This window comes from Camelus dromedarius, chromosome 2, assembly GCF_036321535.1.
Source record: "Camelus dromedarius isolate mCamDro1 chromosome 2, mCamDro1.pat, whole genome shotgun sequence".
NCBI classification, from domain to species: Eukaryota; Metazoa; Chordata; class Mammalia; order Artiodactyla; family Camelidae; genus Camelus; species Camelus dromedarius.
In genome coordinates, this window is record NC_087437.1 from 102,017,955 (window position 1) to 102,162,133 (window position 144,179).

At 33.7% G+C, this 144,179-nt stretch overlaps 1 protein-coding gene across 1 annotated transcript; it reads right to left on the bottom strand.

The window, feature by feature from the left end:
• Positions 1-5,590: 5,590 nt before the first annotated feature.
• On the bottom strand, positions 5,591-6,181 carry UBE2J2 (ubiquitin conjugating enzyme E2 J2). Its single transcript, XM_064477123.1, is given in 2 exon segments — positions 5,591-5,808; positions 5,811-6,181. Coding segments are annotated over 2 exon segments (456 nt in total). The 5' UTR covers positions 6,049-6,181.
• Between the last annotated feature and the right edge of the window lie 137,998 nt (positions 6,182-144,179).

Below are 144,179 nucleotides of genomic sequence, written 5' to 3' on the forward strand. Positions count from 1 at the left end.
ACATGGTTTAACTTATTTCAACTTTCCAATAGGGAGTGGAAGAGAATCAGTATAAAGGTCTTAAATATCAAATTTAGAACACACATGATAAATCAAAAATCTTGTTTAATGCGGCTATTAACCAAACCAAGAGACTTCTTTTCAGGGCTGCAGAGTTGAAATGCCAATTAAATACACACTTAAAAATAAATACACAGGAGGAAGAGTGGAATATTGAGATATTGTATCAAAACATTTGGGCAGACACAGATGAGGGTGATAATTTTGATCTCCAAAATAACTCAGATGTTCCTTGTCTTGGAAATTGGCTTTCTCTTCATAAAATTCTTCCAATGACTTCACCAGAGAGTTTCTTCATGAGGAGATGCTTATTCTATTCAAAATTCACTGCTACAACTACTCATTCTGCCTTCAGTCTTTAAAAATTGGAACCCATCAAAGTCCAGATGGAAAAGTACAAGAAGTGATCTGGGACAAAGTAGACCACACACTAAAAGAATAACATGGCCTTGCCAATTTGTATCAGCAGGAGTTGAGGGAACATATATGGGAGTAGACTTAAGAGATGTTTGACCAAGGAGGACAAAATATGAAAGTAGGTAAATGTATTGATATGGATACACCAAATCAGGATTAGGGATTGGTTTAAGCACTGGGGAATTGTGTGGATTAAGTTGGTTAATTACATCCTGAACTCCAACATGACCTTTAGTCAGTGAGAAATTCTGAAATATTCCTGGAGTATTGAAGAAGAATAAATCTAAAGATTCAGGGAGAATAGAAATTTTATACTGGTCAGTTGTGAGTTATTTGGACATATGTGTGTCCTTTCCCCCAGGCACCCTCATTTTTATAGTGTGGGTCCATGTACAAACTGACCATGGTGGAAAAGATAGAGGCAATTCATTAGCACTAAAACATGGATTTCTTCTCACCATGAATGATCTGTTTACTGTCACTAATAAGTGCCTAACCTACTGACATTCAGCCCTAAAGGACAATCTTTCCTCAGGGGTAATAACCCTAACCTGCAGGAAAGTTGACTCTATTGGACTATTTTATCATGAGAGGGGCAGAGGTTTGCTCTCATGGATTTAAATATATTCGAAATATTAAATTCGCTTCCTGTCTGCAGTGCTTCTGCCATTATCACCACTCATGATCTTACAGAATGCCTTATCCTTCAACACGTAATCCCATAGAACATCTCTGCATACCTTAGGGTAAAATAGTGTAACACTGGGATCACACATACAGGATTCATTATTTTGAACACATGGTCAGAAAGAGCAGGTTTAATAGAATAATGGAATAATGTACTAAAGACTTAGTAATAGGACCCACGCCTGATAGGTTAGATGTGATGACATCTACTCCTTAGCCAAACAGCATGGGTCCAAGAATCAGGCGGAAGACAGGGATGTGGGCCTTCTCACTGTTACAACTAATTATCTACTTCAGATATTTTTTTATTCCAAATCCTGAATCTAATTGCTTGGAGTATTTGGATGCTTTGGTGCTCGATGATCAGATAAATCCCCTAGGAAAAGTTTCATATCTCCAATGGTTTGGAAACTGAGACTGACTTCTCACCCAGTCTCCAATGTTTTTGAAATTTCATGTCACTAATCCAACAGGCAGAAAAAGGGGTCATTGGATTTAGTGGCCAAGGTGAATAATTCTCATTACCAAGCATGAGCTGGGATGCTGCCTGTTTAAGGAGGTAATAAAAAATATGTGACCTCCAGTCTGACCAGTAAGCTGGACCAAGTATGTGGAGGCTGTTGGCACCACCATGCACCCCCCATCCCTTCAAATGTGTGCTCTGATTGTCTACCCCAAGCTAGGAGCTACCCAAAGACACAGCCTTGAGATAGTAAAATGATGCTGAGACCATCTGGACTGTGTACATGATTGAACCCAGTTAAAGCCTCTCTTGCAGCTGCCCAAGACAAGCTTTGAAAGTTCCCTTGTTGCTTTTTTTTTTTTTTTAATTTACATATAGTCAGTTTACAATGTGTCAATTTCTGGTGTACAGCATAATAGTTCAGTCATACACATACATACATATATTCGTTTTCATATTCTTTTTCATTATAGGTTACTACAAGATATTGAATATAGTTCTCTGTGCTATACAGTATAAACTTACTGTTTATCTATTATATATTTATTAGTTAGTATCTGCAAATCTTGAACTCCCAATTTATCCATCCCCCCTCCTCCCAATTCCAGTAATCATAAGTTTGTTTTCTCTACCTGTGAGTTGGTTTCTGTTTTATAAATAAGTTCATTTGTCTTTTTATTTTTTTTTTTTAAGATTCCACATCTAAGTGATATCATATGGTATTTTTCTTTCTCTTTCTGACTTCATTTAGAATATGGCAATCTCCATGTCCATCCATTTGCTGTAAATGGCATTATTTTATTATTTTTTATGGCTGAGTAATATCTGATGTAGAAATACACTACAACTTCTTTATCCAGTCATCTGTTGATGGACATTTAAGTTGTTTCCGTGTCTTGGCTATTGTAAATAGTGCTATTATGAACACTAGGGTGCATGTATCTTTTTGAACTGGATATATGCCCAGGAGTGGGATTGCTGGACAGTGTGAAGATTCCTCCCTTGCTTCTTAAAGCTGCCACCTACCAATCTGGAGTGGCTGCCTCTTTCTTAAAACTCCACGTACAGGGCAGGTTTCAGATTACACAAGGGAAGCTCCTGAGAAGGTTGTGAACTAACACTGCTACAAGCTGAAACTAACACTGCTGCAAACTGGGAGCAAAAAGAACCCCCCAGGGATTCACTAGCATTCTTAATACTCCTTTGCTGAGTAGATTTGGTCAATGGAGAATTACTTCTATTAAGGTGGTAATGAATTAGACCCAGATAATTCAGAAAAAAAGAGTTAGGTTACCCTTGCTCCAAGAAATAACCCATTTTATCAGGTTTCCAACAAAGAATTAAAAAAACGTGGAATAAATAGTTTAAAAAAATAAAACTATAGTTATCAAATTAAGTCAGGGTAAGCTACAGATGTGTGGGTCTGGGGATTGCAAGAGTTAAAAACCCCAGCTTTGTTTTAAGTTAATTGTCTTTGTTCTTCCTTTTTCTCAACCACCATACCCAGAGATTTAGAAGTCTTTGGGAACATGACAGAAGTGAATCCTCTCCACAAGGATACGTTAGCTGTGCTGCTTTATGCATCCTATTTTAGATATATACACATGTGCACTACATTATATATATTCCATATACAGATTACATGTAGTGCAAATGAATGTATCTGTATATTGCATGTATATTTTATATTGTAGTTCAATGTTCAACCTAAACTCTAAAATAAAACATAAAATGAGGGCCCTGGATATCCAATCTTCTTTCTTCACTAAGAAATATTTTATAACATTCATTTTAGGTAAAAAATATAGGAGAGATTTTAACCACAAGAATATGTATACACTATTTTATCTCACTGAAATATACCTTACTTCTCTTTAGTTTGAATGAATAATGTTTTCATCTAAGGCCAATTCTGAATTTTTAATTTTTATTTCTATAGTATTGTGTTAAGAAAACTGTGAGATCACAGCTAGGCTCATGATCAAAATATGGAAATAAGTGTTAGTTATGGGCTATGGAGAAAGAAAAAATACATTTTTACAAGTATTTGATCCTGTCTTTAAGTTTATTTTTAATTATGCATAGTTACATATTTTTGACCCAAAACTGAATCTAAGTGTAAATATCCTAATGTACAAACAGATCTGAGTACACTTTCTGTTGTCTGAAATAGTGGGAGCAACAGAAATGGCTTCAACAACTTTAAATAAAATGTATTAAAGATACAGTAGGTGGTTAAAAGGTAAAAATGTTGAAAGGTAAAAAATTAATTAAATAAACAAACAACAACAAAACCTCATCAGTGAGTCCAGAAGCTGGATTTGAAACCTAAGCATACTTCCCATAAACTAAGAGCCACAGGAGAACTTTTCACTGGGTATATATAGAGAGTACTTGTGCTGAGTTCAAAAACATACTTTTAGTAAATGAATATATGTTAGTATCCCAGTATTTCAAAGCATTGTTTCTTTGTAATGAAACAGTGAATTCATTAGAAAATAATACAATAAGATAAAGTGAAAAATATTGAAGAACTCATGTGTGAAAATGTGTATTTTTTATTCCAGTGTTGCTTGCAACTAAAGCACAAAGATAATTTAAAAAGAAACATCATATTATGTTTTACATGTTTGTTCATCTTTTTTATTAAAAACAAATTCATTCATTTGAAACACAGATTTATTCTTCAGCTGAATATATAGAAAGATTTCATTTATTCTGTGAATCTTTTGTAAGTGACTTTGGAAATTACAGTAGATAATAGCTTTCCATTATTTTAAATAATCCTTATTGAAGCATAATATTCTTTCAGAAGCTGTACAAAAATCATAATATACAGGTGGATGGGTTTTAACACAGTGAATTCTCTATATAACAAGCAGTTAGATAGTGAAATAAAGCATCATAAGCTCCCAGAAGCCACCCCCAGGTTCCCTAGGTTCTTCCCAGAATTGTTAGTTCTTCACCAATATAATAACCTCTCTGATGTTTAACACCATAAATGATTTGGTCTATTTTTATATGTTGTACTAATGGAATTTTACTATATGTATTCTTTTGTGTTTGGCATCTTTTACTCAAACTTTTTTGTGAGATGCATCCAAGCAGTAGTTATCTTATCTCCTTATATATGTTTCTTTTTATAAATTTGTAAAAACATATATACATATATGTATCTATACATATATGAATATATATACATATATAAATGCTCAAACACACTGTTAACGGGCTTTTTTTTTAAGCTTTTGTCTATTTCAAGCAGTGCTGCTACAACACATACTTGAGAATGAAATTGCTGAACACTTAGTTCTAGTACAGGATGCCAATGAGTTTTCCAAACCAGTTGTACTGACTTAACGCTACCATCACCAATGTGTAAGAGTTCCAGTTACTCCACATCCTGGACAACACCTACTATTATCATTCTTTTTCACTTGATCCATTTTAGTGGTGGTATATGGAAATTTAATTTCATCTTGCAGATTCCTGTTGAATAATGAAGTTGAGTACCTTTTCACATGTTTATAAGCTGATTCATTTTGTAAGGATCTCTTCCAGCATTTACATGTTTTATGTGTTTTAATCCATTGCATTTTCTGCTCCGCATAGAATTGTGTCTTGCAAAAATTCATAAGTTGAAGTCGTAACTCCTACTACCTCAGAATGTGTCCTTGTTTGGAAAACAGTGTTCTTGCAGATATAATTATGTGAGATGAGGGCCTATTGGTTTTGGGTGGACCTTAATCAAATACACCTGGTGTCCTTATAAAAAGGGAGAAATTTGGACACAGACACACATACAAGGAAGAATTACCATGTGAAGATGAAGATAGACGTTGATGTAGCAGAAACCAAGGAACACCAAAGATTGACAGCAAACCACCAGAATCTAGGAGATAGATAAAGACAGAATTTTCCCTTGCAGTCCTTAGAAAGAACCAACCTTACTGACATCTTGATCTAGGATGTCTGGCCTCCAGAACTGAAGCCCCTTCTGGCCATGGTGAATCTCCCTCTCTGTCTGAACCAGGTCTGGGAAGGAGAAAGCCTGGGATTTGTTACCGAGTTGTCTTGTGCTTTATATTTTTGTTTAATTTCCTCCATGACTTCAAGCAATAATTCAGAAAAGACTTTGTCTTTTAAGATAAACATTAAACTTTGTGTTGCCAGTTGTCTCAAGTCTCTCTACTGCCCAGGGTGGGTACTTCTCCATCATGAAGCTAAGGATGTTGAGACAACATGGTGGCGATGGACCAGGCTAGGTTATCTGGGTGGAAATATGTGATGGAAAGACTCAGTCTTGTATTGCACTTAAATCTTCCATTGGGAGTCACTGTATAAATACTAGAAGTTTTAAAAGGAAATTATCTGAGAAAAATTAGTCATCCATAATAACAGCCACCTTCAAAAAGGTTCATCCCAGGGCCTCAGAGCATATATAGTCATCCCTTGATAACTGCCAGGGATTGACTCCAAACCCCTGCAGAATTGGAGGATGCTCAAGTTCCTTATTTAAAATGGGTTAGTATTTGCAAATGGCCTTTGCACATCCTCCCCTAAACTTTAAGCCATCTCTAGATTACTTGTAATACCTAATACAGTAAAAATGCTATGTAAATAATTGTAAATAGTAAATAGTTGTAAATGCTATTTAAAGAGTTGCCTGTGGTGGTAAATTCAAGTTCTGTTTTTTTGGAGCTATATGGAATTTTTTTCCCAGATATTTCCATCTGCAGTTGATTGAATCTGACACATGTTAAATACAGATGCATCTGGACCGTAGTGCCATTCATGAATATTGGAAGGAAGGGGCTGAGCACATATGTAAGACACCAGTCTTTCTTAATTCGAAGATAGCTCTTTCCAGTGTCTGTGTTGCTACTGTTGGAGCTTTCTTAGTACTGAGGTTGCTCATCTCTCCCTGTTGCCACTGTGTTCAGATTGTCAGTGGTAGGGCCCCAGCTGGAGAGCCACACAGCACTGGGACCAAGGCCAATGCACAATTGTAGTGCTGCCACCTCAAGATTCATAGTTTTGCAAGTGGGTATCCAATTGACCCACTATCAAAACCAAATTTTTCTCCACTTTACATCAACTTTTTAATCTCAGATTTTTTAATTATATTTTCCTTGTCTATTTGTCTATTTCTGAGCTAATTGTATTAATGAACCAAACTTGGATCTGCTCACCCATACACAGTAAAGCCAATCTACGGACACCAGGTTGTGGTGAAGGAAAGTACAGCGTTTATTGCAGGGTGCCAAGCAGGGAGTCCAGGCAGTTAGTGCTTAAGTGCTTAAAAGACCTGAATTCCCCTGATGGCTTTCAGGGAAAGGTTTTTAAATACAGAGTGAGGGAAGGGGGTTGTGGGGTACATGATCAGCTTGTGGACATTCTTCTGATTGGTTGGCAGTGAGGCAGTCGGGATTCTACATCATCAAACTTCTGGCTCCAAACTTTCTGTGGTCTGCTTGCTTGTGGACAACATACGGTTAACTTCTCTAAACACTGGTGGGTGTTTTAGTATCTGCAAAACAGCTCAAAGGATATAGCTCAGAATATTATCCTTAGCCCTTGAGGAGGAACTATAGGTCCTTGACTGTGCAGTGGCTAAACTATTATTATTTTGTCTTGCTTGGCTCTTTTCCTTTGCTTCTGCATTTTCTCACTTATTTGATGAAGTTTAGTCTTGCAACTCGGGAAAGGCCTAAGACGCTAAAGTTTTTCTAAAGAGAAGAGACAGGCAGAAGACATGGTGGTAGGGGTGGGAAGGTTTGTCCTCGGAAGGCCCCACAGGGTCCTGCTCCATTACAATTGTATACTGTCATTTTTATTATATATAATTCATCTTTATATCTGAGAATAAAAGTTCTTCGGATTTTTTTATACTTTTGCAAGATCACCCAAGCTCTCCTTGAGTCTTTTTTCATATAATTTTGAAAACAACTAATCGAGTTTTGCTAAGACACCTGCTGGGATTTTTATTGCGGTTGTTTGAATCAATATATTAATTAGCAGAGAATTTCCATGTTTACAATATTAATTTTTCCAAACCTTGAACGTGAAATACTGTATTTTTTTAGGTCTTCTTTAATTAATGCTATTCACATTTTGTTGTTCTTAGGGGAGGGCTATTGTTCCTCTTCTGTTAGATTTATTACCATGCATTTTATTTTTCTTATGCTATCAGAAATATTATCTTTTATCTTTTATTTCCTAATTGTTTTTCCTCATATGTAAACTTGATCTTTGTAAATTGTCATTGCTAAATGCCGTTATTTTGATTTATCTAATTTACATATATGTATATGTGTTCATGTTATTTATAAAAGAAATGCATTTTTACTTATTGCCTTCCAGTCCTTCTACCACATTAAAAATGTCTTTCTTTATTGCACTGGCTATGACCTCCAGTATGATAATGACAGGTCATAATATCATTTTTTAAATACCCATAACATATTCTCAGATGAAAAAATCCATATTATTAAGTTTAATAAACATTGTCTCATTTTCTTTCTTTCCTAGTGGAGTTGCTCAAAATAGTACTCTTTATACTTTGTTCTACACTTTTCAGTCGTTTTACAACTGAGCATATATTGACTTCCGCCAGCCTATTTCTATGACATTGGAAAAGCCACCCATCACTCCTTCAAATTATATAGTTTTCCCTTCACTCCTCTATTGTATCTGTAACTCTTTTGAGAGTCTTTATTGCCTTTGGTGAAGCCACACTTTCATAATGTTTACCAAGTTTAGTTTTTGAGAGAGGAATTTAAAAATCAGGAAGGGCTTATGTTTGTGTCTTTCTATGAAGAGTTACTTATTTTACCATTTTAAATTCTCTAGACTTAATTTTATCTTGATACAAAATAATATTGATTTACAAGAATTCTGTAGGAAATAAATATGTGTGAAAGGCCTAGTACAGGGCCAGGCACAAGATGAATGAGTATGTACTTCTGTTACTTCTTTGAAGTGTCTGCTTCTGTTCTTGAACTCTTTGAAATTAGGTTCTCCTATGGGTTTCATTTAGAGCTTGGTTCTTACTCCAATCACTGGTCTTGAAGGATGTGATCTTATCACTGTCTTTTAAAATTTAGTTTGAGTTTTACCTCCTTCACTTTTCCTAAGCAAATCTGACTTATATTTTCTTTCTTTGTGTTCTGGTGATACTCTCACATGTCACTTGCTATACTCTACTAACAAACACTTTCTAGAGTCTCTAGCTTGAATGTTTGTTTTTTGAAGGAAAATGGTGTTTCCTTTCTATATCTGAGGATTTGAGGACTTGAGGCTTCATGAAGCCATTCAGCCTTTCATTTGTAGATAAATTTTTCAGATTATTACTTATGTATATGGCTGCTTAAACTTTTTATAAGACTTTCACTATTATTATTTATTGAGAAGTATATTATAAAATACAGAAATTATCCAGAAAAGTATAAAGGTAGAATAAATAATATACACATAGATTATAGGATTATCATTTATGTGTATTTCCTACTCCTTTCTCCATTTCTAATGAGAATTCTTACAGATTTGCCTTTTCAAACAATGCTACATGGAATCTCTGTTTCCTTATGACACTCTTGATTCGTGTAGGGAATAAGGACTTTAAAACTTATATTAAAGAAATTGTCTCTTAAATAAACAAAATTTACAATCCTATCAGCAGTTTATTATTACTTTTTTTTCTGTTTTCCCACTTCCTGTCCAACACATGGGGTTTTGAGAGTATCTAATATTTACTAAATAGAATAAAATATTATCAGGGTTGTAGATATATTGGTATGTTCATTAGCCCTTGGTTTGCTCTTATGTTGACTATCTTTTTTTAATGTTTGTTTTTTGTTGTTTTTTCTCTTATTGGGATGTGTTTCTTTTTGGGAGAAGGGGATATATAGTTATTATTTTTTAATTTTGTATTTAAATTAGCCATTTTTTTGTCCTATGTGCGAATGTCTTCCCCCAGTTCTTTTTAACTTTTTTAGATTGCAGATTGTGCTTTTGACATCACAGAAGCTTTAAAATTTTGACTCAAACTTGTATATGCAATGAAATTTAGCAAATTTCTTCATTAGCTTTTTAAAAATATGTTTTTATTGAAGTATTTTCAGTTTACAATGTTGTGTCAATTTCTAGTGTACAGCACAATACTTCAGTCATATAGGAACATACATACATTCATTCTCATATTCTTCTTCACCATAAGTTACTAGAAGATATTGGTAATAGTTCCCTGTACTATATGGTATAAACTTGTTAATCTATTTTACAAATTTAAATTTCTTCAGTAACTTTTGAAAACTTCTTGTAGATTCATGTATTATATTGATTTGCTTGTCATGTTCAATGATACTTTTTCTTATTTATATATGTTTATATATATAATCCTTTGTTATTGCTGATTCATTGGAATACTATTACTGTTATATTTTAATACGATTACTGTGCTAAGTAGATCTTCACTGTTGAGGAGTTAATGTTTATTTTCTTAGATTTTCAGCATCATTATGTGATTTTTAAGAAAGTTACGTTTTGTCTCTTTTTATTTTCCACTTTCTTCTCTCAACTTTTTGGTTATATTTCTTTGGCTAGGACTTCCAGTACCCTGCTGATTATGAGCTATATTAGTGAGCAAGCTGGCATTTTGCTTACAGTAAAGGAAATGACTATATTTTTCCCACTCAAGTATGATATTGCTTTGATTCTTGGCAGGGAGGTTTATCAAGTTGTTAGGATTTATCATAATTGGTACATTTTTATTAGATATATTTTCTGGATGTGCTGAGAGTTTTTCTTTTTGTGTTTAATCAGTTAATGTGGTGATTTACAGTGATAATTTTGAAATACCAACCCATTCTTGCATTCCTAGGGCAAATTGTACTAGGTAATGAGTTCAACAGCTTTTAATTTTTACTCTCTCCAAATTATTTATGTAATATATAGGATGATCCCTGTCTCAGCTATTTTTCTAGAATTAAAATTTAATAATATGTGGAACACCTGTGTTTTCAGAGGGAATTTTTTTGACTATTGATTTATTTACTAAGAGTTTTCTGTTACTCTTAAAGCACTCCTACACTCTTGGGTAATTGTATTAGTTTTCTATTGCTGCATGCCAAATTACCACAAATTTACTGAGTTAAAATTTCTCATATTTTTATCTCAGTTGCCATTGGTCAAGATGCTGGTTACTGCTCACCTGCGTTCTTTGCCCAGGGCAGCCAAAGGCTGCAGTCAAGTTCTCTGCAGAGATGCATTCTCATCAGAGCCGATACTGGGTAAAGATTAATTTTCAAGCTTCCTTGTATTGTTGGCAGAAACCATTTCCTTGTTGATGAGGACCTTGTGGCAGCTGTCTTCTTTAATGCCAGTTGGAGAGTCTCCCACTTCAGGGAGGTTTCCAGTCCCTCTTTTAAGAACTTTAACCTATTTTAAATCATGCTTATCCAAGATAATCTATTTTGATTGACTCAAAGTGAGCAAATTTGGGACTTTAATGACATCAACAAAATCTATTTACTGTTTCCATTGTCAAGACCTATGTCAAGGCAAGTTTTCCTTATGTTTTCTTTTAGGAGTTTAACAGTTTCAGGCCTTACCAGCTCCATTTAATGTTTATACATGTTCATAATGTTTTTATGTTTAAGCCAATTTGTAAGGGGAAAAAAGTACTGTTCCCTGTATATACTACGTTTTCTCCTATACACACATTCCTATGATAAAGTTTAAATTATAAATTAGGCAGAGTAAGAGATTAACAACAGTAACTAATATTAAAATAAAACAATTATAACAATAGTCTGTAATAAAAGTTATGTGAATGTGGTGTCTCTCTCTCCTTTTCTCAAAATATCTTATTGTACAAATTTAATACCTTTTCCATCTTAACTAAGCACTTATGCACTGTAGCCAGAACTTTGCAGTTTGAGGTGTGACAGCAAAACTAGCACAATATTTTTCTTTTTTTTTTTTTTTTTACAATTTTATGATAGAAGATTCATTCTTACCATAGGTCTTAGCAACTTTAGCATATGATTTTTTTCTTTTCCTTATTAAGTCGAGAATTTTCACCTTTCACTTAAAGGAAGAACTTTACAGCTTCTCTTTGATGTATCTAAATTGCATGACTACTCTAGCACTTTGGGGCCATTATCGAGTAAAATAAAGTTACTTGAACACAAACACGTGATACCATGGCAGTCAATCTGATAATCCAGCTGGCTTTGAGGCTACTAAGGGACTAAGGATACACTGGACAAGGGGAAGATTCACATCCAAGAAGGGACAAAGTGGGACTGCTGGAGATTTCATCACACTATTCAGAACTGCATGCAATTTTAAGCTTATGGTTTTTCTTTCTAGAATGTTGCATTTAGTATTTTTGGACCACTGTTGACTGTGATTCAGAAACTGAAACCTCTGATAAGGGGGGACTGCTGTACTTGGTGCTTCACTCCCTGAAGTCTGTGACTAAATACTGTAGAAGAGCAATTCTGCTTACTTGTACAACCCATCTCTGTGTTCCTGCTTTATCTTTTCTCCATAGCACTTATCTGTTACTGTTTCTTTGCTGCTGGTCTGTGAATTAGTCTGATTCTTGTGAGAGAAAGACGACGAGAAGGAATTACTTACGCAAGTGATCTGTACGGGTCAATGCCTGTGAGGAAAAACAGAAGGAATCTGGGGAAGTCTGAAAAATTGTCAGACCTTAACGTCAGTTGGCTCTGGGTTAAGGAGAGAAAGAAGGAATGCGAGAAGGAAGGGGTGAAATATCTGAGACTTCTATACAAACCTAAAAATATTACAAGGCTGTTGTGGAGTCTTTGAGTCAAAATATCCCATTAGAGCATTACCAAGTCTCCCAGAAATGGGTGAGCCTGAGTCATTGGCAGGGAGATTCACGCAGAATGCATGTCTGTCCTCAAATATCACAAATCTAGTGACAGGTTTCAGAACGTAATAGCTGTAGCTGGTAGTCAATTACACTCCTTGCAAAGACAGTCCTGCGTGAGATCTGAGAGGCACAACTCAGGGATGCCACAGGCCGTCTCTACCTATTCAAGCCGAGGGGCTTTGTTTACTTCCCTATCCCTGTCACCCACAATAGTACCTGGGTCTTGGTAGTTGTCAACAAATGCATATGAATAGATGAATTGTCTCTGGAAAAAATAGACATTTATATTTGCTGAAGTGTCATTTTACACATTAACCTTCTGCCAAGTGCCTCTGGCGATCTTCGACTATAGACTGATGACCTGGGAGGGTGCCTCAGTCCTCATTTAAACTTCACCAAAGGGCATGTAAAATTTTTTAAAGGCACCACTTGTCAAGGAACTAGAGAAGTGCCCTAGTAGTAAGTACACACATTATCCTTGTCACTAGTTACTGAAAAGTAATTTCATGGGATTTCAATGACAAATGAAGCAAGATCAGTATTGGTGAGGTTCAGAATGGGGTGTGGGCTATCTGGAGTTCAGAATCCTTATGGTGCCTACATTCTCTTTCATTAAATACAGCCATAGTTTCAAACAGTTACGTTACTGAAGTGCAATGTTTGTTTGCTTTATTATTGAATAACAGTTCTGCTAAAGGTGATAAAAATATAAAAGTTGAAATTCACAGGATGTATTAAGCATAGAGAATGAGTAAGCAAGGAACTTTTAAGACAAAGGAAAAATTCATTAAGTGTGTTATGAATGGAAAATAATGTAAAAGAGAATAAATGCTCCAGATAAAGGGAAAAAAGATTAGCATATATAGATAAAGATGAAAAGAGCAAGAAAATCTGAAATAAGCATAAGCACAAATCCTACCACCTCCAGTTTGACAGTCAGACATCCCTAAATTAGATGCCCATTGGTGACACTCCTTAGGGCTCTATTTGGAACCCATGTGCTCTACACCAGGAATGCAGTTAATAAGCGCAGCTGCTCAGCAAATCATGGGAAAACTATAGTTATTGGCCAGGTGTATTCTCCCTATGTCCCTTCAGTACAGCTAGTGATCTTGGCTCCCAGCATCTTCTTTCTGCTGTCTCTCTGCTCAAATCTCAACTTTGATTCTCATAATCATGTCATTATCAAGAAAGAATGTTGTGCAGAAAGAGAATGATAGGGATACATAAATGTCTAGTTGAACTTTGTATCTTTGACTGATGAAATAACTCATTAGTTTGGAGGCAAAAGAGAAAATTATTTGAAGTAGTTTATGAAATAGAGGTGCTTGGGCTAAGAAAGGTTGATAATGGTAGTGAACGTATTAAAAGTCTGTAAAGGCATTGGTTTCCTCATAGACAGGTGAACTGCACTGGGCCTGAGTGACCCAGAGGTCTTTCTGTTCTGTCATCTCAGGCCATGAGCAACCTTTGACACATCATTTTCTGTAAAATATCATTGTCTACATGAGATGTGATATAAAAAATTTGAGAATCACTGGTTTCTGATAATACATTGGAAGATGTCCATGACAGTAAAACGTCAATGTATAACCAAAGAGCCCATGGTATCCACGTGGAGTAAAGCATCATGCTGTGGGGAACTCTCTTCATTACCAGATTACTCTACAGTATCCCCAAAATGCTAACTGGAATCATTTCATGTACCTCGATGATAACTTTTAGAGATATATACTGTTACATTAATCATTTTGCAAATAGGTAAATAGAGGTCTTTCAAAGACTGCTGAATATCCTTTCTCTTCTTCTGCTTAGAATCACCCAAACCATAATTTTCACGGGGTTAAAACACACTCAGATAAAGCATTAGATTTTCTGAGATTCAGTTGTAAAGGCAGGGGATTGAATTTTCCAAAGATGACTCAAACAACATCTCTCACAACTTACGGTTTTCTAAGAATATGCCATTACCCCATTAAGAGTGGAATCTAATTATTCTTCTCCTTTTGGGCTAGGTTGTACCATTAATTCTTTCCTTTTTTCACCTTTCTACTTCCTGAAATAATGAAGTAATTGCTGGAGCTCCAGCAACTACTATGTAGCCCTGAGGATAGAAACTGAAGATAGAGATAGATAATAGAAGGTAGTTGCTTTCCTGATGTCTTCATGGGGTCATCCTAGCAATTCAAAACCTCTGGCTTTTGGAATTTAACTATATGGTGGAAAAGTAGCTATTTATGCATTTAAAACATTATTCTAATGGGTTTTCTTGTATGTGTTACCAGTTCTAAACATGATTCATGCAAAGAAACTAAGTCACTTGCCCAAATTAGTAAATGGAAGAGCAGGGATTTATACCCCGATTGTCTGATTTCAGGACCTACAGTTTAATCACTGCAGCATACTGCAAAAGGGCAATTGTCAAAAATGGGGAAAAATACAAAATTTTTAAATACCAAAAATTTATAAAATATATTATAATCACAAGAGTCTAAAAATATGGAGTATATGGAATGCCATCAGTAGCATATTGGATTCCCTGCTGTCTGCACTTGCTGTGGTCAAAATCACAGAAGAAAATCTTTAATATAACTTCAAAACATAGATTGGACAGAAATTTTTGTTTTCCTATTCCATGGAAGCTCAGTAAAGTTAAGTTTTATATGTTGAAATAATACTATTTATGGGAAATATCTTCAAACATTTTAAAGGAGTGATGTGTTTTTTAGTCCAATTTGTCTTTATGTTTTTTTCCTGATCCAAACTCATTAAATGTAGTACAGGCATATAAATAAACAAACAAACAAAAAATAAAATCCTAGTTGTAAAATCTAATTCTGAAATGAGAAACTTCCTTATAGCCCAGGGTTACAAATAATTAAGGGAGCATCCAATTCCATGTAAGGGAAAATTCATTCTTTCTGATTTTCTGTGTACTGGCACATTTGTAGCTCGCTAGTTTCATTTGCAGCAGGGATACTGAAGACACATTTCAAGGGCTCCTACCGATTTGAGAAATTTATTGTACCTTAAGGGCTGTCAGAGGAAATTTGCAAATTACTAGTCCAAATTATTTCAACAAGAAAACATACTGATATGTTCAGGTAATGGAAAGGGAAAAAAGATTAACATAAGTGTCATAAGAAAGCTTATTTTGCTGCATAAATCACAGGTAGTCAAGAAGTTTTGTAAGAAAGATGTTATGCTAAAATGCAAGAAAAAAATCTCTCTTGTACTTCCTTTCTTATTCAACGGAGAATAACCCTTTGATTTCAGTGTTAAAATATACACTCCCCTTCTTCTATACCACGAACAAGATTTTAAGCCACTTCTATCTTGTAATACTATTTCATGAGTGAGAAACCATTATTTTTCACCTTGCTACCTACAGATATATTTCTATACAAACAAAAATTTTAATTAAAATATCTGAAGTTTTAATAAATCCCTAAATCTATTAAAGTAGGGTATCCTGTGTAATCACTAATAGCAGGGATTATTAAATTCAGTTACATCTTAAAGAAAGAGTTATGTGATTAGTGCTTTCTTTATAAATCCCTATAGAAACGATATACTTAATTTATCATTAATATAGTCACATATAAAATGTACTGTTCAATACATGCAATTGAGAAAAAATTGTTTAATGTATCTTAAAAGCTGACACCTATTAGTGGAGGACCATGAGTTAGTTAAGAAAGCATCTGCTAATCTAATTAGGCATTTAAATTACTGGACCTAGACAGAGTCTGAAAAGTGAGGGTCAAGGCAAGGCGTTTCTATAAGAGCTGGAGTGCTTTGCTCACACAAATAGGAAACTCTCCCATCATTTCTACTTAGTCTAGTGTTTTTTTTAAAGGTGCTTCCTCAGGGAAATGGCACAAGTGGTGGTGATAATGGAGGCATTGGGGTGGTGGTAGTAATGGGGAAGGAGGAGGTGTGCTTTTGCAGACAGGAGATGGAATACAGTAGGAGGATACAAACAGCAGAGTGGAAAGAACTGTGGACCGTCAAAACGCCCAATTTCATTTTGTTTTCTGTTGTGTTGTCATTCAGAGTCCCATCATCTGTGATTTCAGTAATGCTTCCAGAGAACAAAACCTTGACTATTATATGTTGCAAGGTAAAGGATGTGCCTGTTCACTTTTCACATAATTCATGTTAAAGAATCCATGCAAAGTGACTGAGTCCCATGTGCAAATAGAAGCAAGGAGGAAGATACCAATCAAATTGAACAGAAAAAAGAAAAAAAAAAAAGAATACAGATTTGAGGATGATTTAAATAGCTTTAAGGGTTGCCACATCTCCCAGAGATGAGCGTGGATGTGGTACTTCCATCAAACATTAAATATCTCTTGAGTCATATACATTTCAAAGGATGTATTGCTATCAAGGTTACAAAACCACCTCCTAGTGGAGATACCCTCAGAACTTGTGTGTGTGTGTCTGTGTGTTTGTGTGTGTGTTGAACTAAAGAATCTTGAACTTTGGCAAATGTTTGGTTGATCCAAAATAAATGTTTTTAAAAATAATAGACTTTATTAATCTGACATGCTTAAAGCAATCATCTTAGTCTCTTAATATTTTGTAAGCAAACTTTTTTTAATTAGAAAGAAATGGCTATATCATTTTTTCCAATTCAGGGTAATGATGAAATTATATAACACATTTTATTCTAATATATTTAAATAATTTTTGGTAGTGCCTGGAAGCATGTATATAATAATTTAGAGTGAATTATCTGGTAAGATCTTGATGAGGCAAGCAGAATAAGTTCAACTACCTACTTAAAAAAGGGAAAAATCTGTTTGTAGTCTTTCTGAAGTACAGAAATGATTTGCTAAAAATAATTTTAATTGTTATTCTGTGATATACTGTTTGCACCAGATAAAAGTTGCTCATAACTTGTGCTCTTTACAATCTTTATGCAAAGAGCACTGGAAAGATATTATCTATTAAAATATTATTCTTAATATCTTATAATTAATAATATTGTGGCAATGATTAAAATATTGAATGCATTTTAAAGAGAACAAAATAACACATCACAGCATACTTAAAGAAGAGCTTTAAATAAAACATCAACGATTAATATAAATGAGCAAATAAATGTATTGTGCTCGTGGGGTAATTGTATTGTTTCCAGAAATTTCTGCATAGTATACTTGAGACAATTTTTGTTAGTTTAAACCAGCAATTTAAGATTGCTTCCATTCCCATGTTAGTTTGCATTAATAAACATCTGTGCACGAGGCACACTTGTAAGTACTGTAGGAAGTAAACCCCATCGCTCACTTCACACAATCACCAATCTGCTCTCTACATCCATGAGCTCATTTTTTGTTTTTTTTTTTTTAGACTCTACATACGAGATAATATTATTTATGTTTTTCTGTCTGACCAATTTTGCCTAGCATACTGCCCTCAAGTACCATCCATATTGTTGCAAATGGCACAATTTAATTTTTTTCGTGGCTGAAAAATATTTCATTGTATGTCTAGACCACATTTTCTTTATCTGTTCATGCATCAGTGAACATTTCGGTTCTTTTTATGTCTTGACTATTGTAAATATTATTGCAGGTATGACGGGGTTGCATGTGTCTTTTCAAATCAGTGTTTTTGTTTTCTTTGGATAGATATCCAGAGTGGAATTGCTGAATCTCATGGTAGTCCTATTTTTAATTTTTTAAGGAGTTTCCATACTGATTTTCATAGTGGCTGCACCAGTTCACATTCCCACCTACAATGCCCAGATTCCCTTTTCTCCACATCCTCAGCAACACTTGTTATTTCTTGTCCTTTTGGTAATGGTCATTCTAACCACTGTGAGGTGATAACTCATTGTGTTTTTGATGGCCTTTTCCTAATGAATCATGTTGTTAGCACCTTTTCATGTACCTGTTGGCCATCTGTATGTCTTCTTTGGGAAACATGTTTCCATATCTTTTTGAAAGTACCGAATTCATAAAAGTGATACTACTATGATAATCGATTGCTATAACACATACCACGTTACTGTGAATACACTAGTGGTTACTCTCATGAGTAAGTGCTCTAGGAAGTCACTGTTATATGAAGTAATAAGAAAAAGGCCTGTGGAGGAGGGAGGATTTAGGTAGGTCATAAATAAGTTATGCAGTGATTGTGAAAGGAGTTGTAATAGGAATACCAAATGAATGTAATATTATGACAAAGTGAAAAGGTGAGCATGTTGCATCACTGGAAATAAGAGACTTGAGTTCTAGTTGCAGCCCATGGTTCAAGATGTGTGCACTTAGTAAGTTACTAAAACTTCTTGAGCTTCAGAATATTTTTATAGCTTCTTATGCTATTTTATCTTTTTAATATCTGAATGTAAGAAAAGTCACATTTCTTTGTTTATCCAAATAAAATTATAATTAGGCTTTTAGCCTCTTATCTACCAGTTTGGTAGAATGTTTGCTTTCAGGCAGTTTTTTTTAATTCCTCCACTTTGGAATAAGATAGATTTAAATCTAATTTCTTCTTCTGTCCTTATTAATATACAGTACCAGTTAAGTTACTTAAACCCTTAAGTCTTAGTAATGTCATCTAGAAAATGGAGATCAAAATAGCTGCCTTCTAGGGTTTTTGCAACTTTTAATATGGAATGGAGAAGTGAACTGCTTATGTAGTATCTGTTATCCAGTAAATGTTCAATATATTTTAATTAAATTTTTGAAGAGTAAGATTTTTATTGTATCATTTCAATAAGAAAGGGGATTTTTTTTTCTAACTTATTCTCAGCTTGGAATTTTGAAAAAATCACTTGTATAATATAGTGCTTTTTTCATTTTCTTTGTTAAGAAGATTGATTTTATTGTGATATAAAAGCATAATATTGGATCCTTCATTTGTCTTTAAAAGATCAGAAAAATATTTCTGTATCAATGTTACCACAAATTAATTGCCTTATCTATAGTCTATCCAAATGTGTTACAATCTTGACATTTCAAATGAGAAAACTACATAGTTTTGAGTCATATTTTTCACATTTAATGCTGTTTTAAACAACTGGCCTTTGACTCGTGCTGGTAAAACTTCTGTTGCAGTAGGACTTTCATCTCCTTGGGATCTGCTGTCATAAACCAAGAGCTCTATGACCTTGGTAAAACACTTCCTCCACTCCATTCCTGCCACCCTTTCCTGGTCCTTTACAGTTCAGTGAGGGTCACTGTCTCATGAATTAAGTGGCCTTATTTTAAAATGGTGCTTGGCCATTCATATACTCTCTCAAAGAGACAGGAAAATATAATTGCTCTTATTGTATACAGTGTGCCCTATGTTAAGATGTAGAGTGATCATTGGTAGTCATTTGATTGGTTTTCAAGGAGAAAAGTAAGCTGATTGAGAAGAAGGGTAGGGAGGGAGTTGGAGCAGATAATTCAGAGAGAAGCAAACTACAGACCTTGCTGATAGAGACTGATGGCTAATCAGAGACTATAGGCAGGTGTGTACGTTTTTTAAAAGGACAGCAAAATCTTTGATGTTCTTCCCGTTGAGAAGTGGGATTAATGCCCCCTCCCTGTGAACCTGGGTAGACTTTTAACTGCTGGGACTGTAGCACGGTATGGCAGGAGTGATGCTATGTGACCTCTGAGGATGGATAATGAAAGGCGGTGCAAGTTTCTCCTTGGTCACTGGAATATTCAGATTGAGAGCCATGGGATACCACGTAGGAAGACAGAGTATCCTAAGACCACCGTGCTGTGAGGATCCAGAACACGTATTGGCCAACTCTAGGTTCTCCGGTTGGCAGTCTTTATCTTTAGGTCATTCCAGCTCAGGTGCCAGACAGATAAGCGAAGGGGCCTCCTGTTAATACAAAACTGTAGCCATCGTGTTACCACTAGTCTTCAAGTCTTAAAGCTCAAGTCCCAGACGCTGTGGGGCAAAGACAGTCAGCCTCTGCTGCACCAAGTTCCTTATCCATAGAATACAGGAATATATATATATATATGTATTTTTTTTTAAGGCTGTAGTTTTAAATCATTACATTATGGAGTAGTTTGCTTCTGAGAATAATATTAATTAGTTACTTTGTGTTCCTATTTTAGAATCACAGACTCTGTACAAGCTTACAAAATACCACTTTCTAAAACTGAGTTTCTACATGAGAAAGTTCCTTTAACTTGTGTTAAACTGCAGTCTGCTATTGATAAATGACCTTCACATTTTTTGTCTGTAAAATATTTCATTTTGCTTCCATTCTTGGAAAAAATATTTTATCTGATATAGAATGTTAGTATTTTTACTTGTTTATTTTTTACGCATGACTTTAAAGTGTCACTTCCTTGTCTTCTGGCATGCATAATGTTTGATAAGAAGTTGGCTGTAATTCTTTTTTGAAATTCCGGTATGTGATGTATCACTTTTCTGTGGCTGCTTTTAATACTTTTAATCATTGGGATTTTTTTTAATCTGATTATGGTGTTTCTTGTGGTTCTATTCATATTTCTTCTGCTTGGGAATCATTGAGATTTTGGATATGTTATAAAATTGACGATTTCTCTTTTTAACACTATTTTTCAAAAATGTTTATGCTATTCCTGGGTGTTTTTTCTTTGTGTTAATTTTGTGCTTGCTAACAGGTTTGAGATTTTTTTTTAGAGGGGAGGTCTTATATTTTTCCTAAAATTGGAAAAAATATAGCTATTATTTTTCAAGTATCTTTTCTTTCTCCTCTTACTTTTCTCCTTCTCACTTGTATCTTAGAACCCTTGATGTTGTCCAGCTGGTCATTTAATGTATGAATCGGTGTTAACCTGGCTAAGAGCTGCGCTGTGTTTAACATTCACTGTATCTGTAGATGTCAGAGACAGCAAATTCCTCTGACATCCTCCTTTTAGCTCTTTTGCCTTTGGTCTTGCCTGAGCACTCCTCCCAGGGGACAGTTTGTGTCTTGCAGTCCTTCGAGCTGTAATCCAGTGTTATCATACAGTCCATTCTTATTTTTGTCACCATAGTTTATGTTCTACAAAGTCACTGGGAACACTGAATGAACTAACAGTGAACTGCTGCTGCTAGGGGACATATGGGGTTAGGTTCCTGTGAGTCTGATCAGAACATTTTCACCAGCTGAAGTGCTCTTTGGGTTATATAGGACCACTTGCCAACAATCCGTAAAACCCAGCCAGTCTCACAACGTTGAAGACCTACTCTTTTATATAATCCTTCTCCTGTACAACGTTTTAGCAGGCATTTTTTAAACAGTTTTTCTGCAGCCTCTGGTCTGCAGAAACTGCCTCACCTCTAAGTTTAACATTTTTATGCCACATTTCCTTTTGAAACTTGCAAGCCAGCCAGCACTAGCCGAGAAGGGTTTAGCACTTTCCTGACCCTGGGTAACGTGACGCTAAATTTCTTTAGCTTTCAGCCTCACAGCACTGCTGTCTACTGTGCTAGCAGCTTTTTTTTTTTTGGTATTTCCAATAGTTTTATCACACACTCTAGATTTTACTTTAGCACTTTCCAGAGCAGCCTTATACACAGATGGGTGAAATTCCTCCTCCATTTTATGGAGGTACCATATTGTGATTCATTTACGTTGAATTCTCAACAAATAGCGCTGTAACTCATGCCTGGGATGAAGCTGATCTAATGCATGCATTTTCTTGGAAAGTCACATCACATCCTTCTTCCTCTTAGAAACACTAGATAGTATTTCAGCACTTCAGTTGGGGGCTGTTTTAAATGGAAAAATCACTGAAAACAGCACAAAATTTTTTTTTAATTTAGCACTAAATAGACTATTAAAAAGAACACATTTATAGTATGAGAGCTGAAGCAGGAACGCAGAGTATCTCCTAGTTCTGTCGTAGCTGGGGCATCCAGGCCGAGAAACTAAAATTTGTCACTACTCCGCCCTTACCTATACATGATTACAAAATGTTCACAAGTATTGATTTGGGGGTTACAAATAAATTCTAGGAAGTAGGTGAATTCACTAGTACAGAATCTGCAAATAATGAGAATTGATTATATTTTATCCTGCTGCTACTGGTATGGTAGTAAAATGTGTTGGGGGAGAATCTTATGATCAAATTTCAGTCTGTTGATGGGCCTACATCTCTGGGTCTGACCCTCACAAGTCTTCCTCCAGTGATGCAGCTTTTTTTTTTAACACTTGAGGTAAAACAGGAGGGTGAAAAAGGGCTGCAGTTGTTGGGACACTCTTCTCTCAGTGGGAAAAGACTCTGCTAAAGGTGTTTCCACTGAAAAGTGGGCTGTTGTCGTGCAGAAGTTTCTGAAAGAATTTCAAGATGATTTTTCCCTCTGCTAGAGCCAAGAGCACATCTTTCTGGGGTCTTCATCTTAAGAACATGGTGGGACTCCTGGGGGTAAAGCCCATCACAGAGTTGGGCGTCATTGATAGTTAATTTTATGTGTCATTTTGACTGGCCACAGGGTGCTCAGATTAAACGTTATTTGTGGCTGTGGCTGTGAGGATGTTTCTGAATAAGATCAGCAATTGAATCAGTGAAGCAGATTTGTCAGGAGGTGGGCACAATTCCTTTATTTCTCATATTCTGACCCCCACCTACATGGACCCCTTCTGGCCCCCACGCTGGGGCTTCAAGCACCAGGCTCACCACTGAGGGCCCCCCACCCAGGACGGGACTCACCTTTCAAGGCCTAACCCCCTTGAAAGGGGCTAAAACCGAGATACAGCACCTGTCAGTCCACCACGAAAGCATCCGCAGCACCTCATTACAGAATTGGGCCAGGGACACTGAAATCACATTTGCAGAAGATCCTTTGGGGGCCTTCAGGACACAGGACGTCAGATCCAGCCTGGGAGGAGGTGCAGATTCTCCAGCTCAGGGACTCACCTGTCCATCCCAGAGCCCACCTGCCTCCAGGACAGGAAGCAAAGCTGGCCTGGAACATTGCCCTGGGCTGGGACCAGGTAACCAAGGGTCTGGAGATCCTCAGAGGCCAGTGGACACAACTCCAAGCTACTTTTGCACTTGGTAGTCACTATAGGCAGGAGAAAGAAGAAAGTCACAGATGATGCCTGGGGCCCTCACATGCCGAGAAAGCCTACCTTCCCAGTCGCTGTCTGCACAGGCTGTCTGTCTGAACTTCAGCTCCAGAGGGCTCAGGGTAACAGAGGCATGGCTGGACTCAAAGGTTCAGGCCCACAGTAAGTGGGCACCCTTGGGCCTTTCTCTGGCCAATACTCTGGCACAGAGTCCTTCATCCTCCATCCTCCAAGTCTGCGGTCAGCTAAGTCAGGATGCAGACCATGGGGCACACGTGGTGATTCTGGAAGAACATCTGGGCTACTCGTCAGAGCCCATTCTAGAGGCTGTTCTCAAGGGCTGTCCTGCTCCCTCAAACCCTCCTCTCTCTGTGTTCAGCCGGGGCCTTTGCCCAGTGTGGATCCCTGCTACACAGGCCCACCCCTACACAGCTGCAGACTAGACTGAGCTGAGGGGGGAGGTGGGTGAGACCCGAGGCCTTTGCTGCAGCCTCCAGGTGGCCCAGGCTTCTGGCTGGTGGTACACAGGCAATGTGGTCCTTCTTGGAGACCCCCCAGCTTACAGGGAGCAAGAAGCAGCACCACGGCCCAGCACTGGGAGCCGGCGGCACTCTCACTCACAGGGCCGTCTTGCTCAGACACTTACACTCACATGTATAGACATATATCTATATCTATAATATGTATAATACAGATATATATATGTACGTATATCTATTGTTGTAGAAGTATTTAAATTGAAGAGGTTAACCTCAGCCTGCAGGCATGCCAGAATAAGTAAAACAACTATGATAGTGCTCATAATAGGATTTTAAACCTAATAATACAAGTAGGAAACTATGTTTTACGTAACATATGCTATGATAGAAGTGGTGTGTATCATAGTTAACTTAATTAGAAGAAAATAATGATTCATAACCAAGGATAAATAATAGATAAGGGAATGTGTTAATGACTTAAAATCACAATTTTTTTCACAACATTCCAGCAACTTCATGGAAGCATAATAGCAGATGGTTATCGATTCTTAAATGACAAATCCTCAGTAAGAGATACTAAAATTTGACTTAGTAAAACCTTGAATAATATACTGAATGAACTTACATATGATTTCTATCATCCCTGTATACCAAAAGAAGTTAATTGTTTTCAATCCATATAATGCATTCAATGAAATGTATTAATGTGTGTAAATTTGTACAGCTGCTTTGGAATGCTGATTGGTACTATCTATTAAAATATTTAATGTAACTAACCTAGAAATCATACTACTAAATAATGCCATAGTATATGTGTGTATATGTGTAAAGAATAACATATTCAAGAATGATCAGCAGTATTGAAATGGATTAAAAACTGAGGGGAAAATAAACTGCCATTAAATAGTAAAAAGAGAAAGGATGGCATAGTGATTAGGAGGGTGACATGGGGCCACTTCTGGGGTACTGTTCATATTCTATAACTGTCTAGGTCATGTTTACACAAATATAATAAGTTTGTAGTCATCCACTGAGATAATACATTTGTAGTCTTTGAACAGAGCTCTAATAAACTTTTAAGAAATATAATGAGACTTCCAGGTTCACCTTTATTATATAAAGATTTTGGAACACATCACTCTCAACATTAAAAGAATAAAAAGCTGAATAAATTGAAAATAAATATTTTTCTTGAATCCTTCAGAGAATCAAGTTTACAGGGCAAACAACTACCCCAAAATCTGGCTTTTCAAATTTGGAGCATTCAGAGAGATCCTGCCAAGATCAGAGTGCCTGGAGCAGAAGCTGCTGGAACCATCTAGTTATAGAAAATTTTGATAAATTTCTGGAAAATGAACTGTGAGCTAGTTTGAAAATAAGAATCTACTGGTGGCCACAGTCTTAGGAGGCTGTACTAGGCAGGATTCTCCACAGAAATAGAATCAATAAGAGGTATTATAGGAAAAGATTTAGCAGAATTGAAATTATGGAGGCAGAGAAGTCCTACAACCTGCCATCTGTAAGCTGAAGATCTGGGAAAGACAGTGGTGTATGTAATACAGTCCAAATAGAAGGCCTGAGAACAGGAGCACCGGGGGCAGAGGAACAATATCCTAGGTTAAGCAATCAGACAGGAAGAAAAATGGGGCAAGTTCCCCTATATATGTACACACACCACACACACCGCACACACACACACACACACCACACACACACACCACACATGCCACACACACACACCACACACACACTCACCACACAAACACACCGCACACACACCACACACGCAAGACATACACACACACCACACATGCCACACACACACACACCACACACACACTCACCACACACACACACAACAACCACACACACCACACACACACACGTTTGTCAGTGACTGGGTATGTACGGTTTCTACATTTGCATTCTCCAACAAATTTCATATACTCGGTCATTGACCATCATATACTAATTGTCTATGGAACGGGAAGTATATTGCCTGTAATATTTCTCTGATGAAAAAGGTCATGTTAAAATTACATTTACATGCCTAATTAATCAACATCTAGCCTAAAGTTTTTATATGATGTTTGTTCCAAATGAGCAATATGTATGCATGCATATTTCTTTAGAATGAGTTTATTTTTATGTCTTAATTTTTAATATTTGTGGAGTGCATATAAATGCTAAAGCATTGTATTACATAGATTATGTAGATTAATCACAAATACATATTATTAGCTTATTAGTTTGGCAACAATTTGAAAGCTTGACAACACCTTTGTTATCAGTGTTGTGAGAAAATAGACATTCTGACACATTGCTTGTGGCAGTGCAAAATGATAGAATCTCTCCTGGAGGGAAATTAGACAGTATCATTAGTATCTATGCCTTTACTCTTCAATTCAGCAGTCTTACAAATATACCAAGATAGTAAACCTCATAAATGACAAAAATACATATGTATGATATTAACTTTGTCATGTTTATTATTACAAAATGTAGAGAAAATAAAAACATTACTTGCCCACATAGGAAATCGGTTAGATAAATTATGGTTGAATAAACAGTGAACAGATATAGAGTGATTTTTTAGGATATATTAACTAAACAAAACAAAAAAAGCATAAATAGTTTTGTGCTTTTGAGTAATTGTAAAAAACAAAAAATAATCAGGAAGTTATGAAATATGTAAAGGAGTAGATGAATGGGAACAGAGAGGATGGCGTGGGAGAGGGCATGATAATCTGCTCAGTATATATATTTTTTATAATTTTCACTTTTATAACCATGTTAATTTTCATATATTGAAAAATGAAATTTGACAAGGATGAAGAAAAAAATTGCTCAAATAGAATACAGACATAAACAAATTAAACTGTATTGTAAATAAATAACCATATAAAGCATCTAAATTAATTTAAACTCAGTACTTTGCTTATATATCCTTGGTCAAATAAAAAAAAGGAATGGTATACTAATTTTGAATTTTACTGAGTACCTTTGTTTGTTGTGATATGGGCATAGATATTCTGAAGCTGTTTTTGTGTTCATGTGTGTGTTACAGAATTGAACAATTATTAAATGTTCTGATATTGTAGGAGTCAGCGTTTTTGCAATCAAAGGAAGACATACACGTAAGTGGTGGAGGGAAAAAAAGGAAGAACCCTTTCTTGTTGAATTGTAATAATAATATGCATATGTGTACATATGAGAAAGCAAGCAAGAAAGAAAACAAGTGTGACAAAATGTTGCATTCGGTGAATCTAGTAAAAGGAGTGGTGTATAGTATTTTTCCTCCTTTTCTATCTGTACATCTATTTCAGTCTATTATCTATGTGTTTATCTGTTGTATATATGCATTTATCTATTATAAATGGATATAGATGAATAGAGTTATCGCATACATACATGAAGTGATGCTGTGCAAGTAAACTCTCTATAGCCACACACAAATTCAACAAGACAATAATCAAGAAAAAAAAAAGCCTGGGTTTTTAGGTGCTGCCAACATCTACAGTATAAGTACTATCACAATGGCAGAGATAAGCCATCAAAGTGACATCAATAGCTCATATATTTCCTTAAAATGTAACAACTTGGTGCCGTAAGCAGAATTCTGAGATGGCTGCCCGATTTTCTGATAGTAATGACCTCCATAATTCCCTGCTCTGTAAGTGTTATGGATTTTAGTTCTGTAATTAGGTTATTTATAGGATACAGTTAAATTTACGATAAAGAGATTGTCTGGGTGGCCTGACCTAACCACATATGCCTTTTAAAAGTAGAGAGTCTTAGGCTGACTGAAGAAGGAAAAGTCATAGATTTGAAGCACAAAAAGGGATTTCATGTAATGTGGCACACTTGAAGATGGGAGGGACCACCTAACTGGGAATGCAGGTAACATCAACTAATTGAGAGCAGCCCCCAGCTGACAGTTACCAAGGAAATTGAGATCTCAGTCCTATGACTATAAGGAAGTGAATTCTGCCAAAAACAAAATTAATTTTGGAAGATTATTTACAAGTGCTTCCAGAAGAAAACTGAGCTTGTCCAACAACTTGATTTCAGCCCTGTTGTAGTCTGAGTGAAGAATCCAGTCATGCTGTGCCAGACTGCTGATTTATAGAACTGTGAGTTAATAAATGGGTGTTTTCTAAGCCAGTAAGCCTGTGGTAGTTTATTAAGAAACAATAGGAATTTAATACAGATGTTGGTACCTAAAGTAGGATGCTGCCTTAACTCAACCCTGAAATGTAAGCGGCTTTGGAATTGGGCAGTGGGAGAAAGGCCAGAAGAATTTGAGACAGCATGGTAGAAAAAGCCTAGATTTTCTTGAGCAGATTATTAGTAAAAATATAAAATATAAAGATGCTATAGTTGAAGATTCATAGAAAATAAACAGCATTATAAAAAAAATTCTAAATAACCCTAGAGAAAGCCTACATCACCATAAACAGAATGTTAGTAGAAATGTGAACTTTATAAACGCTGTTGAAGAAGACTCCAAGGGAAGTTAAAAACAATGTTGGAAACTGAAAGATGATTCTTGTTTTGTGGTGGCAGAAAATTTAGCAAAATCATGTCCTATAGGTAAGGGTAAAGCAGAAATTGTAAGTGATCTAACTGGGTATATGGCTAAGAAGATTTCTAAGCAACATTTTGAAGATGTACCCTGATTTTCTCTATCTTTTTTAGTAAAATGCAAGAGGAAGAGGTAAATTGAGGGAAAATCTTTTAAACAAAATGAAAGAGGCCTTGGTGAATTGGGAAATTCTCAGTCTATCCAAATAGCAAAGATGCTGATATTCCTAAATTGCTTCTGGAAACATTGCATAGAGAGAAAATGCTAAGGATCTGACTCCAGGTGGAAAAGAAAAACAGAAAAAATACATCAAGAGATTCATGATTAAACCATAGGGCATCTACGAGATTTAAGGGAATTGTCCCTAATTCACATCAGTAGAAACCAAAGGGATTATCTCAGATTTATAAACATGGCTTTGTTCTACTAATGAAAACTAGTGAAATCCACAAAGGCCCATAAGGCGTTTGAGAAAATTATATAAGCAACAACACTGGCAGCTTTGGACTGAAAGGGACTAAGAAAGTAGAAAATAAAAGAAGGCTATTAAAACCCCAAAATTCTACCTCCAGTAACTAGCCTGATAAAAAAATTCAGATACAAAAAAAAAAAAGTTGCCACCATTTATGAAAAAGGTTTATGACTCAGATTGCACAATCAAAATTCCAGTGTCAGAGCCAAGAGCTTAGAGGGTAGATCCAAATAATATAGAGGATTATTCCCAGAATTTGACTCCTAATCAAGGAAATCCATCTTGAGTTCCTGTCTGGATTTCAAGACTACTTTGATCTGTTGACCCTTTTTAACCATTCCTTTTTTTTCTTCTTTTTGAACCAGAAAGTCAAAAAATATTATTCTATTCTTGTCATTCCTCTGGATATTAGAAATGTTCAGCTCAGATTATTTGTGTCTTTAGTGTCATAGATTCAATCATACCTAGGTGTTTTACTTAATAATAGTTACACTTAAGAAAAGTTTCTTCTGTATAGCACAGGGAACTGTGTTCAATATCTTGTAATAACCTTTAATTGAAAAAAACATGTAAACGAATATATGTATCAGCATGATTGGAACATTGTGCTGTATACCAGAAATTAAAACATTGTAATTGACTGTACTTCATTAAAAAAAAAAAAAAGATGTCCAAGCAACATTGCTGCTTAAAGATGGAGGGGCCACATGTCAAGGAATAAGGAAGGCCTCAAGCAGCTGTAAGTGGCACCTGGTGACAAGTAACAAGGATATGTGGGCCTCAGTCCTGTAGCCTCAAGGAAACAGAGTTTTAACTGCAACAAAAGGAAGGGAAAATACCAGATTTATGCAGAGACCATTGTATAAAACATTTTGACTTAGAAGAGTTAGTGTCTTCTTTTGACTCCCTAGATGATAATGCCAGTGAGAAGAATGGGCATGAAAGCAAACTTTCCTCTGGAGCCTCAGGACAAGAACTCAGCCCAGCCAACACGTTGACTTTAATCCTGCTATATTCTAAGAAGAGAATCCAGCCATATCATGCCAGACTTCTGATCTAACAGAACTATGTGCTAAAATAATGTGTATCTTTTTAAGGTGTTAAGTTTGGGGTAGTTTATTTTACACCATGAGCAAACTAATACGTTTAATTCTTGCAGGCTGGTAGGAAGAGCCCTCAACAACAAACGCATTTTATGTTTAACGTATTTTAAATGTTTTTAATAGAAACCTTTTTGCCTTTACTTCTTTATTATTATTATTTTAAAACCTTTTGCTTTTGGATGACAAAAGCTGCATTGGGCAAAAGGATAAAAATGACAAAAGAACAGCTTTCTTCAAATGCAACTAATAAAACAAAGCATGTATAATCTGAAAAAAAAATTTACCTGTATACCCCACTATAACTCCTTAAAATACAAAATGCCTAATTAAAATAAATTTTTATCTTTATTACCTAAAGTTCTGATTCTCTCTGACCATTAGGCAGTCTAATAGCTTTTTAGGTATACAGTGTTTCCCAAATTATATTTAGTGACATGTACATATCAGGTAGCACTGAATTAAGAGAAAAAAATTACCTGTCTTTTACTATATCCAGGCCATGGTGACTTAGATGGCAAACCTGCCACATACTTTTCAAGGACAACTGCATAAGCCTTAAAAAAATGAAAAGGGTAAAAACAAAAATTTATTTATTTATTTTTATATGTATGTATTTTTATTGAAGGATAGTCAGTTTATAATGTGTCAATTTCTGGTGTACAGCACAATGCTTCAGTCATACATGAACATACATATATTCATTTTCATATTCCTTTTCACAATAAGTTACAACAAAATATCGAATGTAATTCCCTGTGCTATACAGCATTAACTTGTTGTTTATTCTATTTGTATCAGTTAGTGTCTGTAAATCCTAACTCCCCTCCAACCCTCCTCCCCACCGGTAACCACAAGTTTTTTCTTTATGTCTGAGAGTCTGTTTCTGTTTTGCAAAGTTCATTTGTCTTTTTTTTAATTATAAAATATTCAAAACCAATGATCTTATATATGATTGATTACTTTTCTCTTGTTTTCAAAAAGATATATCTATTTAGCAGCAAAAAAAAAGTGCTGCTAAATTATAGTCTTTGGGAAATACGATTTTCCTTTTTATAATCTGAATCAGAAAGTTTGCTTAGGACAGTTAAGGACATTTTGAATTATGTTTTTAAAATTAAAACCATATCCTGATTTAAGAGCTCCATCTTTGAACCTAGTTATAAATTTAGAATTTTAAAAATGAGAATCCTTTTCTTATACATGGAAGATATATTTTTTTCCTTTAGCTGCACTTTGGTGAGCCCCAAAGACAGAGATTTGATCTAAAGAAAATATATTCTAAAACATATGAACCTAAAACTATGGAGGTTGACTTAAAACTCAAATTATTATTTTCTTTTCTCAACTTTCTCCTTTTGCTATAAAAATCAACCTACTCTTCCCTTTTTGAATGGCTGTATCTGCTCAGTAATGTATAGAAATACAAACTCTTCATACAGGTAGACACTAGTAAAAATGTTTGTTATTTACTATTTTTGAGCTAATAGGTAAACCAATAAAGAATTTTTAAAATTCTACCATGTTTTGTTCTTTATAATGCTTACAGCTTTACAAATCAATATTAAGGATGTTTTGGCCCACTAGGCTGTAACAGTTTGTTAGAACCTGTTATGATTCATCAATAAGGTTTTATGAGATCTTTGAACCTATGGTTATGTGGCTGTTGGGTATACACATTATACCCATGTTTCGAATTAATGTTTGCAACAAAGAGGGGAAAGGAAAAAAAAAGTCACTCCTTTCTCCATAGTCTTTTAAGACAATTCATCTTAATGGGCTAAGTTTGCTAATAATAGTATTTTTGATATTATTAAAATGAATTACTGAGGTAAACATACCTAATTTTCTGAATCTTAACACTTTAAATGTATTTTCTAGCATATGGCATGCTATTAAAATAGCATCTTCACTCTAGAAATATCATGCTCCCTTGTAATCAGAGGACTTGAATCTGTTTGTTGAAATTTTAATTAGGTGTTTTCAGTGCTTGAGGGAAATTTACAACGTGTATTTAAAGGACATTTGTAGATAACCTGCAGGCATAACATACGTTGACTTTAAAGCTGAAGGAAATGAGGACTCAAGAGTTCTTAAGTGATAAAACAAGAATGAAAGTCCAAGTTGTCTGGCTTCTGGTCCAGTTTCCTTCTACATCCTTCTTCAAAAATAGATAATTTATTTCTTTTTGAATAGATTATTAATTTATTGGGTATCTGATTATTAATTTATTGGGTATCTTTATGAAATATTAATATAAGCACCTTATTACACTTTCATGCAACCGACATATTACATATCAGTATCAAATAACCTTTATTCATGCAATCATTGATTTTTTTCATCTATAAAATAAATACTTTTTTGACACCCAGTTACTTGTAAAATACTGTGCTAGGCGGGTAAGAATAAAGACCAAGAGAAATGACTTTTCATTTTCTTATCTATGTAGCAACATTATTTTGTAGACGAGGTAAACGTGGAACCAAATAATTACAATGGAGAAGTTGTCTAGCTGAGGAAGTGATTGTCTCAGCCAGGATTAATAAGAGATTAGAGGGTGTAAGAAGTCTTCATAAAGTAAGCAACGCCTGATTTGGAAATTTAAAACATTAAACTACATGAAGAACGTGGGAGCAAAAGTATTCCATGCCAAAGACAAAAATCTTTGATTAACGTAGTCATTTGAACTGGATTACTTGGTATCAGGGATACTTTACATTCTAAGACTATTGTATATATAGGGCATTCTTTGTACTGGCTTTTTTAGAATGTGAGCCTTATATTTGCTTAAATTTCGTTGAGTAGAATGATGACAAAGTAGTTCAAAGAGCATCTGAGTTGAGTATGAGTGAAAGTATCATCTAGAAGAAACTTTTAGACACCGAGGTTGACGGCACATCCTATCTTCCAAACCCTTGTCCATTCGCTAGAAAGCCAACACTCCAGGGACCTATGTGTCTCATTAAGCAAAGTCGTTTCTTTTAGGCTACTAGAAAATTCTACCAAAATATGATTCCCCATTGAGTCTGTTTATTGTTCTAAGTTTTGCTTCTTGACCTAGAGTAAAATAAGTCAATTTTATCTTCTGTATGTCTGTTTTGATATATTTTGTATATCTTTTAAAGATAGTTTATGATTTTAGAGTTCCTAATTTAGTGTTCAGGTGATTTCATCCTTTGGTTATCCATCCACTTTATATGTTCTCAAAGGCACATTCAACTGTGAAATTATATGATTCAGTTTACATTATTAAACAGAAAAGTAACTATCCATTGCTTAGATGACTGCTATAATTTAGAATAGGCTAGAAAAGATGATAAAAAACAGAAGATGGCATCAGGAAAACAGGTTTGAGCAACTGTTTTTATATCCTTAAACTTTAGTTTCCATGTATATGAAATAAAGATAAGATTCTCTTACTTCACATTGATTTTACTTAGATTCAGTGTGTTTGAATTAACTGAGATAAAGTTAGAGTATATGAAATGAGTGACATGCATAGAAAACAATAAGCTGAGTCAAGGCAGTCTTATGAAAGAGAAGTGTTTGCCTGGAAGTGTTATTATTTATTATTATTATTATTATTATTATTATTATTTATTATTATTGAGATAGAATTAGTATATACCATTGTGTAAGTTTAAGGTGCACATCTTGATTTGATACATTTATATAATACAGTATGATTGTCACCATAGTAGTAGCTAAATTCTATTATGTCACCTAAGTATCATTTCTTTTTTTGTAGTGAGAACGATTAAGATCTAGTCTCTTAGTAACTTTGAAGTGTTTGTGTGTGTTTGGGTGTATCTCGTATTCTTAGATTTTGGTGATCCTGGGCCATTTGTCTCTACATTCTGCTGACACCCTCCACAAAGGGAGAATTATTTAAGCCGTTTTACTGTGCAGAGCAAGTACTTGATTGGGATGTGCTTTGAAACCAGTTCCTTCATTGGGTGGAGCTGAGAAACTGTCAGTTAACTTACAAATCCTTTCCAATGCTTCTTGTCTGCTTCCAGCGTAGTAAAGGGAATTGGGCCAATTGCTCAATGATTTGTATCTCTGCATGTGACTTCCTCAGATTCCTACACAATAACTTAGAAAAAGCTTTGGTGCAGATTTACAGAAAAAAAATGTTTAATATTTTTTTTAGGTACTTGTACTCCTTTTGGCTGCAAAGTCTAGAAGGAAGAAATTATTGGCATAGTTGAGTATCTGGAAAAAACGTTGCTGACAGAATGGCTGATATAAGTTTGACTACATTGTTTTGATGGTTCCCTTTGGTTAATCTCATCTTAGTAATTCAACACCATATTAACATCTGGTAGTGACAGAGAAATCTATCATAGCACTATAGGACTTGCAAGTCCCCCACACTTGAAACATATTACTTTTCATATGGTGTTGCCTTGAACTTTAGGAAATGAATTAATCTTTTTAAGTTTAAATTTTCCAATCAATAAAATGCATATAATAATAGTTCCTACTTGCTAAAGTATTAGAAAAATTAAAAAAAACATGAGATCTTATGGAAAGCAACCATTCCAGCTTTGAGCATTCAGTGAGTTGTCAATAAGTATGAACCATTATTATGTATTAAGTTTTACAGAAAATGATACTTGTTGTCTTTGTGGTGTTGCACAGCATGTAAAAATAATGACAGATTTTGAGGAATCATTCTCTAAATTTTTTGGAACAAAATAATGTTAGGTTTGGAGGTGTACCAACTAGTCAATTGTATACTAGTTAAGCACTTGTGGACCATAATAATTAGGTAGAATTTTTTTCCCTCTATTTCACTAAACACTATTCCATCAAAGTTAATTTTACCAAAAACAGTTAATTTACATCTCTAGACAACTGGATCTTTATACGCTGGCTTGGGGGGAACTCAGATAATTCCTTCTCTTAGAAAATAATTCATGACCACCTCAACACTCTCTTTTCTCTAGGATTTCATATCTCCCAGAGGGGTCTTAAGGGGTCAGTGAAATCCAGATCAAGAAACCCTGATCTGACAAGATATTTCACCCATAAACCCCAATGGTTTGTTCTTCTCCCTCTGTCTCTCTGTCTCTCTGTCTGTCTCTCTGTCTCTGTCTCTGTCTCTGTCTCTCTCTCTCTCTCTCTCTCTCTCTCTCACACACACACACACACACACACACACACAGACAGTCTTTTTCCTAAATACAGTATTCATTTCTAGAGTCTATTCTGTGGTGGAAAAACACTTTTTCACCTTTGACTATTGCTAGAGGCTTCCCTTGATACCTTTTCCTTTGACATCAGTAAACATATTGAAATGAGAGACTCTAGGGGACAGTTTCATTGTTGCTGCTGTTAGTTAACCAATACAGTATCATTAATCAGACTTTATGGTGACATTTTCTTTTTAAACTAATGACATTTTGATTTTAATCCAATGGCATTCAGATAAAATATATTGTCCTACAAGTAAATATTTTAAAAATTTTATGCATATTTTAGGTTAAGAGAATTCTAGGTTATATTGAAAAAGAAGTCAGAAAATCTAAAACAAATAATGTATATTTACCAGACATTAATTTACACTATTGTGAAATTGTATTCGTTATTTTATTAAATCACAAGTATATTTAAATACATACACCTATTTGAAAGTTATACTTTATTGACTGTTTTTAGAGATTGTAACAAAACTTAGAAATCATGTAAGCTGACTGATTTTTCAGTGATTCAGAAGGAAATAATTTAGCTATTTTACCCTGCCGTATTTTACATTTTCACCCCGTGCTATTTATTTCATCTCCAAATGACTATCTTTTTCTTAGGAAAAATATATACTACAAACATATTAAATCAAGGAAATCCTATGCATAGAAGGGTCTCTTGATCAACAGTCCTTATATACTGCTGTTTTAGGAATATCAAGGTATTAATGAATTCTCTAAGAAAGGAAAAAAATGATCTTATTACATCGCTACCGAGTGCATTGATACAGTGTATTATTAGGTTTGCAGGTTTACATTTCTTCATGAAGTTTTCAATTTGTGGAATAAAGACTTTATTACATAGTACAAAGGGCCTAGTGTTTTACATTTAACTTCATCAATTATAGAAGCATTTACTTCTAGTCACAATACTTACTCTTATTGCACCTAACATGTAAATGGTATATAGCCATACTCCACAGTCATTTTAACGTTTTCTGTGTAGTGGGTGCTATTTAGTTGAAAGGAGTTTTTTTGCTTTTTTTGTTTTTTTTTAACTGCAGTACTCTCAGGTTAGCAAGCTTGTCAAACTTACAAGTTAGACAAAACAAATCAAATTCCTAAGATGTTTCGCTAGTTAAACTTACAAAAATGCATAAATTAAAAAACCTCATTCACACATAATATTCTGGGTTATAACTAAAATAATATTATACCTTCTTTGATGGTTCTTTTGATAACTGCTGTCCAGGCCAAGTGCAGGTGTTATGTGGCTGAAGCTTGTATCGTTTGAGGGAAGGGGGAGGCTTTAAGTCTGTGATTCTCAAATGGGGATCATCCACAGGCTCCCAGCTGGGGATTTTGAAACTATCTGGACATCTTTTTATTGTCGCAGCTACTGGAATCTAGTGATTAAGGGCATCGATGTTGCTAAGTAGCCTACAAAGCACAAGACAGCCCCTCCCAGCCCGCAACAAGGAATTACCCATTCAAAAGTGTTAGCAGTGCCTCTGTTGAGAAATGCTGCTTTAATTAAAAGAATTAAAGTATAAAATTAAACACAGGAGTGAGTGACTCTGAAGAATAAGCTCCATTAATTTGATAGGGAAAACTGATTCAGCTTTTACTCCAATACAAAATCCCAAGTCACATATCTTTCTTTCTGGATACTGCCTTAGACCTTACAAATTTCCACCTCTGGCTAAAGGTTTCAGAAGAGTGGAGAAACTAATGTGCTTTAAATGGAAGGTCTCTGTCTAATGAATTTAAAAGACAACTACATAATACATGATAATGAGATTGGCAAGCACCAAGTTACAATGATTTGATTAACTTAATGGAGTCTACAGGGGAAAATGGATAGAAACTTCACAGATTGCAGGTAACATTTTCCTAGAAGTAGCAAATTAGTGAAAGTAAGAAGTATTTTAAAGTTACTTTAAAAATTTATTTTATAGCTTCTGCACTTCTTTGTCACTCAAGATGTAATCACTTTGCACAACTCTGATAAAGTGTCTTACAAGTTAAGTATTCAAGCCCTTATTGGGGACGGACAGCTATTAAAAAAAGCACGTACCAGGTGGCTCTGCATGAGGCCTGTGACACTAATCCATGCACCCCCCCCACACACACACACACACTTCTGGCTTTCTAAAAATAGCCTGACTCATTAAACTACCAGAATTTTTAAAATAAACAGAAACTCAAACTACTTAATTTGCGTATATTGCTCATAGTAAAAGTAATATTCTTTACTGCCAAGCTACCAGCTGCATGGTGTTAGTGACGAGTCTAGCCAAGGTTAGGCTGAGTGGTCTATACCTCTTCTACCTACCACACCACTAAGAGGGTCATCATGCAGCCCTTTATTTAATCGGTAATTATTTAACTTATATTTGGGTGACATCACACTGTTCACAGATACACAGTCAGAAATACAAATTTGTATTACTTTAAACAGTGTTTCTGCAATGCTTGCTGTTTTGCTAAATAGAGGTGATTTCAACCTTTCAGAAAGTTAAGAAAACAAAAAACGGATATTGCTGTGGTTATCTGAGAGTTTAAATTTTGTAAGGAAGAAACTGGCCATATAGGCTTTTATGTATTTTTTGAGAAATATATTAAATATCCAAAGCAATGCTCACTTGCACCTAAAAATAGATACTATTCATAACCTTCGCACTCATACTTATTTATATCTTTATCTTTCCTTCTGTTCAACAGCAGGCTTCTCAAAAGAACAGTGTTCCCTACCTCAATTACCCCGCTATCCACACAGCTCTTAATATTTCTTGCATTCTGTCCTCTTTACCCCCTGCACCAAATCATCAATACTGTTTTGCGGAATATCTTTAAGCTCCTTGGTTCCTGTAGAGTTGTAGGTATACCAGTAAGTGCCTCATTTTCTTGGCATCTCTATCAGTTGACACAGTCTTCTTAAGATTACTCTTTTTTTTTCATAATTGTCATGGTTTATGCAAATAATGTCTTCATGTATTAGAAATAAAATTAAAAATCAAAACGTAAGTGTCAACAAGGCTTTGAAGAAATTGAGACCCGTGTACGCTGTTGTTGAGAATATAAAATGAAGCAGCCACTATGGAAAATGGTATGAAATTTTATTCAAAAAGCACATGATTCAGTAATCCACTTCTGGGTGTATAGTCAAAAGATTTGAAACTAGGATCTTGAAGAGATATCTATGCTTCCATGTTCATTGCATTGTTCTTAATAACCAAGATGTGGAAACAAGGTTAATTGTCTATTGACAGATAAATGAAAAAAAAAAAAAAGAAATTGGTATACATATACAACTGAATACTAAACATTATTTTTAAAGCTTTCATGAATTTGATTATATCTTTTTTAAGCCAAGATACTACCTCTTTAAGTCCACAAACTTTTCACCTCTAGTGACTCCACATCTGGCTGAAGGTCCCTTCAAATGAACACCATATTTTGTAGTCATGGCTCGTATTTTACTACATTGTCATTGCCCATTTAATTGTTAGTTTTCTCCTCTAAGGGGCAACTTACTGGAGGATAGAAACTGTCTTATTTTGTGACTTGCTCTTAACCCTAGGCACAGAGCAGGTGTGTGATAAATCTGTGTTAAAACAAAATAAACAGAAGCAGCCACCCTGCTGTCTGATTAATATTCCTCATTCTCAGTTCTAGATCTGATTCTCACCTGCTTGAATACTTTCTTGAGTCTCTGACAATCATTACTATTTGTCTACACAAACTCCATCTCACAAAAAAGCCTTTATCTGAAAATAGGTCACAAATTACATTGGGTGTGATTATGTATTCATTTGGAAACAACCATTTCAGTAGCACCAGCTCTGTGAGAGCTCTGGTTAATAAGATACAATCATAAGTCTATTGGGAATTTGTGAGAAAGTTTTAAATTTCTTGATAAAATGGGAGGGAAGTAGCTGATGTCACCCTTCCACACTCCTGCTTGATTTGTGGAACATAATGTGTAGAATTGCGGCAGCCATCTTGATTCCTCAAGGCAGCATGTGAACAGGAAGTCAATGTGCCTCAGGATAATATAAGGGAAATAGATTAACAGCTGGAGTCTTTGGTAACATTTTAGATAACTAAATCAATTCCAGCAACTTCTTCTTCCTTGATTTTATAGTATTCAAGAAAAATAAACCCTCTTTAAATATCCTTAGTGTTATTTGTTTTTCAAACAATGGCAATATTCTCAGTGTATTCATTAAAAGCCCCCGACATTCAAAATCATCCTTTGCTCCAAGTTTCAGTTTTGTATACTTTCTTCTAATCACGACAAAAAACATTGCACTTCAAAAAGACAAGGTTCTCAATGTTTTGGAAAACTCCACTTGAACTGAATGGCACAGGAATTACAGTGAATTGGTCACAGAAAAAATAAACCCCCCCAAAAAGGGAAATATTCTCTGTATTCCTGCATGAAATTTTGTAATGAAGATATTCATGGTAATGAAGTGGACTGTTATTTATTACTTAGAAATAATAGGGAACTATGCAGATTTGGAGTTCTAGGATATTTATGGACATTTGTGGATTTATGCAGTCTTTATAATAACCCAGAATAAACATTTTTATAAAAATTCATTTCACATATTTTGAGACTTACAATCTTTTCTGGTCCCTTTAGATTCTTATTTAATATTTTGAAATACAAGTTTAGATAAAGAGTGTCTTCTGTGTAATCATAGCTGCTAAGTAACTGGAGTGGTCTTTTATATGTTTGAAACCAAAAGAGAGAAGTAAATCTTCAAAAATCCTGCAAGAGAAATAGGTATTGTCAGTTCACTTTACCCATATCTGATATCTCAAGTGTGAAATTAATTCAGGCTTTGCAACGCTTAGCTGTTACAGAGATAAGTATAGTTAATTTCAGCTATACTGTGATCATTGACATGATAAATAAGTTGCTCAAATATGAATACCTATACCTCACTGGAAACGTAGAATAAGCAAAAATGACAATATAAAACGGCAAAGTCAATTTTAAAGTTGTCTGTCTTCTTTCTTGATTAATAAACATTACCAATATTGACTGCCTGGTCTTCCAAATTGCAGTGCTTTTTTTTTTTTTAATTTCAATTAATTAGAGATCATTTAGAAATTGTATTTTCCTTTGTAAGTATTCATTTTTCTTGCTCAAGTAGGACCCAAATGGACTCTGATTTGATTTAGTAGAAAAACTGGGGAAGGGAAAACAAGAAACCCATGACAGGGAATAGAAAATAAATAAATAGCAATTCTCTAAAAATTAAATGACTGAGGGTGTCCCAAAGGGCACTGAAAAAGGTAGCCATTCTAGGTATTGAATAGATCTAAGTCATTGGCATTTGCGTGATCATTTTTTCTTTCCCAAAGGGATGTTTGAAGGAGTTAGAACTCCTTTAGCATTAGTGGATGATATTGTTAGCAGCAACAAAAAAGAATAATGATGTTAGCAATAAGAAGCTTTTTCCCATGAGGGAACAACTACTCTCTTGTATTTCCCCTCTGTTAAGGAGAAAAGATGATGGAAATCTTTTTAAAAACTCTGAGATGATAAGCAGCACATGTATTCATTTTGGAGGTCAAGTGCCCTTTGGTTTCATAGCCCAGTACTTAGAATGGAAAATTCAGTGAACAAGGGCTTTTCACAAATTTGTTTTTTGACGAAATATTTGAAATATGCAAGATAATATGTATAACATGTATTGAAGCCATGAAGCATAAAGTAGAATTGAACAATAGAGCCCCCCCCAAATACTGGTATTAGTGTCATTGAAGTGATTTCTGTTCTTCTTCCATGTTCCACGATGTTGCCATCCTTGTGAGTCATCCCACACAAAAAAATGCTAGTGTGAACTATTTGTTTATCAGTTTCTTGATTTTCTTCTTAATACTGTTAGTATCTATGTGAGTATCTTTTAAACAATATGTTATCTAGTTTTGCTTTTATTTAGTCATTATAAAAATGACTTTGGATTTGCAGATACTAACTAGTATATATAAAATAGATAAACAACAAGTTTATACTGTATAGCACAGGGGACTATATTCAATATCTTGTAATAACCTATAATGAAAAAGAATATGAAAACGAATATATGTATGTATATGTATATGTATGACTGAGCTATTATGCTGTACAGCAGAAATTGACACAACATTGTAAACTCATTATACTTCAATAAAATAAAATTTAAAAAAACAATATCTGAAAAAATAATGACTTCATACTCTAGGGCTTCAAATTCTAGAGTTTTTTTTTTTTTTCAAGGCAGAATATATCTATAAGATTCATGAAGCCATATTCATTTCCTTTAAATGTATTAGTCTCCCAGTGGACATATGTAAGAGTTTCTAGGGTATAAAGTTATGAAAGGAGTTGTTGGGTCATTGGATTACTTTCGTAATAAAATGGTTGGTTCAGACATTCTTACTCTAAAGTTCTATCTGAAGTTTTCAAAATGTAAAACCAACACTTTAATATATTAAGTTATTAATGAAAAATACTGAATAACATTTTAGGAAATATAAAAATTCTACTGCAATTAACTAAAATATCTGATGCAAAGGTTCATCCTGACATAAATTGCAGAAATATCTTGCCTGGCTATTTAGAAATCCATAGGAAGAGTCTTTAATTGCTGAGTCTTTTCCCACCTACATTAACATAATTATTTTAAATACTAATTATTTATTGCTTTGCTAGATCTCAGAACTATAATCATAATAAGCAGCAATCTACCAGATTGATTTTTTCCTGATTATTTCATCAGGAAATATCATTCTAAATTATTAAAATCTGCCTTAAAATCACATGTCTTTATACTTCAAAGAAGGATATAAGAAAATAAAGGTTTATGTTTTTATTCATATGTTTCTTTTATAAGTATCTTATTCTGATTAAGAGAAAATACATGTTTGTGGATAATAATTGTTAAGAAAGGGACTTTAGGAAAATCCACTCTTCATTAGGAATCTACAGAACCTTGAGCTTCGCTGTGGGTACGTAGCCAGTCGGCCCCTGTGACTCATGCTTATTGATGAGAGCTGTTTTCAAGCAGGCAGCTGTGATGGGAAGCACAGCAATCATTCATCTAGAAACACTTGATCAACAGGAAGGGTAAATGGTGATGGTGATTTCTTTCTAGAAAGATAGGGCAACCACGCTTGATAAAACTAAACAAAATGAAGTTTTAAATCATCATATAAATTCCATCTGCAACTCCTTGGACTTCAGAGAAGATGTGACTGTTGATTTGTTTGATTATGAGTATTAAGGTAAAATAAAGTAAGTCGCTAAAATAGAATGCATACAAATCCAAAATTTTCGGAAAAGTTGCGCTTTCCTGCTCGTTGCTGACCAGACTTTTATGTGCCGTCTATGGAACGTGAAATGCGATTGAACAGGTTAGAAAACGAGGCTGGCAGCACTGTCAGTGTATCCTCTGTCTCCGTGAGAAAATCTCCTGGGGAGACTGTTAATCGGCACTTCTGTGTGCTCTGCATCTGCAGACACTCATTTTTCTTCTTGGACCACCTTTTATTTCACTCCAGCATTGTACATGATTTTTACTACCTTTCTAAGCAGCTAAAGACTCAATGGGCTTTGTGGTTAAGTCCCAACACTAGTGTCTCATTTATCTGAGGTCAGTAAATACACGCAAAGGGCATTCTTTGGAATGGTGATGTTTTAGCTGAAAAATTAAGGAGAATTTTTCCACTCTTCCAAAAAAGATGTCAAGAATCCTATGGATAAGAAATAGACAAGAGGTTCCAAAGCACGGCGGGTGACTTAGAAATGTGATAGGGTTCCAAAAAATTTATTAGATGCCACAGAATTCCTGGTTGGGTCTGAAATGAAGACACGTCAAACATTAGCACCTGAACATGTAGAACAATAGAAAAGTTCCTCCATGTGTAGTTAAGCGTGTACTTACAGGAGAGAAGAAGTATAATTGTAGTACCTGTGACAACAACAGTACCACACGGAACCTATAACCAAATCTGATACATTATCTGAAAGCAAATGTATTTCAGTTTATTTAAAAGATAATCTCTTTTTTAAAAATCTTGTGTTCCCTTATGTATACCTGTATCATTTCATACTATGCAGAATATGGAATGCATGGAAAATGAGTTTTGAAGAAATACAGGATTGCTCTCCTGTGGTTTAAATGGCATTTTTATTTTGCAGTGCTTTCGTATTTATAGATGGGTTGCCAGGATGGAACAGAGAGTATGCCATATATCCTTGACCTCATTTCTCCTAACAGTAACACCAACATAGCTATGTTACATGGTCAAAGTAGGAGATTAACAATGCACCTTACTTCTTACGAAACTTCAGGTTTTATTTCAACATTATCAGGTTTTTTTTTTCCACTACTTTTTTATGTTCCAAGAATCCAATTAAGAATAACGCATTACATTTAGTCATCTAAGTCCTCCTAGTCTTGGATTGTGACAGTTATCAACATTTCCTTGCCTTTCATGACCCTGACAGTTTTGAAGGGAACCAGTCAGAGATTATGATGTGTTCCTAGTCAGGGTGAGTCTGATTTTATCTTCCTCATGCTTAGTCTGGGGTGCCTGAATTATAGGAAGAATACCACAGAGGCGAAATGTCCTTCTCATCCCATCGCATGATGAGATGCGTCAGTGATAAGACCGGGAACATGATATCAACATGACTCACCACTGGTGATGCTAAACTTGATCACTTGATTGAGGTATTGTCTGCCAGATCTCTCCATTCTAACGTTTCTATTTCTTCCATACTCACTAAGAATATTCCACACTCAGGAATGGGTAAGATGATTAAAATCTACATCCTGAAGGAGGCAGTATCTATGTATTATGTGGAATTTTGTAGGGAAGATTTATTTATCTCTTCCCTTTTTTGTTTTTCAATCATTTATATCAGTATGTTCTTGTTTACTTATTTTATATGAGTTACAATCCAATCCTACATCATTTGTTTTGTTGTTCAAATTATTTTTAAATTTACCCATCCAGAGCTCTTTTGGCTTAGCTCCGGGGTCCTTTTGACATGTGTCCTTCCTTTTGGTTTTGGAATGCTTCCTGTTTTCTGAGACAAGAAATTCCACACTCAACTTGCATATTCCCTGCCCAACACTCTAATCAGTAACTTCCCCAAGAAGGCATAGTTCCTTTTGTTGGAGAATAGCACTTAGAAATGAAGATCTATTGGGATGTTACTGCTGTTAGGCCCACTCAGCAAACAGAACTAGGAAATATGTGTTCATAGGCTATCCCAGGTATATCCACATACCTATAAATATTTTTTTCCATCTATCTGTTTTGTCTGTCTGTCCATCCATTCATCTCTCTACCTACCTATTAAATATGAATTCAAACCAATGTTTCCAACTCTAGTCCAAGATCACAAGGTTTAGTCTAGCCTCACTCTGCTTATTTGTAACTTCTTTCTCTGACGGTGAAAATCTAGCTTCAGTTACCTAACATCTACTTACCTATTTTTTCAACTCTAGTACTGATGTAAAGTTCTCTCATAATTTTTAATACATATCCTTGTGAGAAATAAATTTACAAACTATATAGTACAGGGTTTTTATATACAGTTAGAATTGTCTTACATTCTCCAGTCAAAGTACTGTTATGCAGAGTTAACGGAGGTCAGCTTTTTTTTTTTCCTTTCTGTAGGTTACAGCATACATTTATGGCACAGATTAATTTATTACAATCTGCATTTCATCCCAAGATTCTCTAACATCCTGTTTGTTACTGTTATTATTATTTTTGTTGTTGTTTGTACATATGGGCAAACCTTGTTTTACTGCACTTTACTCTCACAGTTACTGCATTTTTTTACAAATTGAAGATTTGTGGCAACCCTGAGCTGAGCAAGTCTGTCAGCACCATTTTCCCAACATCATTTGCTCGCTTCATGTCTCTGTATCACATTTTGGTACTTCTCATAATATTATAAACTTTTTACATTCTTAATATATTTGTGATGGTGATCTGTGATCAATGATCCTTCATGTTACTACTACAACTAGCTGAAGGCTCAGAAGGAGGTTGGCATTTTTTAGCAGTAAGTTATTTTTAAAGTATGACATTGTTCCTTTAGACATAAGGCTACTGCACCCTTAACGGAATACAGTATAGTGTAAACATAACTTTTATATACACAGGGAAACCAAAAAAAAAAAAGATTGTTTGACTCCCTTTATTGTGATATTTGCTTTGTTGTGGTGGTCTGGAACCAAACCTGCATATCTCAGAATATCTCCAAGTTAAGCCTGTATTAAAGTTCACTGTTTATAATATATAGTACTATGTGTTTTGACAAGTGCATAAAATATCTACTACACAAGTGTTATGCAGAACACCTTCTGCTTTACTGACAAAAATTTACAATTTACACATGTTACTTCCATCTGGAGTACCGTGTCCCAGTCCTCTTTGCCAGGTAAATATATGTTCTCCTTTAAGATTCAACACGAGCATCACTTTCTTGTTGGGGCTTCTCTGACTCAGGAATCTCTAGGATCTCCTGCCTCTAGGCTTCATTTCAGCTGTGTGTAGTCCAAATGTCAGTTTATCTTTATGTTTTCACACTCTGTTTTTCATCTCTACACAACGATGCTTAGAGCAGAACTTGGAGGAATTGTAGCTGGTTCTGAGGCATGCTACTGGAACTGGTAATAATTCGTTCACCAGTTTCCTCCAGATGGGTACAAACCATGGCCATGTCTTAGTGTTCCTTGGTTTTGTCTTCTTTTGGCCTGAGATGCTTTTATATCTATCCGTTTGTCCACTATTCACCACTCTCTGGTCTTTAATAATATTGCTTAGTCCAAGTTCTTCCCCCAGTCCTCAGGCCACCCTTCATGTTGTTGATCTCTGCTCTCCACGTGCTTATTAGATGTTGACATTCATAGGTATTCTATTCTTAGTTTACAGAGAAGATAGTGTCCCTGGGAATTTTCAGCCCTACCTCTAATAACCCTGCCAAGAATAAATTAATAACCAATACTAATATGCCTCCATCCAAAACTTAACTAATGAACTGTGTATTTTGATATTTAGGTAACTACGGGAAAACTCTGTTACACAAATAACTTAAACTCATCATTAACTAAGGACATTATCCCCCAGGTCTGTTCTTCCTACTCTATTGACCACACTGATTGATGGCAGTGAGCAATCAAAATCTGGACAATCATTTTAAAATCCAAGTGCAAAATTTTCAGTAATCCTTTTCCAATTACCACCTTTCTGTATAGGCCACTCTCTCTAACATCCATTCAACTACAATCATTTAAGCCCATTGCAATTGTTAGTATACAGATCTTACCAAGTTTTAATGGCCCCTTATCCCTCAGCTGCCAATATTCACACTTATTACCTTACCCAGAATAAATGTCACAGGTGAGGATTACAGGCTTTTCATGCTTTCACCTTGAACTCCCTTGTCATTTTGGTGGTTTTGTTTACTCATTTGGAAGAATAAACAAGCTGTCACTCAGTCAGACACGCAATCACACTAACTGGTTCCTCCTTAATTTCAAAACAACTCCTTCAAGTGAGACTCTTACTTTTTAAATTAATTCTCCTGAAAGGTGATTCTCATATGTGGAGCTTATAACTTGTTTTCTGACCCACACTTGTGAACTATTACCCTAGGATCACAGGTCATCATATTTGCCTTTGAAACTCTGTTCAACTTGTTGAGAAACCATCTTTTATTATACGAGTTGAATTAAGATGAAGTCTTTTCTCTTAAACTATTTTAAGCATTGATTTATTGTATGTGTGTGTGTGTGTGTGTGTGTGAGAGTGTGTGTGTGTGTGTGCTTGGTAACTAGGGATGTTGCTTTTTATTACTGTGGATTTTTTTGTAATTCATTTTCCTTAGTCATTTGTAAGCCCTCTTTATCCAATTTTATTATTATTTACAGAAGTATCCATTTATGGAGGGGGTTGATGACTTGTAATCATTGCATGCTGTTGTATTTTTTACAGAATAAGGGTCGTATCTGGGAAGAAATCTCCTGACAGATTCAGAGAAAAGGTGAACACTTATACATTACACTTATACAATCAGAAAATAAATACACTAAATATTGGAAACTGCCAGTGGAATGAGTTAGGGACACAGTCAATGCCTGTTGAAGTTAAATTGGGACTCATGGAGAAAGGGAAAATGTGTGACCAATGTACATGTTTTTATTAATTTTTAATAGACTTCATTTCTTAAAAGAGCTTTACATTTATAGAAAGATTGAGAAGATGGTGCAGAGAGTTTCCATTTACTCCACATCCAGTTTCCCCAATTATTAGGATTTTATATTAATATGGCATATTTGTTATAATTAATGAAACTGATGTGACACATTATTATAAACTAAGGCCTATGGTTCATTTAGATTTTCTTGCTCTTTACCTGCTGTTCTTTTTCTGTCCCAGAATCCCATCCAGGTTACCTTATTATATTTATTTGCCCTGTTTCCTTAGGCTGTTCCCGCGACAGCTTCTCAGACGTTCTTTGCTCTTGATGACAGACAGTTTCCCCGGTTAATTTTTTAAATGCTATTTAAGTGAATACTTCAAAGTATAACTCATAAAAAGAAAAAAACTACTTTTCATGATTTCTAGAATCTGATGATATTAAAGGTCTTTAGGGAAAAAAAGGCAGTCCATTTACATATCAACAGGCTTCAGAGGGGAAGAAAGACAAAAGCCTATAGTAATTAAGTGCTGCTATAGAGCAAAAGAATTTATATCTTCTTCTACATGGCCTTAGGCAATTCTGAAGCACTTTAATAATCTATGCCCAATGAGTTCTTTATTTATAGTGCATTCCAGTTTCCATTTTTAACTAAAAAGACAAGTGAGTCAGCTCATTGGATATCTTTTCTTTCAAAATATGCGAGTATTTCTATTTCTCCTGAAATCAAGGAAGTATTTCGAGATATGCAGAGTCTGAGAGATATCATTTCTACTTGTCTTTCCTTCACGCCATTTTCCCCTAAGGGATAGTTTAATTTTCTTGATGTTTGTTTTTAAAGACCTACAGGAAATAGCAGTTAAAAGCAAATGTTTGATGCTGTGGAATTTGTTTTTTCTGCCTTGAAAATTGGTGTCAGGATGACACCTAGAACTCGTTCGTCAGTCAGCAAGCACAAATGCATTAAGGGCTTAATCTGTGCCTGCAGAGTAAATCCATGGGATACAGAGATGAATGGAAATGGCCCCCTTCGGGGGGTGCTCTGTCCCATGGTTTAGTCATATGCATTCCAGCCACGTATAATTACTGAATGCCTATTCTCTGATAAGGTCTGTGACAGGCCTTAAATACTTAAAAAGTTACTGTCCTGAGGGTGCTTGCAACTTGTAGGGAGGATAGAAATTATTTCAAATTTTGATATGTTTTATGCAGAAATATGTAGTGGTGCTATAAATGTATAATGGGGTAGAGCCTTACTAAGAAAAGTCCAACCTGCATTCACACCTAACACTGTCACAGTACTAAAGAAAGACCTTTCCCTTCAAACGCCCGCATAAGTTAAATCCACCTGCCATTAACAGTTTTGTGCCAGAAAGTTTTGTGGAAATAAAAATCAAAGTTGTGTGTTTGGATTCTGGCCAAGACGTGATGTTTGTAATGCATATGGCGCTCCCGTGCAGTAGCCTGGTGTGCGTCCTGTTGCCAGTCTGAAAAATGAGCACAGAAAGAGTAAATGAAATTTGATTAGCAAGTCTTCTTTTTTAAACAGATGTTGTGCCTGATATAAATTATTCTTTTAGAATTTCTAACATATGCCAAAGTATTTATCACAGATTAACTGCATGAACTTGCATGCTATTACCAAGCCTTCTGAGTGTGAAAATGGTTGCATTTTTCACAGTTCTGATCAAAATATATATGAGATTGGATAATTGTTATTCAGGCCAGAGAAACTATATTTAAAATCCTAATAAAAGATTATATGAAACTGCGACATTTTCTAAGCCATTTTTTTATTTTTTGCCCTATTCAAAGGTACTGAAAATACGTTTTAGAATTATTATATATTGTATTACAAATACACCTTAATACTAAACATTTTTCAAAATTGCAAAAAATACTTGTATCTGCTGTTATCTTACTTCTGATTTTCTCATCTCCTTCACAAATGAGGTTTTTAGTCCCAGAAATTTCCTAGTACATTGTATTATATATTACGTTATATTTAAATTCATTATTCTGTATTATTGGTTTGTTGAAAATTGTCAAATACATACTTCCAAATCAAGCTGGGATTTAGTAAGCATCAGATGATTTGAAACATAACAATGAAAATAGTGTTTTTGAAATGGATTTAGCTGCTTTCAGTGTTGGTTTATATCTCATTTGGGGGCATATGAGATTGTGCACAGGACATGAGTAATTTTCCTATATCATGATAAATATTTTGCCCTTGTCACTATTGAAATTAAGTTCTTATCTTAAATTGACATTTTAAAAATATAAGCACTAAGGGATGTGTACCATTAGAGAGAGAGAGACTGGCTATTAGCATTAGGAGTGGCTATTCCTTGTTTTGTTGGTGTGCTTTGTAAGATAACTTCTTATTTGGGGACTAAAGCCAGAAGAAGCTAATAAAAAGAGGAGCTATATTTTCTCATTAACTTATTCTGTACTGCTTTTCTTTATTTTTAAAAGGAAATTAGACTGGGAAAAATCAATGTCAGAATTATATTGCTTCCAAGTAAACTCTGGATTGAGCCTGGTGAGGTTATAGTTACTATGGCAACAGAAGTGTGCTCTTTAAAACAGTTTCCATCCTAACTACTCTTCTACTTATACTGAGTGATTTCTTCAAAAATAGGGCTCGTGGGGGTGTAGTTATGAGAAATTGTATTCCCTATAAGGATACATACCCATATAATTTGTTAGGAGTATCTGTGGCATATGGAGGTTAATTAGATATAAGTGTTGCCAACATGAATTTTAAAAGCAGAGTATTCCCCCAGTAAGTAACCAAGTATGGAGAAACGTGAAATGAAGAAGTACCCTAAAAAGAGAACTCAGATGACACTGGAACTGATACAGACATCTTTTGGATTTATGAATCAATATGGAAATATCTTTCAGAAAGTGTAAGATGTTAAAAAAAATGTGTTTTATATGTTAGACTTTCGCAGGTCAAAATGGGTGAGTCATGATTAGCAAATTGCTTCCAAAAGATATGTAGCAATGATTTTCATTTACAGTACTTAAACACGTTGACGTAAAGAAGCTTCAAATCCTTTAGATGATAACTTCACACATTTTCATTACCCCTATTAAAATTTTAATATATTGGTTAACTATTTTACAACTTAGCATTTTGATATTTTTATTTTCACCTAATTTCCAGGAAAAGTTACTTTCAAAATATTTCTTCTCTTTTGCGTATGAAAATGCTATTTTTAAGCCCCCTTGACGTGTTTTTTTTCCACTCATGAAGGTTTTACTGGGCCAGCTGATAAAATAAAAAGCTTTCTGTATAGAAAGGAATGAATCTTGAATCATAAATCTATTACTTACTACCTAAGTGATTTGAGGCAAATCACCTAAACTTTTTGATCCCCAATTTATTTACCTCCAGTATTTGGATAACAACCACAGCTAACCATTTTGCTTTATTATATGTCACACAAAAACATATATGACTATTACATTCATCAAATTGAGCTGCAACAAAGTCTCACAGAGTGGATGGCTTAAACAATAGAAATGTGTTCTCTCACAGTTCTGGAGGCTGCAAGTCCAAGATCAAGGTAATGTCAGACTTGGTGTCAGATGAGGCCTCTCTGGCTTGCAAGTAGCCACTTCTCACTATGTATTCAAGTGGCCTTTCTTCTGTGCACATTTGCGAGGTCTGGTTTTCTTCCTCTTCTTATAAGAGCACCAATCCTATTGGCTTAAGGCTCCATCCTATGATCTCACTTAGCCTTTGTTACCCTCTTATAGGTCCTGCCTTCAAATACAGTCATGTTCGGGGTTAAGGCTTCAACATACGAATTTGTGGAGGGAGGACAATTCAGTCCATAAAAGCAGTGCTCTGTAAACTGTAAATCACAGAATAGGTATTAATGACTTATTATTTCTGGTTGCCTTCTTTTGTGATGGGAGTGTCTCCCTTCGTAAATGATTAACTAGCATTTCAGCTTCAGCCAAACTAGTCCAACCAAAGCAACAAACTATAAAATGGTCTTTGCTTGTAATATGTGTTCTAATCAATTGAGCTGACTAGACCACTTTAAACAAACACAAATAAAATGGAGACTCTCACGCTTTTTAAAAATGTCACTTTTAAAAACAGTGGCTCTTTATCATTTTAAAGTAATGATATTTCCCAGTTAATATTTTTCCTCCGGATTATTAGCTGAGTCATATTCAGTAGTTACAAGTAGTTACATCATCATTAGCTCCCTTCCCTCCAGCTTAAGTGACACTCTTACATTCTGTATTTATTTCACAGTTTGCATTCACAGCCGTTGCTTTTTCTTTGACCGAGCTTCCGGTACAAGGTAGCTTGTGAAACAGAAACTGGTTTGCTTTTTAATGTAGGTGGAGAAGGTATGTGTCACAGGGAATCCTTAGCCAAAGAGATCACTATGAGGTCTGTACTTTGGGGCTAACACTCAGTAGGCAGTATCACCAAAGTAGAAAAGACAGCCAGGACACGCAAAGCCTGGATGTTTTCTACCATAACCATGTCCCACGGACATGAACTTTTCATTCTGGGCCATGTTATGGTTCCACTGTACATGGGACTCAGAATTCTCCACTAAGCGAAAACCACTTTTAAGTATAAAAGAGTATAAAGGCTTTATTTTCTCCCCATCTGTTTTTATAAATATATTTTGAAACAAACCAAATTATGCCTTTGTGTAGAAATATCCACTGGGTAGAGTGGAACTGTTTTAGATTTCTGGGGGATAATGTGACCTTGAGAAAATACATTTCTTGTCGTTGAGAAGTCAGTCTACAGAGGGTGCAGCAACTGCCATGACAGGACTAACCTGCCACATGATAGAAACTTGATGACGATAAATGACTGTGGAAAAAATTAATTTGGGGGGTAATGAATCATCATAGGCTTTACATCAGAAGGTAAAGACCATGTCCTTATAACTCCTTTGTCAGGTTATGAGTACAGGTCGAAACACCACTCCACTTTTTTTTTTACACTGAATGGAAAAAAGGCTGAATAATAAGAGCATAACAAGATAGAGTTTATACTGCAGCATTTTATGCCATTTTATTAAAGTATTTTTTCTAGTCACTGTTTTAATTAAAAAGAAATATGCTATCTTAAGAATAAAATACACTGATTTTTATTTGAACTTGATTCTATTTCCCTATGGTTTATTGAGGAACGTATAAAGCATGCTAGAAAGCAGTAAGGACATCCCTATCTCTTGTAAATCTGACAGTGTTCTGTAAAACTAAACCTGAAAATATAAGAGCAGTAATTTCTCTTTCATTTTGTACGATGTTGACACATCCTTATCTTAATTTTCCTACTTTTTAGTTGTTTGCACCATGCGCTGCTCTACATGTGATATTCATAATATTTGGGAGAATTAACTTGTTCTACATTGTCTATAAATCCACCTTTTCACTTAGAACATTTTATAGCATTTAGATTATACATTTTATAGCATATAGATTAGATTTTTGGATGTTTCCGTATTTAGTCAGTTGTTTGATAAGAAAAAGAATGATACATATATTTCTTTAATTGAAAAAGCATTTTTAAGCAGTCAAAATAGGGAAAATTTCATTTTAAATTGGTTTCAAGTTTTGTCTTTTGAAATGAACATTAAAAACTTCCCAAAGGAAAACAAAACAAAACAAAAAACTCATGGCAAATGTGTATTTACAAATAAGATGTGGTCTTTAGTTACACATTTGAAAAATATAACCATTTTCTTATGCCAAGTATTCTCACTTACACAGACTTTGTCATCATAGGGTAATAATCATATCAATCTATATATTCAAAGATATTTCAGACAACCATTTATATGGAAAAATATTTTTAGGACTGAAAAATGACTTATATGCAAAAGAATTTCAACCCTAAAAAGATAGCATCATTGATAAAATTTGTCTAAGCTATGAAATAAGAAATCAGAGGGGCTATTTTTGTGCTAAATTAAGTACTTAGTATCTAAACTTGAGAAGCATATTTAAATATTGCATCCATTATTTAGATTAAGAAACTATTTAAAAATATAAATCTAAATGTGTGAAATAATGACACATGATATGTATTTTTCAATCTGGAACTTTAACCATAAAAATCTTTTGAAAAGATTCAGCTAATACATGCCCTAATTCAGATACTATGTTCTTTTCTTATATCTTCAATATAATGTTACTATGTCAAATATCAAGAAATTATCTTTCCTTTGTCTAAAATTTGGCAATATAATCGGAATTTTGTCTCCATTGGCAGATGCATCCTAGAATCACTTTTGCTGTTCAAAACCAACTATAATATTTGGCTGGTAGGTGTCCAGGGCTAACTTTTATGCACTACTCCATGCAGTTTAGGGTCTACTAATGAATATTCCAGTTCCCCTGGAACTGGAAGTATTCCCAGAAATCGACTGCCACCAAGGCCCCAATAAAATTTTGAAACCTTCTTCAAGAGCATACAATTTCCTTTAAAATCAAATTTCTGTTAGTCAGTAGCTACAGAATTGCTCCAAACTGCTTGAACATCCTGAAGAGATAGCCCTAGATACAGCCCTCCTAAGAGACTGACCTTTCTTATCCTGAAGGTGTTGTGCCTTTAATTCTGGTGTCCGTCACCAAGTAGCAGTGTTACAGGTGGATCTTGTATGTCCAGCTTTCACACTGGACATGGATATCTGAAAACAGTTCAAAAAATTTTAATTATTTAGCTATTCATTCATGAATTGATATATAATTATGTGACTTTTCTCACAGCATAACTGTTGTTATTTGCTGTCATCCATCTTCAACCTGTGCTTATTGAGAGAACAGAAGAGGATGAGGTGAGATTCATGCTCACCTGGTGCTCTGTCAGGATAAGGTCAAACCAACCGGAATACAGTGGTCTCACTGAGTTGTGAAGGGAAAACATTATGTTTTGGGGCTGCATCATTGTCTAGAATTGTATGTCAGGGTGCTGGAAAGGATGGAGCTCAGTGGGGTTGGGGGGTGCCATTCTGTATGGATTTCCCTGCTGGCTCTTGAGAACATTCAGTGCAAGACTTCACAACACTTTACAAAGGAGCTGCTGTGAGATTAAGAGATGAATGGTCAGCCATTTCCAAAAAAGGCTGGAATTCTAGACCATCAAGAAGGGAGACACCTCACAAAGCATCTAAGAAATTCTTTTGAACATCTAGAAAAAGCTTTTGCTTGAGAGAAAGGACAATAAGTAAAATGCTACACACTATGACTGAAGTTAGAAAAGAAATATACCGGCTCTAAAAATAAAATCAAGCCTTTTAGATAAAAGTTATCCAGCAATAGTTTAACTGTCTGGCAGAACAAAACTCAAAACTTTTTAAAGGAAGACAAAGATATACCATTTATGAATCACCTTGTTTGGTATACAAACAAGCCATGCAGAAAAGCAGAAAATGTTTATCACTAGATTTAGTCATTTTTATTTAAATTTCTAAATGATTTTCCATGTATAGAATTACGTCATTTGCAAATGAGAGTTTTATTTCTCTCTCTACGTTTTTTTTTAATAAATTTTCTTTCCTTTTTTTCATCGCTTATTGAATGGGCCATGTGAGGAAATACATTGCTCTCTTTCTATAGATTGAGATTTTTTAAGAACACATCTTGTAATCATTAGAGCAACCATTAAAAGTGATCCAAAAAGATATAGGTAAAAAGCCTTGAAGTAAATAAACTGTTATGTCTATATGTCTGTCTGTATATCTATCTACTTACCTATTCAAAAATCACAAAAGAGTTTTTAAAAAATCAAAGACAGGAGAGGCAAGGAAGGAAAAGAGGCACATAGAAAACAAAGAGCAAGAGGAGGCTGTAAACTCAAGTCACTCAACGATTACTTTAAAGTTAAAATGTTAAGCTGTCTATATGCTATAGGAGGTACACTTTGAGTGTGAAGACACAGGAGGGTTGAAACTAAAAAACTGGGAAAAATAATACCATTGTATAAATCATTAAAAATAGAAAAGTTTGAGTGACTGTATTATTACAGAACCATATGGATGTCAAGGTAAAGAGTACTGATTAACATTTAAAAAGTGAAATTTTATAATGGTAGAATGAAAAAAATCTAAAGAAAGTTATAAGAATCCTTACATGAATTCATCTAGAGAGATCTTCAAAATATATGAAACTAAATCATATGGTATTAAAGAAAGAAAAAAACAAACCTGCAATCGCAGAGATTTATCACCACTGTCCCAGTGATGAACATAAGAAAACTTATAAAAGGTTTGAACAAAAACTATGCAGTAATCAACATTTACTAAACACTTTACCCAACATCTACAGAAAATAGTTAACAAGATAGATAATATTTTGGGCCATAGAAAATGTTTCAAGAAATTTCAAGTGAGTGGAATTTGCAGGTTAGGTTAAAAAACTGTAGGATACAAGGTCAACGTACAGAATTCTATTTTATCCCTAAATAGTTGCAGCCCAAAACTGGAAAACATTAAATAAAAATATAACTTACAAAAAAATCAAAGTACATTAATAATAATAAGGATGAATTTAACAAATGATATATACAAACCTTCCACTAAAAATGATAAAACATTGCAGATAAAAATGTTAAATATAATAAAGAATGAATAATAAAGCAAAATACCATCCTTATTAGTTGAAGACAATACATGTTTAATGTTTCTTGTCCTCAACTTGATCTACAGTCGTAATGGTACTTCAGTCCAAAATTCCAACAAGCTATTTTCTTGTAGATTAAAAGGTTGATTCTAAAATTTATGAGGAAAACTAAGAAGACTAGGTAAAACAATTTTGAGAAAAAGTACAACGTTGGAGGACTCATATTACTGGATTCAAGACTTGTGAAGCAATAATTATCAGGACAGAGTAGTAACAGCATTAGAATAGACAAATAGATGAAAGTAAATATTAGAGACTGTTAAAGTGTTTAAACAAGGAGGCCATTAGACTGAGGTGGCTCTAATGCCTTTGTAGCCAAAACCTAACCAGTCAGTGCACTTGAATCCTAGAAAAATGAAACTTAAGAACAGCCAATTACAGACAGTTAACTAGGCTTCCCCAAAGAAGACAACTGCGTAAGCTATAGTCAATCAAATAATCTCAATCCTTTGCTTCTGCATCTTATTTATAAAAACCTTGCCTCTGTCTCCTGTTGGTGGAGTGCTCCTAACCACCTTAGTTCGGTTTGGCACTGCCAATTCCAGTCTGTGTACACTCAAGTAAACTCTTAAGATTTTAATGCACCTTAGTTTAATGCACAGATGGTGAGTAGAATTCATGTAAAATTAAGACTATGGGGTTAAGACCAACTGTATAGAAAAGAGCTTCAAACAGTATCTTCTACCATACACAAATTCATTCAAAAGGATTTACAGTCTCACTTTACAGTCTTAATTAGTCAAATAGTCTTAATACAGGCTAAAGATATAAAGCTACCGGAAGAAAACAATATATTCATAACTTTAGGTAAGGCTTGTAGTCAGCATACATAAAGAAATCCTTCAAATCAGCAATAAAAAGACATTTAAGCCAGTTAGATATTGGCAGAAGATTTGAACAGACACGAAGGAAATTACACAAAGGCCTCAATAGTGTATGAAAATGTGTTCAACATCATTAACCATCATCAATCAGCAGGGGATGTGATAAATTCAACTCCATGGTGACTAGTATAGCTAAAATTATATAAGACTGACAACATCAAATTTTGGTGAGGGTGTGGAGGAGCTACTTGGAGCTGGGGTAAATTAGCACAAGCACTTTTTCTTTTCCTTTTTTTCTTTTTTCTAAAAATTAAGTATGTACATTCCCTATGAGAAATCTCATTTAAAAATGGAGTCAGGAATCCCTGAAAGGGGAGCTCAGACACCCATCGCTCTCCACAGGATACAGATCCCAGCAGGAAGAAAGATTTCCTTCTGCTCTAGCAGCAACAAGCTGCCTCCACCTTCAGCCAATGAAGAACCACCAGGGCCCCCCCAATTTCCTCCTCTCCTCTATAAAAGCCATCCCCTGTCCCCTGTTCTCCAGACTTGCCTGTGGTTTGCCATAGTCCTTGGCGATTTTCTGCTATGCCCAAATAAACACATTTTGCTAGTAAAATAACTGGCTCTTGTTTTTTAAGATCAAGTATGACCTGGCAATTAAACTCTTATATATTTACCCAAGAGATTTTTTTTGTAAATGTCAGTAGAAGATTTATACAAGAATGTTTATAGAAGCTTTATCAAAACTCATAGAAGGGTCATACTAAAGCCCACATCAAATAAACTAAGAATCATAACAAAGAGACAAAATGTAATAATCGAAGAGCAAAATTATAGCAGGAAACAACTGCTGGAGGAAAACTGCAGAAACAGAAAACAGACCTTAGCTCTGAGGTTTCTGTTAGCCAGGGCAAAAAGTAAATATAATGAGCTACATTGATATTATTGTTTACTAAGAGAAATGATGCTTAGAAAGCAGATAATGTAAACTATTTCCTGGAATCAAATTCTATATATGATATTAAACAATGTAAAAATGATAAATTTAATGATTTTGTGTCATGCCTAGTGTCATTACTCTTAAGACTCCTTCTTCAATTTTCAATTAACAACAGATGAGAATATGATATTAAATCATAATTTACCAGAACAATTTGATAGGGATTCAGAATTCTCCAGTTAAGAGTTTTGCTGATTTTATTAGTATAAGAATAATACTGGATTCACTGACACTTTTATCTTACTTCCTACTAACAACTTCCCGTTAACAATTTCCCTTTAAACCTTGGTATTATCCAATTGTACATTCTTAGCATACTTCAATCTCCTCGTACTTCTTGACCAGTCACTGGTGATCACCTGTGGTTTGACATGTATATATTCAAACCTTACCTTTCAAACTAGTCTCAAACACATAGTCGCAAACTCGAAACACCACAAAATATACTTACAATCAGATAAATGCCTCAAAGTTGAAACTTCTAGTATCAAAGTACCTCAAATATCCATAATGAAAATATTAATGTCATGTATTAAAGTACCTCAAAGTCAAAATACCCGAAGTGAAAATCATCAAAACTTGTTTATCCTTCTTTATTCACTTATCACAATAAATGATACTGCACTGTTTTTGAAACATGAACCATTAGGACTGTAGATTTTATTTATTTTTTTAAATAGAATTTTTTCACTTCCTCTACGGCCCTGAATCAGACTCTTCTTATCGAAATGGCCTAAGAACATGCCTTTATGGCCAAACATAAAAAATGGAATTTAATAACATGCCCCATTCTTCTAGATAGGAAGAATACAACAATTCAGAATAGTTTAATTCAAATCAGTGGTAAACTACCTGGATGAGGAGCTGTAGTCTCAAGGCAGACTTAAGAATTAGAAATGTTTCTACTTGGGCACAGAGAACTGGGGCTGTGAGACATCTACCTTAGTATAGCATGGGCCAGCAGCTTCTATTGGTTCTATAAAAGAAGGCTCAACTTGACTCTTCTAGTTATTAGAAATATCTCTTTGGATTTCTGCAGGTCCAAACTTTGTATCCTGATCAAATATTCTGGACTATATAACAATTTTGCTCCAGTAAGAAAATAACCCTTAATTTAATTTTGAAAGAGTTAAAAAACATAATTTGAGGAATTTAAAGTTAAATATAAATAATTATCATTATAATAACATTTGAAATAAAATATTTATTTCAGAAATTATCCACATCTATTTTGTTTTAATCATTTAGCATCAATAAGAGATTCAAGCATAGTAGGGTATTAAATAATTTACTATTATAAATCAAGTTTAAAATATTATTGTGCAACAAATTCAAACTTCAGATTTAAATTTAAAGATAAAAGAGAACTTAAATTGTTGATATCATTGGTATATTCAGAAAGCATAAGAGTAACCATATTGACATGTTTAATTTATTAGATTTATACATGGGAAGGCTTTGTTTATAGGTGCTTAAAATCTAATATAGTGTATTTATGGATACATTTTAAAATATTTAAGTTAATTTAATTATACAGACTATGAACTTTGAAATGTGCTTGCTAACATTTACTAGAATTATATATAATGTAATTTTTTCAAGCTGAACCAAAAAATATAAAAAAAAAATTAATTTTTTAATTTCAGTATATTAAATATTAATTTTTAAAACTTTTGATGTCACAGATAATGGTTTTGTGTGCAGTTAATAAGCTGAGTTCAAGGAAACCACAAAGTTTGCATTTGTAGCTCCTTTTTTTTTTTCCATTTAAATTATTTCTATCATCTTTATAATGTTCTCCCTCTGGGCAGTTTTGTAGCCATTAAATTCTTGCTCCATTCAGTAGACAAAAATAGTCTTCTGCTTAAAACACTTCAGTCTCTCATCTTTAACTACATCAGGAGCTTGAGAACCCCCATGGTGGTTATGAGTTTAAGTGCATCATCTATGGACTCACATGTACATAAGTATATGTATGTGTGTGTATTTATATATATATGCATTCTCTAGGAAGGGAGACCAATACTTTAATGAGATTCTCAAAGAGAAAGAACAAAAATATAAAAATCACTAATCTTTAAGATCAAAATGTGAATCCCTTCTTTTCATAGAAGGATCTCTAAAAAAGCTCATGTTCCCAAATATCCTCAGCTTATTTCTGAATTCTTTCCTTGCTCACTCTTGACACCTCAGCAATACTGTAATTAGTGTTTTCTCCGAACACTGTACTACCATGCAACTCTGTTACTTTGCTGGTGTTTTTCCATTTTCTCACCATTTCTTAGGATCCACTGTCTTGCTAACTCTTTCTCAATCATCCTATAGATTAATCTGAGAGGCAAAGTCATTGAAAAAATTCTTTGCCAAATCTTAAGTTGAATCAATTGGCCCATAATGCTTTCAAAGCTTTTTATAAGTACTTTGGTGTTGATTTAATTAAAATTACCTGTTTGTATTTCTGCATATCACTAGACTTTAAGCCCCTGGAGTATTTTTTAAAATGTTATTTAGCCTAATTACTACCATAGAGCACTGAAAGTCCTCCCTGAAGTGTCTCTTATTTGAATTAGTGGACTCTTGAACACCAGTCTCCTTATTTAGCCATGTTGATACAAACCAGCAGGAGACTAATGAGAATTTATTTTATATTGTTATTGAAAGACATTTCCAATTGCCAGGAGTTAGTTTTAAAAGCATTGATTTATTTTATTGAATCTTTGCCTTCATATCCTCATCTTTCCTCTACACCTAAAAAAGACCAGAATTCGGAGAGAGCAAGTCAAGCAGCCAGACTGAAGAGGTTTCCCTGAATCCTGACACGATCTAAGAATCCAGCGAGAGCAGTAGGTACATCAGCTGAGTCAGCTGGATGAGGGCCAATGAACTGAATATTGCACTGAGGCTGACCATTCTGCAAAAGAAAGGACAGGGTAGACTTACCTAGCCATTCTTTTCCTGTGTTATGCAACTGGGTTAGGCAACATACTTGTTGTCTTCTGCTCATAAATCATATTCTTTCTTTCATCCTCATAAGCCCCTTCTAAACTATGTCCCTGCCTTTCTGAAGGCAGAACAAACTAGTCCTTGCTTCTACCTATTGGTGACCGTATCTGCCTAAGATTGTTCCAGTTATCATTATAAGAATACAAGTTCAAGCCACAGTGAGATATCACTACACACCAATACTAATGTCAAAGAGGAAAAAAAAAAAAAACTTACAATGCGTTGTGCTAACAAGGATGTGGATCAGTGTTAACCCTCATATATAGCTGGCAACGATGCAAACGTTTTAGCCATTTTGCAAAATAGTCTGGAGTTTTCTTAATGAATTTAAACATACAATTACCAAATGACTTAAAATCCCACTTTCCAAGAAAAAGAAAAGCATCTCCACCTAAAACATTGGATGCTAATGTTATAGTGGCCAGTGTTTATCTGGTAATTCATGACTGCCAAAAACTGGAAACAAATGAAATGCCCGTTAATTGGTGAATAGATAAAATCTATGCTATATCCATATAATAGATCACTACTTACGCATTGAAATAAAGGGACTACTAGTCCACAAAACAACATAGATGAATCCCATATGCATTTTGCTAAGTGGAAGAAGTCAGACTCTAAAGGCTACATGCTGTATCATTCCATTTACCTGACATCTGGGAAAAGACAATATCATAGTGACAGAAAAACATCAGCATTTGCTAGGGGCTAAGAATGGGAAAAACTGATAGACTACAAAGTGCCACAAAGGAACTTTAAGAGTCATGAAAATATATCTCTATTGTAATGTTCATTGCACAATAATATGTATTTGTCAAAAGTCAGAACTTCACACCTCTAAAGAGTGACTTTTACTATATGCGTATTATGCCTTAAAAAGGTCTGACTTTCAAAACCTTTCTTACATCATCCTAAATGTCTGCAGAAATAAATTTATGCATTAAAAATACAGATATTTTTAATTCATCAAAAATTTTAAAGACAATATGTTTTTTTTCTAGTTTATTAAATGTTTTATTATTGAAATTTATTAAATATTCTCAACACTAACTCAGCCAACTGATCAGAGCATTTCACCTCTTTGCTAATGGTCAGAATACAATAACCACTTAAAACAACACATTCTTTACAAAGTGTAATTTAACATTTTCAGACTGGTCTTATCTGCTATGTGGAGTCTGTACAGGTGCACGTCACCGTAATTTAATTACATTAGATACTTAACATCTCCTCCAAACTATATTCAAGTTATTGGATGGCTTGTACTATGTAATTAAAATTGAAAAATGGAAAATCTATTAATTAGTCATTTTTGATCCAGATCTTCCAAATCTGTGATCAACAGACAGTGATGTTACATTACCTTTTCCTTCTTGCTGCTTGCTCCGTCTGTTGTTGTTTTTTTTAACAATAGTTTTCCTTCCTCATATGCTAATGTATAAGAAACCAGTAATTTTACTATTTAATATACTATTCTAAGTATCATATTTTTAGAATGTGTGCATAAATACAAGAATACACAGACAATATGTAGATAGATGGATAAATAGATGATGGATAGATGATAGGTAGATAGATAGATAGATAGATAGATAGATAGATAGATAGATAGATAGATAGATAGATAGATAGATGGGGTTAATATGGCAAAATAAAAGATTTTAAAGAAACATAAAATTCAGTAATGTTTCCATGCTGAAAAGTATACTCACAAATAAAGGAGTTGAACGTGATAGGCTTCATTGTCCGTGACTTTAAAGAGCATGATCTTCCAGTTTTCTTTTCATTTGCAAACTCCGTTGAGACCTTCCCTTTTGTCAACTCGAGTTTTTATGTTGTGTTTTCTCTCCTCTAGAGACTGGGTCTTTGTTTCTCTTTTCTCATTTATAAGCTCCCTGGGTGATCTCATTTACTTTCAGTGATTTCAGACCTTACCCATGGGCTGATGACTACACAATGTTTGAACCTGAGTTCTGTTAGAGATAAAGAAATGTATATACTTGTAAATATAAATCTCTCACGAGTGCCTCAAAAATAATATATCCAAACCCTAATTCAGGTTTGAATGACAGAAATAATTAAAGAAACCATGTTTCTCCTAAATTCTCTGTTTCGGGGGAAGGTGACTCCAGATATTCATTTGCCAACAAGAAACAGTATCAAACTTGGGTATGCCTGTTTCCTCCCCATCTGTATTTGATCAGTCAGAAATCCTGCCAGTGCTGCACATTTAAAGTGCTTGAAATCTCTTCACTTCTCCCCATCCCACTGCAGCTAACTTAGTTTGCCATAGGCTTTTACCTACCTACTGCAACATCTTTCTACAAGTCATTAACCCGGCTTCTGGTCTTGCTACTTCCTAATTATTCTCCACACTGCAGCCACAGTAATGTCTCATGGCATTCCCTCTCCTCAGACCTTTTCCATGGCTCCCTATTGTCTTTCAGGATGATACGCAACCTTCTTGCCATGCTCTTTAGCATCTGGTTTCTCTTTGTTTCTCTGCTGTATCTGCTTCATCTTTCTAATCGAGCTCCATTCATTCTGGATTACTTGTTTCTTCTCCAAAAGTCTATGCTTCCATTTACCTCTGTGTCTTTGCACATTATGTTCTTCTGCTTAGGCATTTTAAAAAAATTGTTTTGGCTTATCCAGTTCCCTTTCTATAACCTGTCTAAAATGTCCTAGTTTTTCAAACTTCCCTATATATATATATACATTACTTCTTCTAAAAGATGTTTTCTGATAATTTATCACAACCTGTGTTGACAATGTCATAGCATGTTAGCAATTGTCTCCTTACTTGTGTATATCTCCATGTTGAGTGTAAATATATGTGTGTGTAACTAAGATTAACCATGTTCTTTATAATCTATATTTTAATAGAAAACACTACTTTTTTACATATGCATTAATTAAAGTGATTTTTAAAATATTCCTTAAAATTACTGTGAATAACAGATGAATGGGGTTGAGAAGATTTTTGTCGAAGCTATGTCATACTGTTCTTCGTAAGAGGGAACAAAGTATGAAATTACACACTATAGAAACATTATCATTTACCACTGTAATTACTCTCAGCATAGCAATTGGGTGCATGAGAAAATAACAAATTGTAAGACATGCTCAGTGAATTCAGATTGTGGGAACTTCATAGCGAAGTTATGGTCTTTCTGACACTGCGCAATGAACTGTATCAGAACTGTGAAATGAAAGAGGTAAAGCAATCTTTCAGGTAGGAGAGTATTTGTACTGATAAGAAGCAATAAAATCAAGTTTTAATCTAAATATAACTTTGTCTTCTAACTTTTTCCAAATCCTATTCTTATGGTGTACTTCCTCATTTGTACCAGTGATTTCTATCATGATTATTTTTGTTCTCAAAAAATTTTCATCCTCACCCAATTGTATGTACATCCAAAGAGAAATAAAGGTAATATATAATCAAATTAGCTCTTACCTCCAATAAAACAAAGTGAAATACCTCAAAAAAACTAACACATGAAACTGAGGGGATGTATAATGGGTTATACTTTAAAAATTTCTGGGAGCATCAAATGTGGAATAAGAAGACAAAAAGAGATTTGATGTTTGTGAGAAATGATAAATTCAGATCACACAGATTGTAACCTAACAATCCTTGCAACACAAACCAATTATGTGTGTATGTGCAGTGTATGTATCACATAACTGACATCTCAAGTATAATTAAAACAATTGATGGGATATGAGCTAAGTTTTAAACATACTTAGATTTTATTAAGAGGAATGTGCACTTCATGTCTATTCCAAGTATTTCAAGTTTAAAGGAAACATATGAATGTATTTTTGCTTCACAATTATATATAATTCAGTTTTCATCATTATTCACATTTACATTTTTAAAGCTTTTTGTGATTTATCTTCAACCAATGAATTAGTAATGTATAATTTCCTATTATTTGATGTTTTAGATAGTTTATGTTACCTATTTTTAGTTTATTCCTTATGATAAGACAATATACTCTGTATTTTTCAATCTTTTGGAGTTATTGAGAATTGTCCTATGACAGAAATAATAGTCCATTTTAGTGAGTATTACATGGGCTCTTGAAAAGAGTTTGACTTCTCAGTTGAGTGTGTTTTATAAATGTCAATTTGGTCAAGATAGTTGATAGTGTATTTCAAGTAGTTTTGGGCTTTTTTGATTTTTGTGTCTAGTTTTATCAAAAGCTGAGAGAAGAAGATTAAAGTTTCCAACTGCGTTTTGACTGTCTTTTTTTTTTTTTTTAATTGAATATACTTTGGTTTCTTTTTATGCTCTGCCATTCTGCGTATGTTTATGACTGCTTTGTCTTCATGATGTCTTGGGTGTGTTATAAATGTCCTTCTTTATTTCTGATCATGCCCTTTCCCTGGAAGTCTTGTATCTGACAGTAATGTACCCATTTCATTCTCCTTATGCATACCCTCTGCATGGTGGAACTCATTCTGTCCTTTTACTTTCATCCTGTCTGTGTTTTATGTTTAAAATATGTCTCTTGCAGATGCCATATACTTAGATTTTACCATTTTGTTCATTTTTTAAAAATTCTTTGTCTCTTAATAGGAGTATTTAGTCCATTATCATTTAAAGTAATTTAAAGTATCAATCCATTTGGCTGGATTATGTCTAACATTTTCTTTTTCTTTTTCACCTCCCTGCTTTTAGTGTCATTTTTCTTCTTTCCCTGCCTTCATTTGAATAACTGGATGTTTAATTAGAATTACCTCTTGGCATTTTAGTACTTATCTATTTGTGATATTTTAGTTGTTGCTTTGGGATTATAATACATGTTTATAACTTTTCATTATCTACTTTAATGAGTTAATATTGTAAAACTTCATGTAAAAGGTAGAAAATGTACAACATTGTGGGACCATTTATCACCTCTGCCATTCTTTGTACCAATGTTATCTTATGTATTAAGCCCCCATTCATCATAAACCTCACAAAACAATGTTGTGATTCTTATTTTAAACAAGTCATTATTAAGAAATCTATAGGACAGACATAACTTTTATTTTTATTCCTATTATTTTATTCCTATACATTTTACATTTCCTGTGCTCTTCATCCTCTCCTGAAAATCCAATTGCCATTTTGTATAATTTCTCTTTTGCTTGAGATAATTCTTTTATTAATTTTAATTATGAAAATTTAATTTGCTTATATTTGAAAATGTCTATTTCACCTACATTTTTCAAGGCTATGGTCACTGTATGTAGGATTGTATTTTATTGTTTTGTTTTGATTTGATATTGGTTGTTTTGTTCTTTCCTCTTTAGCAGTATATAGAGATCATTCTATTGTCTTCTGGTATCCACTGTTTCTGATAAAATTGACCAATTATCCATATTACTCTTGCCCTGTATACACTGGATTGTCTTCCTCTGCCCCCTTTCAAGATACTATCTTTGTTTTTTGAGTTTCAGAAATTTGCCTGTAATGTGCTTGGTGTAATTTTCTTTCTTATTGATTACGCTCCTCTGATCTCCTTCATGGTCTAAATTTAAATCCTTCAGTAATGGGATACATACTGGATAATATTTCTTAAAATCTTTCTCTGAATGTTTTATTTCTCTTGCTCTTCTAGGTCTCCAATTACAACTGTGTTCAGTATTTTTATATTGCCTCACAAGTCCCTGATATTCTGTATATTATTTTTTTCCAATCTTATTTATTTTTATCCTTCAGATTGAATAACTATTTCAGTGTTCTGTTTTCTATCCCTCACTTATTTTCCTGTCGTCTCCAATCATACGTTACGTTCTTCCACTGATTTTTGTTGTAATTTCTTATATTATATATTTCCATTCTTTAATTTTTATTTTTCCTGTGTAGCAAACATTTTCTGTTATCTCCTTGAGCAAGGATATAATAGTCTCTAGTGTATTAATTCCAATATCTGAGTCACTTCTGTGTTGGTCTCCATTTATTGCTCTTTTTCTTCAGTGTGGGTCACATTTGCTGTTTCCTCATATGCCTGGTAATTTTGGATTCTATCCTAGATATTATGAATTATACAGTTTGGAGAATTTGTATTCCGTATGTTTCCCAAAGATAATAGGCTGTACTCAGCCTCAAAAGTAAAATCATCAGGTCAGTTATTTTAGCCTGACTTCTGCTGCTTTGAATGTGTCTGTGCGCACATACTTCAGCCAGAGAATTTTGGCAGGGTCTATACAAAGAAATGGATTCTCTCTACAGTTCTCTCCTTTCCAAGATTTGTCCTTTCCGTATATATTCCAAACTCTTTGAAGACTTAGTTCCTCAAAGAAGACTTAAAGGTTATCTATTTGGGATTTGACTAGCCCACAGAATAGTTAGAGCCTGCCTTTGGGTAAAAACCTGTACAAATTAGTTACTCATCTAGTATTTTTTTCCTAAAAAAGGACAACACTTCTCCAATATCTGCTGCTTTTGTTCACTCTCCAATGATGTCAATTTATTGTATTTCTCAGGACTTATAATTATCTGCAGGAGGACTGGTTGCTTTAAAAGCAGCTACTCAACCATCACCCTGAAAATGCATCTTTAACTATATGACAGTGATTTTTTTTCCTCAAAATTTTCAAAAATAGTTGATTTGCTTGTATGTCTTCCATATTCTTAACTTGTTATTCTATACACACACTTGGAATTCTATCTTATCACTCTCAATATCCTATTTTGGGGTTGACAGTGTTTATTGAATATCTTGGTAATAATTGGCCAGAGTATCCTGAACTTGCAGTATTTTAATCTCATTTTATTGGAACCCTGTAAGCATAACACAATACAGATATGATTGCATTTTTCCCTTTCTCCATCAACTTATGTTGTAAAATCCAACTGCTTCAAGGTGAAGCTTTTGCTATAATATTTATGAAAGGCATATTATTGCAGAGTCTGTTACAAGAAAGGATGGAGCTGGACCACAGATTTTGATATATAAATTTTACCACCTAAGGCTGTTCTTTAAACTCCAGGACTGACTAAAGTAATGTGATCATTATTTCAAAAACATACTTACCGTTTTCTGTAAGTATTTTCTAGGAAGCCAGGACCAAGACATATGAGAATACCTGCATTCATACACATATCTACGTGATAGTATGTATTTGATAGTCTTAATAGTGTTTATTTTGCGATTTGGTAAGAAGCATTCAAAATTTGATGAGCGGATGTTTTCCCTGTTGGCTATGATCAGCCAAAGAGCTCCTTTAAGAGACTATCATGAAAATCATTTAGCTCTCATGTGTGGTATAAAATGTGATAGTTTGCCAAATACAGGAAAATTTTTGGAAAGGAAAAGGAAGAGTAGGCAAACAAAATGTTAAAGATTTCTTGTTAGTTACAATTTTGGAACAGGACTTTTCTGTGGCTGCTAGATCACCGTGGACTTTTTGTGTGATCTAATTGCTCCCATGACTATATATATTCATTTAATCTTCAAAACTACACTGTGAAGATGGACTTCGGCAGGAATTATGAGTGTGAGGAGCTTCATGGATTAACACCCCAGAGAAACAACCTTAATTGGTGGAAAAGAATTGTAAAGTCCCTGGAAACTTCCTGGGGAGATGAAACAAATTAATATGCATTCTTAGTAAAAACCTCCTAAATCTTGGTAAGAAGAGGAAGTTTATGACACTTGAGCCGTATTCATCACTGCCTCCCTTACTCACCCTCCCCTTCAGCATGATGGAAGCCCCATTCTAGGTGCTTGTGGTCCCCAAAATGAGATGCTCTCTCACCACAGCTGCTAGTAAGGAGGAGCAAAAAGCCTGTTTTCTTTCTTCCAGCTTTTGGCAAAAAGATTAAATTTTAGGCAGATGCAGCTGAGAAGTCTGGGGCTCTGTTATTGCACCAGCCCCCTGGATTAGGGTCAAATCTCTACATAAGGCATGGCAGACTGAGAACACTGGGGTGCAGACTCTCCCCACCCCAGCTCACTCATGAGAGGGTGATTCCATACCAGGATGAGAGGCTACCACCCTTGCTCAGCACCATGCTTGTAAAGCCGAGATTTCACACGGACAGAAGCAGGCCACTGTACCTACCCTCACCTCTGGAGAATAGCCCAGAGATGTTGCCCGGGAGCAGAGGCAAGCCATAAGAACAAAAAGCTTCAGTACTCTCCCCGAGTTAATTAATTTTTAAATAATTATTTGGAATATATTGTGAGAAAGTTCAAGTCTTAAAGTGCTCTTGAAGCAACGGAGATTTAGGTAGTAAACTATCATGAGGGGCCTGGCAGCTCTATGGAGCACCTGGCTTCCTCAAGGCAGGTAGTTTACTACAGAGAGTAGTAAATTAGAGAGAACCAGTAGTATTAGAGAGAACCAGAGACAGAAACAGCCATGGAGTTAGAACAAACCTCAAAGTCCAGCCTCAAAATCTACACTGCAAAGGAGTCAGCGTTTATTTGGTCCAGACACTGGAGCAATTTATACACTAGGCATTTTTTAATGTTTTAAAACAGTAGAGAAAACCACCTGCAGTTTGTGGAACCTAACTGCTGCGTATGATGCAAACAACTTGACGAGAGGGAACAGGGAAAGAGACAGTCAAAGAGAGTTCTGCTAAAACCCCTGATACCCAGGGGGGCAAAGGAAACAAATGAAGAGAGCCGGAAATTATAAATAAGAAGGTTAATAAAACAAACTCAGTAGATATACATTTGCTTTTTTTTCTTACTTGATTTTTAAGTAAAATTTTATAAATTAATCATTGTAGCCATAAATTTCTAGATTTGCAATGATAGCACAACAAAAGGAAAGAAGGGTAGAGTGTAATGTTTCTGTATTTCAGCATCTCACTAGAATTAAATTAGTACAAATCTGAAGTACATTCTAATTAGTTAAGATGTATATTATGAACCCCATACCAACCAGTAAGGAAATAACTCAAGAAGATATAATAGAAAAAGTAATTAAGGCATAAAGATGTTACACTAGAAAATATTCCCTAATGCTAAGGAAAGTGGTCAAGAAGAACAGATGAGCAAAAATAAGATACAGGATATATCGGGGAAAAAGTCAATCAGCATTTAAAGCTTACTCATAATATATATAATGATTATAAAAAAGAAGATCAATAACTAAGTTCGTAATAAGAATATATTTTATCTGACTGGCATTGTTAAATAATGCAGTTTAATATTTTGAAATGGGGAGTAATATTTCAGGTTTCTAGTTTCTCCATTTTATTCTGTTAAATATTTAAATTACCTGTTTATCTCTGTAGACAACAGAGTTTGTAATCCTTGGTCATATAACTTAAAATTTAAACTCCTAGTATGGTAAGCAAGTCCACTTCATAACCCAATTGTTTAGGTTAATCATTTAGTCTAACTTTTCAGCTGAGTATTACTATACCCCTCATTTTTTTTCCATTACAAATCATAAAAACTATTTGATTGATTATAAGTCATTCTTTATGATGATAATGCATAGATCTTAGAAATAAGAAAGATGATGAACATTCAGTTTATTAGAAACAGAACTAGGGCAGAAACAAGGACCTTGAAAGCAGAACTTTGTGCATCAGATCTTCAGCAGTCTACCACCAGATGGTTCAACCAAGTCCCTGGACTTCTTTTAAATTTCAAATTTCTGAGAGATAGTCTGATGGAATTAGCATGCCTCAAATCATCACTGAGCCAAGGTAAGGGCAACTGGGTATGGTAAATACTGGCCCTATCACAGTTAAAATTGGCAGAGAAATGGGTGTCTGTTGGAGGACTGGGGCAATGTTACCGACTACAACGACTTCTACTGCTACTACTTCTACTTGCAGTTGCCTACTTGCTTGCTTTTTTAAAAACTATGTCTCTGACACTACCTCTGTTGTGTCTTCTGCCCACAGTCATCTTCAACCCTCACATTTCACTGTCTTCGTTGATTGGTAAATCTTACTTGTTAATGGAACTCAGGTTGCTCACTGCTCGAAAATCAATTCTCAAGAGAGGCAAATGTTGGTAGAAGGGAAAGTTGCTTTTAATCAGAATGCTGGCAATCTGGGGAGATGGCGGACTCAGCGCCTGCTCCCAAAACCTTCAGAATCTCTAAAGGTTGTGCTCAGCCATGGAAGCTTTAAAGGGAAAAGGGAAGTAATCTCAGTTAATCATTGAAGTAGCGGGTCAGAGTCGTCATCATCCCCCAGAGCGTGCAGTCTTGTCCACTTCTCCTGATCTTTTCTTTAGATGCTATCTTGTTCACAGTTTGTTCGCACAGTCCATTTGCAAGATTACTGAAGGGGAAGCTCAGGAAGAGACCTCGTCATCTGTTAATTACTTATTCTCCATTTCAACTTCTTTGATCTGTGGAAGAGAACAACAGGTTAGGCAGGATTTTGTGTGATCAAAAGGTTTGAAAGGTGTGCTGGAGCCAGAGTTGAGCAGAGCACTGGGGGCGTCTTGGTTTAAGCTTAGTAACAAGATGAAAAGAGCTTCCTGCAGAGAACTTTCCTGCAAAGAGCTGTTTCCTGCCAAAAGCTGCCTGCATACTTACCAAAAATTCCACACATCTCAAGAAATGAGTTAGGTCATAACCTTATGACTCCACAGACCTCAGCAATGCTATCTCCAACGTAATATTTAGCACACTCTATTTTAACAACCTACTCAGTTAACCAGTTAAATTTTTTTGGAACCATTTTACCAAAAAAAAAAAAATTTAATTTGTAACCAATTACAAATGTGTGATTCGACTATAAACTCATTAGGGCTAGAGAAGCATATGCCTTTTATCTGTGCATTCCCAGTGTCATGCATAAAAATTGTTCAACAGAACTCTAATTAAATAAATGAATGGAACAGAAGACTCTGAAGATTAATTTAAACTTACTTTAATTTCAACAGAAGACAATTATTTTTTCATGTAGAAACACCACAAACAGTTGTTTGGGGAGAACAATCACAAACTTTTCTAAAAAGAATATCAAAGATGGGGTTATAATCAAAAGACTTAAGTTTAGCATTCCAACATTGGCATTTATTAGCTGTATGTGTGTGTGTGTGTGTGTTTTAAACAAACTGCTAATTACCAGAATACTTCAAGAGCCATATTCCACAGTGATTAAACTTTCTGAATATCATGCTGTATACCGTGGGTTTATCTTAGAACCCGCATTTCTTTGTCCAGTGTAGAAATGAGATCCATGTCTTGTAGCCTGTAACTGTCATCCCTTGTCTCCAGAGAGAGCCCTGTCCCCACTCTGTCTCGTACACTATTACCATCTAACAGAGACCAGCACTCTCTTGCTAAACCACATACCCAAGCTTCTCTACTCATTTCTGTGTTTCTGCACACTCTCTTCAGGCAGAAGATTTACACATCTTGTTCCCTTCATTCAAAACACTCCTATTATTCTCCTCTGCCATGATTTAATTAATTACTACTCTTAATCCATATCTCCACTCAGTATCTCCACTGTAAGCTTCTTTGACCTTCTCCATTAATCAATTATTTCGAATATTCACTCTCATAGTATTAGACACACCTCCTTTCATGAGTTTTTAACTTCTCTTTGCATAATCTTTTAACTGTTACCTATTTATCTCATTTAATTTTATGTCTTGCTGTGCCAAATACTACAGGATTTTGTCACCAAGACATAGGGAGGTACTAACACCACATTTCATCTTTTTACTCCATTCAAAACTCACATCATTATATTATTCACAGAGATCACTAGTGCCCCACCAAAAAGTTTTCTTTCTGTTTCTCAAATGCAAATCACTATTTCTGACTCAGGTCATCTATAAATGACGTTCTCGCTACTAAAACCCTCTTCCTTATAGATCGTTCTTATTCTTTTTTTCTCTAAATAAATGGTGCCTTCCCAGTTGTTGTCTCCCTTAACCCCTTGCATCGCCTCAGTATCCTATATCATTACAGATTATTATTTTATTTTTTGTTTAGTAATACCACAATTCTCTCCTGCCACACTAGTATATAATCTACATGCAGAAATGCTCTTGTGTCTTATTTATTACTATATCCTCTGTTCAATGATACCTTCACAATAGATTATTAAGTGAATGATTTAATGCATCAGCTGACAGGCAGTGGCAGGACATTATCTCTGTCTTGTGCTCACACTGAGCCCAATGTCTTCTGAAATTTCTTCCCTTGCTTTCAATGCAAAATACAGCTCCTCGTCCTGGATATCTTGTTAACAAATTAGTATTTGCTCTGGAACTTTAATCTTCTTGCATAGATTTTTACCTTTTATCCGCCTGACTTATTCATAACAATATCAATTTCCCTGAAAATGTTTCATCACCTGTCCTATAAAGTTATTGTAAGTCTTCAATTAAATTAGACCTATAAAAACTTTGTAAATAAAAGGCATTTTGAAGATATGTAGTAATTAGGTTGCCTACTGACAATGAAAATGCCTTTAGCTGAAATTGTGAAATGCTCTACCTCTGGACATAGTAGAAATTAAAAACATGAAGGCTGCTGAATCCTAGAGTTACATACATTCGCTAGTGGGTAGTTTTCCCAGCAATTTTTCCAAAAATTTATCTGTCACCACTATTCAATGATCAGGCCACGTTTATCTTGCAGTGTAAGACATGTGCATATAGTTACATAGACAAATAAATAAAAGACAAAGTAATACTATGTAATACTAAGTCTCAGATTTTTCACAGTGAGCTATAATTATCTGTCATAGTTTGTTCAGGCTACTATAGCAAAATACCACAGAATAGGTAGCTTGTAAACTACAGAAATTTATTTCTCACAGTTCTGAAAGCTAGAAGTCTGAGATCAGGGTGCCAACATCGGCAGGTTGGGTCACAGACTTCTTGTTGTATCCTCATATAGCAGAAGGGGCGAGAGATTTCTTTGGAATCTCTTTTATGAGGGCACTAATCCCCATAGGGCATCTTTCAAAGGCACCACATTCTAATACCATCATATTACACATTAGGATTCCAACATATGAATTTTGAGGGGACACAAACTTTCAGACCGTGACATTATATTTCAGTAAATATGATTGCTAACTCAAAGAAAATAAATATTTTGTTAAATTCAAGACTAGATTTCAGTATTTCATTGAAGAGTAAACAATTCTTTTATGTTGAAACTAACTCTTTTGTCTTCAATAGAGAGCAACATTGCAAGTTACGAAGAGTCATTTTGATGAACAAAAACCAGTTTCTCTTTAGACACACAGTCCCACGAGATAAAATTTAAGAAAAATAAAATAAATGATACATTGTATCTTATTTAAGTACAATAGTGCTGACTGACATAGTAATAAAAGTTTTACTTTTCTATTTGCATGCTGATTATTTGTCTACAAAGTGGACGCTCACTGTAGTCTTAATCAATAGACCGAAACAACAGAATTTGTTAATAAACATATGTAAATTAAATGTCCTTGTGTTTTGTCCAATAACATAGATGTAAAATGCTTCTTATAGTAAATTCTATCCTAACAATTTGCTGATTTTACCCAAACCCAAGTTACTAGTCAACTGAAAATTTTCCTGTGTAATTATGCTTTTGCTTCCAGATTTTAGTTATCAATTATCTATTGATTATTGATTTTTAATTATAACATGACTCAAATTTTGAATTATAAACATAAAAAACAGTTTGTCAAATTATAAGGAAAAATGGACATTATGAAACCATAAAGGAATCCCTCAGAACTTTTGTCTGCAATAAAAAGTTCGAATCATAGACCTTTGTGTAACTAGAAAACAATGACAAGAAGATAAATATTAGGAAGCAATGCTTTGGCACTAGAACTTTGCTTAAAGATGCAAATAGCATGTTTGAAATGAATAAAGTAATTTCTGCAATAAATTGTTTATTGTTAATTAGCTACATATGGGCATAAAACAATCTGGAAAAACCTGGATTAATCATATTATCTATGAGAATAGTTACAAAATACATATTTATATAATTATCTATACATACTACATAATAAAATGACAATATTCTAATAGAATTATAGAAAAAGTGAAAAGTTGTACGGTTCACTTTATTATTCTCTTCTTTAGTTACAATTCAAATTGTTTTTCAGGGAAAATCATGAAAAACAACAGAATATCACAAATTTATCACCATTCAGAGAAAAGTTGTCATGCTTTTTTCCTTAAAAATTAAGTATATGTACTTTGAAACACAATTCAAATATTGTATAAGTATTGCAATATACTCTGTATTACAAACTCAATTTTTATACTAAAATCATAGTGAAATGAAATTCTAGATATAATTATGTTGACATAAGCAATATAAAAATCATACCAAGTATCTAATGCTGGCATAAACATTATGTTCATAAATGCTTAGACAAGTAAAATGAGAATGACTATTCAAAATAATAAATGACACAGAAAATCTAGGAAAGCTAGCTGAGAATATGAAATAACATTTATTGTTAAATTTTATTTTCATCTATCTCTGAGAATGTGGAACTGGATGTTCATCCAAAAAGACTCTACCAGCAATGCTAACAATTGTTTATCCAGTAGTTAAAAAGATTCTCTCCTACCAAATATTTCACAAAGACTCCTTATATCTGCAAAAAGAGACTGTGATTATCCTCTGTCATTTCTTGTCCTACAGTTTGAAGTTACTTCATGAAATTGCCAAGACATAAAAAGCCAAGTTTAATAACCCAGAAACGTGGAAGTGGTTAAAGTATGTAACTTAACCGTAAACTGTACAGAACGTGGGAAACAGTATGAAGTCCAGTAGGAAGAATTTAAAAAATTAGATCATGTGCTTGTGTCTAAAGTAAATTAGATGAAATTAGCATTTAAAACTATGAAAGAAATACGGATTAATAATTTTGTTTGTTTTAAAATTTATTCAAAAAGTAATAATCCAAAATTCATAGACTATCCATGATAGGCTAATATAATGCATGTTACTCAACTTATGTTCCATAGAGCATTGAGTGCTTATTAAAGGTCAGCTGCAAAAACAGGTAAAAAAATAACAAGTCAGTGGTTCAAAATCATATCTAGTACATTGCAGTAACATTTGTTTTGCATATGGGACCAAAACATCATATTTTTAAAGAATGTCCTTCACCACAGAGAGTCTGAGATGTGCTGAGACACACCAAATGATGGCAGCCTTAGCAAGAACTAAAAATAAGGGATGAGATGAGGAGGGGTTGAAATACTACACTCATAAAAATATATTTATTATTATTTTTACAATATGCAGTCATTGTGCTAAGAAATTTACGAGGATTTATATTTTTATTCTCATAACAATAATTTAGAAAGTATTATTGTAATTTATATATGCAAAAACTGAGGTGCCAAAACATTAAATAACTTAATACATATAATAGAGAGAGAACAAAAAATTGAATCCAGATCTAGAGCAAAATCTGGTAATCACTTTTCTGTATCATGTCATTCCCTAGAGCAACCATAAGCATTGTAGTGACATCGCAGATGATACTTCTAAGTGCAGTATCACCAACTATGAAGTTTTTACCTAACCTGGTTTAGAATCAGATTATTCTCAACTGTAACATGAAGAGAAAAATATGCCCAAACCTATTATTTCTTCAGTTGTCTCTATGTGTCAGGCAATGAGGCAGATGTTTTCACAAATATTATCTAACTTAATCAGTAGCTAACAGTAAGCCCAATGTTAAATGTTTAGAGCAGCTTTGATGCCAAAAATTAAGTCTGTTTATAAGTCATCCAGTGTTCAACAAACAGTTGAAAGTTTACGTCTCCAAATCTGACACAGGATTTCTTCTATGAAATCATTTAAAATCTGATAGCAAGGAGTTGGGAAAGGATTTATTGAAAGCAGAATATACACATTAGAGGTATTAAGAAAATTCAGGTATTTAACAGGCATCCTTATCTCGGACTTTACAGCTTCGAGAAATGTGAAAAATAAGTCTCTGTTGTTTATGCCACCCAGTATATATACCCTTTAGTCATGGCTGCCTGACCTAAGACAATTCCAGATGCCAGTTTTCACGCTTATCCAAAATGTGCCAAATGTCCTATGGACAATAGATGGCATTTGTTTTCTGTTTTTTGTTTTGAATTTAAAATCAGCTCTCTAGTCATATGAAAACTTCATCTTTTCTTTCTAGTAATTATAAAACAATACTCCTTTTTATATAGTTCAATCCTAAGTGATTAGTATCCAAGGACAGAGTTAACCACACTCTGTGGTTTAATAGTTTTTTCTTTTATTTGAACCAATATAAATTTAGAACCCTTGATAATTTCATTATTAGCTGCAAAATCTTCAACAAGTATGCTATTGACATTTCAGGAATAAAATCTCTCTCTGTGTTACACTGTTCCAAGCTTTTAAGGAAACTTAACTTCTCTGGATGCCGCTTGCAAAATATGAGCAGTGCACTTTCTGTTCACGGTGACTTGAACAAAAAAATCTCTCTATGTTTCCAACGTGTGTTTCTAAACATCTCTTAGATGTAAATGGCCTTGGCTTTATCTTCATAATATTGGAGTTACCAGGAAGGTTAACAGTTTAAAAATTCAGTGTAAGCATTCCTGAATATTCTTTTCCAATCATGAAAGATTACAATTTTACTTTTTCTTGTCATTACAAAATGTAAAGATAATAGCTATTTTATAGAACTTAATTTGTATGGGTGAAAACACATTTGATTCTATCAACTATATCATGGATATATTCTAAACAATTTTAATTTCGCTAATGTCATAATTAAACATTAAAGGTAGTATTCTTTAGAAATTAGTATTTTTAAAGTTATTTTATATTGTAAATAGTTTCTTTTGACAAGATGTGTGTCTGAATAATGTTTTTCTTGCCTCATAAATTTCCTAACATGAGGAATACATCCTTATGCATTTTAGAGACCTGGAAATGTTGGCAAGCACAAAATTCTAAGTGTGATTTTATGCTGTATGTAGTACACATACAAAAAATCATCTAATTTGTTCCATAAATAAAAATTCACATAAACTTTCATTATTATTCTGAGACTCTAAAAGTAATAATTTTTTTAAGAGTACAGGTAATACAAGTATCAAGAAATAGACTGTTGTGTTCAAAATATATCTTAAGTGGTTTTATAGTATATTCATAAAAATTCATGTAGGGTTTTATTTTTTTTGCATTATGTGCTCTTATTTAAATGTGTCTCAGGTCCATTCACAGATATAAAAACTGAAAAAAGCAGATTTTTCCTTTTCTTATTTGGACAAATGACAAAATGGGAGGATTTTAAAAAGAAGAACAATATGTTTGTGTGATTTTTTTAAATCAAGTGTGGGAATAGCTTACACAGATCTGAATTAATTACAACCCCTGAGGTAGTATCAGGCTAGGGAACAATAGCAAAGCAATTCAAATGGCTCATAGTCTTTGACAACTCTAATAAAGCATACCAAAAATAAGCTCCACAGAGAGTTAGGTAAGCCTAGGAAAACAGTTTCTGTTGTATCTTTAATAAAGGAATTGTACCACAGAGCCTTTACTCATTGTGATTAAAATGTAATGTTTTATGTTAAGTATGTGTATGGACAATTTAGAGGAAGAATTTAATTAAATGCCTGGAATTTGAGAGAAAGTATATATGCTTGTAAAGCAAAATGGAAACTATAAGGAACAAGGAATAAAATGCTTTCTAGAAATTCTTTTTAATTTACTGAGTATAAATCAAGCAAATTTTTGGAAACTGTCTATTTGCCACAGGTACAACTAGGTTACAGATACTTTCAGACTAATCCTTAGGTGTTGACAAACAGGTTTTCAAAAGCATAATAATCTTGATGGCCATAGCAACTGGGGTCGTTATAAAAGTCAGCAAAAGACCCTGACAGTCCTTGCACTTGCAGTGTAAGAACGCTTGATGACGTATTTGAGATCATGTAAGTAAAATTCTGTGAATTGAGTGGGAAGATCAGAATGGAGGTAATGAGAGTTTGTGAACTTTTATAGAGGTTAAACTGTAGTTGGTTATTGCATTTCCTCAAATAACTAGCAGATGAAACATCTATTTCTATAGACGTTATCTTAGCTCTCAGAGACATTACCTTTCCAAAAGTAAACAGTCTGTTAGACTTTGTAGTGATACAAAGCTATGGTGATAGGACAAATAATAATAGACTTTTATTTCCCGAAGTATTTTGTAAAATTTTGCCTGAATTATAAACTAATTTATATTAATTTCCTAGTGTTAACACCTAGCCTCAGAATTGAAAATATAAAAGTTGGATTTTTAAAGTAAAATCTAAAAAGTAAAATTATTCCATTGTTTAAAAATGTTTAAGAAAAAGGACATTTGATTTTATTTTCTTACATGTACATGACAATTTATTATTTAAAATATTCACAGGTGTGATTTTTAGGAAAATTGCTTTATTTTGTAAAGACAAAATATAGAATAAGTCTTACCAGAAACAGATGTAGGGCCAGTTTTGTTTAGGAGAAGTGAAATAATCACACCACACACAAGAGGATTATATATAATTCTTCAGGAAATCTTTTGTGAGAATATCTCAAGATTCTTTAATATGTTTGTATTTATAGACCCACCATTTCTACTTCTAGGAATCTAGCTGAAAGAAATTAGCTTCTATATGCAAAGTTTTATACAGACAAATGTTCACTGCAGAGTTAACAATAATCATGAAAAAAAAATTTAAAATGTAATCTAGATTTAAAATATATCTGACTGTTTAAGTAATTATATGAAATCCATTAAAACAAAATCAGGCAGTAGTTGAAATTATATTTACAACAACGTAGAATCATTTGCAAAATCACTTACTTTCTTTTGCTAAGTTAAAAAGCAAGGTGTACATTTGCATACAATTTATAACACTAATCCTAATTACGAAAGTGACCTAGGCTTAGAATAAAAATGGCAGGAAATTTATCAGTTTACAGCATCACCAGTGGTTTATGTGAACAACAATTCCATCACATTCTTTCTAATACTTACCTTTTTAAGACTTTTAAATTTTGATAATGTGAAAGTTATAAAATATTCTATTATTAATGTCGACATTTGCATCTATCAGAAGATTTGAAAATAATTTTATTTCTTATAAGCTATTTATAATAATTTTCTAGGGCTACCATAATAAAATACCATGGACTGAATGGCTTAACCAACAGAAATTTATTTTCTCATAGTTCTGGGGACTAAAAGCCTGAGATCAAGGTGTAGACAGGTAAGGTTTCTTCTGAGACCTCCAGGGTTGGTTTTCAGATGGCCACCTTCTACTTAAGTTCTCATGTGTCTTTCCTCTGTATGCATGTGTCCCTGAGATCTCTTGCTGTATGTTCTAATCTCTTCTTCTTACGGGAACATCGGTCAGATTGGATTAAGGCCCACCCTAATGGCCTCACTTAACTTAATTATGTCTTTAAAGTCCGCATCTCCAAATATCTTCTGAGGTACTGGGGATTAGGATTTCGACATATGAATTTAAGTGAAACAGTTCAACTCATACTACCATTGATGTTTTACTCTCCTGAGAATCAAGAAATTTTCTATATTTTCTGCTTTTTCTTTGTCTTCTCAATGATTCTGCCTCAGACAATTTGGTAAAAAAACATTTCATCAATATTTGATTTGCATAGAATTTTCAGTTTTTGATAAGCACATCATTTATCTCTCAGTCCTTTAGAACAGTGTTTTCCCCCCAGCAATTTTATCTTCTGCACGATAGATATGGAGCAGTAAATAAGGCATGATTTCTAGAATTAGACTAATTGGGTTTGGGTGAAGTTTTCCCACTTACTATCTAAGTAACTTTGGGCAAGTTCCTTCTTTTGGCAATTTCTTCTTCTCTAAAAAAGAAAAATAGGACCAACTTCATAAAGATTATCAGAACTAAATGAAATAATATAGGCAAAGCACTTTATTCCAAACCCACATTAAACACTCAATTCATGTCAGTGATGATGGTGATAATGGTGGTGGTGGTGATGATGATGATGATTGTTTTTATTATTATGAGTCCATTCTGAGTAAATGAGGAAGAGGGAATACTGTTTCTGTTTTAGAGATTTAATCGTATTTTTGAAGAAAAACTCTACCCACCAAGCAATTTTATGCTTTTCAGCATAAGACCAATGTATCTGTGAATGTATATTATTTTTTGCATTTTTACAAACAACCACCAAGCATAAGAATTGAGATTTAATTTAACAGAACACTACATTGCATACATTAAATCTTTAGATCACATACAGAACCACAAATATCCAATGAAGTTCCATGTTAAATGTAAAATGATAAAGTGTTAGAATTATCCATGCATTAAAGGTTGCCATAGACTGTAATAACACAGTTGTCTTAGAGACTTCTAAATATTGTCTCTCTTGTCCTGTTGACTTCCTTGTATACCCTGAATGTCTCCTCATGATTCTCATGAGTCTCACCAACTCATGCTTCTCTTCACTATTTCTTCCTAAAGTCAGTCTGCTTTTCCTGTGGACAACACACAACCAACCACTTTTCTTTACTCTGGTTATTGTTACTGCTAACACGAGTGTGTGCACACACGTATCTTACTAAGATCTTGCTACGAAGGAGGATCTTGTCCAACACTTTCAATCAAACAATAACTAGCATTTAAGACTGGGTCCTTTATAAAGCTTCACTATCACTACTTGAAAATCATACAAATGGAGACAGTGTTACCCCCTTGAAATATGAAATATTAAAGCAAAATAAAAGAAGAAAACATAATATTTATGAAAAATCATATATATTATTTTCAGAAAGCAGCAAATGAGGGCAATTACATCAGACTTTGCAGTCAAAATTGACATTAAGCATTTTAGCTCCGCAAATTTAGAAAAATGACCTCCCCACTCCCAGGCCTAGTTCTAGTCTATGAGAATAGAGAAGTGTTGACTGCTTCTCAAGATAATACTCAGCACATAGTTTAAAAAAAAAGGGTTTTTTTTTCTAATATCTAATTATTCAGGATGTCAGTGAATCCAAAATAGTTCTCTAGATCTGTGAATTTAGAACTTATTCACAGTCTATGAAAAGATTTGTTTCCAGCCACGTGACTTTGCAAGCCCGCAAAATGTTTCCTGAGCTCTGCTGCAGGCACTCTTCATGCCTCTGTGCTCAGGAGCTGGGCAGCAAATATACCCACTAAAATCATCCTTCTCAGCTGTTAACTCCCTGTGGCATGATCAGCCTATGCTGGTGGCCCAGGGTATGGTCAGGGTCAGTCATCTTCACTGCAGCAGGACTTCTCTTTTAACTCTTAACTGAATTTGCAAAACGGAATAAAGGGGAAAGATTAACAAAATATGTCCCCCAGCCACTTTAAATAAACTCCAAAAATGGCTATTTGCCACAAATCTTCTAATTAGAGAAAACAATTTAAATTTAAAACTTTATCCTCTCACATTGGGATGGAATTGGACAACTGATGTCCCAATAGCCTGATTTTTGTAATAGCTCTAGAAAAAAGTTTGTATTTTGGGTGGAATAAAATTTATGTTTGGGACTCAGCAGAACAGCAACTGTCTTATCAGCCAAACAGAGGTGAACCAGTTTTATGAGATTCCTGCCCTCAAAGAGCTCAAGAATTTAATACGTGAAAAAACTTAATATCAAAAAGGAAAAAGAAATTGTCTAAAGAGGAGGTACTATCCTACGTCCAGATTTTATAGGGATGAAAGGAGAATACAGATTGGGAAGAGGTAACTGAACTTGGCTATCAGAAACTTATAGTAGAATGGAGAAAAATTACAGAACTCTATAGTCTGTGACTAAAGTGAGATATTCGATTGTTTCACATGAAAATATCATATTTTTATTCAACAAATTTAATGAAATATCAAGTTGACAATATTTTTATCCTTTATAATAAAAGTAAATGTTTTATGTTTTGCTAAGACAAATGCAGGAAGTATTACTCAGGCATGCAAAATATTTTCCATTCCCCTCTCCACATAACCCTCCTGACCTCCAAAAATTGCATGCTGGATTTTTGTGCCCTCTGGCCACTAGGTGGCTGTGCCCAATGAGAAGTACTCATGATTAGAGGTTGTTATGGATTGAATTGTGTCCCCACAAAATTCGTATGTTGAAAATTCATTCCCAGTGCCTCAGAACACGACTGTATTTGAAGACAGGGCATTCAAAAGGGTAAATAAGTAAAAATGAGGCCCTTGGAGTTGGACCTAATGCATTCTGACTTGCATTTTTATAAGAAAAGGAAATTAGAATGTGCAGGGACAGACAGCAGGGATGTACATGCACAGACCATAAGGCCATGTAAAGCCAAGGAGAAATCTCAGAAGAAACCAAACCTGCCAACCCCTTGATCTCAGACTTGTAGCCTCCAGATCTGTGAGAAAATAAAATTCTGCTGTTAAGCCACCCAAGTCTGAAGTATTTTATTATGGCAGCCCTAGCAGAATACAGAAGGCTAAAGATTTTTTTTCTTCCTACTCCCCTTGATTCTCCCTCCTTGATGACCAGTCTGATGGTGGCTGAAAACCAAGGGTGCAGCTTCTTTTGGGCAGCCCTCACACAGACACAGTTTTTTCTGGACCATTTTCCTTTAGGTTCATGAAAGGTAATATTGTCTACTAACTTCTGTTGGTTTCTCTGAACTCTGTCTAAGCCTTTAAATTGTCTCTACCTCAAACTCTCTCCATTTTTGAAACATGTTCTGTTTTTTGCCATAGCCCTGAAAAATACAACAGGCAATAAAGATGCACATTAATGAAAGAAATAAATTGTATGTTCTCACAGGATAGTGGTATGTTAAGACCTGATGTGGATTCATTATACATTACATATTACATGGTTAATACATCATTTATGTGTTATTTATTATATGTAATATGCTGCAGTTTGTGTATTACAAGTAATATATTTTATATCACATTTGTTGGAAAATGTGCTTACATTTTTATATTATGTTAGATGACCAGGGTTTATAAAAAACTGCTTTTTTGTTCTGCATGGCAGAGCAATATTTTCACGTATTGAGGGAGATATTCAGTTAAATGAATAAATTTCCATATTCTATGAGTTGTCTAATAAAGTTTATTTATATGATATGAATTTTCAAAAAACATTGCAAATAATGGACCAGACCACATGGAATGATAGTCTCCTTAATCATCTCTGATAGGTTCAAGAAAATATATAATTTGGGCTATTATACAGATTTGTCTTAGTATTAAAAGAGAAGTAGTTTTCTCTTACAACTTTCTACCTTTGAATGGAGGTGGGACTCTTAGTGATTTTCTTTCATTCCATTTGAAGCCCAGCTTGTAGAAGTATGTTCCAAATTGTGTCTTTAAACATGAACCCACCCTTGGTCCTCCTCTTTGGGAGACTGTATCTCCATTTATTCTGTTTAATCCTTCTGAGTAATTTGGGTGGGTAGAGGGAAAATGTGTTTTTGGTTTCCGTAGGATCACTGTGATTACTTACTTAACTACACTTTTATGGACCACCTACCATATGCTAAGTACTGTGCTAAGTTCTGGGGAAAATGTAGGGAGCAGAAAATCATACAAGTCCTTTGTCTCGTGTAAAGAATAGCCATCAAGCCAATTATCACTTGAATCATATAAAATTACACTCGGGTAGATGTTGGTGAGGGAGGAAGCAAATATGCTCTGTTCCAGATACTAAGGCTGAAGACTACAGGTTGGAAGAGAGTCTTCTCCGATGGGAATAATTGGGGTTGGGGACGTACAGAAGTCTTGGCTGATGGCATTTGAAATGTGGACGTTGCACCCAGTTAGGCATTGCTGAGTCCTGTGTTTGAGTAGAGAGGTGAAAGGAGAGGGCCCTGACAGCCTTTCACATTCACAAGAAACTGAAGCACTGGTTTAGTTACTAGTACCGATACCTATGCTGGCACCAAGAAGATTGGTGACAGCAGGGGAGAAAGCTGGACTCACTTGGGTCTCTGATTTGGGGATTAAGGAACCCCAGTATGAGAGTAGAAGTTGAAGCAGGGCTGGACTGAGGCTGATGGGACAGAGCCCTCAGCGTCTGCTTTTCCACTTTCACTTTAGGGCTACTTGTCATTTCCGGAGTCCTGTGCGTAAGACAGGATGATAGAAGGGAAAATGCCATAGTGACTTGCGTGAGAAGAGGAAATATGGGTGGTTTAAGTGTTTACAACTTTGAGCCTCAAATGGACTAGGAACCGAGACAGGCCTGAACTTGGCAGATAAAGAAGCCTGTGCACACAGAGGGGGAGTGGCACAGATAGAGGCTGGAAAAACGACAGGAGGTCCTGATATGTGATAAGATACTGTGGAACACAGAAATCATCCTCTGAAGGTCATTCTCAATCTCCAGCAATCATCATTCAGCTGAGAACTATCCCTTATTCGAAAGATTCATAAAATTCATGGCAATGGCCTTCAATCTCCTAGGAATATTTAAACTTTTAGCAATATTTTGAAAATGCTGTGTTTATACTCATTTAGTTTGACCAATTGTGTTTAGTAGTCAAAACAAACAAACAAAAAGCATTATGTGATTTCTGAGCGGTGCTGCCTGGTACCCTGCTGATGGTATCTTTAATAATAGATCGTACTTGTTTTTAGATACAAATTTATGGACATAGTTTGAACGTTGATACCGCTTACTTTGACTTTATATTGCTGCAGGTTTACAAATCCTAGAAACAAATCATCTCTGGAAAATACAGGAAACCACATTTTGTGTTATGTCACTGTTGGGCATGATGCTGAATAAAGAATGACAGCAATGCATTTGGGAGGTTGCTTTCAGCTATCAACTCATCATCTTATCGACTGTCCACGAACAGTCATTTGTTGTTTTCCTCAGGGTGTCTTAATAATTTCTAGTGGCTCAGAAACCATATAAATTAGGTTTCAAAATAATTAAACATGGACTGTGCAAAGTTTGCCTTCCTGCTGTCAGGTATCCCATTCTAAACTGTAACAGCTCAAATCTTGTCCCCAAAGTATGAATCTACCTATAAATAGTATATGAAAAAAGTAATAAATAATAAATACCATCTTACAGTATCTCACGTTAATGCCGACTTCAGTTTATTCCGTGAAATTTGTAATTTATGTTTCAGTAAAAATCACTCTTTCCCAGGTTATTTTCTAAAAGTCGATCTGTCAAATCCTGTATGGGTTAGAGCTCAGCCAGGCTCCATAAAATGAAAACAAAGTTAAACAACTTCACAAGAGACAGAAATGGCCTTTTAAGATTCACAGGAGTGTGTCTCCCTGTCTAATCTGAGCAGCCATCATGGCGAGATTGATGTGCTTTGGCTGAGAAGTGTTTCATGAGGCGGCTGTCTGCTCAGTGGTACCAGAATGGAGCTATCTGTCTTCATTGTACACCATTAACATGCCCCTCAGATCTATCAGGCAAATGTCTACATGCCTACTTTATAAATTATTACCAGCGACAGTTAAATATTTCAGAACTTGTTTGGGAATATCACTCACCTTATAGCCTTTAATTTACACACACTCAGGATCTTAAGCATTTTTAAGTTCAAGGATTACTTGGAACTATTTTATATTCCTGCTTTAGATGAGTTTCTTCTGTTGATAGTAATCCATTAAGTTTGCATTTATTGAGGTAAATCAAAAAAGAGAATGCAAATTATTCAGTAACAAGGGCACATATCCTTTGAGAATTTAGTTGGCAGAAGTTCATATCAATATGACCAGAAGAATGAAACCTTATTTGTATCCTTTCAATGCAAAGTAATTCTGAACTGAAAAAAATGCATTCATATTAACTGCTTATTTAGAATTTTTCTTTTGTAATTAACTTTATTTAGCGCACTTACATTTTACTTACACATTGACATACAACGGTTCTATTTGTAGTAATGATGCTTTAAAGTCCAGAGTTTTACTTTAATAATTTTAGCGTGTTAATTGATAAGATCTCAAACTGTTAAGTGTTATTCACATAACAATTATTCTAATGCCTTCCTGAACTATAAAACTAACTACACATTGGATCGATTTAGGTGTGGAGATGTAGGCAGGGAACAATTATTTTCAATATAATTAAAAGAAATTATAACTGAATAAAGTTAAATGAGTTTTAGATTTAAAATATTAGTATTTACTAACCTAAAACTTCCATTCTTGATCTTACATTTCTTTGATGAGTACAGGTGACTTTCATTAATCTTTTTTTTAGCTGGATTACCATATATAACTGAAATGGACATATTAAAAGTGGATAGATATTTTTCATGGATTACAGAATAGTACTTGAAAGGAAATGAAATCATTAAAGTATCACCAACAAATAATTAACTTTACTTTTCACACTGGAAGGGCAGAACTGGAATAAAATTTCCTCAGAATGCTGTGAGCAACAGGCTTTATATAATTTATTTTGTTATGACTCAACAGTTTTTATAGTGAATATTGTTTCATGTATTAGTTGGAAAAGCAAGTTCAAGGAGGCTAAGTCAAATTCCAAAAATACCAAAGAGTGAGAGGAATAAATGGGAATCTCACCCACTTCTCCCTGATTCCAGTGACACTGATGTTTGTGTTTTATGTTTGTTGAGTCAAGGGCAGAGTAAAAGAAATGCTAGGAGGCATGCTGAATGAAGATTCTTTATTTTCACTTTGCCTCTTTAGAACTTTATTGAAATATATTTGACATACAAAAAACCGCAAATATTTAAAGTCTACAACAGATAGATTTTGATATGTGTATATACAGAGTAACCAATGAAGATAACGAGAATATTGCATATCTGTCAACAAAAAAGTTTCTTCATGCACTTTATAATTCTCCTTTTTGCCTCTTTTTTCCTCCTCCCCTAATCCTATGATACCCCAAAAGGTAAAGACCCCGATTCTTGTCTTACCTGAAAGATAAGTTTATAGTCAGGAGATAGTGTGTTATGTAGCAAAAGATTTTAAAAGATTTATTTATAAAGAAAGGAAAAGTACACCCAAGAATGGGAGATGGGCTGATCTAAGGAAGGAAAAGTGGTGGTTTTATCTCCCATTTCTCTTATACCCTCACTTAGGGGTGGTCTCTTGATTGACTGATGGCTCTTGTCCCCGGAGTGCTTAGTCATGTTTGGCCCCTTTGCGCATGTCCTTACCCATGGTGTACAAAGAAAAAAACCCATGGAGGGGCCTAAACTGCAATGTTAATAATACAGTGAGCAGTGGGTCATGGCAGGTTAGGTCCTTGTCACTACCACGCAGTCGTGGCTGTTGGGTTCTAACAGTTTCTTGCTGGCACTCATTTAGAAGAAGCAAAGCCTCTTTATGCTGGAGTTGGGCATAACACAACACCGTCTTCCGGACCATCCTCCATCTCCTCCACCTATCTGCCCGGTGCCCCCACTTATCTAACTATCTAACACTTAGGCAACCGGTGATCCACTTTCTGTCACTATGGTTAGTATGTTGTTTCTAAAATTTCATACAAATAGACTGTTACAGCAGGCATCTTTTTTTCACTCAACCTAGTTATTTTGAGATTCATTCATGTAGTTGCATCTATCAGTAGTTTGTTGCTTTAACTCGCTGGGTAGTATTCAGTTTTATGGTTATACCACAATCTCATTATTCACTCACTTAATGGAACAAACAAACATATAGTTACTGGGGGGAAAAGGGGTGCAGAGGGATAAATTGGGATTTTGGGATTTGTAGATAATAACTGTTATATATGAAATAGATAAACAAGTTCCTACTGTATAGTGAAGGGAACTATATTCAGTAACTTGTGATGACCTATAATGAAAAAGAATATGAAAATAAATATATATGTATTTATATATATATATATATATATATATATATATATATATATATATATATATATAAATGAATCACTGTGCTGTACACCAGCAATTAACACATTATAATTTGACTATATTTTAATAAATTTTTTTAAATGTGAAACTTTTTAAAAATAGCACAATAGATTTTAAAGGTAGAAATATATAACATTTTCTGGAAAAAAACTGGGAATATTTTGTAAGCTGAGCACATAATTTGTAGCAGTGGTATTTCTTCTTGGTTCAGCAATTGATTATGAGAGAAGAAAGAATTTCCAAATGATTTATGTTCAGTACAGTATTTCCTCCCATCCATATATACTAGAATAGATAGCTTTAAATATTTTAATCTAGTCTCAGAGGAAAATTACACTTATTCAAAGTCAAAACTTCAGTTTTAAGAATAATAAATAATTCTTGAAAATAGTTAAGATATTTTATAGGTAGAAATATGCTATATTTATTTACTACTCATTTATTTTGCAAATATTTACAGCATTCCTGTTACATTCCTGCATGTTTACTACCATATGGTACCTTACACATGGTATCTTCTTAATAAAAAAAATTAATAACTTCTATTTGGAAAACTGGACAAATACACACTTAGGCATCTAGCAATTTCAAACAGTGAGGTGCTACTAAATTATCTTCAACTATTTCTCATTTGTTCTTTGTCAAGTGACCTACAATATTACAGTTAAACATTTTTCCCGGCGAGGCTCTCTTAGTGTATTTTAATTCTTTTAACAGTGTTTTTCAAAGAGCAGAGTTGCTTAATTTCAATAAAGTTCAGTTTAAAAAAAAAAGCATTTCTATACATTTTCTATTATATATTATGCTAGACAATTTATAGCTTTAACTTTTACATTTAGGTCTATGATCACTTTCCAGATGATGTGAGGATTTGTCACTGTTTTGTGTGAAGAAAATGTTTAATTTAATTTATAGAAAAAGAGGGACAGCTGCATTTCAGTTGATGCTTTACTCATATTGGATTAGATCATATTTGAAAAATTTTTTTCAACATTATTATGTAAAATATTTAATTTACTTACTTAGGAACTTTATAAAATATTTTCTAGTAAAATTATTATGAAGTACACATGTAGAAAATTCACAATGGAAATCAGTTAAAAGTATTTCTTAAAATATTTTATGACCCTATTGCATGATGGTGTACTTTAACAGAAGTCAAAAAAGTGGCATTAGCTAATGACAAAATTAAATTGATAAATAATTAAGAATTCCAGTTACACAGATTTGTTTATGTGTAAACCTATTATTTAAATGGAAACTGATTTACGTAAAAAAAAAAAAAACAAACCTTCAGACCATTTCTGATGTTTATTTATCTACATACAGTAACAATGTAATAGGACCCAAAAGAAAATAAAATGATACTAAAAATAAATGACCTTTCCTTACTGAAACAATTGGTGAATAGTTTATCTTGCTGAATGCACTTGGATTCTCATCTAACTAAAACATTCAATGGCATGAGAATGTCATGGAGAAATAAGTCTTGGTGAGAAAAAATAAATTAAAAGCAACAAAATATTTAGCTTAATTTAAAATCCTTGTTTACAAAAGGTGTTATTTCATTTTAAATCATTTAGTTTGACATTTTAAAAAAAACACTCTCTACAAAAATAAAAATCTTAAATATTATGATCTTCCCTAATTTTATTTTAGAAATAATAATTAAGTATATTGAGTCAATTTATTTCATGGGATAAATATTTTAATCCTAAAAGAAAAATTAGTTTGAAATAAGGATAATGTGACAACCCCTAATAAATGAGCTGATTTGCACCTGTTTAACTTGACACTGTTAGAAGCTACATACTTATTTTAAATATAAAAGTATTGCTCATCATTGGGGTTTGAAGTTAATTTAGTCAAAATGCCACTTTTTATTCATAGGTTGATAGATAAACATAGAAGTTATGCTGAAGAAGATCAAATGCCAAAATTATTATAGTTACAGTCCACTGTAACACTCACGTTTATAGCTTTAGCTCAGATGGCTCTCCAGTAATTCTTTCCATATTACCAGCACTTGTTCACTTATTTCACCAATGGCAGTAGGCAAGTGTAGACCTCCAACAACGAGACAGAAAACACGGTTAAACCTTCTGTACAGAAACCAGGGCTAGAATGTGGGGATGATGCTGCTGCCCACTTTCTTCCCCAATCAGATGAGTCATCTCTCCTTCCCTGGATGACAATGAGTAAAGTTAGAGGCAGGAGACCAGGAGAATAACTAAGTACTGTAATATGAACAGAGAGCCCCTTCAATCACTATTAGTCCAGTAAAACAAGAAGTCAGGGAAACAGAGTTCAGAAATCCTATCCTCGCTCTCACCAGGGCTAACTTTGCCAAAGTAGTTAGTAGGTTAACCCGAAGAATTTGGGATAATTTCTACCCTTAAGTTATCTTCCATTTCCAGAATTCGATGTGGTTAAGACTTTTGGGGAAAATTATAGTTTGGTCAAATTATTAGTGATTTTAACAAAAGAAAAAAAACAATAAATATTTTTCAAAAGAAAACTGAAAGAATGTTGACATGATTACTAGGTTGTATAAATTACATCTTTCGTGTTTGAAAAGGATTTTTATAACAGTGCTGACTTGTATTTGTGCATATTAGAAATTTAATTTGTTTTCCTATTTTTCCCCTTCGTTTTACCTTCTGTTTAAAGACTAGTTGATATCACAGAAAATCCGCTTCTCTTTATAGTCACACAGTATTTCTCCTCTGCTAACAGGGTGAAAAACACTCCGCTCTCCCTGCCCTTTCAGTATAGGCAGACAAGCTGGGCAAAGTTCAGCCGGAAGCAATCACGAAAAAGAACTTAATGTGCAAATTTTGTAAAGGTTAGATTCTGGTTCTTGATACAAATTTGAAACACATGTTACAGTGTTCTGCTTTTAAGTACATTTAGCTGTACACATTTCTTTCCTCCTTATTACTGAAGAAACGGCTTATATAAATATACTTTCAGCTATATGTCTGACATGCTATGAGTGAATGTTGACATGTCCCTTAGCTCTCAAAGCGCTTGTTATGTCATTTTTGAAATGACTGCTTGGGGACATTTTCTCCAAGTTTTCTTGGAGTTTAGTGAGTCCAGAATGTGGATTTTTAGATGATAAAGTCTGTGAGTTGTATATCTGAAATCACCCACATTCCATTGCTAATAAACAGATATTAACAATCATTCTGAAGCGTACTCTTAAGTGGTACACATATAATTTATTTTCTTTTAATTAAACTATTTGAATAAAATTAAAATTAACCTAACATTGAGTTATCACTGTAAATCCAAATGTTTATCCATAATTGATAATTCTTCTTTTAAAAGAACTTCATCTTTATTTTAAATGTTACTTTTGCTCAAGCTATAATATTCACTACTCATCCTACATTTTATAATCTGTAACTTACTTCAATTTGCATACATGAAGTACCTTTTTAGTAGTTCATATCAAAATTGGAAATGAATTACTGATTTCCACATATACGAATAAGGGGCTTTCTAGGGAAAGATGGCACACTAAAGTCTAATTGCATGCTCAGTTTTTGCCAATGCCAAGCGATGTGATTAAAAGACAGGGGAATAGGCAACTATTAGAATGTTGCCTAGAGCAATTAAATAAGGAAATGCATTTAACCTCACACCATAAACTTTAGGGAAGAAACAAGATATGAATGAAGATGGTGGTAAAAACCACATAATTTCACTTCTCTTCCCCAATTAAAACAAAAAAAGACTGGATTTGCAAGAAGAAAGATTCAATAAAAATCTAAGAAATGATCTATAGAAAATTCCATATACACCTACCTAGACTTCATAAGAGATACCAAAATATTTTTCATTGTTACAATTTTTTAAGAGTGTTGTATTGAATGAGAGAACAAGACAAGACTTATCAGGGTTGGCTATACATTCATTCTGTGCTGAAGTCCTGAATATTTAGTGGGATTTCCTTGAGGGGGAAAAAAAAGCAAAACTAGGTTCCCAGCAAGATTTCCATTGAGCACAAAACAAACTATTCTTTCTTCAAATTAAGCTTCATAAAAGAGGATAGAAGGTAGACCTCAAATTTTACCTAAAAAGGAAAGACAGCTTGGATTCAAATAAAATGGTAAGGGATTAAGAAAAAATCAAAAGCCCTGAGCAGAATTTGCCACATGAAAAATTAAAAAAAAAAAAAAAAAGTCATGACACTCCGTCATGAAAGGGAGAAAAGAGAAAGAAAGAAAACAATAATAAACACTAACATAAAAGTCAGAAACAAAATTCTTCACCATAACAGAAGAATGTGCCTCAAATACTTTGCAGTATTGAATTATGTAAAAATGATTTAATAAAACAAGTGATCATGAATGAGATATTTTTTAATTCAGAATAAACTTTCTGAGCTAATTTCTGTTGTTTTCTGAGCTAAAGATATCAATTGAGAATCAAAATATCACATAAAATTTTAAAGATTACATGGAATAAAATGGATGTGATTAAAAACTGAATTTCAATCAATACAGGGGAAACGACTAAAAGCTGCTTATTTTACAAAGAAGATGATACATATGGCGGGGAGAAAAGGAAATATCCATGTCCCCAAGTGAGAATCATAGTATGTAGAATAGAAAAACATATATATATAGTAATGTAAGAATTTTTTTTTAATTTTTAGAAATAATTTTGCTATTTATTTAAAGTGAAATAAATTTAATATTACATATTCAGTTAGCATCTATAACAGTATTATGATTATATCACATATCTATTCTGCTCTTCATATTAATAGAGAGATGGCTGGAAACATTATTGTTAAATACCATGGTCCGTGTTGCTGGAGACATCACAAACTATCTCAGTAGGTTGCTTGCAGAGGTAGGGGTGCATTTTTTTTTTTAAATTTATGGTGGAAAACCAGGTGAATCCCATTAGTAATCAATAATTTTCATGGTGGCATAAGAGTTTAGGGAAGCAGATGTCTTCCAAGTGAAGCCTGCCTTCCCCACTATAAACAAAGGGAATTCAAAGGTCCTTAAATTGGGCTGGAAAACAAAGTACTCAAAATTATTTTCCTGTTTCTGTGATCCTTTAAAATGAAGGTTTTAATCTTTCCAGGCTCTGAGATGATACATGAGGGTGAGAAATGATATGTGTCTTTGAGAAAGAAAGGGTCTCATTGACAGTTAAGTTTTTTTTTCAGCTATTGTTAGAAAAAAGTCAAGAATATAGATTTGGAATAAACAATTATGGCTTCAACAACCAAGAAATATTACAATCTAGTGTATGGGAAAAGATTTTGATTGTTTTACCTTCAGATGCTCAATCAAACTGGTTTATCTTGAAAAGAGGGAAAAATCTAGTCTATCAACTATATGTTGAAGTGGGGGGGAGGGGGTGGTCCTCAATTTAGCAAGCCAGAAATAGAAATAGTAGAAGAATCAGATACAGCCACACTCTATGCTTATGGAGGAGAAGTTCAACCCCTTGGGCTTTTATTTTACAAAATTAGACCATTTCATGTGGCTGAGAGGCATAAACACACTCACCATTCTTTACTTTCATAGAAGAAAGATATGTGTTTGAAGGAGTAACAGGAAAAGTGAAACCAGGCAATGTACTCAATGTGTTAGACGTCTCAACTCCCTTTAAGAAAGCCCTGAGGTTGATCTGATTAATATCTGTATTTAGAGAAGTAAACTGAGGCACAAAGGAGTTACATTACCTGTCAAAATCACATAATAAGTGAGAGGGATGAGATTCTAATCCATGCATCAAAAACCAAGAGCCTGAGTACTTCTCTACGATGTATTGGCTGTCCTTACTGTTATCATCATCATCATCATCATCATCATATCTTGCATTTATCTTTACTCCTTTCCTTTTCAATTTCATCTCATCTTTACATTCACAAAGAGAAAAGGATGTGTGAAAAGACATTGCATGGAAACAGCTTGTTTGTTCTCCCTGTGCTGATGGTGTGCATTCAGCCCTCCTTAGGCCTGAATGTTCGCCACAGACAATTAAGCAGATGATAGATGAACTCTTGGTTTTCCTGGGATGTAAAATAAACTGTACTGAGTCTGAAAATATCAACATGCAATATGAATGATGCGTCCTTGCAGACGAGTTTGCATTTCTGTCAGCCTCAAATTGGTTTGCATTGTTGAGCCATAAACATGTCACAATATTGTTTAACTGTCAACAAAGTGTATTTTTTTGCCCACTGAGCTAAATATAAAAATCCAATATTACTGCATAATCATATTTTGTTCATGAGATGGCAAAATATGGCAATTAATATATTTCAGTGATAAAAATTATATTAACAAAAGTATGGTGAATATATATGAATACACACATGCACACACACACACACATTTCAATGTAGGTCAATGTACTCTAAATCATATTCCTAGCACTATTTGGTGCTTACTCTGTATTTGTTGACTGAATTCATACTTGTTCAATGCATGCCTTATTTCAAGGTCTGACTTTTTTTTTTTTTTTTTTTTTTTTTTGGCAATACTGACCTCTATGTAGTGGAAAAAAAATTTGTTCAAAATAAAGTGCATGAGAAGAATAAAACTGTACATATTTATCTTGGAAATGAACTACAAAGTTAGCAAGTCATAGAAAAGTAAATATATATATATATATAATCTTAACGTATTCTCATAATTTTCTCCACTTTACATGCATATTTGATGAAAGTGTAAAATTTTCATGGGAAGAGACACAAGTTACTTCTGTAGAATGTGGGACTGGAAGGAATGTTGGATGGGATTTAACTGCAGAATATGTGTTTTGTTTTAAAAAAAAAATCAAAGCACAATTGACCCAATGAATAAATGACAAAACACTGAATAGTGGCTACAGGGGTGTCTCATTAGTTTTGGTATGTTTCTGTACTTTTTTCAGATACTTAACATTTAAAATTCAAACAAATTAGAAAGATAAAGCAAAAGCTCAAGATGTGTGAGAAAGTATCAGTGTATTTATGAAATATATTTAAATCGAGAAGTACATACATTTATTTTAAAGGTCATCTTCAAACAGGCAGTGAAGAAAATTCTCGAAAACAAGAATTACTTCTTTGGAAGTCTGGTGATGGACTAATTGAATCCTTTTATTGACAGTGCAACTTTTGTATAGAATCATGTCAAAGTATTTGGGAAAAATGTCATCAGGATATGAATATTTATACTAGAAAAAAGCTTAAATGAGACATAATTTTTGAAGTGGAAAAAATTCATAAATTACTTAATCAACATTCCCAGGATAATAGGACTACACTTAAATAAACATTTACTTGTGCGAAAATCATACCTGGTAATTATGAGGGGAGGAGAGGTGAAGAATAGAATTTATTAAAATTTCCATGAAGCCCACCCATGTCACATTCCTGTTACTAAATTAAAATTTCCATGTATATACACCATGCATAAAGAATCTTCGTATGTGTTAAACCTGATTATTGGCTGGGATATTGGATCAGTGCTGCTAAGTTTACCAGTAATGGAGCCAATAGCATAAATTCAGAAATTAAAAATATAAAGTCAATCAGAGAGGAACTTGGGAGATATGTACTACACAAAGCAAAAACAGGAAGCACAAGGGACTTCAGAGAGAAAAATGTCTGGTACATTAAAACAGCAAAGATGTGGGCGCATCTGAATCATAAGGTTTAGTGGAATGGGGAAGATTGTGATTGAGGGGAGATGGGTGAGTTAGTCAGGGGCCACGTTATGTTGGCCATGATATTTAGGAGTGTAAATGTTTTTGCAGTTTGGAGTGGGGACCTTATTAAAAGGCTTTAAGTCAAAGAATGGCAAAATCTGAAGTAGGCTTTCAAATTATTTTAGTTGCAAAAGTAAAAGAATGAATACCAATAGAAGACTATTGCAAGTAATCCAGATGAAAAATGATGCTACCTTGCACCAAGATTGAGTTAACAGAGATGAGAAAGCAGACGGATTGAAGATATATTTAGGAGCTACAATATGTGAAAGTGTGTTGCTGATGTTATGCTAAGAAATCTCTTTATTCATCAATCACACAGTTTTTGAAAAAACAATACTTAGCTATGTTCATTCTATTCAGTGTACAAATATTTATTGATCATCCATCAAATGTTGGGCACTTTTCTACATCAGCAGTAAAACATATAAGGATATCTTTTATTTTATGTTATGTTATTTTTGAACTTAAATAAATTTATTGAAGTATAGCTGACTTACAATATTATATTGGTTTCAGGTGTACAGCATAGTGATTTCACATCTTTATAGATTTTATAGCATACAGAGTTCTAATGTTATTGATTCTATTCCTTGTGCTGTACATTACATCCCTGTGACATACAATTTATGTCTATTATAACTAATATGTACCTCTAAATCTCCTTCACCTATTTTGTTCATCGTCCCAACACCCCTCTCCTTTAGCCACTAGTTTGTTCTCTGTATCTGTGAGTCTGTTTCTGTTTTGTTATATTTGTTCATTTGTTTTGGTCTTTAGATTCTACATATAAGTGAAAATATCCAGTATTTGTCTTTCTCCATCTAACTTATTTCACTAAGCATCTTTGATGTTGCAAATGGAAAGATTTCATTCTTTTTATGGATTTCTTTTATTTTAATAAGAAGAGAGTTGATAAGCAAACACAGACACAAAGTAACATATTTACTAAGAAAATCACATAGTGGGTGAGAGAGTGAGAAAGTGATAAACGCTGAGGGGGTGGTAAAATAAATAAGGGGGGCACTGAGTCCCCTGGTGGGGAAGGGGAAGGAGCGCTCTACAGAATGAAAGAGAATCATTAGGATGGGACTTCCTGTATAGATGGCATTTGAGAATAGGATTACATGAGGTAAAGAAATTAACCATATTGATATCGGGGGGCTGTCTCAAATTAGGCAGACAGAGGTATCAGGAAGGAAAAAGGCCAGCAGGGTAAGGGCTAGAATTTTAACAACAATCAAAGTGGGGAGCCAATGTGTCTGAAGCAGGAAAAATGAAGAGAATCACGGGAGGTGAGGTCAGAGTGCCCAGAGGGAGGGTATTAAAACCTACAGCACCTTTAGGGCATTGTAAGGACTCTGGGACTATAAGAAGTTGTAACATTTTGAGGAGACGGTGAAATTATATAACAAGTTAAATAATGACTCTGGATTCTGTGTCAAGATTATATTCTAGTAAAGCAGAGTGAGAAACTAGAGACAACTGATATAGAGGGGTTAAAGCAATCAAGGAGAGAAGATACGGTGTTTTCCCCAAGATGGTAGCTGTGGGTGTGTTGGTAAGTGGCCGGATTAAGAATACATGTTGAAGACTGAGAAAATAGTATTTCCTGATGAATTCAACGAGGAGGGTAAGAAATAAGGAGATATTAGTATGTTGCTGTTTATTGTGTTTATTATTTTTTTTTTGGTTGCCATTAATTTCAATTAGAAAGTTCTGGAGGGATTAAGCTTTCTCTCATGGATGAAATAACCAGTTCAACTTTAAACATGCTAAGTTAGAAAATTTTAAGTGGAGAGGTCTGGTATATTTAAGTTTGACATTTAGAAAAGTTTGAATGAAAAATATAATTTACAAATTATTGTACACACAGAAGACTTAAAGCCAAGGGACTTAATGAGAAAATTAAGAGTGCTTAGATAGTGCCTATATGAGGTTCTTGATCATGAATTTAAAGTTGGATCACTTAACCTAAGTAACAGACAGGAAGCTAGATTTGGATAGAGTTGTTGTAGTTCTGAGACAATATGAGTAAATGAGAGCATAGCAAAGTGTACACAAAGGACGCTTGTTTCTTGCTGTGTTCCATGTACTCTTGCCGTCTCCCGTTCCCTCACTGTTGCTCAGCAGTACTGCCACCCTGTCTAAATCTAACTTTCTCCTTCTCACTGAAATTAATGCTGAAATTAGCTTGCCTCTCAGGTCTGGGGCTTCTGATTTTTTGAGGGAATTTTTTTGGGGGATCTCATTTTATCTTTAATATGATACACTAATATAAAGCTAAATAAAAATAAAATGTGTATCTCTTCTTTTTTAGGTGATTAATCAAGTCCCTAGGCAAACCTAAGAACAAAACAAACAAATGAAAAACATAAATAAAAGTTTAACTCTTAATAAAAAGCTAGATCATTTTCTTAAATACTTAAGCAAAAGCTTTCTGCAAACATTTCATAACTTACACTAAATGGGAATGGAAAAAAGACCATTAATTTTGTGTATGTGTTTTTCTGCTTTGTTTCTAGCTAAAGAAGCTACCCTGTTCAAGATCATTTCTTTAGAAGATTTTTTTTTAAATAAAAGTAGTGACACTAAAAATCCACCACAGTTTTCCTTTGAGATGTAAAGCCTATCTTTTTAAAAAAGCTCACTATACTGTATTTTCAGCTTCACATTGTACCTACATATCGTTATTGAGGAACCTCTGAACTCTTTTCTGTAGGGACTGCACCAATTTACATTCCCACTAACAGTGTATAAGTAGTCCCTTTTCTTCTCATTCTCTACAACATTTCTTATTTGTAGACTTTTTGATGACAGCCATTCTGATAGGTGTGAGGTGATACCTCATTGTAGTTTTAATTTGCATTTCTCAAATGATTAGCAATGTTGAGCATCTTTTCATATGCCTGTTAGCCATCTGTATGTCTCCTTTGAAAAATGTCAAAGAACGAAAATATAACTACCATATGCTCTAGGAATTCCACTCCTGGGTACATATGCAAAAAAAATCCAGAACCACTAATTCGAAAAGATACATGCACTTCCATGTTCGTAGCAGTGTTATTTACAAAAGCCAAGATATAGAAGCAACCTAATTGCCCATAAACAGATAAATGCATAAAGAAAATGTGGTAAATATATACAATGGAATATTACTCAGTCACAAAAAATGAAATTCTGCCATTTGCAACTAAGTGGATGGACTGAGAGAATATATGCTTAATGAAATAAGTCAGAGAAAAATAAATAATGTATATTATCATTTTATGTAGAATCTAAAAAATAAAACAAACAAATGTATATAACAAAACAGAGACAGACTCACAGATACAGAAAAAAAAAAAAAAAAAAAAACTAACGGTTACCAGAGGGAAAAGTGAAGAGGGGAGGGGCAAAATAGGGGTATGGGATTAAGGGATACAAACTACTATGTATAAAATAGAGAAGCAACAGGGATGTGTTGTACAGCAGAGGGAAATATAGCCATTATTTTCTAATAAATTTAAATGGAGTATAATCTATTAAAATACTGAATCACTATGTTGTACACATGAAACTAATGTAGTATTGTAAATCAACTATACTTCAATTAAAATATTGTTATTGGTAATATTTTATTAGTAAAATTTCATTAAAGTTTTGTTTTTTTCTTATAAAATTATAATCGCATGACTCTTTCTCATATAAATCTTAGAATATCCTAAGAGTCTGCAAAATGGGGACACTGCCACAGAATTTAAAATATTTAAGTACCTCTGTTCATTTCATGCACACACAATTTCCTCTTCTCTGATTTCCCAGTAGTACTACTGCTACCACTTGATTCAGAGTTTTGTATTAAAATTGTGTATCCATTGGGCTTAAATCCCAGGCACCATGTCCTTCACATATTTGAACCATATTTTTTATACACTATTGCTTGTGTTAATTCTTAATAAATCTCTCAATAATCTTAATTAAGAAACAAGGAAATACTGACATTAACATATGATGCCATTGTAAGATATCCTAATGACCCCAGCATTTCCTGAACATGTCCTGGAAATAGAATTTCTCCTACTTGTGTTACTAATCCTCTGTTCTGATAGTTTGCCAGAGGTCATCAGAGATAACCACCCATTCACATATAGCCGGACTGCCAATTTCCTGTTATTCTTGGTATGGGCAATGCTTCTTTTTTTTTAATATGTTAAGCAAATATATTATAAATGGAAATCCTGTAGAAAATAGACTATTTTGAGGTTGGCATGTGTGATGTATGTGAAAACATGTCAAAATATGGTATTGATTGGGATTGGGTGTGATTGGCCTTATTGATGACAATATTCTGGATCTTGATCTGGGTGGTAGCTACAGTAACATTATGTTCTTATATTTATAAAATTTATCAAACTAAACATAAGATTTGTGCACATTATTGATTTTTGTATCTTGTTGAAAATAATACTTAAGCATAAACTAAACAACAACAATAAAACTGTGATCCAGTTACCTTTGCAAATGTTCCCTTCAGTAAACTGGGAGGTAGCATAAACATAACATTCAGTGGGGCCCAGGCTTTGTTGTTGCTGCTTTTCTCAGACCTGTTTGAGACCGAGTTCTGTGGCGTGCTCCTGGTGTAGCTTTGAGAAAGGTAATTAATCTCTGAGTTATGCTTTCTCATCTATAAGCTAAGAATAATGAAGTTTCCTACCTCATAGGGTTGTTGTAATATTTAAACAGATGACGTAGAGCATTTATAGTGTATGTGACATGGAAAGAGTGCAGTGAAATCTAGTTGCTATCTCTGCCTTCAGATTTAAGATAAGAACACTAGGTCTGACTGAAAACTGTCATCCCTTTAAACATCTAAATGACAGTTATTTAAAATTAATTGAGGTATTCTGACTCATGGAGTAAATTCTCTCAATAAAATAGATGTATTAGCATAGAATCATCATCACCAATGTAATTGACATAATTTAAAATAACACCTAAAAGCATTAATCTTCTTGAAGTCAATTTCATAATAATGAAAAGCTGCCAAGACCCATATTTTATTTCACCTTTATCAAATTTCCAATCTTTTCAATGTTTTTTGCGTCACTCAAAATGACAGAGTTTGAGTTCTACTTTGTCAGGATGGAGCACAGGGCATAGTCTCTGCCATTAAGGGAAACTAACAGTAAAAAGAATCAATGCAGCCTTAGCACTTCATTATTTTCCACGGAAAATTCCATTCCTCGGGGACTTTGGGTTATACAACATATGAAAATACACTCTGTAACAAAATTTAATGAATAATTGTTTAAAATGTATTAAATCCTTTCACACTTACGATGAAAAATGAGATAAAGAAGCATGATTTTCCAAGCTGAAGAATATCTCCCTATTTATTTAATGTTGCTCTCCAAGCAAGAGAAGTAAGATACCGCAAACTGAAATAATTTGAAAAAGCTCTTAGGTACTTGTTAAAAAAATAAAAAACGAAAAGCAAAAAACTTACATTTTCAGTATACTGAAAAAATTATATCAAATCCATAACACTTTTTTCTAAATAGTCTAAAAACAAACTCAAAACATTTTTGCTATCCTTGATAATTTCAAATATTAAAAGAATAAGAACTTCAGCTTAACAATATAGTAGTGATTATGTGACTTCTTTTTGTAAAAGAACTTTAAGGTGGATATGAATCACATAATGTTCAAAACGTTTCTCTCATAACAGGAGTAGTCTTGTTTTTCAAATGCAGAAGGGGAAAAAAAGATATTGTTTAGAAAAATCACGGCATAAGTATACAGTAGGCAAAGCCAGTATTTAGCAACTGGTGCTCACGTGCACCATCTTTTTCCTGTGGTAGGAGGTTCCTACTTTCACTGAGCTGTTACATATTTCCACCACTAAACCATGCTCTTCCAAAAAGAATATGATGAATTCATAACTATGTCTATCTATGTTTAGAATGAAGTGCCTTTTTTCCCTTAAAGAAATTTTGTATGTAATGGAGAAAAGTTGACTTACTAATTTCCAAGAATCTGCAAGTGTATTAGGAGTCATCTCTGTTTTGTTGTAAATTTATTTTAAGATTGATGGCCTTCCCAGCATTTCCAGAATCATAATTAAGTAAAAAGTATCTATTATTTTGACTACACTTATGTTTATGTATCAACATAGAAAGCATCACTGATACATTTACAAGTAAAGGTGTAAAGTTTGAATAGTAGGCATCACTATGCACTTATTAAGTAAGGGTGGCTGTATCAGCTAAGTTACAAGTTCTGCTACTATAAAAAATGTCCTTAAAATCTTTAGTCACTCCAATGAAGTTTTATTCCTCGCTCATGATCTTGTCAGTTATAGATTGGCTATAGATCTGCTCCATGTCATTCACATTCCAGAATGCAGATGACAGGGCAGTGTCTCTCTGGACAGCTTACAAATAGAAAAGAGAGATGGAGAATCACATGCTGGTGTTAAAGCTGTTACATGTCATATGGGTCTCCCAAGCTCACTATGATGGATGAATGCAATCCCCCCACAGAGTGGGCCATGAGACGAAGGAAATAAAAATATTTGGGGTCAATATTACATCTACCACAGTACTTTGGCAATCATTTTACTTTAAAACATTTAGTTTACAAATAAGGAAATGAATCAAGAAGAACACAAGAAACTTGTCCAATAACACAACTATTTAATGATGGTGTCTGTCCTAACATACACATGTAATCATGCTCTTCTTCAAGATAAGGAAACAAAAACATAAATGTTATTAGAAATTCTCACATTTTTGTGACAGAGGGAAGAGGGAAAACTGGAATAAACCAGATGGCACAAAATGTGCTATTATTAAATAAATTATTGCTAGCAATATATTTACCTTGGGTTTATTTATATTTAGTGAATTGCCTCTATTTATTTTCATGTCTGAAATAATTATTCCCTTGAGAAGAATAAATTCTAATGGAAAATAAATAATATTTTGTGGGAAGCCATATGTTCATATGCAAAGTAATGCTAGAAACTTTTTCTAGAAATCTTTAACCCTTCAATCTCTCTAAACCTTATACCTCCTCCTAAGGCAGGCATATTTTTTGAGCTTCTCTATTTTTTTCCAAACCATAATGAATTATTATAATTATTCATATTGTTATTTAACACTTTTGTTTGTTTTCTTCCATGTGTTCACAATAGCTAGATTTCATATGCCTGTAATGACAAGACCATAGTTCCATTCAGCCCTGAGCATAAAAAGCAAATAATACATATTCTATAAATAACTACTGAGTTGTTAAAATTGTATATTCTGTCTTAAAACACAAATCATTTCATACCATGTTTAGCTGGAAACACTGATTAGCTCAGTAGAAGAAAATAATAAAAATTATCACTCTCAAAACTACTCAATTTTTAAAATAAATTTTGATATAAATTGTTTGAAGTTTTTAGAAACATTGAATTAACAGAAAAAAAGTAAAATTTTTATGGTGTATCATGAGTTGTTGAAGGTTCATTTGCAATGGGCTTAGAAACATGACTTTGACTCAGTTCTGCATAATTTAACTGTATGAACTGGGTGAGGCCTTTAATGCTCTTGTTTTAGTTTCCTCATTGATATAATGAAGAAATTAAACTACATTACTTCCACAATTAGTTTTATCTCACATATATATATAATCTATGCCTGGACATCTAAGTAGAATCTTATCCTTTCTGGGGAAAAAAAAGAACATACTTTGCTTAAAATCTAAAGCCATATATTTCTTGATCTCCTATAAGGTATAGGAATGGCCTTTTTTATTATTTCAAAATTATGAAATTAAAATACCAGCACATATTTTATTCTCGCTATGCAAGCAGTACCACTGTAATTGTGTTTTACAGTGAAAACTAAATACAAAATTAAAAATAACATATTATAATCTAATATGATGATGAGCAGTGCTTTTATGAGTGCTTATCTTAACTGCATTCTATTTTATACTATAATATTATGAGCTACCCATTATAAACACATAGTGAAATATCCTGTGATAAGGAATAGTCTTGATATATAGTTTACAAATATATATTTAAATCAGGAAGTAACAGGCTAGAATTGTAGGAAAGTGAAATTGATTAAATTATTTTAAATTATGCACATGTCATATAATAAGCACTTTCACACATATTTCCTTATTTAACCAGACCGTTTATTCAGCACATTACAGCACCACAAACAACCCTACTGTACTTGCTCCTTCTTTCTTTCAAGAGAAATACTTTTCACAGCCTTTTTCACAAGCAATGGCAAGATCAGTCCAATAACAAGCTTATGGTCAGTACTCAGTTCATAATGAACAACTCAGGTTGCATGTTCATCCTATTTTCATTTTCTACTAGATCCCAAGATCATCCTAGGTACTCTTTCTCGAAAAGAGTAATAGTTATCTATAGAAGAAGGCAAGCCCTAGGGTTTTTTAAAGTCAAATCACTCATAAAATTCTTTAGGACTCAGTAGAGCATTTCTGTTTGTTACAAATCCTTTGTGGTTTTTGTTCATCTGTTTTATACCTTACAAGGTTAAGGTAGCTCCCTGTAGCTTCTGGACCCACTGCAGAGCTTCCCTTGCTCTAGGTCGTACTCAAGATAGCAGCCTTCCTGGTCACCCAGGAAATGTGCTGGAGTAGTTCAGTCGAACGTGGGATGTTGCCTCCAAAATCCAAAAAGGCCCACTGAGTGCCATGTTTCTATATTAATGACAGGCAATGCAAAGTGCAGCAATTCTTCCTGGGCTTTAGAGGTGATATCCTGACATGCTCTTGACCATAGGACCACTAGCAACTTTTACTAAGAGCCTGGGTCCCTGAAATTCTCGTGTGATTTCTCTTTCAACCTCTAACATAACATGTGTTACCAAAGCTCTAAGTTACTTTTTTATCTTTTCTCTCATCAGGTCCAGGGTCAATAAAGTAGTAACAAAGTGTGATATTCTGCAGGATACCAAGAAGATCAAACTTTGAGCAGGCTAGCCTATGGCAGACTGCAGAATTGATGTAACACTGAGGTGTGAAATTGAAGGAATACTGTTGTCTGCCCGTAAGAGTCAACTGTTTATGGTCATTCTTCCAAGTCACTATAGAGATCAAAGCATTTGCTAAATCAAGAGCCACAAGGTTTTGTTGACTTGCTTCAGAGCGTATACCACACTTGGAACAGCAGCTTAATCTGGAGTCACTTAACCTTCTGACTATGAAAACCCACAATCAATCTCCAAGGTTCATCTGCTTACTTTATAGGTGAGGTAATTGGAGATGGGGTAGAATTCACCAAATTTTAACAATAGCTTACAATTCCTGGCACGTATTTGGTGATAAATAAATATAATATTCTCTTTTATTCATTTTATATCTAGTTGCCTGTGTGCTTTTTTAATAAAGAAGTGATGGTAAGCTCGATAGGACCTAATTGGCATTTGATAAAGAGATGTGTCACCATTGTCCTAAAGTAATTTAAGGATTTTCTTCAACCTAAACCTCTATACAATAGAGACATAAAAAGAAATATGCTATTGTTATACCATCATACATATATATATTTTAATTCTAAACCTAATCCTAACTGTAGGATTTCATGTACTACATAGTTTTTCCCTGTGGATTAAAAAAAACTACTCTCACTCCATCTGAATCTTCCTTTATTTCTTTTTTAAAAAGCCTTAAATAGTACCTTGTTCCATCTCCCATTTAGTGAAGGAATGCATTATACAATACTGTGCAAAACGTGTAGGAATCTGTGATAGGAAAAGCCATTCATCTATTGGAGATCTCTATAATATATTTTTGTTTTGTTTTGTTGTTTCTGTTACAGTAATTAGATGTCAAACTCCTAACAACTTCTTGGATTCTCAAGTTGGAAACACTTATATTGAAACCAAAAGTTCTTAGGTGTAAAACCAAGTTTCTGACATTTTAGGAGTGTGCAAACTTGGATAAGATATTTATTTTTTCTAAAATTTATTTTCTTCATCCGTAAAGTGATTATAAGACAAAGAGTACAGATACTAATAAAGGGGGTCTTAGATTGACAATATAACTCATAGGCCCAGTGAACTTCACTCTGGACCAAATTTACCTACTTTTAAGAAACGATACATGACAAGTGACACATTGTGTCCAATCACAGCCTAGCTTAGGTATTTTAATATCAGATACGGCTTCTAGTTCTAACCATTCCACTGAGTGAGTATGGACCAATTCAACTCAAATTAAGTCTTTACTTTGGGATCTATTCAGCTTATACCTTTCTAGTCACATAGCATTCTCAGGAGTATGTAACTAACTCTCATTTTTTTGATGTTTATCATTGATTATAGGTTAGATAGATAAATTATAACAATTACTAACATTGATTATACTAATCACAGTTTACATAATATAATATTTCTAGAACCAAGTACAGTATGCTTGAATAACTGCTCAGTATTTAGCAAATCTAGCAGATACCTTATTTATTTTGGATAATTATACATTCTTTGACTTAGTCACACAAAGAGTTAGTCAAAGAGTCAAATCTTCATATATCCCTGATGCTGGGGAAGTGATTACTCTCAAATTACTCATCCATTTAATCAAATATGTGTCAAACCAACCACAATACTTTTTCACATGCATTTCCTGGATGTTTCTTTTTATAATTTTAATTGCAACCGTATCTATACCATTATTTGATGCACAAAAATATAGACATGGTAAAACGCCAAAGATCATCAGATCATTTCCTCCACCTTCCCAACAAAAAATATCATTTCCTTACATATTATATATTTTCTATCACTAGGTAGGGTGCTAAAGGTCAAGGCATGCACACACACACACACACACACACACACACACACACACACACACACACACACAAACCCCCAAAACACTGAACTCAATCTAGTGAAAGGCCTAACCTTATCCAGCAACTAAATAACAAGTTTTTACCAATACAGGCTTCCTAGTATCATGTTGGATCATAAGGCCATTTCTCTCCCATGAGCATAACACAATGATGATACCTAATTTCTCTCATCCTTACTAATTGAGCTATGTAGTATACATGTTAATTTTAACTTGTGGCATTTTGAGTCGGTTACTGTAAGATCAAACATCACAGTTTAGACTGGTCATAATGTACCCATAGATGTAAGCCTCCAGCACACCTAGTCATTGACCATTTAACTACATCAATTTCCATTGCAAACAATGTCCCAATGGGTTCTTCGTGAGTCCCCTGACCTCCTGTAGAGGTATGGGCTAGCAGGGTGCTCTACCAGTTTAGCAATATACATATTCCATTTTCACATTGCTTTATCATTATCTATGCCAATTTCTGAGTGTGGTCAGTATTCTAGAAGAATGAACAGTCACTCCAGTGTCCCAGATTAGGTTAATTTTTTTCTCTCTCTCTCTTATTATCTGACATGAGGCTTAAGGAAAACCAACAGTCCAAATGGGTCCAAAGTGCCCTTTTGCACTCTCAATTGGTCAAATAGGCATCTATTCAGCTTATATCAAATGCTGTTGCCGCCAATACTTTTAGTTTGTGCAATTCAAGAAAATTGTAAACACATTTAGAAGTAGTCTATCCTCTGGATAGTTTAGGTTCAGCATATTGAACTCCTAAATACACTTCCCTGTGAATATGGTACAAGGCTTGCCATATATATACATCTTCCTAGCTGTGAATCATAAGTGATGTGAGCCCACTGTATCATGTCAGTATTCACCTTCTGTATCATTCTGATTACAAAAACTTCTGCTTACATGGTGTTCTATCCACTGTCAAGTTTGCTGTAGTCACAGCAGCCAAGTAGACTCTGACATACCAATGTGTCTACTTTTATCCCAGGGGTCATCTTGGAACAGCATCAGAGTGATTCAGGCTTTCATTGCCAACTACTAGTCACATACATGCAAAGTACCCAAGAAGAATCCTTGTGTAAATTTTAAAGTTCATTTCAGCATGATCCATGATTCAGAATGACAACAGTGAGAAACAGCTCAAGGTTTCATTCTCTTGCTATGAGTTGCTTTTTTGGGAAATGAGTAATTGTATTCTTGGCATCTTTACTCATTTGCTTTAATTATTGTTTTATCCTGGACATTAACAAAGAGACACATAGGCACATTGATAGATGTTTGTTACATTAATGAACAACTTGAAGATTGAATGATACAGAAAATTTAATTTCCCAGTTTTACGGATAATCAAGAATGTTTTTACTATAAATTCTAAGTAAATTTTGAGTGTTATACCCACACAAATATAACTTTAAGTAGATACATGATTTTTTCTTGAAAGTTTTATGGATATTTTATTTTATAAACTTTGCTATATCTTTGTGCCAGAGATCTACAGATATATATTTTAATTGAATATATTATTCAGTCTAAATGTGTGTATGCGTGTTGTGTGTGTATGCAGTGTCTCAATAAACATGAATATGGAAAGTCTTTTTGTTAACTCAATAAATGACCTATCACTCTTAGTAATGGCAACCACAAAACATTCATTAATAAATTCTGTTAATATTTCAAGCATATTTTTTGAGGACAATTAATTTTAAAAGTTGATTATCATCACCACTTTAAGAAAAGATTATACTGTTTTTTCTAACTCTGCATAAATTCTACTAAAAACAATTCCTACAAATTTTATGCTTTAACAATCTTCTCTTTAATTGGACAATGTTTTTACTTTAAATTTTAATTTATTTAGATTTATATCTGTTTTGTTTTAACTATAATTATATGATAAAATAAACATAGATATCAATTTTAAAATATAAAAGCCAGGTTTTTAAAATATTCCTTAGGAGGAATTAATCTAAAACTTAATTTTATTATAACTAATAACTAACTGTATTAATATTATAAAATTTTTTGAAAATGTACTTAGCAAATAAAAACCTAAATAATATATTTCAAATTCATGTATATATTTTAAATGTTTAACAGAACACTGATCCAAGCTTTAGAAGCAGAGGAATACATAACTTAATTATAATGGTTTGGCACATCTGTAAAATACTCATTTTCCTCTTTATTTAGCTAATAAAATAGCCCATATTTGACATTTTCCTCACATAGAAATAAGATCCAGATAGAATGCTATTCTGATTTTTTTCCATCAACGAGCAGAAGTTAGTATTTGTTTTATAATTTATAAATAACTCATGCTAACATTTATTATAATATATATGCATTTTCTCACATTTTTCCAGATCTTTTCCTTTAACCATGTTGATGACTAACAGCATTATAAAGAGAATGCACTCAAATATTATTAGGGGAAATGAATTTCTTAAAAATTTTTGTAATCTTAAGATTACTTTACGGTGGTCCTACATTACATTAGAGCAAAATGTTCAAAATATCTTAGAATAAAATAAATTTTAAAGGTTACAATTAAATCATTTACAAGATAAATAAGGTCTTAATATATGGACATTTAAAGTAACTTAGTAAGTTTAACATAAATTTATAGGATATTATATCCTGACCTTTTTATTGTTTGTAATATACTTTAAATTGACATACGCTTCAGCTATTGTAAAATGCAAGGTTGAACTGGAAAACAAGATACATACATAGAATAAAGTTAAACAGTTCCTAGGCTGTAGAAATTAAAATTGATTCTCATGTCCAGTTAACCCATAAATTGATGAATTCACATCTTGAGGAAATATTCAGCATATTAATTTGTTCTCATTTCCTTTTATTAATGAAACAGTTTCTAGATATAAAATGAATCTCTGGAACTGATTAAAGTACTAATTAAATAAGGACATAGTGCAGTTTTATTTTGTTATAGGTTTCAAATGGAGAGAAATGAACAAAATGATGAAATGAAATAATCTAATTTATTTTAGTATTTAACTTGGACAAAATAAAATATTGTCTACTTTAAGTCATTATACTGATTTGACCACATTTAATTTCACTTACAAGGACAATAATTAAATGCATTCATAGAAACAATTTAATATTAAAACATAATTTAAATAATTAGGGAATAAAAAAGAGAATACACTTTTAAAAAGATATTAGTAACTAAAACAAATTTCATAGTGTATTTTGACATATTAGACTTTAATATTTGAAATTCAAAGAGGAAAATTACCCTGCAGGTATGAACTCATGAATAATTAATGAAGCACATGAGACTATGTAGCCATATATTCTATACAACATACTACAAATATTTAGAAAAAAAAATTCCCTCTCAAATCATTCTAGACTCTTTATTTTAATGTTGTAAATTTATTTAAATTGGAATTTTAAAAGAAAAAAATTAAAAATAAAAAATCTACCAACTAATCTTTATGTTTTGTTATGTGCCAAAACAGATCTAGGAGAATAAATAATATATGAATATTGGTACATAAAACCTAATTTATGACTCTTCACAAAATATTCTTACTTGGTATTTCTAAATATTATTTAATTTTTACACTTAAAATAGACTAGAAGGAACTCTATTCTGTTTAACTGTAAAATACATAATTTCTCAGAAATAATGACAAGTATATAATTTATTTAAATGTTCATTAGTGTTAATGATATTTTATAAAATTACTAGAAAACATTCTCTTTCTTGGTGTTTTGGAATAGATTTATAATAAAGAGAGAATAGAACTCTCCACTGGGATCATAATGAGCTGAACTAATGTTGCAGTTTTTAAATTGCAACATTTATTCCAAATTTCTTCCAGATTTCTTTTTTTTGCAGTCTATTTTTCTTCCTGTTAACGTCCTATATTATCTTTCATATTATGTCGTAGAGTGGCTTTCTTATAATTTGAGGACTACAGCACAGTTGTTTTCTTAAAGTGTGCTGTGAACTCTGTAATAAATCATGTTCAGAAATGTGTTCCTGCAGTGATTCAGGTTCTTGCCAATATTGCCATATTTTGCATATTTACAGGAGTAAACTCTGCTGTTTGTTTTCTCCCCTATTTTTTATTAATTTATTTTTTTGGATGGGATAAGTAACAGTCTGCCCAGGGCAGGTCTTTCTTTACCCAGAGAATCAATGGCCCCAGAAGCATCACAAAACAGTTGAATGTTGGCTAAGGTTTGAGTTCTGTTTCCTAAAATATTAACTAGGAGTAACTCCTATTAAATAAGTAAGTTTGTTCTGTTTTCACTATGACTGATAATTTTCCCAGAATCTGATTTTGTATATGACTTTTCTTGGCCAAAACAGTATTTATATTAGGTCAGCGCTTTCTTCAGCATTATGTGTAAAATCCAAAGCTTTTGGGTCATTTCCAGAGTGTCATTACACGAGTAAACGTAACTAGAATACACTCACTTTAAAAGGGCTCTTGAGACTTTATTCATAATACATTATGTCACAAAGTTAAGTCAAGGCTCTTTGGTGCCACAAGTCCCCAATTTTTGCGTAATTCCTTCTTCTTGCCATAGTAGTTTTCTCTTTCAGCATCCCATATTATTTTACTACAACCTTTGAAATTACCTCTCTATATTTAACACAATGCCTCTTTCTCAATGTCTCTGAAATCTCCTCTCCTATATGTCGTAACTAAACAAGGGCGCCAGTTCCTCTGAAGCTGCTGTAATTGGTGAGTGTTTGCTTTATCACGGTCCCTGCGAATTAAAAAGATCTGTCTGTCTGTCTGTCTATCTATCTATATCTACATAAAGATTGACATATAAAGATATACAGATGATATGGATATATATAAATACAGATAAAGTATGTATTATTTATTCTAGTATCTCATACCAATTTATCACTGAAAACATACAAAAAACCCTACTTCTTGATTATCTTTCTTCCTTAAGTATAAAGCCTGTCCTTTTTACTAGCTAACATGTACTTCTGTACCCCATTTCTTATGTATCTCTAGCAAATTCAACATCTCTCTGGCAATTACATTTTTCCACTTATTTTTAAAGAAGCAAAAATTTCAATTAAAATTATATGGACCTCTCCAAATATGATACATATTTTTTCTTCTTTTTAATATTCACATTTATCAAAATATTTTATTTAGCAACCATATGCTTTTCTTACTCCCTCCTAACTCCTACATCACTCATCTGAAAGTACTGTAGTTTCACCTCATGTTAGTTCTACTATAGAGATACTTAGCTCCTATGTTACTTGACTTCTTAGTAGATTTTGACTTGTTAAATATTCTGTCCTTTCGTTAACACTCTCTGCCTTAATTTTCATAACCCAGTTTTCTCTTGGTTTTCCATTTCTGACCCCTTTGCTGTCTAATGCTCTACTATGTGGATATTAAAATTTGGAAATCCTCAAGGCTCATTACAAACTATCTCATTTCCAAAAATTATACTTTTCATAGAGAATCTTATATATACATATGCACATACACAGAACTACGTTTTCCAAGTCCAGAAATGAATCACAAATGTATTTCTGAATCACCCCTCTGTCCACCAAACCCTTGTATCTAATCCCCTGTTGGGCACATTTTCTTGAATGTCTCAGAGTTATCTCAAACTATCTTAGCATGCTCAGCTGGAAACTATGAGCTTCCTCACGTAAGCTAGTCTGCTCTCTGTCCCGTTGAATAGCATGCCTTTCCGTATAGTTTTCACATGCCAGAAGTATGATGTCATCCTTGCCATTGTGCCTTCCCTTGTCTGATCACCACGTCATGTGAATTTTACCTGCTAAGTATCTCTGACCTTTGACCTCTCTACCTGCCCAGTTTTGTCTAAGTTATCATGTCTCTTGCCTGAATACTTCCATAGGATCTAACTAGCCAAATGACATCTACAGTAGTTTTTGTCCAATCTGTTATTTATTGTGACCAGGATTTTCTTCCTGAAGTATGGAACTATTCAAACTGACTCTCAGCAAAAATCTCTTCAATGTGTTCCTATCTCACTTAGTATATGCCTAAATTTGGCCAGAAAAGCCCTATATTGTCTGGCATCCTCCCTGCTTCTCTCACTAAACAGCACTACCCTCACATTCCTGCCATAAGGGCCTCCTTAATTTCCCACTAGCAAGATACCTTCCCCCACCTAGTTCCGTTCTTCCATTTTTGCCTAACTGGTGTCTACACATTTTTCACATCTCAATTCAAATTTTACGTTTTTCCAGGAAAAATTTTCTGATATTTCTGACTATATTAAATATTTCTGTTAGGGATCATTATTTATAACATTTGTTGTTATTTAAATGTTAACTTTCTTCATTTGATTATGTGATTTATACCACAACTATACCATAAGCAAAATAAAGGCAAGGGGTCCTCTCTGCTTTGCTGTATCATAACCTCCTTATCCCCAGCTCAGTGCCTCACACATTAATGGAAATTGATAAACAATATTTCAATGAATGAATGATCATTGGACTGAAACTACTTTTTAAGATTGTCATTGTTTTACTTTGCATACCCACAAGTTTTCCTGACAACCCTTCATATTCTTGGAAAAAGTACACATCAACCAGTCTTTGACTTTCTCTGGCCATGAGACATCCTTGGAGATGGATCTCCTCAATGTACATAAATAGATGCTGCTGAAGAAGTGTGTACTTTGCTGTTAGACATACAAGAGTCAGGATGCGCTGAATTTTTAGTCTGTTCCTTTATGTCTTGATGTTAGAGGCAATCAGTCCTAGAAGATTTTCTGAAGTTATAATCATCTTTATATTCTGATTTAAATTCCTTTTAAGTATCTATTGAAATAAACATGATCTTCGTGTTACTGATTCGACACTTAGTGAATCTATGGGTTTTATGTTCTTGTCATTTTTCTTGGCTCTGGGAAAAGACTGGTTTAAACTAAAAAAAAAGCCACTGATTTCATGGAGGTACTGTCTTATGGGAGAGGAAGAAAATAAACAGGTAAGTGAAAAGGTGAAAAGTGCTATTAAACTTTTTTTAGTATATTAATAATTGTAAGAAAAAAGAGTCTTTAGAGAAGACATTCTGGATAATCTGGAGCAGAGCCCTCAATGAAGGGATATAGTAAGCCATGTGAATTCCCAAGGAAAAGTGGTTATAGACAGATAATGGGTCTGGGGTAGAGTGAACAGCAGAGTAAATGTAACAGATAAGGTCATATTAGTAGCCAAAACCAAGATTATTTACACAAATATAAACCACGAGAAGAACTTTCAATTTTCTTCTGAGTAAAATGGGAAGAAATTGGAGAATTTTGAAAAATCAGTTATATATGACTTTTCTTAAAAACTATCATTTTGATTCATGAATGGAATGGAAATTAGGAATTAAGTGGGGAAAAAAAGGAAGTACAATTGGGAGCTATTGTAAGAATCAAAGAGAGAACAAAGAGAGAACTTGGAATAGGATGATAGTTATGGGTTAATGACAAAATACAGAGTGTATTTTGAGGATAGAGCCAACAGGATTTGCTGATGAGTTGGATTATGTGTGTGAAAAAGAGAATATAAAAATGACTTCACAGATTTTTAAAAAGTCCATATTTGCTCTTATATTATTTTTATCAATGTAATATTTTGCTTATTTTATCATATTTGTATTTTTTCCTTCTTTTCTCAAATAATCAAGTCTTCTATTGATTTAAGTAACTCCTGTTACCTGATTTTTTGTTTTTATCTCATTATCTTCATCTTTTTTCCAAGATATTATTTAGATTCTGATACTACTGTTATTCTTTCCCAAATTTCTGGTGATTTTAAATAAAATATTTTTATCTGTCTCTATTAGCCATATGCTACATCGAGTAGAACACCTTACCTTGAATACAGCACCATTAAGAATAGTCTGCAAAAACTATAGTCTGCAAAAATATTTATTGTCTAGTTTCTCCATTTCAAATAGAAGGCAATTCTGAATATTACTTAAATGCCACCACAATTCTCTATAAGTTGATGGATTCCTCAAGCTGGAAGCCAGGGTAGAAATGGTTGGACAGTTAGAGATGAATTAATGTTCAGTTCCTTGATTTACCATATTTGAGACTAAGTAAATCCCTGTTTTAAACCAGTCTCTCCATGATGATTCTGCCTGCCATTTCAGTATGCTCATTTCTATTGTCATCTAAGTGGAAAAACTGTCCTTTACCTGAAGTGTTTAAGTATAGTTCTAGTTCTGATTCAGAATATATCATGTAGCAGAGTCATGAGAAAGATAATATGGAAAACTTGAACCAAAACACATTAAATACGGTCATAAAAAAAAGATAGTCAATTATGGCTTTGCAAAAACCATTGTAAAGTGGAAAAGATTGTTGGTATAAAAAGCTAATCTGTTCCTATTACTGACTAAGGTGTATGATAATTATATTTATGTTATCAAGGATGAGCAGGCAATGGATATAAAAGGGCTAAGAACAGATGAACCAATCTTAGAGTTATCTAATGTGTATCTGCCTTCCACAGAAAGGCGTTAAGAGAAAGAGCAATGTTGTTATTCTACTGTGAAAAGGATATTATGAAATTTTAAAGTTGTGCCAATAGAAGCAAGAGAAGTAGAGAGATGGGTGAAATTGATCACTCTAAGCAGCTGGTTTCAGTAATTCAGTCTGCTCAAAATAAATGTTTATGATAGAAAGTCAGTAGCACAGGCAAGGTGCTAATTTATGAATGTGGGAATGAACTCCAAAACTCTTTAACAGAATATATTTTTGAGCTTGTATACTGTGAAAGAAATGCCTTCAGTTTCTAGATGAATGATTACTGACAATAGGTCAGATGTAGTTAATTCTATTTTTCTAACATTGGTATTCTCATTAGGCTTGTGTAAGCATAAAATATAGAGATAATAACATAGTTAATATAAAAATCATAAACTATGGGGAAGCACACTTTAAGAATAATAAATAATTTTATTCCTACATTAGAAAATTGCAAAGCTAATTTGTTACATTTTACATTTACATTTATAAAAGTTTTAAGGCTTAAAGGTTTGTGTTTTGATAACCACTGGTGTATTTTTTAAATGGTTATACAAAGCCATATTTGAATTCTCAACTGTTTTCACTACCGAACAAAGCATCATGACGACTGTAAACTGTAAGAATGTTGGAGAAATCAATACTCATTACTATAAATGTAAAGAGAATGGACTTTTATAGTTTAAAATTATAGTTACTGTTCAAAAAATTCAAAAATAGTAACAGCATAGTGTGCTGTAAAAATACAGTATCATAATATCATAATATGTGAAAATCTTGGACATCATCAAAAAGCTTCTAAACCATTTCTTTAAGAATTTAACTAACATGCTATGTGATTGAAATTCAGTTCTAGAATCTAGTGTACTGTCCAATATGGTAGCCATGGTGGTAGTATTGTGTAGTATTGACTACAACATTGAACAGCAGACATAGAACATTTCTATCATCACAAAAGTTCTATAGGACAGTGTCATTCTAGAAAAGTTTAAGTATATAAGTATATAAAAACATCTTCATGACTTATCCATGTTATTTTATTGTTCTTTATTAAACATGTGAACTATACAGAAATTTAAAATTAGCTCATGATTTAATGTTAAAACATCAAGTCCATAGCTATTTTGAATGCAAAGTCTCACAGCAATGACATGTCTTTTCTTTAGCTGTTTTTCTAAGTCAATTCAGGAAAAAAAAAAAAAAGGTAAAATTAAATCACTATTGATTAAACATCTCCTAGCAATAGGGCTCTCATTTCAGCTTGTCTCTCAACTACATTAAAACTCAGGCCAGCTAATCTTTGTTCAGTGACAAAGAGAATATAATATAAAGCCAAGAAAGAGAACTTGGAACATTTCAGGGTGCAATTTTTATTCATTTATATAGGAAAATCTATCCTCTTTTAGTTTTAGTAGATCTCTGAAATAATATACATGGCAATGTTTTCTGAAACAAAGAGCTCCAAGGCTTCTATGAATATGTACATAGGCTTCATTTTCGAACTACTACTTATGTCAAAATGATTTCAATTAGATGATATCCACCATCATTATGTGATTTATTTTTTCAAATAATTATATACATTTTTTGAATTATGAACTGTCAATTCCTGCACTCATCCAGGTTTCTCAGACCCCATGCAATAATTTGAACACAAGAGTTCAGTGTCCTGACCCCTGCACAGATAAAAATCTGTTTATAACTTTTGATTCCCAAAAAACTTAACAACTAATAATGTACCGTTAACTGGAAGCCTTACCAGTAATAGTCAATTAACATATTTTGTCTTATAGGTATTTTATATCGTATTCTTACATTAAAGTAAGCTAGAGAAAGGAAAATGTTATTAACAAAATCATAAGGAAGAGAAAATACATTTACAATTCTGTATTGTATTTATTATTACTGTATATTTATGTCTATTTTCAAGATGAATCATCTGTCAGAACCTACATCAATATTGTCTTACATGATATAAAAACTGTAGATGTTATACTAATTACTATCACTAGATTTCAAAAATGAAAAGATAGTGTGGAAAAAAAATTCACATTTATTTATAGGTATAATGATTCATACGTTGACAGTGAAGAAGCAGGAATAAGATTGCTTTCTGATAGCCTAGCCTATACACTAATAAATAACTTGTTATAAAATCTTTATGGTATACAGTATTACAATCAAGTTCATAATACAGTATTAGAAACATTGTTAGGGGGGAGGATATAGCTCAAGTGGTAGAGTGTATGCCTAGCATGCACAAGGTCCTGGGTTCAATCCCCAGGACCTCTTCTAGAAATAAATAAATAAACCTAATTACCCCCAAAAAAAATTTAAAAAAAGAAAGAAAAGAAACATTGTTACATTTTTTAAAACTCACTTATGTATGATAATAGGCTGATAGTTTCTCCAATTACAAGAGAGAGAAAATATACTATAAGGTAACATAATTCTTTGAAAGCAGTTATAAAACAGTAAAATATAACTAACACACTATTAATTTTATATTAAATATCACTCACCTTATACCTATGCAAGAATAGACTAGGATCTACATAGTTTATGCATTCATGATATATCTTTTTCTTAATTTTTTCAATATTTCTAGGGTACACGGTTCATCTGTGAGTTTTTTTCAAATTGTCACAAATCTCCAAAAACATTTCCAATATATTTACTGAAAAGAATCTGCATGTAAGTGGGCCTACACAATTCACACCCATGTTGTTCAAGGGTCAGCTGTACTTCTCTAGTGATAATGGTTTTAGAATTAAAACAGAAGTTTTAAGAGAATTATAGCTTTTTCAAGTACTAAAATTACTCTTTAGTAGTCTCAATAAACTGGATAGTGAACACTTCCAAGCAGTTCCTTTTGAGCTGATGTAGTTCATACAACTTACCAAGTTTGACTTGGGATTGGACCATCATTTTCATTGGTTATGTGGATAATAATGGAAGTTTCAGTGTGTCTTCTGTTTGTAAGTGCTGTGTTACAGGAAATCTTACTACTTTTCTTGCATTTGATCTTATAGGCAAGAGCCACATTTTAAAATCCATTGCTCTAATCATGTTCAACTACTAGAATAGTGTTTTGTCAGTTTTCCTCCAGGACTTCGGTGAATGCTTTTATCCTCCATGAAAGCCAGCATGATCACTCAGCAAGGATTATACCTTATTTTGTATAAATAGAGTATGATATTAATATTGGAGCTCTTGGAAATTATTTAAAACTTGTCATGTCTTCTGCCCTCATTGAGTGATGATTGATAAGGCAATATTTGCAATGTGTAATAAGTTACATGAGTGAAAGCTGTTGAATAAATAATAGAGTACAAGCTATTCTTATTAAATAATAATTAATTTGAGATTTCCCCATTTTCTCCCCTTACCAAAAAAGTTGGAAAACCAAGTAGTAAATTATTTGACACTTAAGAAACCAAATGAAGAAAATTTTCTTTTTTTTTAATCACAGAACACTTGTTAGCTCTTGGTTTCTGGTTTGGGATATTTCTCCCAGGCAAGTTATCATTACTTAAAAACAGTAGCAAAAAGCAGGATCAGCAAGTGACAACAGGAAAAACAACAAAGGCAAAATTATTTAAATAGTGAAAAGTTTTTTGTTCTTTTTACTCTCATTTCCTTAAAAAATAGTAACTGTTGATTATATTATTGTTTCATAAAATCTTACCAGGCAAGATTCTTTTTCTTATCTTTCTATGCAGTCTCTTTTCTAGTGGAATGTACAGAATAAAAATGTGATTTCCATTTAATATTAAATACACTTTAATCATATTAAATATATTAAGTAAGGCCAGATTGCATGCATTCAGCTAAAGCAGGTTTTGTGCAGACACATAAAATGTGCTTATTGCTTTTAAAGATAAATGCTAGAATTTTGACTGAGATCATCAAACCACATTTACTCATTCACAAAGAAGTTTGAGAATGGATTTTAAAAATGAATTAAAATGAAATATCAGGTCAATATCAATTAAAGCAAACACTATATAATAGTATGAAATATTAATTGTACTTTTACTTATTTTTGTAACTAATATCATTATAGCTAGTGTTCTTATCATGATTACCATACATACTATAAAGTAGAACTGTCTTTTCAATGCAGAATTATTAGTAATTTTGAACATTTTTAAAAAAATCCATTGTCATACTAAAATAACTATCAATTTTTTATGAAATATCTTTTGTTCAGTGCATGTGGCTGTCATTTTGAAATTAAAAGCAGATAACTCTCCAATTAATTTAATTTTTGAATGTAAGTTTAATATTAAAATCACAATTTTGATAATAATTAGTTGTAACATATTTAGCAATTCAAAATGTTTCAAATAATCCCCATGTACATTAGACATTCAGTCAACTTAAAAAAATCATCAGAGTAAATATTTGCTTATCTTATAATTGTTAACAAGGTGGGAAGTGTTTTTATATTTAAACACATTTTAGATGCTTTTTTTAAAAGCAGAATTTCCATATTGGTATGTATTTTCTCTATGAGAGAATGTGTTGTACCCTAGAGATAGATAAATTAGAGAACTGCTGATCGGATTCTAAATTTAGAAGTAAAATAGAATTTTTACTAGCTTAGAAAATGAGCTAGACAATGAAACAAAACTGTTCATTTTGAAATTATTATTAACCCTATTGATCCTGAGATCACTGGTTAAAAGTGATAAATTCTTATATGATAATAGCAATAGATAGAAAGATTTCCAGTGCTTTCATCCATTAATTAGTTAACTCTTTCTTTAAAGGAATTGTTAAGGCTACATAGTAGTATTCTTTCTATCCTACTAATCCATGTTCATAGAATGCATTTGCCTGCTGGTAGCATTGGAATACAGTGATGCTCATTCATAGTCAGTGTTGGTGGTGGTGGTGCGGTTATTTTTAAATTGACTCATTTAATGTCACTTCTGAAATCACCCTGTTTTTCTCCCTAAAGTCTTGTATTTGGGAGCTATTTTCTTGCCTTTTTTTCCCCTTGTATAAGAATCATGAATTAAAACTAACTTATAAAAATAGGGTATGCTCTTTTTCCAAACTCTGATAAAATTGTGGAATTTAATCTCTTGAAGGTTGAACAGAGATACTTTGGATTGTAGGAACGCCTGCCTGCTGAGGATTAGGGTGCCCCATGGAAGTAGCTGTACTGAGTACACATCTCACTCCTTCTACCACACTGGCTGTCAGGTCCATGTACCCAGGCTACAGCATTAGACAGGGCTCTGTAACAGTCTACTCTGGCGAATGTGACCTGTTAAAGAAAAGGAACTAAAGACAATGGCCTATTGTGCATGTTTTTCCCTCAATTTAAACAATCAGCATTCTTTTTTACCCCTGGTTCTACTTTCCTTTTATATATCTGGCTAGAAGCTACTTAACCACAGTTCTAAGCCTCCTTTGTCTTTAGCGCTCTAGATCTAATTTTTCTGAACAGCTATGCCTTTCCTCCAGATTCAGAATGTGGAGGGGAAGCAGAAGCCATATCCTCCTTCCTCCAGCAGTGGGAAACTAACTGAATGTTGGGCTTCAGGAAGAATCTTCAGTAACCTCTATCTTCTTGTGGCATCCAAGCCCATCAGGGCTGCAGAGAACTGTAAACTCATCATCCTGCTTCCGTGTGGCAGCCGTTGTACTCTGACTGAACCACTGCTGGGTCTCAATCTTTTATTTGAATGACCTTAGAAATACAACTTACAATAATATTTGGTACAAAGTGTCTAGAGGAGAATTTTGGCAGATATAGTCATTCAAAGGCCATATTGAAAATGATCACTCTAAGCAATTAAGGCAGAAAGGGTTAGATGATCTTAACATATCAGTGGCCACAGAAATACAATTTAAATGACAGAAAGAAAGAAGGGCAAAAACTAGACTTGTGCCGCAAAATCTTGATGCGATTAGAACTTTTCTATTTAAAATTCATAAATCATTTGTCTCCCAGGAATACAAATAACAGTATGTCATGCATATTACGACTTCAATAAAGCATTTAAAACATTTAAATTACAAGAAATTTTATAATTTTCTCAGCCATATAACATGTTCTATAGGAAATAAAAACTGATAATTTATCTATAAAAGAATTTGTACAATGTGTATTAATTAATCCAGCTCCATATATAATACAGTGTGTGAATTTTCTTGTATTAATAGGTAATTTTCATGAGTGATGGTGATGATCATAAACATGATAACAATCATTGTATCTAAAGATACCCAAATATAATATTAAGCTTTTTTTCCCTCGAAAATTCATACCCTGGCAGAGAAGAAAACTAGAAAGAAGCAATAGCTTATACCGTCTCCTTGATATTGTTGTTTTTTAAAGTCACTAATCTCTGGCATGGAGGTCAATAAATAAATTTAAGCTTTGAATAAATTTAAGATTCCCTAAAATTCTCATCAGAATGTTTATTTCCTAATTCTGATACACAACAGAGGACTAACGGCAGGCTTTGTACCTGAGCCTTTATTGTGAGCAAACTAGATAAAATTGTAAATGTAAGTGAATAAACATAAAATAAAATAGAAATGAAAGGGGAGGGACATGTTCAGCTTCACTGAAAAGAATTAAAGCAATCAGTGTCATTCAATTTTAAAAGAAGGAAGTTGGTAAAGAAGAAAGTTCTATTTACAGACATCAAAGATGATAGTATAAGCAAAAATAATTAGAAATGAAAAGTACAGAGTGCTTGTCATTGTTCCTCAAATATACACTAGTTAATAATATTAGATCAGTGAAGGATTCTCGTGGTGTATTATAATTTAGTTTTCTTCACACGTTTCAGACAAATTACAAATTCAAAATGGGTATAAAAGTTTAAAACCTCCAGAGTAGTCATAAAGCAATTGAATGGAATTTTCATAAAATAACATGAAGTGCCAAGTGAGTGGTAAACAGATATACTATATCAAAATACTGTGTAATAATCCACCAATGACCTAATTGTCTTCAAGTACTTAAAATAAGAAACATATCAAATATCCTTGAATTTGAACCAGATAATCTTAAGGTGACTCTTAGAACATTAATTTAACAGTTAAGTGACTTTTTTTTATTAAGTATAGTTTAAAACTTGTACATCAGATTGAATTATGGCACAGTGATCTCACTCTGACATACAATGCTTGTAATAGATAACTTGGAAACTATTCCTGATAGCTTATAAACTTACTTTTAAGAAACTTCATGAATAATAGTAAAGACAGTGTCTTGAGTTTGGCACTGGCGAAGAATTAGATTTATGGATTTCAAATACAAATAAACTGAATCACTCGGAGCATGGAAAGATTAATAACATAAAAGCCCACAGGGTTTACGTAGAAACCTTCAAATACTGTAGCTGATTACTTGTGTTTATGTTAGCAAACAACAGAAAGGGCTTTCAGAGTATTCTGGCATACTCAGTCATTATAAAAAGCTACTCCTATGTTAATTATGCAATAATATTTTTGAGCAGTAGAAGATACTTTATTTTAATTGAATAAATATTCAAAACATTTTAACCATATTTTCTATGAGTCAGGTATAAATCTTTAGAGGAAGGCATACACAAATATGCTTAAAAAACCCTGGTATATTTTGATGACTTGACATCTTTATTAATTGAAAGGCAATTTAATTAACTGTTTCATCCATCTGAGGGAGTCTACTTCAAAGCTGCTCCCTGAAATATAAAAAGAAAGCATGTGTTTTATATACACTCTGACAAGGAAGTTTCTATTTTGTTATACATTCTGTACTGAACAATTTTCATACAGAGGTGCTCAATTTTAAGTCCTTCATTTGATGTTTAAGCATCACATAAATTAATTTACTCATTCAAGAGGCATCTGGGGCACGTTTTTTGTGAGAGTGTATGTCACCAAGGTGAATGAATACATCAACAGGTAAAGCAACATTTACCCTCAAAGGAGTTAGGGAGACTGACTTAAATTTCTATTTCAGAACATTGCAGTGATATTAGAAGATATAAATGTGTAAAGTACATGTTTTTTAATATGTTTAAAAATTACAATTATATAGACTAGTGGTTATTCAGTGGTAACTACAGGTTCAAGGCCCCATGTTAAGCACTTTGTGGTGACAGTCCCTCATATCCCTCATAAAACCTGTGTGACAGTTTAAGTCCCATTTTGAAAATGAAGAAGCTGAAGTTTAGGAAGGTTATATAATTTAGCCATGATCTTGCCAGTTTCAAGCTCATAGCCAGAATTTAATTCAAGAAGTCTGACCACTAACCCTGCAGCATTCAGTAATGTCATACATTTTGTTTATTGGAAAGGCCCTGTTCAAAAGGCATTTTTCTTATTCTTTTAATCATCTTCTCTCCATTTAGAGAATCAGTTGATAATAAATTTTAAAAATAAATACTTCAACAAAAACAAAATTTGAGAAAGAATAGAATACCATTATTGCCAGATTAAGCATTTTAGATAGATGTATTCATTTAAAGTATCACCAACATAAAATCTGTAGGAATGTTTATCAAAATTAAACTGAATTCTTGACCTCATAACATATTGTTACACATAGAATGTACCTCTAAAAGTTACAATATAATGTATTTTTGATATTGAACATTTAAAAAATCTGATGTGTACAATTTCATGTTGAAATGCTAGGAGAAAGAAACACATGATTCTCAAAAAGAAGGAGATTGAAGGAAAATGCCCTGAGAAAATGTTACTAAAATGAAATTGGAAGGATTGTTGAAAAGTAAAAAAGATAAAAATGGCCAAAAAAAAAAAAAAAAAGAAGCATTTCAGGCACTAAGATCCCATAGAGTAAAAAGCTTGGCACATACGAGAGCCTGATGTTGGTACATGAGACAGCCTCACACGTTCTTTTCAATGTGCCTGAATGGGGAGATGAAAGACAAGAGTGTTCAATACTAATGGACCATGGTAACAAGTGATACCTTTTGCTGAAGAGCATTGAGAATTAAGTATCAAAGAATCTTACTCAAAGCACAGAGATGGTGGCGGTGGTCAAAGAATGCTTATTTGAATGGTGAATTTAAATTTTTAATGCCACTTTGGTATCTTTGAGGTTTATATCATCAGAGATATATTGGATTAGAAGTTATTCTGCTTTGCTATTTATGAAATCCTAAATGGAAGAACTGAATGAAAGAAGTCAGGTGGTTCATTTTTTCAGATAAAGAAGATATCACTCTTATTTTTAAAACATAGTCAAACAGACATTGGATGAACTGTGCATATTAAAGTTTTCAAAAGATGCCTGCATTGGTCAGTAGCATATGAAAAGGATGATGGTTGCATTGAAATAGTTAACCACAAAACTCTCCTCTAACATTTCAAGTTGAGATTTTTATAACCTGCTATAATGTTTTAGCTATAAGCAAATCAAAATAATAACTTTACATGTATTTTATTCCCTTTTATTATGATTCCATTTGAGATGTTGAGTTGGTGGTTTGATTTTCTATTAGATTGTAAATTAAGAACACTTTGGAGTCAGGTAGCCAAGGATAAGCTCTCAACTCTACCAGTTCCCAACTCTAATAAGGATTATTTTACATATTCCTGGTAAAGGAACAGTACCATGACTATTATTATCGCTCAATAAATGTTAGCCTTGGTTCATATAATTATTAGACTATTTTCCACTTACCTAGAGAGGATAGTGACCTCATCCTGAGAAATGAATGTTAGATCAGTGGCTCTCAACCTGTCAACTCCAGAGGAGGAGCAGCAGCATCACCTGGGAACTTGTTCAAAACACAAAACTCCTGGGTTCCACTAAATCAGAACTTCTGGAGCAGTTGTGTTTTAACAAGCTCTGAAGGTGGTTCTGATGCATACAAATATTTGAGAACTACTGAGTCAGAAAGTTGGTATGTAAGTATTTCCAGTCTGTACAATTAAAATATTTTGAATGTGATTGTATATACTATCCTTGAAATGGATCAATTATGGCATTTTTAAAATAGGCATATTAATGGCGTACAGAATATTCTCGGCACTCTGAAATTTGTTTATGGTCTTCTAAATCTGCTCTTGCCATTTAAATCAGAACCACATTACAAAAATACCAGGAATCTAATCATTCAAATATCACAGATAGACAGACAAACAGATAGATAGATGAAGTAGAGATGTTGCATGATTTGTAACCTCAATAATTGTATAAATAATAATAGTTTCTTATAGGTAACAAACTATTTACATGTAAAAAGTATTGTAATACTGTATACCTAGTATATCAAATAGTTTAAAAATACTTAAATTGAACATTTATAATATATGGCTTTTCCTAAAGTAATGAATTCAGCTTGAAATACGTTTAACTTGAATTCAGCAACTATGTATGGACTTGGATAATTTATTCCAAAAGATGAGAAAAAATAGGTGAAAATAGGAATGTATAAGACATCATAAAATTATCAGGCAAGTGTTCTTCCACAATATTTGATTACTAGAAAACATTCTGTGCCTTATATCCCTGTAGGTTTATGTGTATAAACACACATACACATAAACTGACAGATCTATTCCCAAAAGAGTATAATAGTGTTTGGTTAGAAACTGTGCTTTTTTAAAACACTTAATGTTATTTCATGTCTTTCTCAAAGAAATAGCATCCAAACATATTGTTTGAAGGTCATTTCCACTTTACCTGCATAAGTAATAGAATATTTAAACTTTTGTCTAGCCAGTGGAAAACATAATTTTGACTAGAAAATTATAAAATTCTAGACCTGGTTCCAAGCTTACACAAAAAGTGATAAATAGCATGACATTAACTCAGTAACTCACAAATATAAACTCATCACAAGACTACATTCTATTTTTCTACATTTTGGGTAACAGATCTATGCAATAATATTGTCTCTAGACAACTGTTATTTAGACATACTATTTCTTTTAGATGCACCCATGAGCAGTAGAAGTGGTATGAAAATCTATCACATATTGCCAAAAAACACTCATCAGTTACAATACTTTTCTTTTAAAGAGTATTCTCTCTCATAATATGAAGTTAAAGACTGTGTCACACATCTCAGTTGTTTTACTTCCATGAGTTGTGCAATATTTTGTGACATCTTACAAGGGCACATAAACAGATATTTACATGCATGTTTTCTTAGAGGTGAGTTGTTAGTTACTTTAAATATGCATAAAGATGATGGTATAGCCATTGTTTGTTCAGTTGGAACCACAAAAATTTGTTAAATCGTATTTCTAGATTCAAAAAATCAAAATAAATGTTCATCTTTAAGTCTTTCATTGTGCTGCCCTTTAATGGATTGGGTTAGCCTCTATATTTTAAATGTACGTTAAAGTGTTCTTTTTTTGTCTTCTTACTTCCTTATTGTTAATGAAAATATATTTATATGAAGTTATTTAAAGAAAATTGTCAACTAGTATGAACATTCTAAATATCTAATAAGACAGTAATTTATAGGTCCAAATACATATTTTACAAAATTTTATTCATGGATATAAAATAATATTAGAAAATCTCACATAATATATGTTAGTAAATGAAAAAGAAAGAGAAATTAGAATAAAATTCTGTATTCTCTACTATAGGTGCCTATATGATATAAAATTTAAGTAAAGATGTTTCCAATTTATGTATTTTTTATCTTCATAGTAAATTTTTAATAATCACTGTAAATGAATCAAGATTTAATCAATAACAAATGGTAATGAGTTATATGTTTAATTTATTCACTGCACTAATGGTGAGAAAATATTTTTGCACTAAAAAAAGGTCTTCAGATAGAAACCATAGTGGAAAAATTCTATTATAAAATTCTAAAAGCACAGTACCAGAACTGCAAATCCTTAATTATTTAATACAGATCAAGTAACCTTACTCAAACTGGAAGTGATTATTTGACAATCTGTTCACCTGAGCATCTTCAGTAAATTTTATCTAGTTTGCAAGAAGACTGACAGGGATCTCTTTTTGTTATGGGACCGCCAAGATGACCTTTGACTTGTCTCCTTAATTCTAAAGAAGGAAAAAAGGAGATGGACATGTTTGGTCAATCTGATAATCATGGGACCATTTGACATTTTCAGTTAAGAGAAATAGAATTTCTAATGAGATGTTTAGATAACACCCCTTAAAAGTGAGCTTAGTGGTTATTTATAAAAAAAACAATCCTTTTAGCTATTCATTGAATAGCTTATATAGTTTGAGCAGTAATTATTCAATAAAATTATCATCAATTAAATTCTATTGCTTAGCTATTTAAAAGTAAATAAGCTCCAATACCTAAGTTAAATTTATATAGTTTTACATGAACTAAAAAATCACCAAATTAAAAAATGCATGGTGCAAAGACCTTCTAAAGTTTGTTAAGTATTTAGTACTTACTTGTTACAAAAAGTAAACCAGAGAGGTTGGCATTTCAGTTATACTCACAGATCACAGAGGAAAAGGGGGTACCATGGGCCTGTATCCTTAGTGTGGTTTCTGTGGGAAGGAGAGAGGGAGGCAGAGTAAACAGGTTTAGGAATGGCTAATTTGAATAAGTTCAGCGAGCTGTGCGGCGTAAGAGCTAGCCTTGGAAATAGCTAACCCTGGGGTTATTAGTGTGACTGTACAGTGGCCCACAGTGTGAGCGCCTCATACTGGAAGAGGTTGGGGGTGTGGACTTGGCTGCTCAAAAAGTAGAACTGACCAGCCTCTACTCAGAGGCTCAGGACTGGGTCAAAATAGAAAAACGAACAACAGATCCAAAAACTGTATTACAAAGATTTTATCCGTTTGTTTGTTCTTCATTTCAGCCATTCCTGTGATTATACAGTTGAATCTCAACCACAGCTTTAATAGCAATTTACCTGACACAGGCACCCTTGAAGATACTATGGATTCAGGTCCAGACCACCGCAGTGAAGTGAATATTGCAATAAAGTGAGTTACACAATTTTTTTGGTTTTCCAGCACACATAAAAATTATGTTTACACTGTACTATAAACTATAAGTATGCAATACATTATGTCAAAAAACCCCACAATGTTCACACCTTAATGAAAAAATATTTTATTGCTAAAGAATGCTAACTATCATCTGAGTCTTCAGTGAGTCAGAGTAGTCATATTGAAGATCACTGATCCTAGATCACCATAACAAGTATAATAAAAATGAAAAAAATTTAAATATTGTAAGAATTACCAAAATGTGACACAGAGACATGAAGTAAAAAGATGCTATTGGAAAAAAATGTTAATGGAAAAACTTACTGGCGCAGGATTCCCACAAATCTCCAGTCTGTAAAAACATATCTGTGAAGTGCAATAAAATGAGATATGCCTGTAACAATAATGCTGAACACACTTTCATTTGTCTGTTGGCCAATTTGACTACTCATAGTCATCAAGCAGCTGTTCAAATCATTTGCCTACTTTTGCTTGGGATTTCTTTTTATGCTACCTTTTAAGATAGCATAAAATAACATAATAGAAGAATAGATACTGGGGGAAAATGTGCAAGCCCTCTTCTCAGAAAGGTACAAGATATTATGAGAGTGAATTGAACCAAACTACATGAACAAAAATACTTGACATTTCTCACAAATTCATCTATGCATTCAGTGACATTTCAATAGATATTTCAGCTTTTTAAAATAGAATTAATAGATGGACTCTAAAACTTATGAGAAAATATACACAGACAATAATAAGAAAAACACTACCAAATAAAAAGAATAAAGCTAAAAGATATATATATATATATATATATATATATCAACTATGAATATTTATTGAGTTATTTTAAGTTAAAAGGTGTGGTGTTGGTGCAAGAATAGACAAAACAAGGGTGGAAAATAGAGTCTACAAAATAATCTTACATCTTGTCCATGTGATTAAATACAGTTACGACTTTCATAAAATGGGAGAGATGTTTTCAAAAAATAATGCCAGAATCATCACATGTCTATATGTAAAAAAAGCAAACTTTGACTTCTACCTTAAGGAATAAAAATCAATTCCAAGTGTATCACAGCATAATATGAAAGATAAAAGAATAACGTTCTCAGGTAGTAAAATAAGAAAATATTTTCATTGTCTCAAATTGCACATCCAGCCACAAAGTTAAATATATATATATTTATATATTTTTAACATATGTATATTTAACTATGGCTATGGATAAGAAGTAGGTCTGCATCTGGATATGGCATAGATATACATATAATTTTTAAATTGCTGCATCCAAAGTGTATTATAAATGCCTATGGTGAGGTTTTTAAAACTTAGTAATTAGAAAAGTATTTTTAAATCAAGAATGTATAAGTTGATGAGCATTTTATGGGTAAATGTGTGAATAGATTATACTCTGAACATAGAAACCTGAATGTTCATACACCTGAACACAAGAACTTCAAACGGTCCAGGAATTAGCAGCAGAGAGTGAATAGAAACAAGCTTCAGGGGTGTGTGTGTGTGTGTGTGTGTGTGTGTGTGTGTGTATGTATATATATAGAAGATGAAGAGGCTTTCCATATTACAGAATTTTAACTTGATTTTTAAGTCAATGAAGAATGACTGAAAGATTTTATGTAATAGTCTTAAATTGTTTAATTTGAACCCCAGAAAGATTACTTTGGATATACTGCTGAGAATGGGTTGGAGTGGAGTGGTAGGCAAAATTCAAAGGTGGCTCCTGAAATCACCACCAGCTGGTGTACCTGCTTTTGTATAATCCCCTCCCTTGAGTGCAGGTGGAACCTGTGATTGCTTGGAACCAAGAGAATACGGCAAAGGGAAGGGATTATGCAGATGTTATTAATCTCCCTAACACATTAACTCTGACTTAATGACAAGGAAGATTATCCTGTGTGGGACTGATTTGATCACCCGAGCCCTTTATAAAAGAGTCCAGGACTTCCCTGGGGTGAGCGCTGCAGAGAGAGCATTTTGTTGGCTTTGAAGACAGCTGCCATGTTACCAGAGGGCCAGTGAAGGGGCCTCAGAGTGAAAAATAGATCAGCCCGTGGAGCTGAGAGGGGGCCCTGCTTGACAGCCGATAGGAAAATAGGGACCTCAATCCTACAATAAGGAACTGAATTCTTCCAACAACCATATGAGTTTGGAAGAGGTCCCCAAACTTTGGGAAAAACAGAATACTGAAACTTTCATAGCAGCCTTGTGAGGCCCAGAACAGAGGGCCCAGCTAAGCCATCTGCACACTCCTGAGCTGCAAAAGTCGAAAAAAATGAAAGTATGTTGTTTTTAAGTCTCTGTGTTTGTGGTATTTTATTATATAAAAATAGAAAGCTATTCATTGAAGGGACAAGTTAGGAGCGAAGAGAGATCATTGTGAACTCAGTTTTAGATCAGATACTACTACTCTAGACAGAATTCTTAATTTACACTAATAAGGTGGATTGATTATCATGCCTTAATATACCTTGGATCTGGTACTTTAAAGTGTTTCTGTCATCTACCTTTTATCGCTGAATCTTCAGCTTTTTTGACGTTGAATTGCTGCAGTGATGGTGGTGCTTTTGTATCTGTGAAAAAATGATAATGGAGTTGAGGTGAAGACATTTTCACTCCTCAAGTAAAATGTGACAAATTTGTTGTAGATAATCTTCTGAGTGTCAGTATTCCATACACACCTCAAACCTAAGTGTGTTTTGATTACTGTCATGAAAGTGGAATGACTCCCCTTAGGTGTGTTCTGAGTCTTTGCTATCAGAATGAGCGTGATAGGCCTCCAGGGTTCTAGAGTTTTATGAGTTGAAATATTCAGTATCAAAGGCCAGATAACCAGCTTTCCTTTCCTCTTCATAGGCCTCTTTCTAGATGCGTAGCTGTCTATAAAATGATGAAATTGGCAGTTTTCCTAAAATACAGGTTTTAGGGGAAATAGTACTGAAATAAAGAAAAACAAATTACGTCCTATATTTGTACTTATAAATATATAGACGATGGCAATTTGTTCACTACTTGACATTTCACTTTAGTTAGCTGACCAAATGGATAAAAGTACCACACACCAAGGTAATCTCAGTCTAAACTCACTTTTAAATTGAGATTACATGCGATTATCTTAAAATGTATAATTCTGTCATGATATCATTAATTCATATGCAATTTTAGAGCAGTATGGATATTTTATATTCATGGTACTCACTTATTAAGAACACTTTCATTTATGTCATTCTAATATTCTTTACATATCTTCCCTGGACCATTCATTCACACAGATAAATTATATAGCTGACTGTTGTAAAGGACATGTGGTGAGGTGACCTCAATGAGAATCTTATCTTCTCCCACTGGGTATAGGCGAAACCTGTGATTCAATTCTAACTAAAAAAAATACTGTGAAGTTGACGGGGTTTGCAGATGTAATTAAGGTCCTGAATTGGTTATCCCTGAGTTCATCAAAAGAAAGATTCTCTGGTGCAGGCCTTCCCTTAACATTTAAGTAAGCCTATTAAAAGAATGTGCCAGGCTCTCTTTGCAGTTAGGGAGTCAAAACCGCTGAAATTTCACTATTGCTGGCTTTGAAGAAGCAAACTATCAAGAACAGCTGCAAGGAAATTCTGCAGACAAGCAGAGAAAGCTTAGAAGTGAATTTTTTCCTAGTTATACCTCCAGATGAGAGAGCAACTTGATTGATATCTTGATTTTTTTAAAAAAATTTTTCTGTTGAAACTTAGAGTAGAGAACTTAGCTGAGTCATGCACAGACTTCTGATCTACAAAAACTGAGTTAACAAATGGGCGTTACTTCAAGTCACTGAGTTGGTGGTAAACTCATTATGAAGCAACAGACATTTAATACAACCCCAAATTTATATTTCCAGAGCTAACCTCCTTCTTTAAGTCCTTGCAGATGCAGTTATAGGCATCTCCAACATGAATCCCACTGACATATCAAACTATTCTCAATCTTTACCTGTTCTTTTCCTTTGAATGCCATCTCCAGTTAATGATACCAAGCTATAATACCAAACTGAACAATCAACCAATTCAGAAATCTAGAATCAACCCAACAACCAGATAAAACACCCGGATTCATCCTTCTCCTTTTTCTTCTAATCAACCATGTCTACGCCATCATCCCTCATGGCTTTTGTGAGTACGTAGCTGGCTACTTCCTCAAAAACATTTCTTGAATCGTTCCTTATCCTTCTTATCCTGCCTCAAGTTGGTCTCCTTACCTGGAGAGACTCCTGTGCCAAAGAATATTCCCTCTCAGGCATTTAAAGGACAAAATCACATACATACCTGTAAAAAGCACACATAAAATGTGATTCTGAGATATCAGGCCCTCTTACAACTCCAGGTTAGTTTTTCAATGATCTTCTACCTATCAAATCCCCGTTTACAACATCCAGAGAAGAAGACATTACTGTGAGTCTTCCACAGTGACCTTTGTCAAAACTACCATTCACTCCCAGTCTTTTTTTTTTTTTTTTTTGACTTTTGTTTCTACCATTTATAGTACATATCAGGTTTATTGTGAATTAACATGGCTCTTTCTCTAGGTAGATTATAACTCCCAGGAACAAAGTATATGTCTTAATTTCCTTTTGTATTTCATCATTTGCTTTGTGGCAATCATAGCATAAATGCTTCATAAATGTAGTTTATATGAATAAGTAAATACAGGATTATGATTACAATCACACACAAACATTTTCAGTTGTACTTAATGGCTTTAGGTCATTGTGCCAAAAAACAATTTGTTTAATAGCCAATTTTCTGAATGGTCCAGTCATCAAGTTTTCCAATATATGAATCAAAAACAATGTTCCTTGCATTTATATTATTTAGAATGTTTTCTATGGACTGGGATGGAATGGTTTTCAGAGTTTCTGCAAGTACCTGAAAAATCTTACTATATTTGTTTTTTTTTAATTTATTTTTCTAGCAATATTAGTTTTTAAAATGTTTTATCAAAGATTAAAATCATATTTAATTTTTAAGGATATTTGGAAAATTAAATTCAATACATAATGATTACCATTTCTCCATTTCAAAAATAAACACTTCACTCCATAATTTTGAGCAACTCTTAAAATTGTTTCCTAAAGAAACATTTTAAACTTAATATTTCATTTGTAGCAAAAGTAGTCAATATGGGTATAATTTATCTTCTCTTTTTCATTTTGCCCAGCTTAGTACTTTAAGGATATTTAATGTATCAAATTCTTCAAAGTGATCTACATACGTAAGTATGCAGAGCAGACATTAGGTGATAATCATAGCAAATATAATAGTAATCTAGTGCAATTAACCTGAGAAAACAGAAAATAGAATTTTACAGGCATTAGAGTGAATCTTTGTGGAATCGTTCTGTATCTTCATTACCTCAGTGTCAATATCATTGTGATACTGTATTATAGCTATGAAAGATGTTGGGAGAAATTGGATGAAGCATTTACGGGGTCTTTCTGTATTTTATAGAACTGAGTATGAATCCACAGCTATTAGAAAAAAATACAATCTTTGAAAAATTTTGTTACCACTCACTTTTATAAGTTCCTCTATAATCCCTCTTTCTTAATCCTCCACGTAGGTTTCTGTTCCATTCACTTACTGTTACCCTTTCCAGATCAAAAGTGACCAAGTCAATTTTCAGCCCTCATTGTACTTAACACAGATGAATTCTTCCTTCTCGGTTGTTTTTCACAAGGCTTGCAGGGCAGCATGCACTCTTGCTTTTCCTCAGCCCTAACCAGTTGTCCCTCAGGCTTTCCTGTTGATTCTTCCCCTTTGCCTTTAACTTTGGATTTCTCCTGCACTCAGTTTGGAAATCTTCTTAAAAATTAGTTATAGTTTTCTGATTGATAACATTTGAATAATGTATGAATACTGGTAATTCCTTGTATAAATCTCCATTGCAAAAGTCTTCCAAACTCTGGACTCCTAGGTCTGGCTGCCAATTTTATACAACTGATAGACACCTCAATTTCAGCATTTAAAACTGAACTCTGATCTTCCCCAGTAAAACTAGACCTAAATACAGACTTCCTTATTTCATGGATTAAAAAATGTCTATTTCACTGATTATAATCCCACTTTTCTATATTTTCAGCTCCAAATCTAAGTCCTCCTTTGTGCCCCCCATCAAACCCTACTTCCAATTAATCAGGATATACTTTTATATATGTGCATATCTGGATTCTAAACACTTCTCACTGCTTCTACAGTTGTCTCCCTGATCTGAGTCACATACCTCCCACCTGGAACACTGTAATAACAACACCTAGAATAACATTATTAAGTCAGATTATTACATGACTATGATCAAAACTCTACAATTGTTTCTGATTTTCTCAAAGTATAAATCTATTCTACATAATCTCATTTCTGATTTCATATTTTGCTATTCTCTTTTATCTGTAGTGTTTCAGCCCCTCTGAAACCCTTGTTTTAAATATGCTAGGCATACTCCTACATTATGACTTTTCCATTGGTTGACCTCTCTTGAAATGCTTGCACCCCCACTGCCCTCAAATCACTTTTCAAAACGTTTTCTTAATGGGGCCAGATATGATAATGGCACTTGTTACTGAAACTGTCCACTCCTAATACTCCCAGTTGTTCTAAATTTTAAACATATTCTATCACAATGTGTAATTTCTTATGTTCTCTATTTTCTGCTTTACTCTGTCCACCCCCCCCAATAAAATATAAGTTACATATAATTGGGTACTTTGTTTTGTTCTTCAATGTGATTCAATTACCTAGATAAGTACTTAGAATGTAAAATGTTAAATATTTGCTTTATAAAATCTGTTACACCAATGCATTAGTGTATACTAATAATAAACATTAAATATTCATACTGATCATTATAACTGTATTAATAAATATTATTAGCATATTAACATGTTGCATATTTAAATACATTTGATGAAAGAATTAATTTTTTAAAAAATATTTTTTATTAGCCTTCACAATTTCAACTAAGAATACACTAAAGATATGTTTTAATCCAACTTTTCTCCTGTTCCAACTAAACTAAGGACAGAGTAAGATGATTAAAAAAAAAAAAAGGACTTTGGACTCTAAGGATGGAGAAGGGCCAATATTTTAGAATATGGAAAACAAGTAGGTGAACTTTCTCTGAATTAGTGACTGTAGAAAACTTGTCCCTAATCTTCATGAAAATATATTAATCTCCCAAGAACCCTAGAAATATTTAGAAAATGAAGGTACCTTGAAATGTGATCATATAAAAAGATGTGGAAAAGGATGATTGGTTGAAAATGTAACTAGACTCCTCCTGCCCACCAGGTAGAACCAAGCACTCCCACACAGAGTTCTAAAGATAAAACTCCAGTTATTGTAAGCAAACATATTCTCCTAAGGAAAGAAGTTGAAAGATTTCTCTCTGGTGAAACCATCTAACCAAAGGCAAAAGTCTTATATCTACTAACAGTTGCATTTCCCTTCTAATAGTTGACAGTGCCAGCCTAATTAACCTCCACTGAGACTAATTACTTGGCCAATTTCTTGCAGGCCCATGAAGCTTACAACGTTGTGTTCGCTCATTCAAAAATGTGACTCATCACTCAGTAATCACTATCCACTGAAGAAAGGCCCAAATTTCAAAGGCAGGAAAAAAAAAATTAAAACTAAACTCAAAAATAGACTTCATGTTAAAAATGTAGATTGCTTTGAGTATTATGGCCATTTTAATAATATTAATTCTTCTAATCCAAAAACACTGGATATCTTTCCATTTCTTTAAATCATCTTTAATTTCCTTTATCAGTGTTTTATAGTTCTCAGCACGTCTTTCACCTCCTTGGTCAGGTTTATTCTTAAGTATTTTTTTTTTGATGCAATTTTAAAAGGGATTTTTTAAACTTTCCCTTTCCGATGTTTCATTGCTAGTGTAAAGAAATGCAACAGATTTCTGTATATTAATCTTGTATCCTTTTACCTTGCTGAATTCATTTATCAATTCTAGCAGTTTTTGTGTGGAGTCTTTAGGGTTTTCTATCTATAGTATTATGTCATCTACATATAATGACAATTTTATCTCTTCTCTTCCAGTTTGGATGCCTTTTAACGATTTTTTTGTCTGATTGCTGTGGCGAGGACTGCCAATACTATGTTGAATAGAAGTGGTGAGAGTGAGCATCCTTGTCTTGTTCTAGATTTCAGCAGGAACTCTTTCAGCTTTTTACTATTGAGTATTGTGTTGACTGTAGGTTGCTCATAAATAGCTCCTATTATGTTGGAATATGCTCCCTCTGTACCCACTTTGGTAAGAGTTTTTATCATGAATGGATGTTGAATTTGAGCAAATGCTTTTTCTGCATCTATTGAGATGATCATGTGTTTCTTTTTTCTTATCTTGTTGTAAAAAAAAAAAACTAGAAAAAATAATCCTAAAATTTATATGGAACTATAAAAGACCCAGAAATGCTAAAGCACTCTTGAGGAAAAAGAACAAAGCTGGAAGCCCAGCTCTCCCAGACTTCAGACAATACTACAAAACTACAGTAATCAAAACAGTGTGGTACTGGCACAAAAACAGACATATGGATCAATGAAACAGAATAGACAGCCCAGAAATAAACCCACATATCTATGGTCAATTAATCTTCAACAAAGAAGGCAAGAATATACAGTAGAGAAAAGACAGTCTCTTCAGCAAGTAGTGTAGGGAAAGCTGGAGAGGCCACATGTAATCAATGAAGTTAGAACACTCCCTAACACCATACACAAAAATAAACTCAAAATGATAGACATGACACCATAAAACTCCTAAAAAAGAACAAAGGCAAAACATTCCCTGACATAAATCATAGCAATATTTTCTTAGATCAGTCTCCCAAGGCAGTAGAAATAAAAGCAAAAATAAAGAAATGAGGTCTAATCAAACTTATAAACATTTGCACAGCAAAGGAAACCATAAACAAAATGGGAAGACAACCTACAGCCTAGGAGAAAATATTTGCAAACAATGGGACTAACAAGAGCTTAATTTCCAAAATATACAAACTGCTAATACAACTTAATAACAAAAAGCAATCAACCCAATCAAAAAATGGGCAGAAGACATAAATAGACATTTCTCCAAATAAGACATCCAGATGGCCAATAGGCACATAAAAAGATGCTTAACATCACTAATCATTAGAGAAATGCAAAGCAAAACTACAATGAGATATCACTTCACACCAGTCAAAATGGCCATCATCAAAAAGTCTACAAATAATAAATTCTGGGGAATGTATAGAGAAAAGGGAACCCTCTTACACTTTTTGTAGGACTGTAAATTAGTACAGCCACTCTGGAGAACACTGTGGAGGTCCCTTAAAAAACTAAAAATAGAGTTATCATATGATCCAGCAATCCTACTCCTTGGAATACATCTGGAAAAGAAGAAACTCTAATTCAAAAAGATACATGCATCCCAGTATTCATGGCAGCACTATTTACAATAGCCAAGACATGGAAGCAAACTAATAGTCATTGACAGATGACTGGATAAAGAAATTGTGGAATGGAATACTACTCAGCCATAAGAAAGAATTAAATAATGCCACTTGAGCAACATGTATGGATTTGAGATTATCATATTAAGTGAAGTAAGTCAGAGAAAGACAAATACCATAGGTATCATTTATATATGGAATCTAACATATTATACAAATGAACTTATTTACAAAACAGAAACAAACTCACAGATGTAAAACAAACAAAACAAAACAAAACAAACATGGTTGCCAAAGGGGAAAGGTAGAGGGGCATAAATTAGAAGTTTGGGATTAGCAGATACAAACTACTATATATAAAATGGATAAACAACAAGGTACTACTGAATAACAGAAGGAAATATATTCAGTATGTTGTAATAAACTGTAATGGAAAAAGAGTATGAATAACAATGTATGTATATGGATAACTTTGTTGTGAACAGGAAACTAACACAACATTGTAAATTATCTATACTTCAATTAAAAAAATAAACTCAAAGAAATTTAAGTTTTATTATGCCTGAATTCTTAAAGTATTCTTCTTTTTAAAGTTGAGGGAGATAATTTCATCCATGAGACAAAGATAAAAGAAATATTTAGAAGATAAAAAAACTAATGGAAATTAAAAAAGAATTCAAAAAAAGAACAATTCAGGATAGAATAACAAGGAAGTTCTAGTAAAGAAATCATCTGTAAAAGATGGAGAGTTTCATACACAATATAAAACTAAGAATTCAATGATTTGATTTACAAAGTCCACTGCCCTAATAATAGTTTTATCTTGACCTCCTTTGGTGAAAATGAGAGGAGGAATATTATCAAACAATTTAGAAAAATTTCTCAAGGACAAACCAAGGTATGTCTTTGTGAAATCTCAAAATAGAATGGGTAAAGGAAGATCTCATACCTTTACAGAAAGAATCCAAAACAGTGGGGGATTACATGCAAAGGATTAGTAAATAGAATAGCAATGAGCCTCTGGACAGAGAGACTAAAGTTCAAGATCATAAAACAATCTGCTTGAAATTCTGAGGAAATTCTTTTTCAAGAGGAATAAAAAAGGAAATTAAAATTATTTATTCCCTGTGATCAATTAACTGGAGGATTGTCCTCCAGAATCTGGAGATACATCCATAAAAAGTACATAAAAAACTAAAAAATTAAGGGAGGAATTTGTTTACTCCAGGAAAATAACAGAAGCTGTATAGGAAATAACATTGCTGTAGAAAAACAAAACGAAAACTTCCATTCTCATAAAAGTGCACTCATAATGATGTCAAGCTTGAACAATAATTGCGGTGACTGAGTAGTAAGAGTCAGACTGGAGTATTGATAGAGAAAGAAGTGCATGGAAAGGTGATGGGCTTGGGGGATATAAAGAAATATCAATGTTTTAGGAAGCAGACAATGTGAAAAACAGAAATGTTAAGAAAGCAAGTCATAAGTATGACATTTCCACATATAAAGGTATGCTGCAGAAAGAGAAGAGTGGAGGGAAGCTTAAGTTTAAACGGAGTGCTTCTTGGAACTGCAGATCAAAGCTTTTTCTGCTTCAGTGGCCTGAGTGCTTTTTATTGTAAGGCTTTAGGGATGATTAGATTACTTATTATGTAACAGAAAACTTTGAAAATAATTGTAAAATTCTATAATCAATTTTACTCTTTAAGTTTTGTTGAAAAACAATGTTTATTGCCTCTTATTTTAAGGACCATCACTTTACAGGATTCTTTCCTGTTTCCTTTTCTAACTCTAGTGCTCAGTTTCTGCCGTAGACACTTGAAGTTGGTGTAATATCCTTACTGTTGTTTTGTCAGTTGTTTTCTGAGAGGCACAATGTTCTAACTTCACAGCTGTGCCACTTACAAAAAAGCCTGTGATCCAATTCTTAATTGCCAGGCAAACTGAAAGAGGGAAGTGTTAGAAGACACTTGAGCCACAGTATTATCTTAATAATTTCCTTTCTCTAGTGACCAAGGTGCTTGACTAAGCCTTTAAAATCATTCTTAATAATCTATTATTCATATAATGACTCAGAAACCCAGAGATAAAAAGAAGGGTAATTGGACATAGGAATAAAATAAGTTTTTCATGGAATTTGTGTACATCTAACTTTGACAACTATTTGTAACACAGATGGAAATGTCTTGCTGCTCACAGTGTCAGGTATATTTCGGAGACATATTGGCAGGAAGAATGTCCATTTGACTGATTAGAACAAGACAGACAAAATGGTGTCTCTTCTTACCAAACCTGATAAATTACATTGTATCAAAGACCCTGGTTCTTCACTCCTCCCTGTAGCTAAGCCCTTTGCTTTGTTTCTTGGTATTGCCCTTTCTGACTCTAGGTTTGGTTGTACAACTTGGTTGTTCAATACTCTAAAGAAGAAATGATAGCATGTCTTTTCCAAACTGAGCCCTAAAGAAACCTTAAGTTCTTATGTTTGGTTTATGTTTCTGTGATTGCACTGAGAGCATGACAGGGTAACCAACCTATTGGAGGATGAGGGGCGTGTGGAATCCCAGACAAAACTAGCCAAAATCATGGCAAACCAGCTGATTCCCAGACACGTCTAGACATGTGAGTGCATCCAGACAAGACAGAGATGGCTTAACAATCCTAGATGGCCCCATACACACAAGAAATGCACACTTCTTATTCTGTGCCACCAAGGTTCTATGGTTTTTTTGTATGTAGTTTTATATGACAGGAAAATAATACATATCAGCAGCTTTCTAATTGATTGTGGTAAATTGATTCTGATGTATCAAACATACAGATATGGTGCAAATAGTTCAAGGAAATTTCATATACTCTCTACTGATGTTCAACAGTTGTTTGCCATTGTACCCATTTCAGTTATATTCTCTCTCCCTCTTCTTATTCTCTACTCCTCCTATAATTATCTGTCAATCACGTATCTATCATCTATCAATCACCACCCCAATGCTGTTTAAGTATATTAGTTTCTTGTGATCGCCATAGTAAATTACCACCTAGTGGTTTAAAACTCAAAATAATAATAGACATTTATTCTCTCACGGTTCTGGAGGATAGAAGTTCAAAATCAGATTCTCAGTGGTATTGTGTCCCCTACAGGAATTCTAGAGGAGAATCCATCCACTGCTTCCTGTAGCTTGTGGTGGCTGCCAGCAGTCCCTGCCTTGTCATAGCATCACTCCAGTCTCTGCCGCCTTAGTCACATTGCTGCTGCAGCTTCTTTCCTAAAACTCTTATCCGGCTCTCTCTTATAAGGATACACATGCTTGCATTTAGGACCCATTCGGGCAAGCCAGGATATCCTCTTTCTCTCTAGATGTTAATTTAATCACATTATTTGTCATATAAGGTAATATTTCAATGTTCTAAATATTTAGGAATTTAATACATCTTTGGGGGTCATTTTCAGTCCTTCCCCAGGAAGAGATGTCATGACACTTTACCCCAATTTTTTTCACTACATATTTTGTAAACGTGTATTATCTCTCTCACTCTTCTTTTTTTTTTATTCCTTGACCTCATTCTTGTGTACAGAAGAAGGAGAAAGTCCTCAGACAAGTGTACCATGTATCCAGAACTAAGGCACACTGGTGCAAAGGTATTGTTTGCAGTCAAACACACGAGGCTTTGAGACCAACTATACCACTTACTGAATGATCTTGAACGAAACATGTATTTTCTTAAATATGGAACAGCTGACAAAATCAGGCACTTTAACATGGATACTGTCAGTGTTTACTTAGTCACACTGGAGCCCAAGTAGAAGGAAAACATCAGAAATAATTCTGTTATTTAAAATTTTGTCCTGTTCATCATGGATTTTTTGCTTTAAACTTTATTTTTTAAATACTACATTCAAATACTATTTATTTTGATTACTGAGTTTTTTTGTGTCACCGTAAATTCTGTGCCCAAGTGGCTCCTTCCTGTCACAGTATCCCAGGCTTGATCTGCAGCCCACATTCAACTCTTATCAATTGTCCCAACATTATCCTCGATAGCTGTCATCTCCCATCCGTGATCCCACATGGAGTCATGCATTGCACTTCCCTGTTTATGCCTCTTTATTAACTGGAACTGTTCCTCAGTCTTTTCTTTCTTGAGAATATTTTGAAGAATAGGCCAGGTACTTTGGATTTGTCTGCTGTTTCCTTGTATTTAATGCAGGTTTTGGTGTTCATGCATGTGTATGAGGTAGCAGGACTATTACTGAAGTGAAGTTTATCTTTTTCAGGTTATTATTTTAGGAAGAACATGATAATGCTTTGTTCTACTGTTAGTGATGTTAGATTAGGTTAAGATTGGTGACCTGATTAAGATGGTATTGGCCATATTTCTCCACTATAAAGTTACTATTTTTCTCTTAATAATTTTTAAATTTGTGGAATACCTTTAACAACTATGTAACTATCTTGTTCATTGTCAAATTTCACCTAACCAGTCTAATAATTATTGATTTATAACTCCTTCATTACTAAATTTAGATTTTTTTTACTATATTTATAGGTATATTTTTAGTTGAAATTCTGCTCTAAAGGATTTTAATTCTCTATATGTATATTAATATCAATTTATACATTTGTATTCTATTCTATGGGACAATAAATTGTCCTTCATAGGATTAGTGAGAGGTCTTCCAGCTGATTTTTGGATCCTTCTGAGAACTCCCCATAATTCCCAGGGCTTTTGTCACGTTCCTGACCCAAACAAGGTGTCAGAATATCACCTAGTGTTTTACAGGTACCTGTTGTGGAATCAGCATTGTCTAAAAAGTCTTGGTAGCTTTTAATGGAGAATGGCCTCTATTGCTTCTGATGATGTCAGCTGTCAAATCGTTACTCTCCTTTATGTAATTTAACAATTTTCTGTGGCTTCTTTCAAGACTTTCTCTTTATTTTTGGATGTCGTCATTTTGACTCTAAGGTGCTTTGGCATGATTGTATTTATCCTGCAGGCAGTTCACTATTCTTTTTGGATCCATGAGTTGAAGATTTTCATCAGATCTGCAAAATGTTTAGCTACTATTTCTCCAAATATTATTTTTCCTCATTCTCCCTTCTTTCTTTTTGAGAATATACACATACCTTAGAACACTTAATATGGTCCAAAATTATATTGAATTTTTCTTCATCTTCATTTTCCCTGTCTCCTACATATTCTATAAATCTCTTGCCCTTTATATTACAGTGCAAATCGTTGAGCTTCTGTTTATTTTCTTTTATAATATGTGTATGTATTATAATAAATTATATTGATCTATATCCAAGCTCATCGACTTATTTCCCCTGCTATTTAGCCCATCAGGGAATTTTTCATCTCACTTATATTGTTTAATTTGGTTTTCACAGATTTTCCTTTTTTTTCATAGTTTCAATTTTACTGCTCATATTTTCCAATTGTCAATCATTGTGACCAGATTTTGTATCAGAACCTTGGCTGTATTTATAATTGCTGCTTTACATTTCTTCTGATAATTTCAAATGGTACATCTTCTTGGGAATCATTTCTGTTGACTGCTTTGTTCTTTGAGTATCAGTCACATTCTGCTGATTCTTCACATGTCTAGTAACTTTTAATTGCATGTTGGGCAATAAAAACATGTTGTAGGGCTCTGATTGTACTTATTTTCCTCCTAAGGACTCATATGTGTTCAAGCAGTAAGTTTAAATTGGTC